The sequence below is a fragment of the Lytechinus variegatus genome, chromosome 10, assembly GCF_018143015.1.
Source record: "Lytechinus variegatus isolate NC3 chromosome 10, Lvar_3.0, whole genome shotgun sequence".
In the NCBI taxonomy this organism is placed as follows: domain Eukaryota; kingdom Metazoa; phylum Echinodermata; class Echinoidea; order Temnopleuroida; family Toxopneustidae; genus Lytechinus; species Lytechinus variegatus.
The window spans coordinates 5,211,142-5,351,412 of record NC_054749.1 but is presented as its reverse complement, the minus strand read 5'-3'; the positions used below and the strand labels follow the sequence as shown (position 1 = coordinate 5,351,412).

The 140,271-nt window shown below is 37.4% G+C and overlaps 2 protein-coding genes and 1 long non-coding RNA gene across 4 annotated transcripts; 1 reads left to right on the top strand and 2 right to left on the bottom strand.

Annotated features, from left to right (window-relative positions):
• Positions 1–26,619: 26,619 nt before the first annotated feature.
• On the top strand, positions 26,620–27,960 carry LOC121422349. Its single transcript, XR_005971154.1, has 2 exons — positions 26,620–26,942; positions 27,747–27,960. It is a non-coding gene; the product is annotated as an uncharacterized LOC121422349 (long non-coding RNA).
• An 8,382-nt stretch (positions 27,961–36,342) lies between these two features.
• LOC121422358 (dynein heavy chain 3, axonemal-like) lies at positions 36,343–122,846 on the bottom strand. Of its 2 annotated transcripts, XM_041617346.1 has the most exons (69): positions 122,408–122,846; positions 120,931–121,032; positions 118,109–118,331; positions 116,583–116,670; positions 114,716–114,866; positions 111,126–111,315; positions 109,904–110,099; positions 107,731–107,856; positions 103,633–103,828; positions 102,887–103,066; positions 102,157–102,293; positions 101,440–101,724; positions 100,370–100,554; positions 99,544–99,734; positions 98,713–98,724; positions 92,292–92,523; positions 90,230–90,441; positions 89,538–89,629; positions 88,333–88,447; positions 86,791–86,907; positions 85,833–86,012; positions 84,976–85,112; positions 83,635–83,836; positions 82,962–83,168; positions 82,078–82,192; positions 80,764–80,962; positions 77,023–77,131; positions 75,704–75,994; positions 74,816–75,109; positions 73,787–73,939; positions 72,890–73,112; positions 72,179–72,309; positions 71,539–71,785; positions 70,777–70,916; positions 69,845–70,006; positions 69,320–69,445; positions 68,456–68,613; positions 67,853–67,933; positions 66,922–67,105; positions 66,068–66,253; positions 64,913–65,145; positions 63,758–63,871; positions 62,540–62,763; positions 62,238–62,362; positions 61,810–61,995; positions 60,435–60,602; positions 59,336–59,469; positions 58,116–58,401; positions 57,434–57,601; positions 56,282–56,499; positions 55,110–55,221; positions 54,339–54,695; positions 53,759–53,960; positions 52,324–52,526; positions 51,515–51,619; positions 50,320–50,586; positions 49,503–49,664; positions 48,951–49,111; positions 48,218–48,375; positions 47,224–47,793; positions 46,247–46,353; positions 45,423–45,566; positions 44,321–44,484; positions 43,256–43,409; positions 42,761–42,889; positions 41,962–42,227; positions 41,500–41,588; positions 40,142–40,263; positions 36,343–39,733 (listed from the first exon to the last, which is right to left on the bottom strand). In XM_041617346.1, the coding sequence occupies exons 1-69, from the start codon at positions 122,453–122,455 to the stop codon at positions 39,437–39,439; spliced, it is 12,228 nt and encodes a 4,075-aa protein (XP_041473280.1). In that variant the 5' UTR covers positions 122,456–122,846; the 3' UTR covers positions 36,343–39,436. The 2 variants fall into 2 exon arrangements, with proteins under 2 accessions (XP_041473280.1, XP_041473281.1); XM_041617347.1 differs by lacking the exon at positions 98,713–98,724.
• A 9,425-nt stretch (positions 122,847–132,271) lies between these two features.
• On the bottom strand, positions 132,272–135,578 carry LOC121423186. Its single transcript, XM_041618503.1, has one exon. It carries the CDS (start codon positions 135,077–135,079, stop codon positions 132,884–132,886), a length of 2,196 nt encoding a protein of 731 aa, XP_041474437.1. The 5' UTR covers positions 135,080–135,578; the 3' UTR covers positions 132,272–132,883.
• Positions 135,579–140,271: the final 4,693 nt, after the last annotated feature.

Here is a 140,271-nt window from a genome sequence, read left to right as displayed (position 1 = left end):
GTACTGAAAAAATGAGAATACTGATTTCTCAAGTTTCATTTTTATGTGTTGTCCTATGGTATTTCTTCGAAAATACTGATTTCCTCGCCAAAATTGCTGATTTTTGCAAAATACTGATTTCTCAAGTTTCATTTTTATGTGTTGTCCTATGGTATTTCTTTGAAAATACTGATTTCCTCGCCAAAATTGCTGATTTTTGCAAAATACTGATTTCTCAAGTTTCATTTTTATGTGTTGTCCTATGGTATTTCTTTGAAAATACTGATTTCCTCGCCAAAATTGCTGATTTTTGCAAAATACTGATTTCTCAAGTTTCATTTTTATGTGTTGTCCTATGGTATTTCTTTGAAAATACTGATTTCGTCGCCAAAATTGCTGATTTTTGCTAAAAAATGATTTCTCAAGTTTCATTTTTATGTGTTCTATGGTATTTCTTCGAAAATACTGATTTCCTCGCCAAAATTGCTGATTTTTGCAAAATACTGATTTCTCAAGTTTCATTTTATGTGTTGTCCTATGGTATTTCTTTGAAAATACTGATTTCCTCGCCAAAATTGCTGATTTTCAGCTTTAAAAATGCTGAAATGTTCTTGTTCAGGTTGGCAGCTCTGCACAGAGAAACACATGGTTGAATGTACTATTTTATCAGCTGACATCACAATTGAATATCAACAAGATGGCAGAACTTGAACACTTCTGGTGGGGTTCAGTAACTTATATGATTGTAAAATCTTGCTCACCTCCACAAGGCAGGTTCAAGCTATTCTCTCATTGGCCCATATTCTTAAGTCCAGTGTAACTGCCACCATGGTCTACAATGCTAAAATCTTGTAAAGCTGTAAATATCAAAATATTTCATGTTTGCTATATCCTCCCATGCTTTAATTATGAAGCAGGCTATGATTAATTTGAGAGTTGATAGCTGCGGAGCTGCCAAGTAGTACTTATTTTCAGTATTTAGTACTGGAAAGTGAGAAAAATACTGATATTTTAATGTAAATACTGATTTCTAAAGTTTCAGCTTTTTGTGTTGTCCTTTGGTATTTTTTGAAAATACTGATTTCCTCACTGAAATACTGATTTTCAACTTTAAAAATACTGAAATGTTCCTTTTCAGGTTGGCAGCTCTGCAGTTGACAAAACTGAAATCTGTACTATGAGAGATTTGTGGTCAAAATTTGCTGTCTGTTGAACAGCAACTGGTTAAACCAAAATTTTAGACCAAGAGTTGGAATTAAAACACAGTTCAAAATACGGACCTTTGAGTTTAAAATATTTTTATCTAATGCCACTGCTTACTATTGAAGCTGTTTGCTTGTGCTCAAAGTTTTTAGTCGATAGTTCTTATTTAGTAATGTGAAAGGTTAAAAACTAACTAGGTTGTAATATAAATACAAATTATGTACATATAGTGTAGGCAAAAAAGGTTTAAAATCTTCAAGACCATTTGCTGTGGAATTTTCTGTATTCCTGATGTTCAAAATGATTTACCACTTTTTTTCATTCTCTATCCTTGGGCAATTCCATAAAATACGTATGTCTGACCCCTTGTATGTGGGACCTTCATTAAATTATCTGTTTTTTATTTCTTGTTCTTTTGACTGTCTGTAATTCTCTCAAAGGACCATGGCTTGGTCAGATTATGAAGTAAAGTAAGAATTGAGAAAAATGGGGGTCGGACGTACAAAAAAAGGTTGATAACTCTATGGAATTGTCCCCTTTTTTTGATTCATGCCTTTTTGATACCTATAACTTGGGTACTTTTTGCCTCAGCCTCCCATAGTTGGTCAGTTAGTGGAGGTCAAGGTATCACAAAAAGACTGTTCGTTTCCATCCGTCCATCTGATTTTCATCCTTCATTCCATCTGTCTATCCATACAGCTGACAGATCAGCTGCAAGATAACTACCAGAGCTGCCAAGTAGTATGGAAATTTCCGTAGAAAGTTCTGATAAATGAGAAGAATACTGATGGTTTCATGCAAAAATTCTGATTTCTAAAGTTTGCGATGTATATGTGTCGTCCTATGGTATTTCTTGGAAAGACCGATTTCCTCTCCAATATACTGATTTTCAGCCTTAAGAATACCGACATTTTCTTATTCATGTTGGCAGCTCTGAGCTACATTGTATGAATGGCGATGATCTGAATCCGTTTTGGGTGTATTAAGGTCAGAGGTCAAAAATTCATGCACCAGCTAATGGATTTGTTCTCCAGAACCATGTGAACAATCAACTTCAAACTTTGTGTATGTAGCAAAGACGATGATCTGATTAGTTTTCAAAACGACAAGGTCGAAGGTCAACAAGTTATTTTTTATTGGAAATTTGCATTGATCAAACTTGAGGACAACAAGGTTGGTGTTATCATTGTCTCCTAGTATAAATTAAGTTTAAAGGTCCAGTATTTTAATAATAATATTTCAGACCTGATTCACATATTTAAATATGATCTGGTTAGGATTCGTCATAGTGTTATTTCATTACAGATATAGTAATGAATGAGGTACATGTGTTATAGATGTGAATAGTTTGTAGTTGAAATCTATCAAGTTTTGAAACTGAATTTGCTAAATGCAGGTGCAATATTCTTGGAAAAGTATGTAAAACAGTGATTTCTATATGTCCGCTTAGTATATACATGTCAAAATAGCTTGAACCTGCCCTAAAGTTGATGAATATGTATACATGTATTGTTCTAATGAATTTTGTACTTTTTTCCCCTTTGAGAAACATTGTAAGACCGGCAGCCCAGGAGATTTATTTGAGTAAAAGCACTGGAGCGGTGACCTTGTGGATCGATGGGAGTGGGCCCTGGCCCTCACAAATATGGACTGGTGCTTGGTCTGTGCTGTGGTCTTCCTGCTAACTCACACAATTTATGATGTCGCCACTGAAAGACTCTTTGCAGTGTGCAGAGAGGCACATGACGTCATCAGACATGGCATGCATCCGTCCGAATGTAAGTGCTTTAATTGTGATTTCAATGACTTTTCATCAGTCTGATAGTATGCAATACGATACAATGATGAGATTTGCCAGGTTTTTCGCCACCAAGGACAACAAGTTTTGAGGGTGTTTTTGAAAAGAGACTCTACCATTGCTCAATTATTCAGCTATTTCAAACTACTCCCACCCCCCCCCCCCCAAAAAATAAGGCTTCCTCATATTCATTGATCTGGAAACAATTTTTCTTTTCATTTTCCCAATCTTGACCCATTGATCTCTTGCGGTCTCTGCTCTTCCTTGCACCACACCCCCTCCCTCTGATTACCCCCATTCCCCTCTCATTTCTCCTTCCACCTCTCTCATTCTCTCTCTCTATCTACATGTTTATCTCTTCATTGATCCATTGATTACATATTTTCTTTCCCTCCTTGTACTCCCTATCTCTCTCTTACACTCGGTTTGTCTTCTTTTGATGCCCTTTCAACATGAATTCATCATGACTGATGTTACAGTGTTCTAAATCAGCAGAAAAAAGTTCAAGAATAAAGTGACATGATATATATTCCTCGATTTTAATTTTAAAAAAAGTAAAATTCACTTCAGAAGAAGAGTTTAGTACTATACTTAAGATATCTTGTACATTTTGCAATTATGTTTCTATGAATTCCTATGGCATCATCCCCCCTCCCCCCATCCTACCCCCATTCCTTTCTGGAAAAAAATATGTACCTACATGTATGGTAAAAACTACATGTAAAAACTTATAAACTTGGTCCTTTGCTGTTAGTCGATATGGTAAAACCAATGTAGGTGTTTATCCATCCAGATGTAATCTCAAAATTTGTGAAGATAGTATTGACTGGCTTAGGAATTCAATGGCTCTGTGAAGAAGGTTGAAGCCTCGACATAGGCCATTTCTTAGCACTTGAAATGTGCTTGAATGTTCATTCCCTACTCTGAAAATAAATGAAAAGACAGAAGACTTATTATCTGTCATGGTATTAAGAAAATGAAGTGCAATGTCATATTTTGTGAATAGTTCTAGGAAAACTAGGACAAATTTGCCATCTGATAACCAACAAGAGCATGACCCCGTCGTTGAAAAGCTTCCCAGGTGGCATTTCCATCTCATGAGAAAGTCGTTTCCAAGAGGTCATTCCTCCTTGATATGATTCCCACCCGGTACCAGAGCATGACTCTTAGAAGACTGCTTCCTCACAGGCAACTCTCCTAGGAGAAAGTGTTTCCCCGGAGGATAACTCCTCTTGATGTGATTCCCATTTGAAAACTTCAGAACACAAATCTTCTGGAGGACATCCCTCTGAGAGCAACTGTGAGGCCTCCCACTCCTTACCCCAGATGATGGCTCTCATGAGGTGACAGTCTCCACGGAGTTGTTCTGTTTTGTAGACAGCAAATCACTTTCTTTGTCTTCCACATGGTTACTTGATTGACGACCATAGTTCAAGGTGTCATCCATACTTTGGCCTGTACGTACTAAACTGCTGTAGTTGTTCCTTGACGTACTAAACTGCTTTTGTTGTTATTGTTGGTGTTACTTGATTGTCAGCTATAGTTTAAGTACTTGTTAAAGTTGTAACTTGATCTTCAGCAGTTGTTCACAGTTCTGTCGCAGCCTTCTAGATGATTTTTCTGCACCACTCTGGCATGAACCACTAGTTCGATGATGCTCCACAATTTTGAATCTCATGCTCCGGTACCCCACTGGTTTCAAGTTTTTGTACATCTCTCAGCAATTGTTAAGGTTAAGTAACCCAGCGAGAAAGATCTCTCTGTTACTGCACAAGTATGAAGCACTAATTCCTCCAATGATTGTTTTGAGGAAGGTCTCCATGCTTTATTAGCAAATTTTTCCTGAAAAAGTGAAATTTGAATATTTCAATTGATTTTATGAATATTGGCTTTCTGGTAAATGCCATTGCATTCATGCCTTTTTCCAAAAAAGGGCAGTTTTATATACCAGATTCAGTGCATCTTGTCAAAGTCCTGGTCTAGATTCTTATGTTGTATTCTGGTAGCATTATTGATGTAATTGCTGGTGAAGCTAATATATCTATGAGTGTTAGTGATGACTGCTGATCAGAGCTCTTAGGTGTAGTGTTGCTTGATATCCTTGGTGGACTCTACAACCATGCTGTTATCTGGATCACATTGGGTCGCTATCAAACAGAGGATGATTCCAAGTGCAGTGTTGACCTTTGGGTAATGGCATTGGGCTGACTTCTACATTACAGTGACTGGTTTTTGGTCAGATATTCAGTTGCAACATCAGTATGCTAACAGTTGGATTTTAGGGGTTGTGTACTTTTCTGTGTGGATTATCTTGAGCCTGACTGATACCACAAGAAGACAATCCAGTCTCTCCTCTTTGCAGGAACATTCCGGCCAAACGCCACATTGATGATCACTATGTCAGCAGTCTAATTAAGCTTACAGGGTACCCTCTGAATACTTCAGTAGATATCGTCAAGTGTAGGCTGATGTCATCTGGGCAGGATCAGTACCTTAGTGATTTGTCTAGATAAGACCACAGACCTCATCTCAAACGTTTCATTTTTGAACGGTCAGTTCCTTGCTGCATTATGTGAAGGTTGGTTCATTTGATGTGTCAAGGAACTTGGCAGGCCAAGGCCATGATAAAATTAATATTATGATGAATGGGCTGTCAGAAGTCAGAACCCCTTGAGCTTGAAGGAGCTTGGGGTACACAGAAGACTCCAAGCATCAAGCTAGAGTTTAAAGACCAGCAATGGATGCGATTCTAGACCAGAGACTCTATCCAAGCAGAGATCACTGAGGGCTTTGTATGTAGGAATTCACTGTGATGTATCCATGAGAAAGGGAATGTTTAAGATGAGCAAGAGCTCCTACTGCAGGAAATTCCATGTACAAGACTCCTTAATGTCTGCAGTGACAGACCCATGCTATCCATGAAATATGACATTGCACTTCGCTACTAATTATTGATTAGGTTTTATAAACTACCTTTTAGGGGATATGAAGCACCCAGTCTTCAGGGGCTGGCCTGTGTTTAGAGCCCGCGGGGTTCAGAGGCTCCCACTTCACATACGGTACATTGTTTTTCCGATGCCAAGATCTCCTTTCTTTTCGAGTTGTGGGATGCATTGGATATATAAGCACAAGCGTGTGTTTTCCATAGATGAATGGACCACCCCTCCCTCACCAAAATATGCCAGTTGCCTTTTTTTCATCTTGACCTTGAACTGGATGTTTTAATTCATTTTGAATTCATAGAAACCAGATTTATTTTGTACAGATATAAGTACAACAATTTCAATGAAATGATTAAAAAGCTGAAATAAAAATAATTTCTGGTATAATGAAGAGGTTGGTTGAATAGAACATTATTACATCAGTCACGATTGACAAAATGTTGAGAGGATGCGAAAGGAAAGAAGAGTGACAGAGATGGTTGCAAAGTACAGGGAGGTATAGAGAGACTGCAATCAATGGATTGACAGATAAACAAAGGAGATGGAGAAATAAGGAGAGGTGGATGGGTGATGACAAAGAGAGGAATGGACAAAAACGGGTCTTTTCGCTCAGCGTTGTACGGAGGATTGCCCGTCAAATGACAAAGAACAGTGAAGAAGTCTTTGTCGAAAATTGTTGAACCGGAACAGCAGTTTTGTCCTATTCTTCAGAGCTGACAAAAAAAAATGCAAATATGTTGTTTCTCTGGAATCAAGGACTAAACATTTGCTTCACCAATTTTCGACAAAAACCTCTTGTTTTTTGTCATGAGGGGCCTTTGATCTTTACTCTGTTCTCGAATCCTCTGTGCATCGCCGAGTGAAAAATATCCCTTACAAGGGAGGGGTTAATACAAGGATTAAAAGAGGGACTGCAAAGGGATCAGTAGATTCAGAGATAAGAGAGAAGGGGTGTCAAGGTAATGAAAAGAAAGGGGTCTGGTAGAGAAAAAGGTAAATTAATGTCGCCCTTAACGACGTGAGCCAGGAAATCTCATTGTATTGTTTGTGTACTATTGACAAGTCTTCTTATATCGCAATTCAAAGCACTTTAGCTTGGACAGGTGTATACAGTGTTTGATTTATGTCACATGCAGAGACACGTTGACAAAAGGAGTCATAGATGTGTCATAGATTTGTGTGAGTCTAGTTGGAAGACTACAGCTCAGACTGGGTAGCAGTCATTTTGTGGGGGGGTCAGGGCTTGCCCCATTGATCTTGGTCTCTTGCTCTGGGGCTCCTTACTTGAATAAATCCTTTGGGCTGCCGGCCATTTTTTTTTAAATAAAAGAATTCCCAATTTGTTCATTAAATAGATATATTAAAATCATGAATATCAATATTTTGTCTTGCTCTTATTTTTGTTACTGTAGTTCTACAAAGAATCCCTCTCCCCCCTCTCTCTTATTCCTCTTTCTTAATTTCTTGCCCAAACCCTGCCTGCACCCCCTTAAAAGTTCTGCTCTTCGTTTTGTTTCTAAACGCTGTTATGATAGGGGCGGCACCATTTCTATTTAAAAGGGGGCGGCTAACAAAGCTACATGACTAAACATGGGTATTAAAGGGCGATTTCCAGTTCGATTTTGGTGCTGATGTTCAAAGCACAATATTGCCTTTCATGGCTCCAACATTTCATCAGAGTTTTTTAAAATAGTAAAAAAATCACATTGGTGGTCAACACCAAGTGACACTTTCTATGATCAGTTTTATTTTTGCGATAATACTTTATCATCAACAAAACCGAACTTGAAATCACCGACTGCGTTTCAAAATACATTTAATCAAAATTCAGAGGGTTGATGGTACAAATTTTGATTTTCTAGAATATGAAAGAGCAATCCTTCACATTTTTTTATTGATAACTTACAGATTTGAATTTTATCTTTAGTTGCATGCGAAGTGAATTGAAATTGATCAGCAGAAAGTCAATGAACAAGTCTAATTAAACAAAAATCCTTTGTGTTGTATTGTTGTTCAGTTAACAAAAAACAATCTGACTAGAAAGTCGATTGATTTCTCAAGTGGGTGTATGGAATAAATTAATTGAGATGGTGTTTCAATTAATTTTTCACTTTCATTGTTTGAGTAGCCACTGTACGCCGATTTGAAGTGCATTTTTAAGCTTCATTTTACAACATATCACACAAGTGACAAATGGGACCTTGTAGTAGATTCTTTTTGAAGAAAGCTATATCAGTGTTTAACCAATGCCATCAATATTAGGTTTACCCTCAAAATTTGGATTTCCTCAATTTGACTTAAAAAAAACTATATAATGGTGCAGCCCATGTAGTCTCACAATCGTTAACGTATTCGAGGATTAGTCCATTTGCATACCCGAAATACCTAAATTATCCCTTATATTTCAAATTTACTTTTGCGTTCCCCCAAATTTGGATCGGCGAGAAAACGGGCAGAAAGTATTGCGACGTAATCTCAAAAATTGGATAGTTGATTGTAACAAAATTCAAATTTATTTTTAACTATTCAATTAGGGTAAAACAATGCATAACAGATTTTTTGCTTTGTTTTTTTTCGACAGAAATATTTGTGATGCTATTTTAATCATAAATAACTTGAAATCAATTGACTTTAATTAGTAAAAGGTAAAATAATGCAGTATTTACGATTTACGAATTTTGGCTATATACAGAATTTGCATTTAGTTGGTTTTGTACGTAAACTCGTTTTTTTTTGGGGGGGGGAGGGGAGGCAATTTGGGTTCTCAAATGCACTTTGAAAATTTGCATAACTTCATTGTAAATTTGGTCTCAAAAGACTAGAAACGAAAAAGAACTCGTGAAATGTCGCGGCGCAGTCTCTTTTCGCGTTACAGATTTATCGTGAAAAAAATGCCGGGCCCATAAGATTATCCAAGAATACGTTGACGGTTTGCTTGCTACAAATAAAATTCGTTTCTTCCCTTTACCTGAACAAGATTTGCAAAGATTAAACAAAAATTGTTGATCTGTTTTTGCGATGATCATATTCTGACTAGAATGTTTAGGCCTACTTCTAAAAGAAAGCTTCCAAAGAATGAAACTCGGCGTTAATGTGAACTGGGAATTAGCAATCTAATTTCATTGAAATCAGCATTTTTGATACTTTAAACATTAAGAGCAGACCTTTTAAAAGGGCATCAGTCGGGAAAAAATGTGAACTTCATAAAATGAATCAGACATAAAAGTCAAATCTAACAATCGGCCAAGTTAAAAGCGATCATGCAAATGTTTATTCAAATCTTCACATAATTTTGTTTTATTGGAAAAAAATAATCATGAAAGTTACAATATATATATATACGAAGTAATAGGATTAATTTGTTTACTTCGACAGAAGTAGCAGTATTTCGGATGGCAATATATTTCTCGAGGTGGATTCTTTAACGAATCAGTCTTCGTTTAACTGTACACACATTTTGTGAAGTTCACATCAATTTATTTACACTACGAACCGATAATATCACACACACACGAAGAGAGAAAAGAGATTCCAGAGAGAGGGAGATGAGACGGTAGAAGGGGTATTTTATTGTGGGGGTGTTATAGTGTGGTATATAAATAAGAAATGATGACAGATGAAGGGGGATGAGAAATTATGAAAGATGAGGGGGTGAGAAATAACGATTGGATGAGGGGGATGAGGAATGGGGTGTGGGTAGAAATATGATGGATGAGGAGGGGGGGGGGGGGGGGTGATGATGGCTGAGGGGGTATTAATTGATGATGGATAAAGGATGAGAGATGATGGTGGATGGAGAGGGAGAGAAGTAAGGTGTGAGAAATGATGGATGAAGGGGTGAAAAACAATGATGGATTGGTAGGAGAGAAATGATGAAGGATGAAGAGGGGGGGTGAGAAATGATGATGGCTTAGGAGGGGGTGAAAAAGATGATGGATGGGGTGGGGGAGAAATGATGAAGGGGGGGGGGTGAGAAATGATGGAAGAGGGGGTGAAAAACAATGATGGATGGAGTGGGGGAGAAATGATGAAGGGGGGGGGTGAGAAATGATGGAAGAGGGGGTGAAAAACTATGATGGATGGAGTGGGGGAGAAATGATGAAGGGAGGGGGGGGGGTGAGAAATGATGGAAGAGGGGGTGAAAAACAATAATGGATGGAGTGGGGGAGAAATGATGAAGGGGGGGGTGAGAAATGATGGAAGAGGGGTGAAAAACAATGATGGATAGGGGTAGGAGAGAAATGATGAAGGATGAGGAAGGGGGTGTTGGGACAGGTGAAAAACGATGATGGATGGTTTGGGAAAAATGATGAAGGGTGAAGATGGGGGAGGGATGATGGATGGGGGGGGGGGGTGAAAAACGATGATGGACGGGGTTGGAGAGGAATGATAATGGATGAGGAGTTGAGAAATGATGATGGATGAGGAGGAGTTGAGAAATGATGATGGATGAGGAGTTGAGAAATGATGATGGATGAGGAGTTGAGAAATGATGATGGATGAGGAGTTGAGAAATGATGATGGATGAGGAGTTGAGAAATGATGATGGATGAGGAGTTGAGAAATGATGATGGATGAGGAGTTGAGAAATGATGATGGATGAGGAGTTGAGAAATGATGATGGATGAGTTGAGAAATGATGATGGATGAGGAGTTGAGAAATGATGATAGATTAGTTGAGAATTGATGGATGGGGAGGGGGTAAGAAATGATGGTTGAGTAGGGGGTAAAGCAGATGATGGATTGGGGGGGGGGCTAGCATTTATGATGAAAAAGGGCGAGGATAAGAATTGATGAATGAAAAGGTGAGACATGATGACGGATGAGAAAACAATGATGCAGTGGGGTTAGGAATGATGAATGAGGTGGCTAAGAAATGATGATATATGGGGGGGGGTACTAAATATGATTAGGGATGATGGGGGTGGTGATTTTTTGGTACCCTATAGCTAAGAAAGCATGAAAGCTTGTAAGCAAGCAACCTGGCAGGGGACCAACGGCTTACGATCCTTTCCGAAGGTGAAAAATGATGATGGATGAGGGTGTGAGAAATCATGATGGATGAGGGGGGATGAGGATTGGGAGGAGTTAAGAAATGATAATGGATGGGGGGGGGGAATGATGATGGATGAGGGGGGATGAGGATTGGGAGGAGTTAAGAAATGATAATGGATGGGGGGAGAAATGATGGTGGATGAGGGGGGGATGAGGATTGGGAGGAGTTAAGAAATGATAATGGATGGGGGGGGGGGGGAGAAAAGAGGGTATACTAACTGTAGTGTACAACGTGATCAATAAGTACTCAGTATACAAAACAGGGAAAACAATACCATTTAATCGAAATTTTACAATAAATGGAAAGAACACCGCGTCAAACAGTGTGTACACATCAAGGCCAATATGGAAATGTGATTCTCACTGTAAATATGCTCAAATTAAAATTTCTTTTGCGTGCAGTTTGTGGTACTCACTGTCGACACTTTGTTCTTTCTATCAGAAATATTCTCGTAACAAAAGAATGTCAGTGTGCAAGGCGATATCATTAAGTAGAAGTATATTTCGCAGATTTTGGACTCCAGCTTTTTTTTTTACAATTTATGATGAAAATTATAATTTGGAAATTTCAATTTTCGTCATTGTAAGAAGTGCCCATTTATCGTTGTCAACCATTAACATAACCAAGAACAGAATGAATACCTTACTAAACAATATAGATGTGAGCGCGAATCGCGAGCCAAAAAATTGTGATTTTCTAACCTATAATATATCGTTTTTTCTTCAAAAAGGGTATTTCATTTTGAAAAAGGGCACATTACATTTTAAACAAAGGCACTTTCCATTTTGGAAAAAGGCCTGTTTTTTCCTTCGGGTTTTTTTTTTTGGGGGGGGGGGGGCAAGTGCCCCCTGCTTCCACCGCTCCTGCTATGAATGCATCTAATGATACCAGTTTCATTTTCGCATATCAGTGACCAAATTTTTTCTCTCAAACCTAATTTTTAAAGGGTTTAATTTGATGTGAGCCAGGATCGGCATTCACGTAGTAGAGAAAAGGAATTCGTATCCTTCAGGGCCCATTTCATAAAACTTGTTATAATAGCAAATTTGCAATAACCGTTAAAAGCTACTAAAATCCTTTAATCTAATTGGCTTATGGTAAATCTGTTATAGAAATACTGTTTTATGACACTGGGCAAGGAATATTTTAATAGAAGTATGCGTAAGGTTCGAAGCGGGATACCAATAAACTTTCTTATTTACTATAAATGCAGCAGGGGAGAATGTTTCTCTTGAAACATGATATAAAGCACTGGAATAATTAGTTGATACACGTCTGTATAATCATGTTGTCGATAGTAAATATTACTATTAATTTGAACTGCCCATTTTAGTAGCAACGTTTTATATAGATAGCTTTGAAGTATTATTTCATCAAGATAAAATAAAATGAAATTGCTTGAAACTAACCACCCCCCCAAAAAATAGTTATAATAGTAATAATAATGAGGGTTTTAGATATGAAATAATGTATACAGTTGAAGCCAAATTTCACATACACCCATGGAATTCAGTGAAATCTGTTCGCTTACCAAACATCGTTAAATTTCCAATATCTTCAGAAATACTAAATACTACATGTACTAGACGAATTTGCTATCAAATAAAAGAGCGTATTAAGCTCTTTCACATGATTCGAATGCTAATGAGGTTGCTGTATATTTCAGGAGGAATCTTCTTTGAAGCAAAAAAGTAACAATCATGCCAAATGTATTATATTGTTTGTTATATTTTCAAACGTCGCGACGTTTCATAGAAATACATAAAAGTCAAATTTGTGATTTATATCACATTTTCTATCATGATATGTCACCACTATACAAAAAAGTATAATCTGAAATGTTTGTGTTGAGAAGTAACTAACACAAACATGAAATATTTTTGTCAAATTTTTATTTTTAAGTTGTCTAAATAAAAAAGATATTTTTTTGAAAATGACACCTAAATTCTTTTTCTGCTCCTGATGACAGAACAATGTGATGAAGGGGCATGCCATAGGCATACTCATTTGTTTGATATCAATTTCGTCAATATAGCACAAATATTTTATAAGATACAGTTGATTTTAAGATGTTTGGCAAGTGACAACGTTTCTTTGTATTTTTTGTACTTCTGACCTCTAATGTATGTATGCGGGCATACCTGCAGTCTTCAGGGCCCCTTCGGATGGCCTGGCGTGGTTTCATGACTTTGCTAAATAATAAAAAGCGAAGGTAACAGGGATCAACAGCCAATCAAAATCCAGGGGCCCATATATAAGGACTTACAACAGTTGTTACTTTGTCATAATGGCATCTACCATGGCAACAGGGCTCAGCAGCCAATCAGAATCAAGGTTTCCATGGTAGTTGCCATAATGGCAAAGTTACAACAGTTGCAAGTCCTTTTTGAAACGGGCCCAAGATATATACGATGCCATTATTATTACATTACCATTATTAAAGAGACAAACATTAGGGGGTCGAACTTAAAAAAACGCTATTGAGCTAAAACTGATGAAGTGCATTATTTAAAGACCGAAATTATGGAAAATAGTCAAATCGGACAAACATTTATGGGAATTCGACTAAAACTATTCTTGTGAAAATAAAGAAAAATCCTTCAGAAAGAGTTGCGGGGGGGGGGTCTCCAGTCCCAGCCCCCAAACCTTACAGCAGGCCTATATTATTGGTTATCATGTAATGACAATGTTATCATGATATTTTTTATGCATAAAGCCCTTATCATGCCTCGACAATGGCAGCGGTGAGAATCCCAAGAGTCCATGAGCTCTCACGTCTGGCGTTCCACGGCCTGCTCGGCCCACCGCGCTGACATGATCTGTGGTCGTCGTCGAAGTCGTCGTCATCGTCGAATATCACTTGCTCCAACTAATGTGTCATGAGCCCAACGGAGTCAATTCTCGCTTTGAGGGCTTGGTCACAGGACTTGAACACTGCAAAAAAAAAATTATAAAAAACAAATGTAATTTCATTAAAAAAATGGAGGATGGGGGTTTACTATAATTTACTTTTCCTTAGTACCTCGCCCCTGCACAGCCTCACATTAATGGTTCCCTTTAAAGCTCCGTATATTTTATATCTTTTATATGAGGGAAAGCGGTCGACATCTTAAACACAATATTGTTGTTTATACCATGTTTATAGTCATCGACATCGTCATCACCATCACTATCATCATCGCGGATCGTCCGTGATGGTCCTCTATTTTTCGTGCGCGTAGTCGGGACCTTAAAACAATTGTTGGAGAATAAACGAAAAGTTGTGTATGGAAAAGTGACTGGATCGTACTTTGCATTTTCACATGGTTAGTTCATTTCATATTCTAAGGAATATACTCAACAGAGGGGAGACGAATTCACACATAGACATAATGTGAATCGCATTTTATTTAGTCTACCTCCAACGTGGTTAAATTATTGATGCATTTAACATACATTACACACACGGATAACCGGAAATTCACATTATTAAAGGGTGGAAATCTTTCCCCAAACGTAGGGAGACCAGGGGCTGAAAAATTTGACAAGCAAACGCACAATGAAATAAGGTTATCAACCCTAAATTTTCAGGTCATCTCGACAAAAACAAATTTGACATGCAAAATAGATATCGCACCAAAAATCAAGATATTGTGTCCCCCTACCATGCCTACTATTTTGGGTAGGGGGGACGCGTCCCCCTGTCCCCTGGGAATTCCGCCCATGACATTATTACCACACTGAAGAAAATAAAGAAAAGAGTGGATAGAACTAGTCGAAGGATTCACATCATGACCAATTGGAAAACACTGAAGTACAGAGTGAATAAATATAAATTCATATTATACACTGCAAAAACTCCAGCGTTGATTTAACACCAGACCGGAATCTATGTCCACCAGAGAAGTATTGAAAGAATACCAGTTTAAAATCAAACCGATGCTGTTTTAATTCTAATTGGTGTTGTATAAACACCTATCTGGTGTTGGGCCAAAAGGAAACTGGTTTTGTTTAACACTTCTCTGGTTTGGACATATATAGACTAACAGGGCTGGTGTTAAATCAACACCAGAGTTTTTGCAGTGTAGTTATTTCTATATTACATAAGGATATACACAGTATATGGATAATTGAGATTTTCATCATGGCCACATTGAACTACAGTGGGGCTAATCAGAAATTTGCGTCATGACCACGTTGAACCAATGTGGTGTCCCAGATGGTGTACAGTCTGGCTAAACATAGATCCACATCTGGCCACCACCACAATTTTCAAGTTCAAGTTCATTTATTTCTTTCCACAACCAAAATACAATGCATACATGTACGATATCAATAAGGTTAAAAGAAAAAAAACACAACAGGAATAAAAGCTTATGGACAATAAGCTAAAAAGATATCGAAAATATGGGAAAGAGGTGGTCTGTATAGAAGCAACGCTTGTTAAGCACAGATCACCTTTGATACAACAACAAAATATGTATGATACAATATAATTAAACGTCTGCATTGAAAAAAAAAGCAGATAAGAAGCAAGAAAAAAAAGTATATATACATAATATATATACAGTAATGACATAAAAAAAGAACAACTAACTAGAGTAGGGTAGAGGAAGGTAAGTACACACGACAAAACAGGGGCGGGGGGGGGGTACTAATCCAGTTGTCTGTAGTAAGTATAAATAAATAAATAACAGATCTAGCATTAATACTTAAATATCGCTATGAGGATTTTTCTAGTTAGACACTCAGAATCAAGAGTTGAAGAGGAGTTTAGGCCTACAGAGGTTATATATATATATAAGTCTAAAATTATACATTATTTACATTACATATATAAATCCGAGAAAAGAAAAAAAAAATTAGGTGCAGCGTGGATAAGATATTACATTGTCACACCGAAACACACTAAGGTACAGTGTGGATATAACGGGAGATTCTCGCCATGCATGGCTTTTGTGGGTGAGATATTCACATTCTCGTCACACCGAACCACACTCGATCGATATGTCCAGTGTGGGAGATTGAAAACATATCTTCGAACCATTTTGATACAGTGTGGATGCCCGGTGTGGATAACTCGAAGTACAGTGTGGATATAAGAGGAGATTGAAATCATGGCTTTAACCACATTGATACACAGATATAGTGTGGATATGTATAACCAAGTATATATATGCAAGTCATGGCCACACTGCGACACTGTGTAGGATATTTCTCTTGCTATCGTTCAACCTATACTTGGGGCGTGTAACCGGGTATAAATAAATATAAATACGAATCGGAAAAACAAAAAAAATTATGGTTAACAATTTCCAAGTTGCGCCCTAAATCATATTTGATACATATTCAAATCAATAATTGACCTCTTATGGCACAGGTAAAATTATTTGTTTTTCCTTTTTTTTTCGTTTTAAAAGTTTCCTTGCACGGTTTTTAAATATGTAAATTATACTAGGCTCAAATCATATGAAATATAATTAGATAAAACAGCCTATCAAAAGGATGATAATTATCACGGGCGGCCCGGATTAGTGGGAGGAGTGAGAGTCTGCAGACTGCAGTGCAGGACTCACACTCCATCCCTTATGGAATTGAAAATAAACGAATTGAATTGAATCCCTAAATAAAAATAAAGTTTGCAAAGGCCCTGCAAAGGACAAATATTATTCAATTTTAAGACTCGGAAATAAACAGAAATATCGTAGCTAAATCGTGTATGATACTGGTTGACGCTCTAATGATATAATAATTCAAAACTCAAATTTGATGAATATATAAAAAGAGGAACAACATGACATACAGTAGGAAACTTGGAGAGAAAAGTAACAACAAAAATAACAACAACAATACTAAGCCTTTAGCAGACTAACAGCAAAGGTTTAGTTTTTATTTCTTATCCCTATTATGGTGGGAAACAGGTATGGGTAGGCCTAAGTGTTGTTGTATATGTAGACCGCAGTTGGGCAAAGTCTACGACTCTACAATAAATAATATTTTACGGTAAATAGAAAAGATATCTACATAACAATCTGAATACAAAAAGAATCTGTGTGAGTATAAACTGATGAAGTGGTAGGATCTAAGGCAAGCTCTCAGATGACTAGTCTCACCTGGTTCTTGTGCTGAGACGGCTTTGAGCAAGTCCACTAGCTGATCTGACTGAGCTGTTGAGTCCCGACTTGCTCTAACAGGCAGTGGAAGGATACGCCGACGGCAGCTCCGTAGCGAAGTCTAAAAGGGCTCAGCTCCGCAGTCAATCCAGGCCAGGGTACGGTGGTTCCAAGCGTTGCAGCGGCCAACCGACCGCGTAGAGGCTCGCTCCGCGGATGCGGACGTACGCGAGAGATGAAGTATGGCGGTTAGTGAACCGGTATGTGAGAGAGTCAATGTCCGAAGTCATGGGCCCATGTATTATATGCACCGCGAATTATGAATGTCCAAACGAAAAAGTAGGATGAAAATAAATCACTCCCCGTAGCTCAAAAAACCCCAAACGTGCCCAAGGTTGGCCAGGTGGCGATCACTCAAACTCACGCTGTCCAAAAATTGATCCCTAACGCCCGGATAACTCCACAGGATTTAGGATTTTCAACGATTCCAGAGGTACGTCGTGACGGGTCGAAGCCATGAGAAAACACTGCTCTGGACGGTCCTCCGCCGTAGCTGGCGCTCTTTCCGATCGCACTCTGCTACTTGCTCACAATAGGCCTATAGCTTATGAGTTGCACAGACGTGCGTACTACATTTCTCCCGGTATTGAAAAGTGAAGATCCACTCACCAGAAAAATGAGTTTCTCCCCGGTATTGAAAAAGGAAGATCCGCTCACCAGAAAAATGAGTTTCTCCAGGTATTGAAAAAGGAAGCGAAGGTCCGCTCACAAATTAGTCATATACATGTAGGAGAACTCGTGGGAGACTTGTGCACAGATACATATTTAATAATCAATAACTAATCAATCACAGTTGCAAGTGATTGCTGACTACTTATCAACACTAAAAATCAGTTATTACTTTATTCTACATAACTATTTAACTACCGTATACCAATTCAGTTTGTTTTTTCACATCATTCTCTAAATCACATGCGTAATAGAATGTGTGAGGAGCTTTGAAATCAACGGAATTAAAAGTAATACTATAAATAATACCATGCCTTACAATACTGTGGTTCCTGTGAACAGTGAATATATTTTTGAAGTTGACATCAAAATTTAGGTCACTTATCATTTCCAACTCTTGTATGCTGTAAAAACGAGAAGATAAAACGGTTAGAACAGTTATCACACATATCATATAAATGAACAGCACATATAACCAGGCTGTCATATATTAGCAATAAACTGTTTATTAATGTGAAGTTATGATGAAAGTTAATCACACAAACATGTACATGTTCTGCAAAAAACGTAAAACCTATGTTTTGTTAAGACACAAATTATGATCAAATAGAATGATTTTTACTGAATATTTTGAACTGTTCATATTTAGACTAAAATGATCTTTCTCTTGATCCCCAAAATCCCACTAACAAGTTTTGGGAGATGATTAACAACTATATATAAGCATGTTAGAATTTATAGCATGCTTAGGCTTAGTTTTAGCCCTGAATAAGAATTGTTACCTCAACTGAATTCCAACTGAAACGAAACTGTGATTGAAGCCTGTCTTGTTCAGCTTACATCACAAAAGGAGTTACCTTCTCCATGCTACTTATTCCTGTATAAATAAAGAAGTGCACACAACATAAAATGGTATAAATTATTACACTCTAGACATTTCATCTTTTAGTAACGAGGGGTTCCCCTGGGTGCATGGCACAGGGGACACACATACGTTCGGATGGCTATGGCATCCGCAGGTGAGATATTTACACATGCTCCATGGAACCAATCTCCACAGCGATCACATTGTATCATCAATTTTCCATCATCTGGCTTCCTGCAGATGCAATAAACATCAGCATTCAATTGTGACCCTGGAGTGGTGGGGAGTGTACGATCATTACATTTCTTTATTCGATCATGATTAACTACAAAGAATGAGTTCCTGTATCGAATCCGAAACAGATATGGGGACAGACATTTCGTGATTTGGGCTGGTCCCGTCCAGGGGGGACACAACTTCTTAGACTTCCCTTTGGGGGTGGCAAGGTTCAGAAAATAAACCCAATCATCTTCTTTGTAGTCACTTGTCTTTATACGCACATCATAATCACGCTTCATTGTTCGCTGGGTGGCATGAAGGTTTTTCCGTGCAGTGTCATGAGCAGTTTGAATTGCATCACCTAGCTCCTTACAAAACTCGCTGGGGAGTTTGCGTTCCTGGCTGGAGGGAAGAGGAAATACTAAATCAGTGGGCTGATTCAGTTCACGTCCCAGCATGAGTCTATTAGGTGTGAATCCTGTGCTGCGGTTAACGGTTGCTCTAATCGCTCCAGCGATCTGGGGAAGATACTTATCCCACTGCGTCTGGGTCTTGTCGACGTAACAGCGAACTGCTGCCATCAATGTACGATTATAACGTTCGACCTGCCCATTGGCAGAAGGTCTGTATGCAGTGGTACGTGTCTTTTGAATATGCAACAACTGACAAAGCTGATGAAAGAGGGCACTTTCGAAATTTCGGCCTTGATCGGTCTGGATTTGAAGAGGATAACCGAACCTGCTAAAAAATTCATTTACTGCTGCCCGCGCTGTCACTTCAGCGGTCTGGGAGGGTAGGGGAATGACTTCTGTCCATTTAGTAAACTGATCGACGATCATCAAGATATACTCGTTCCCATTAGTAGTTTTAGGCAAGGGGCCAAGAAAATCTAGGTGTACCCTTTCCATTGGAACACCGGCATGATACCGGGTAAGGGGAAAACGCTGATGACGATCCGGCTTCTTGTTCCTATTACAAAGAGGGCAGGCCATGACATACGACTGTATGTTGTCTTTCATGTGATACCAGAAATACTTCTGGCGTATCTTCGCAAAGGTTCGATCACAACCAGGATGTGCTGAAGAAGGGAGATCATGATTAACTTGCATAATCTGTTCTCTTAGCGCACGGGGCACAACAACAAAGAGCTGTTCATCCTTCTTCCAGTACAGTAGACCATCTTTAAGAATGAGAAGATCTCGATTGACCCATAAGAACTTTTGTTCCGCACCCCAAAGCATGATTTCCGCTTGGGACGGAACTGTTTGAGACTCAAGCCAGGCACGTATGGGTCCGAAATAGGTCTCTTTCTCTTGCGCTTCCCTGAAGTTTTCATCGCTGATGTCTGAAAGTGAAATGGCGCTCACGGTGGGAATGCTACACCGTAAAATTGTGAGTTCTCGTAGCTCACTGATTTCCTTAGCCTGGGGAGAAATGCTGGGCGGAGAATCACTTGGAATTTCTCGTAGCTCACCGATTTCCTTAGCCTGAGGAGAAATGCTGAGCGGAGACTCACTTGTACATGGTACCGTCATACTTACTTCGCAGACTTGGGAGCGTTTGGTTAACGGCACTGCGTCGTCCACTTCCTCAACGAAGTACGCCCACCGCTTGTGCGCACGCTCACAATGATGACATCCGCCACACGGCAGGTCCTTCAGCTTACTACCTAGTTGATAACAGCTACAGGAGGAGGGAGGTTGAGGGATTCTGGATAACGCATCTGCATTAACATGTTTGTTCCCTTTTCGATGCTCAATGTGAAAGTCATATTGGCTTAATTCTTCGATCCAACGCGCAATCTGACCCTCTGGTCTCTTGAAGTTCAATAGCCATCGTAAGCTGCTATGGTCCGTTCGGACAAGAAAGGGTTTTCCTAGTAGATAGTGGCGATAGAATCGTGTAAACAAAACAACCGCTAGTAACTCTTTTCTTGTCACACAGTATCTTCGTTGTTCCTTGGCAAGTACACAACTTCCATACGCTATCACTTTTTCCTCACCATTTTGGATTTGTATAAGTTCTGCTCCAAGGGCAATATCGGAGGCATCCGTGTCTAGCACAAATCCATCAGTGGAGTTCGGAAGAGTAAGTACCGGAGCTGTACTAAGCATGTGCTTGATTGATTCGAAAGCACACTGGTGCGCTTCGTCCCACTTGAATGCCTGTTTTCCTGTTAGTGCGTATAAGGGGGCAGCTACCTTTGCGTAGTCTTTCAAGAAAACCCTGTGGTAGTTTACGAGTCCCAAAAAACGCTCAACTTCACGGGTGTTCTTTGGCACCGGCCATGATTGAACGGCCTGGACATGTTCCGCTCTGAGATGAATTCCAGTGTTATCGACGTCTCTTCCGAGAAACTCGACCTTTGTTTGGAATAAAGCACACTTCTTGGGCTTCAATTTCAGTTCAAACTGTTGAAATCGGTTCAGCACTATCCGAAGATTTTTTAAGTGTTCTTCAAAGCTCTTTCCAAGGACCAGGACGTCGTCTAAGAATGCGAGAGCGATCTCCCAAGTCAGCCCGCGCAAAATGAGATTCATTGCCCTTGAAAACGTTGTGGGGGCATTACATAGTCCGAATCCCATTCGCTCGAATTCAAACAGTCCATATTTGGTAATAAAGGCTGTCTTTTCCTGGTCAGGTTGATCGACGTGTATCTGCCAATAGGCAGCGTTCGCATCCAATTTCGAAAACCATATGTTTCCGGCTAATGTGTCCAAGCATTCCTCAATCCTAGGCAATGGATATACATCCTTCCTAGTCACATTATTCAAGGCACGATAGTCTATGCACCAACGCACTGATCCGTCACGCTTCCTGATCAGAACTGGGGGTGACGCCCATTCAGAAATTGATGGTTTGATGACTCCTGCCTTCAACATCTTATCTAGATGCGCTTTCTCTTCTTGGGCGAAATTGATTGGTGTCCGCCTCATTTTCTGCTTGATGGGATTTGCCGTTCCAGTGTCTATCTTATGAGTAACTGCTCTGAAATTTCCCAAATCGAAATCATCCCTAGCAAAGACGTTCTGATATTCTGATAAAAGATTATCTAAATCAAAAATCTGCTCTGCAGAGAGAGATTCACTCGACCTGTCTCTCAGGTCAGTCAAATGAGATGGGACAATACTAGGCGAGTCCATAACCGAAGTTTGCTTTACGGAAATATCTGTTTCTTCAAAGTCCTGTCCATCTACAATATTGGGTTCCTCGAGGGTCACTTCTTCTGCCGTTCCGAAGGGTAAACCAGCTGGCAACCGGTGGTAGGAATCTGTCAGGTTAACTACATACACGGAAATATCCTTACCCCGGTCAAAAACAATCCGCGGTGACCATATAGGAGACGGGTGAGTTGGTTGGAACATGAAGGTACTCTCCATGTCCCCTTCCACATTACAGTTCACCCGCTTGACACAATTCGGGGGAATGACTGTGGCACTGTACACTGTGACGCGTTTGACGTGATGAGGAGTCGCGTTCTGGGGTTTTCTCCCAAAGTGCAACGGGATCTCATGTAGTCCAATGGTGAGTTTAGAGTCCCGCACTGAAATGTCCATACCGTACTTGGTGATAAGATCTAAACCGAGAAGCATGTCGTCTCCAATGGGGGCTACATGTAATCTTTCCTCAAACTGAACTGATCCAAGGCTAATGGAGATTTGTCCCACTACCATAGCTTTCATTTTCACATTTCTGTCCGCTGTTTGGAGGATGATATTTTCAACGATCGGAGGTTGAGGTTTCATTATGGAATAAACCTTATCAGAGATGATCGACACTTCCGCAGCAGTGTCCACTACTGCCTTCACTTCCAACTCTCCTAGACGAACCGGAATGTATAACATTGAAGTACTAGATACTTTATTCACAGTTACCACTTTGGGTACCTCAAATGCAGACGATGCTTCTAAAAACACATCAGCTACGGAAGTAGTGTCTAATTCCAGTGGGTCAAAACAAGTAGATTCTGCTTGTTCCGTAATGTCCGGCATATTACGTGATTCAATATCTGACTCAATTTGAAGGCCAGACTCAATTATTGTTCCCTGATCTATAGGTTCTTGGCCTTGCTCCATTCGGACCGGGGATCGGCCTCGCTCCCCGATCCCTCCATGTTTTCCGTATCGTGAAGTAGGAAGGACACCTTTTGCAAACTGGGACACTCACGCTTAATATGACCAGTCTGCCCACAATGGAAACATGTATTCGGAGATGGAGATCGCGGACGGGGTTTGAGTGATTTAACGCTCTGTTTTAGTTCTGTCATTTCGGTTTTCAAATCATCCCGAAGACCATTCATGCTAACTTTCATCCCCTTCATATCCTCTCGAAGTCCTTCGAGACTTGACCGCATCCCCTCGAATCCTGTCCGTATGGTTTCAAGAACACTCTTGATTGTGTTATCGCGTCCATCATTCGTCCAGGGTCGATTACCTGTAGAAGTCTGTTGAACACGCGAAACATAAGAAGACTCAGTCTCCTCGTCCTCGGAATTATATTCCGAACAGGTCACGGACTGTACGGTTCGCGGACGACCTACCCTATTATCCGATCTGAAATTACTCCGATCTTGACTTCGTCCATACACGACTTTGCGGGAATTCTCTGCCCACTTTACTCCTTGAATCGCATCCTCAAGGGTGACGGGATGGGACATGAGAGCAGAGTAACCTGCTTGTTTGTTTACGCAACCCTTACAAAACTGAAGCACGAGCTGAGATTGAACCCTTGGATTCGTAATATTACCCAGTCCTTCAAAAGCACGGTATGCTAATACGCGAAGTCGTCCTGCCCAATCAGCTAAAGCTTCGTCCTGTTCTTGCTGAGCGGTATGAAACTCAGCAAGTTCCTCTTCGGGTAACGCATTTCTTTGATACCGCTCTTGCATGAGATACATTAGGTACGCGTATTCTTTGTGACCTTGCCTTGAAATGGCAGCGAAGTAATCAGAGGCTTCGCCCTGAAGCGACCATCCAAGTGCATTTTTTTTCTCTTCGGGCGTCCATCGGTATGCGGCTGCGTATGAAGTAAATTTGTTCTTGAATGCCTCCCAACTTCCTCGACCATCGAACGAAATCGATTTTGGAAGGGATGGTGGGGGCTCCGGTCTCGAAGGAAGTTTCCGGCCACTTCTTGGGCTAGTTGTGCGAGGATTACCCCTAACCGCATAATCATCATATGCCCCCTTATTCTCATACCGATTCCGACTACTAGAGGTTCTCGCGAATGGAGCATGTTCACTTGAATGAAGATTACCCCCACTAACATTGGCATTATTCTCATACCGATTGCGACTACTAGAGGTTCTATCAAATGGAGCATGTTCACTTGTATGAAGATTACCCCCACTAACATTGGGATTACCCTCAGCCTCTATCTCCTCCTCAGATTCTTCCTCAGATTCCTCCCCTCCCTCTCTAATATTGCTTGTAAAATCATCCATATTCAAGTCTAATTGACTATTGTGTTCGAAATCAAGGTGTGGTAAGTACTTGGGGCCATACCGTAATTTGGGACACCGAAGAAACAAGGATTGGGTTAAATTCCCACATTGATCCCTCCATCTGATTATTTTCTTAGCTGTTGGCAACGAACAAATGGGAATCAAATCATCCTCACTACAAAAATTAATTTTAATTTCTTGTGATTGAGCCATATTTGTTTGCTCCACTGATTACCCAACAAGAAAATCAAAGGACTATTCAGAAATCAGAAATAATTCCTTCTTTGACACAAGCAAGTATTGAGGTGTTGAAAGGTGACAATTATTATATCTATTACCAACATAAAATATGACACACAAAAAGATGTGTGCACCCCAGCAATCAGGGATAAGAAAAGTTATATGTAAATCCCAAACCTCTTTTTTTTTTTTGTGTCTCAAATATTGATGTCTATAAAACCTAAATATTAATACATGACATGTACAATGTTAGACTATTGGTGTGCACAGTATCACAACAGATTAGCAACACTAGTCAACACACACAAAAGAAAAACAATGATTATTTTTTGTACAAATGCATTAAGTATTATAGGTGTTATTAAATTGAACAACTAAATATAATAGTAGTCTCTGTTCAATGCAATACAGACAATTGGGCTAAGTTTTTTATTGAATAGAGAAAACTTTTGACCAATAATTTGCAAAAAATAAATACAAATTATTACAACCAGAAAATGCCCCTTCTGAATATTGGGCGCACTATTATAGAATTTCAAAGCTACTAACAATAAATGTTCCCCAAAATCTCACCTAATTAGGGGACAATCGTTAAACCACGAATATTATTTCGCAATCATCTCCAAAACACATGAACAATTTTCACAGCATTAATTTTAGCATGAAAAGAATATCATGTCAAAGTTATCCAACAATCTAGGTTCAATGTGTTTGATTTCGACCTAATAATATAATGACCAGATTTGTCTCTATTCAGCATGCATTTCCAAGAAATATCACAAAAGAAATCTGGATGCTCATAAAAAATAGGTATAGACTTTCCCTGTGCTTTGCCAGAATTTGTACTAGAAAGTTGAAATAAGCATCCGTTTCTAAGTGTTAAATCTCCTACACTCTTATAAAGAAAAATTAAAATAATTTTTATTTTCTTATTTTTTTTTTTTTTTTTTTCAAAGTAATGAACTGCTTTGCGCTATCTAAATTGTTATAATAAACAACAAAACAATACTGACCTGTTAATATATTGAGGTTAGTACAGTTAGAAATGACAAAGACTTCCTTTCTCTTGATTCCTCCGGCAAATGCAAAAGAAAAAAGAAAACAAGAAATAAGTCAATCTGCTCACAAAAACCAAGTTTTGAATCAAACTAATATATTGTATATCTCCAAAGACAAGATTCAATGGGGAGCAATACACACTGTTCACGTCACATACACTACGTGTACATGAAGAAAATTACCTTACTTAATTACCACCTACATGTAGTGAAATACCGAACAAGTTCTGCTATAATACAGTAATGCACCTTTAAAATAGAACAGTGCTCCAGACTTCTAGTCTTCCTTTAAAATTAAACGTCCTGACTATAAAGTTCACAGGTACTTTATCATAGAGCTTAGAGTTCACATTTTACTTGTAGCTCTGTATATCTACTCAATCATAAATTTAAATAAGCTCAGTTCTAAGACTACCATACCAGCCCTGAGATATATCGCTGCTGGTGTTTATTGACTTATTAATTTGTAGAAATAAATCAAAAGCTTCATTCATCTTAATTAAGGGTTAACTAAGTATTAACCTAGATAATTAAAGCCAGTCAACAATTCCAGCACAAAACATGAATCATGCAAAAATATTTGCATTGATCTCCTTCCTCTCGGCTGAAAGATTAATAGCCGTAGAGCTACAAATATACAAAGACAGTCTTCAAAACTTCCTTACAAAAATACTAAGCAGTCCGAGACTGATATAATTATAAACCTATAACTATAAGTAAACTACAAATGTCACTGTCAAAACTACACCGACCACCGACAGTGCTTTACTGAACTACACCACTTATAAAATTGGTGCCAAAAATATCTTCAACTACACCCTATCCTTTAGTCAGAACTTGTAAAAAAGATCTAATTATATTAAAAGCAACCTACTATTACTAATTCGTATCTCCACTAATATCAAGCCAATTATTGTACATTCACTTCACTGGCGTTATAAATTCCAGCAATAGCAATAAAAAACAAAATAGGGCCTACAAATCAATTGAGATACCCCACGCACAAAGAAGAATTGTACAGGAAACCCGCGCATGCGCAGTACGATCGTTCGATCGCCAGCGTAGTGCGTGACGTCATGTTTCATTCACAAATCTTGAGCTGTGATCTCATTGGGTGTTTTGGCTCTCATTTGCATATTTTCCCATAATACAAAACCTATGTAGTGCGAGAAGATTCTCTGCGAACCACCGATCAACCTCATACTAAACACGACATATTTCCTTCAAGATTTCGAGTTGAAAATCTCATTTTCTTCGTACGGTGTAGCTACATTACCTCGGAAAATCTGATGATATTTTGCGGACTTCTCGTCATTTGGTAAGTCATATTTTTGAAGATATTTACCGTCGAGAAGTGAAAATCGCATGACTGTGTTCGTTGTTTACTGTGTATCAATGTGTGCAAAGTATATGTGAGCGACATGTGTATGTACAGAGCGACATAGTGAAAACTGTCTCCACCGATGTTGAGTTTGTGGACTGCTTTGCGGTGGTGTTAGTGCTAGTCCGCATTTGGTGTATATAAAGCGTGGGAGCGGTGAGTTGTAATCGGGCTTCGCTCGGGTGTTCGTGAACGGCCGTGGAATGTGTGTGTGTGGCGCTCGGCCATGCGGCCTTGGGGCGTGAATGTAATATGAGTGGCAGCTGCAGCTGTTGTTTTGTATGCCTCTGAAATCGAAGCTCTCTCTCGAATGTAGTGTTTATGTTTTAGGAATATAAGTTTGGGCATTTTATTTGTTGGAACTTTGATACTGATGTGATACTGATCTAACTTCTAAACTGGACAATGATTTTAGTTTTTTTTCGGTAAGGCCAGGGAAAATCAATGGAATTGACATTTAACATCAACAATTACAGACCCTATAGAAATAGTGGAAATTAAATTGAAAAAATAATGCAATTTACAATCACTGAAGTGTGGAAGTGTACCAAATTGATATGGATGGAGATTGGTTTTGATTTTGTTACCTTCAGTATTTTTTTACAAAAATCATAAATATCTTCCTGCTCTGTTCTTTTTCTTATCTATTTTTTTAAATCTTTGAATGACCAATTATGTCATTAGCAATAAATCAAACTCAAAAGTTCAAACTATGGTCTATTTTCATTGTATAATCTACAGCATAAATCCGAAGATGACTGACTGACACTGGTTGAAACACTGTTGTTCACAAGACCCAAAGGACAAAGGTTGAGAGCTACAAGTTCATATCACATTCTACTCAAGAAGGTGAAGGATTTGGGGATCACTAAAACAAGACCGTCGGATATAGAAACAATTTTATTTTATGAGATAATCTTTCAACTTTATTTTTACTTACTATTGTAGAAGAGAATTTTTTTTTAAAAATTATGAATATGATGCTGAGAAGAGTAAAACCATTTTCTGTCAACAATGATGCACTGTAAAAATACTATTATGTATAGTCATAATATTCTTGTGATTTATTTGTAATTAATATGTTGTTTCACTGTTGTAAATAATTCAACGTTGTTTAATATGTGAATTGAATATTAGTTTAAACATTTTAAACAAGTGTTTAAGAACTTTATAAACAACAAAGTTTAAACTCTAATATTTAATTATCAATAAATAAAGCATGGTTGTTTCAGATTTTAAACACTTGTTTTAAATGTTTTAGTATACAGCATTGTTTAAATTATTTGAACATATTATGCATTAAATTTGCCTTTACTAAGAGTTTCCAGTTCAGTATGAATTATAAAAAACATGGAATTCTTGAAGGACATTCACTTTCACGGAATACATGCAAAACACTGTTATAACTAAAAACTATCATGGTAAGTAAAATGAAGATCATCATAATAAATTAAAGCCAAACTGTAAAGTGTAAGCCAACCCCTATATCATGATTTCTTTAATAAAGATTTAACAATTTGCAACGTGCAACAACTATATCATTTTATGTCATTATAATACCCCAGTCACATTTCCCCTACCGCGGCCTTACGGCAAGTCGAAAACAGCAGTTTAGAAATATTTTTTTTATCTGTTTATACATGGTTTGAATAAAAATGAATAAAACGGCAACGGCTGTTTTCAACTCACCGTACAACCGGCGTAGAGCAAATGTGAATACTACACTAATTAAGCCCGTGCATCAAAATTTGTAGAACATCTTTTAATGGAAAACTGGAAAAGATCGATATGAAGTCCAACAAAGTTACTTAAAGCCAGATTTATTCACATATTGATCAATAAATTTACCACATACTTTCTACATCTTTTGATATTGTGATTTAATTTTCCGAATGCGTGTTTTGGTTCTGTCAACCATTGTTTTTCACGTCTTTGACAGACTTGTACCTCGGTCATATTTTTGCCGCACGTCGAGTCGAAAACAACATTATTATTCATTTTTATACATGTACAAACCACAAATGTAGCTGGTACAAAAACAATATTAAACCGACTGTTTTCGACTCGCCGTACGGCCGCCGTAGAGCAAATGTGACCGATATATAAGGACCATAGCCCCTTGGTCCCGTCCGTGAAATCCTAACATTAATTGTTCTGAGGCTTCCAAATAATTAATGGACATCTGCATTCATTAGACGGGGTCCCAAACCTCTCCGTATAAATTGAATATTTTTGATTTTCGGATAAATTATAACTTTCATAAGTAATAGCTGTCTGTTAAAGTTTATAATTCGTATCCAATTATTTCATTTTCAACATGAATTATCAGTATTTTCATTTGTATCAGGGGAGGATCCAGGATTTTTTTTAAAGGAGGGGGCACGTTTACCCGTGGAAAATTTTACAAGCAAAAAAAAGTAAAAATTCAACCCAAAATAATTGAGAGGATTTTAGTCTTCATTTTCTGGGGGGGGGGGGCACGCTTCTGTTTCAACAACATTTTACATTACAAATTTTACTTGTGCCTCTCAATGGTGGAGGGGGGGGGGGCGCACGGGCCGGCTGTGACCCCGCCCCGGATCCGCCAGTGATTTTTATTGTTTGTTCACCCATGATCTCGAAGGTTTTCAATGAAAATGCTTACATTTACCTCACGATTTTTTAAAGACGATTCTAAATGTTAGGAAGTAGTTCGAAAGGCCTAATTCTTTTTTAATATACCACACTCATGGAGTTACTGTTGCTATATACTCTGCAGTCTGCGTCAGCGTGTAATGCACGAGAGAGAAAGGGGGGGGGGGGATGGTCGCAAAGAGCGATCGAGCATTAGACGAAGGGGTTATGAAGAGGGGATGTTGAGAATTGAGATCAGTGTTGGGAGGGGGGGGGGATATTCGAAGCGAATGTTGTCACTGCTGATTACGACGATGGTTGATTAATCTTTACATCTTAATTTGGACGATTTGGGAATTTTGACAAACAAAAAAATGGAAAAGGGTTTCAACCAAAATTAAGGGGATTTCGGTTTTCTTGTACCATGGGTGGGGAGAGGTGAGTGATTCATTAAATTTCCATAGAAGTGCAGTTTTAAAGTTACAGAAGAGGATTCACCCAATGACGGGAATTCGGGAAACACCATTTTCAAGCAATACAATTCGATCACGTGCCATCGGCTTTAGGGCCGAGTGTTCTCGTTCACATTCCAAATATCATTTCATAAATAAGCACTCTTACAAATTAGGCCGATGTCGTTGTGATGACTATTTTTTAAGTGTTATTCAGATATAAAATATATAAAGACAATTGAAATTGAACAATTAATCGAGACGATATTCAAATAAAATAGTATCAACTCGTGTAGATCTCTAGGGATGAAACAGACAAACCAATTAAATGTAACTTTCGATTAATTGTTCAATTCCATCAGAAATATTCTTCATGAAGTCTTTTCAGACTGTTGAATGTGAACTTCTATTGGAATTTATTGAATCACGTACCCCTCCCGATCCAGGTAGATTTCCCAATCACCATACATAACATACGGTCACATACCCATGTATTAATGATCGACGACATCTTCATAAATATATTCACAATTATTCCATGAAATGTCACCATTGCCGTGGCTATGACAAGCCTGAAAGCTTTGACATAAAACAGTTTTTGCACTTTGATATAGAGGTCAGATATTCTTGTCATCTAATATAAACATTCCATTGTGCAACATGTTTCAAAATGGGTAAGAAAATTACATTACCATCGGTATCCAGATAATGAGTCCATGATTAGACCAGGATCATCGGAGTCTACTCCTTTTTTTTGGGGGGGGGAATTTCTTTTTTTTTCAGCACATCGAAGTGAGGAAAAAACAATACCAAAACCCTATATTGGTATTAAATGATAATCACGTTTAGGACTGAGGGAATTGGGGGAGAGGGTATGGGGAGGGAGAGTATTTCATTTTCCAATAAAGTGCAAAAGTACAATATTTTCATGAACACGAACAAAATAAACAAAATGTTAAATGCACAATATTCATATTGCATTGTTCAATAGAACAATACTAGCTTTAACAATGTTAAAACATTTCAGTTATCATTGTTATTACATGTGTTTCATCAATGTCAATATATTGACAATAGAAATGATTTTTTAATATAGAAAATGTATTTTATATGACTATTGTGAATTTGAAATAATCCCATTTTAGATCGTACATGTATATTAAAACACCTTTCTGAAAACAATCACTTTGAAATCTCCTGTAAAATAAATTTAAGATTTTCTGTTAAAATCGATTTCTAAGATCATGTCTAAAAATTGATGGAATACTCTAGCTCGAGTAGAAGTGCATAATACAAAGATAAATGAATAAACTCAAACTCTTATAATGATATTGTCCACCAAAAAAAAATGTCAAATAGTTAATGAAAAATAATTGAATTATAAACAAACAATCGAGTCAAAGGGAATATGAAAATTTATATAACACAGAATACAATCACGTCACATTCGTTCTCACTCTCGTAGTTGCAGGATGGGGGGGGGGGGGTCAGGCGTCCGGACACTATATTTTTGAAGCATTCTTTTTTGTCTTTGCATTACACTAAAAGTATGAATTCAATGGTTGTAATCATCTAGTTCTCGATAGTATTTCCTAATATCTTGAAGTAAAAATTGATGAAACTTTGCTTGTATTATTTCTCCAAATGACTTTCTAAAATTGATCGTCCGGACACACAACCTGTCCAGACATACAACTGGGTAGATTCAGCTCATGCTAGTCTAGAAGCACTCCCACACTCCAGACAATATGTCACAAGTACATGAACTCTCGTTTGCACACAGAAAATATAAATTATATGCTCCAACAGTTAAAATGTACTGCCTTTCAAGGTTCAAATATACATGTACACTCTTTTTGAACATCTAATTATTCTATTAAAAAAACAAAGTTAATTTATATGACATTAATATACATGTATGAAGTCTGCGCCGAGCATCTAATCATAAGGCAGTCTACCAGGAAATTCACTTATCGCTGGGGCAACGCAGAATTCAGTACAGACAAGTATACATGTACATTATAGATACGCTGTGCACTGTACTCAACGCAAATACAATTTATGCAAGCGGCCTTCAGCATTGCGTAACCCGATGAAAACCACATGTTTATCTTTAGACTTCGGACACTGCCTGCCGAAGTGCCGATATCATCCGAAAATGCGCCCGAAATCTACACGCTGGCATCTTTACACGACGGAGTGTTGTGCTCCGTGAGTGAGCAGATCGCGTGGTGTAAAGATTCTCACACACAGCGCTGGGCGAGGAAGGGAAGAGGGTCGCGCGATCAGCCAATCAGCGTGCAGGGATTCCGTCTACTGTGTGTCTATGGGGAAAGTTCTATGTGCCACGACTGACCTTAAGTTTTCGACTACGCCAATTGTTGTATATGTAGACCGCAGTTGGGCAAAGTCTACGACTCTACAATAAATAATATTTTACGGTAAATAGAAAAGATATCTACATAACAATCTGAATACAAAAAGAATCTGTGTGAGTATAAACTGATGAAGTGGTAGGATCTAAGGCAAGCTCTCAGATGACTAGTCTCACCTGGTTCTTGTGCTGAGACGGCTTTGAGCAAGTCCACTAGCTGATCTGACTGAGCTGTTGAGTCCCGACTTGCTCTAACAGGCAGTGGAAGGATACGCCGACGGCAGCTCCGTAGCGAAGTCTAAAAGGGCTCAGCTCCGCAGTCAATCCAGGCCAGGGTACGGTGGTTCCAAGCGTTGCAGCGGCCAACCGACCGCGTAGAGGCTCGCTCCGCGGATGCGGACGTACGCGAGAGATGAAGTATGGCGGTTAGTGAACCGGTATGTGAGAGAGTCAATGTCCGAAGTCATGGGCCCATGTATTATATGCACCGCGAATTATGAATGTCCAAACGAAAAAGTAGGATGAAAATAAATCACTCCCCGTAGCTCAAAAAACCCCAAACGTGCCCAAGGTTGGCCAGGTGGCGATCACTCAAACTCACGCTGTCCAAAAATTGATCCCTAACGCCCGGATAACTCCACAGGATTTAGGATTTTCAACGATTCCAGAGGTACGTCGTGACGGGTCGAAGCCATGAGAAAACACTGCTCTGGACGGTCCTCCGCCGTAGCTGGCGCTCTTTCCGATCGCACTCTGCTACTTGCTCACAATAGGCCTATAGCTTATGAGTTGCACAGACGTGCGTACTACAGTGTGATTATGAAATCATTATTATATTCTAAAAGCTCCTTGTATGATGTCATTATAGATGAATCTTACTTCAGAACTGCATTATGTTGGAGGTCAATAGGGGATAGGAGAGAGCGCTATAGGAGAGGCAGAGCAACCAAAAAAAAAACAAACTGCACCTTTTTTAATGTGTTATGCAATAGGTCAGGTGCGTTGATATGTAGGGACAAAAAATTACTTTGTTAGACATACTACAAGCAATTATAAATATAAGCACCCAACCAAATCTGGCTATACACTTAATTCTGGCATTTAACATAATGGTAAATCTTACAGGATTTTTTTTTTGTTTCTTTCGGAGGAAGAAGGGCACTTTTTAATTCAACTCTTCTATATCTGATTATTCATAATTTTGTGGGGAAATAGTATTTTTGCTCGAAACATATCCTGGATAAAAAAAATCCATCACGGAGATTAAAAACAGTAAATATATGTATATATGCACGGAGACATGCATATCGAGATGATCAATGCATAGATAATGAAATTTCACCGACAGTTTTGAAATATTAGTTATTTTCACACATCCCAGTTGGGTTGCACACACCTCAAAATGTATTCGATAAATTAATGAAGAAATATATCTTAGCCTCAGCTGAAAATAACTAACCTCGCAAAAGTGTGTTTCCCATGAGGAGTGTTAGCAAGAAATTCGAGAACATTTTCAAATTGCAGGAATAACACAAAATAATGTAGGCAGGGGCGGATCCAGAATTTTCCTAAGGAGCTGGGGGGGGGGGCGGGGCACATGTTCCCTTGGAAGATTTGACAAGCTAAACAAAGGTCCTCAATTGTGTTTGAACGACACATTCGAATTAAAAAATATGTGCTGTGACTTTCAAAGGAGGGGCACTCTTGTTTAAGAACGGCATGTTTACACTATTTTTTTTATATTAAGGCTCTCAAGGGGGGGGGGGCACATCCGCCGCTGAATGGAGGTACCTGAATATAATGAACACTACAAGAAATTCCAGAAAAATATCAGAATGTGCACGTAAATTACATTGTATGTTAGATTTATTTGTTTATAGGACAACACGTTATGTAAATGGATTGGCAATCAACAAAATCAAAGTATTTATTGATAATATATATATATATAGAAAATTGTGAAAAAAAACATTTTCCAAAACGTGTATTTTGTTTGTTTCATCCCAGTATAGCTTCCTGTACGAGCTGTAAAGGGATTACTCCATCAAGTACCAAGTATGGATTAATTGTTCGGCACTTATGTGCCAATAAAATAGAAATTGGAATGACTTCCCAGTCCTTACCTATATATGTCCACTTGTTGCTGTACGTGTCTTTCATGCTGAAAATAAACATTGCAGGCGGTAAACGTGTGAGAAATAAAAATGGAAGATCTTTTGACAATACCAAATGAATAGTTATTGGCTAGGCTAATAGTTTTGTTCTAGACTCCGAAGCAATCGGAGCTTAAACTTGTTTTTTCTACTTCTGTTCCTTCTTCTTCTGTTTCGTACAGACCAGAATTACGTTAAAAATGTCTTAAGTGGCCGGTAGAGCTGATGACATTCTGGGACATCTTTTTCCACAGCCACCACAGCGTCATGGAAGACGAAAAGCATGTGCGAGTGTTAAAATACATTGTCCATTCATGTCCTGAGCCTCGATTATTCTGAGTGATTCAGATTTTCCCGCCATTGTGTGCTCGTGTCGCCTCAGTGCGCATTACGTAATCGCCAAGTTCACGCAGTGACAGTCAACAATCACACGACCCCGGATGGTGATGATGATACTGATGATGATAATGGCGATGGTGGTGATAATGGTGATGATGAACGTGCTGATAATGGTGGTGATGATGATGATAATGGTGATGATGATGATAATGGTGATGATGATAATGGTGATGATGATGGTGGTGATGATCGTGCTGATAATGGTGATGATGATGATGATTAATGGTGATAATGAAGATAATGATGATGATATTGATGGTGATGATGAGGATGATGATATTGATGATGATAATGGTGATGATGATGACAATGGCGATGGTGGAGATGATTATGATGGTGCTGATAATGGTGGTGATGATAATGGTGATGATGATAATGGTGATGATGATGGCATTGCATGATAATGGTGATGATGACGATGATAATGGTAATGATAATGATAATGGTGATGATAATGATGTTATTGATGATGATGATGATGATGATAATGATGATAATGGTGATGATAATGATGATGATGACGATAGTGATGATAATGGTGGTAATAATAAGGGTGATGATGATAATGGTGATGATGATAATAATGGTGATCATGATGGTGATCATGATGGTGGTGATGATAATGATCGATGATGATAATTGATGATGATTATGGTGATAATGATGCTGATGATAATGATGGTGATTATGATGATTGTATGGTGATGATGGTAATGATGGTGATGATGATGGTGGTGATTATGATGGTAATGATGGTAACGATGATGGTGATGATAATGGTGATGCTAATGATGACGAAGATGACGGTGATAATGGTTATGATGACGATAATGGTGATGATGATGGTAATGGTGGTGATGATAATAAAAGGCATCTGTAGTGTGCCATCTATCTAGGAACAATCTATTCCGAGGCGCATTATTATTATCCCATCTTAAGCTCGAGCTGCTTTTCAGAGCTTGTGCATTCAAGGAATTAATCCTGCCGGGCACCCATTCACCTCACCTGGATTGAGTGCAGCACAGTGTGGATAAATATCTTGCCGAAGGAAAACGCGCAATGGCTAGGATTTGAACCCATGACCCTGTTTTAAAGGCGAGAGTCAGAACCACTAAACCACGACGTGCCCACAATGGTGATGATGAGATGACGAAGAGGATGATGCCAGTGTACAACATTCATAACATTCATATGCACATACATTTTCAAATGGAAAACGATTTCAAGGCTTCAGGTCTGAACACTTTCTTTTGGATTAAAAAAAAGTGGGAATAAACCAGAGAAATTACAACCCTTTATGTTGAAGCTGAAGAATACAAAAACAAAAATACTCATTCTACCTTGTAAGTTATGTCATACATTTTTTATTGTAGCTCATACAACCATACCAAATGCACAAAAACCAGCATTGACAATATCAAATTTGCATAGAGATACACATCAATATATTGCGGCAGTATAATACACAATTAATAAGCAATGAAAATAGTTCTTTGAAAATTAGAAAATTATTTGATCAATTCACAGCATTTTTTCTTGTTCGTTCTAATAGCTCACTTAGAATTTTCAAGGTGAAATATGTACCACTGAGGACGGAATATTCAAGAAGATGCAAAAATAGGCAGCTCTAATCCACTATTGTAGTGTTAAATACTAAAATGAAGGCACACACACAGGTTATCAATTTATTCAATATAAATTTATATACATGTCTAGCTCAAGCAAACACAATGCCGACTGTGAGCATCATATCTGGTACTCGTTACTAGCATGTCAACTATGGTAATATATTTTCAATGTACAATATTTACAAGTCATGAAGTGAAATAAATACTCTGGAAAGTGTAAGCTAAGTAAATACATTACTACTCCATGGCACTGTGACACAAAGTCCAGTCGCTGATCATATTGATTGCAATCCTGATCACTGCAATCAATTACGAAAACAAGCTCGATGATTAATCGCTAAGCATTTTGTTACAGACCAAGGAAGTCACACGTTACTGGAATGTCACTCTTCTATATATAATTTATAAATTGTACAATGCCTGCTTAGCTTGTTGCATGCAAACAAATGAGAGGCTGAACGTACAATCGTTGCACACCTACCGTCCAAGATAATCCACAAAGAAAATATATTGAAATGAAAAGGAAATGGAATGACTGGCCTTGAAGACTCGAGTATAGGTACAACAGAATAAGAATCAAACTGAATACACTTACACATCCGGAACATATTTCAAGGCCACTGTACACCTTGCGACTGGTCTACAAACCCAATTAGGGACTAATTACATTTTCTTTATTTTCAGAAAATATGAATACATAGAATATTTTCATTTGATGTTCAAAATAACTTTTAGAATATTAATACCAATATTTTGGTAAATTGCAAGCTTTTGATTTGGAACAAAGATCAGATTTGTTTCATACCATATCTGGTAGTACGACTGTTATGACGTCATTATGATTACATTTTTAATCCGCTTTAATTCTGATAAGACGGGTAGAATTGTCACAGATTTGCACATAAATCATTCATAAGGTGGTTTCAACCTTTGCAGAGTGAGGTGCTCCTTATCTAGAGCTTCAACATGTTACGATGCTCTATTCCAAAATCGGGTCGCACACCAATCTTAAAGGCGTCTCGTGGCTTTTCAAGATCATTAAATTAAACACACTTAAACTAGAACATGACTCTCCTTAGAATCAGGCAAGATTTCCATATAAACTTGAATACAGAGCAAGAAAATTGTTGGTTTCGTGCCATATACTCGGATATTCTAAAACATTTCTCTTCCATCAAATTAATACCAAATTTCTGTTGTTTAATTGGAAAACCTTGAAAATCACTGATTCTAAGAATTGTTCAATACATCACATTGACTAAAGTTCTCTCTTGTATAAAACATATGACTAAAATATTGTAGGACTTCTTTTTATAAGCCATTACCTATATACAGATTTTGTTCAGAATTTATACACAATTACAGACATCATTAGAAATGAATCATTGGATTAAGAAAACTGTATAAGTATAAATAATCTTTGAATACTCTCATAGCAAATTTGTTTGTATACCAATATAGCTGCTTCGGTGCAATTAGGAATGAAAGAATCATAGATATAATTTTCAATTGAATAGGTAGAATCAATTGCATAGCTCCTAAAATCAATGCTAATTGGATTGGTTCATTGTTAGATTTATACAAATATGCAAAAATACACCAATATTTCAATGACGTTTCAGACTTGTAAATCTTTGACACACTTATTCACATTTATAAAATCAAGTATTTGCTTTGAAATTACAGTAAAAAAAAATCTAACATTTTTCGAGAAATAACTTGTCACTGCAAAAGCGAAGATATCGATTATCTATTTGCATCTGTTATAGGAATATGTACAAATATGACTATAATGTTGGAAACATATCAATAAGAAAATATAAGCATTTCGCTGGCTCGAAAATTCTCAGATTTTCACCTAAATTTTGAACTAATTCACACATTAGAATGTTGTTTAAAACATCCAAGACAATATATTCATTTCTATGTACTGATATACAAATAATTGAATAACACATTAGAAATATAAAACTTAGCTTGCAATATTCAAGACAAACATTATAGAAATAAAACATGTTAATTATTTTCATCCTATCATTAATGAATTCTTTACAATACATAACCAATGGTCATACTAAAATTTATTATGAAACCATGAAGTAAATCATTTGAGATTTTAAACCTTAGCTCAAAATGAATTTCACAACAAAATGACACAGAATATTCAATAATTTCTTAGCAAATTTATTTTTTCATCAATACCTATCACAAGCCAGATATGAAATCTTCATTCATTGATTTTAATTCACAATAAACATCTTTCCATATTTCTATTCCACAAATAAATATTGTTCAAAATGGCTGCCACTAACAAACATACTTCTCAATTTTATATGCGATAAAATCAAGAGAGCTTTCACAAATGAAGTATGTTTGATACTTATCATTATTGTGAAACTTATTGCAGTAAAAAAGCAACTTTCATTAGTTTGAATTTTTGTGTTTGTTTCCTAATTCCCATGTTGTAGAAGTGTATGCTTGGTCCATTTTAACAATATATAGAAGCTTCTATCTATATGTTTACTTTGTGGAGATTGATCGACACCCCATAAAACAAATAATAATTAAAAAAAAACAAAAGAAATGTTGTATGATCTGACTAATTCAAATCAATTTAGTGAACCATCTCATATAGGTTTCCTCTTTATATTTCAGCATCGAATTCAACATTGTTCCCTAACACCTAACATATTTCATTGCCTTATATAATAAATCTTTTGTTCAGTTCTGGTAAATGCATCAATGCAATGACAACAAGTCATCCAAGCTTATGATCAGCTCAGCTCCAGTAAATGTATTGTTTCCATGGTAACTAATCATCCAGCTGGCAGAGAGCGGCCACGCCCCTATTGGTCCAATGCCTCTGGGTCTTGTCCGACGGCAGCTCCATCCACATGACGAAGTTGGTAGAATGGCCGGTGGTGGAGAGGGTCCCCCGCCTGGCCGTGGTCTTGTAGACCGGGGTGTTGTAGACGGAGGCGGGTTTGAAGTCTGCCTTCCGGCCGGGCATCAGCCAGATGATGGGGATGGTGTCAAAGAGCGTCTTGGGCAGGGATTCGGCCAGGACCTTGGTCTCCCGATCCCAGCGGCATCCCTCTAAGAACAAACCCTGAAGGATAGCAGGACAAATAAGAATACATCATATGTTTAATGGGGTATCTTAGAGACTCATCAGAGTCAATATGTGACAATTTATGTTTGCTCTCATTGTATTCATATGCTTTACAAAAAATGTATTAATGCGATCTTACACTTGTGGGAATGTAATATGGATTTGTTGAAGCATGTTTGATTATTAAAGTATTCAATGCACAATTTAATTGATTACTGGTAACATGCAGTAGCGCCCATCATTTGAGTATGGTCTGACCAAAGCAGTGAAGCATTTTACAGTATAGTCATTTATGAACTTAAGTCAAAATTTCAGTCACATTTACATCTTTTTGAAAACTCCCCCCCCCACAGATTTCAACACCGAAACTGCAATCCCTCAATGTGTTTAGCTAATGTTGGATACCTTGATGAACGCTCCGTCCTCGGGCTTGGCACTGACTGACTCTTCGTAGTCGGTGACTGCAAACTGGAATCCCAGATGATCGATAGGGATGGTGTACTTTCTGGCATAGTTCTGACTCACACCTGACGAAAAAAAAATTACATACTGTTATTTCTTTCTTGTTCAATCGTGTTCATGGAATTTGTATGCTTTATAATACAATACATACATGCAAGTTGAGCCACTCATTGGGTAGCATTCTCATAATTACACCTAGGTTTAACCCTGATTTAACCTAGAATTTTAAACCACACTTCTACGGAATGCTGGACTTCAACATATTTCTTCCATATTCATGGAAACTAGAATGTACTAATTCATTTATTAAATTTCCTATTCTTGCCAGTTCACAACTCAATTAATTTTTGACAACTTTTTGCAGCAGGAAAAGAATAATTTCATTTGGTGAATGAGTTGATAACCGGCACCTCATAAAAGTGTGGTCTAATTTAACTCAGGTTTAAGTAAACCTTGTTTTTCAGAAGACCAACCCTTGACATAAATCCAAAGATATTGGTCAATCACATGGCACTTGATACCATGCATTACTCAGTGTTTCGCTTTCAAATTTATTCTCCATCCTTTGGATAGGACGTTAAATGGAGGTCCTGTGTAGAGGATAGTCACCAACTTTGCACATTCAGAACTCACTGCACTATTTGTATAAGAGTAGGGGGGGGGAAACCCCAGTGTAGTGGTCCACCTGCACTACCCCGATCAGTTATACCGGGCAGACAGACCTGCCGTTCAAGGCGATTTAGTTTGCTTTTTGCCTCCCAGGCACAGGTGACGCCAAACAAATAATAAAAATTGAGAAAAATTCGACCCTTATTGTAATTTCAATCCTTCATCTTCATCCTGAGAGATTAGTCAACTATCTGGTACGTACATCCAACCCAGTAAATAATAATAATTGGTATTTACATAGCGCTTTATCAATCTACGACTGCTCAAAGCGCTTCACAATTATTAATACCTGGTCACTGGATTCATAGCATTTCAAGCAGCCTGTTAGGCGCACACTTGCTAAACCAACCACAATGACAGTTGTTTCCTATCGGGAACTTCCTGAAATCATTTGTTTCCATATTTTATTTCATATAAAAGGTTAAATGTATTGAAATTATCAGGGCTGCAGTAGTTCATGATGTGAAATATATTGGGGGTTATGACATGAAATTGCCATCTGGGTTCATAATATTTGGTGAGTGGGGATGGTTGGTTGGTGGTTTGGTCGGTTGGTCCATGGATTGATTGATGCCATATTTGAAACCATTCATTCAAATGGAGATTCTCAGAAATCTTGGCGATCTGCTTACCAGTGAGGAAGGAGTGTGTGAAGTAGAATCCAGACACCCAGAATACATCAGGGGCACCGTTAGCTATCCAGTCGTTGAAGAACTTCAATCTATAAAGGACCCAGAGAAAACATTGATTGAAAATGCTAATCTTATTCTTAGATTCACATGCCAAAATTTCACACTTATTAGATTGTGTTCTTCATAATATTGTTGGCTTCACCATTCAATTACAATGAATGAAAACAATGATTGAATTAAATGTTACAAACTTACAGTTGAAAAAAAAATTAATAGACCAACAGAAAAGTGGAATTACTTCCTACAGGGATTACCATTTGCTACACCTGAGTGGAGAGAGCAAATGCAGATAAACACCTTGCCAAAGGACACAAGTGCTACAGTGGGATTTGAACCCCAGCCCATGTGATGCAATGTGCAGACACTTATCCACTGAGCAACAGCAACCCCAGTACTACTTACCTGGCAAGAAGATCATTGATGTAGCTCCCCATGGGTTTGAGGGACGGGTAACTCTTGGCAGCCCACATGGGAGGCACCTTGCCCACAAGCATGCAGTTGAAGACATCCTCGAGCTCCGAAGACATCACCACCAGACCCTTGATGGCCTTCTGGATGTTCTGCAGGCTGGCACGGACCACAGTGGTCAAGCGGTTGAAACGGATCAGCTCCTGCCTCAAGACGGTGTTCATGGACTCCTCGTAGGTCACAGGGTACTTCTTGATCACCTGCAGAGAGAGAAATTGGATGTCAAGTGAAAAACTAGAAGTTATGGCATTTACAAGATTTGTGTAACTGAATTATGCAAATGATAGCTGATATCCAATTTTCTTAGTTTTAAATGGTGTGCAAAGAGCATATCTCTCTCTGAAAACAAAGTGAATTTAAGTGCATGTTTATAATTATTATATTGTGAACTGGAATTTTCATAAGTCAGCTTCTACATTTCTACACAAAGAGATGAGGAGAGCCTTATATCCCTGGGAAACTCTGGAATAAAATCTACTTATCCCAAATTCTTTTTTTTTCCAGCAAATTTATGTGTTGAAGCAATCATAATCAATCCTTCTCCTTTCCCCTACTTCTTATTCTACTTCTTTTCATCCTCCTTTTCCTTCTCTTCCTCATTATCCCTGTTCTTCTCATTCTCTTTCTTCTACCTGTCTCACTATTCCTCTCATCTCCTCTTCCTTCTTTTCCTCCTCCTCCTCCTTCTCATTCTTCTCCTATCTTATTCTAAGAGAGTGCAAAAAGAACTTACCATCTCTAGATCAAAGTTTGGAGGTAGCTTAGAGAGGATATCACTCGCAAGGTCTTGAATCTGTTCAGCGGGTGACTTGCCTCCACCGCCCGCTTGTCGGGGGAGGGTCAAAAGAATCCCGTCAAATAGCTGCAAAGAACAAGATAGGTCAGAAGTTCAATGTTACTACAAATTATCATCTATAGAGGGATTTAGCAGTGCATAAATAAGCATATTTTAGTCTGCATGATTTGACTGTGCCAGACCAGAGCAAGTCGCATGAAGTGCCACAATCTAGGTAATATTCCACTCATCTTTGATTCATGCATAATTAGCCCTAACTTGTGGAATACTTCTGGTATCCCATTCTGAGCCAATCCAAGGTGAGCTGAGTTACTCGCACATCAGTTTTACAAAAAAGTGGCATTAGACCACCTGGATTTAGCTGATAAGGTGACAATCTGAAAATTAGGTCAACTGCTTGTACATCAAGTGAAATAAACAGTTTTGCAATACCTGCTGTGTTTCTTGGTTGTCCTTAGTGATGTCAGCATTCTCATGAAGTCCGAACACTTCAGGGTGGGGTATGAGAGGCAGACCACGCAGGTATTCTACGTAGCTCTCATAGTCACCATGCGGGGGGCAGTAGTACATACCACTGTCTGAGAACCTGCAAATTGGATCAAATATAATAATAAAGGATTTATATAGTGCACATATCCACCTTGCTAGGTGCTCAAGGCGCTCCTATATTACCACGTCTAAGCTAGTCTAATGATTCTGGAGCGCACACTTTTTTTGAGAACTTACTTCCTGCCGATACAACACCTGGGTCGAGTGCAGCACAGTGTGGATAAATTTCTTGCTGAAGGAAATCATGCCATGATTAAGATTTGAACCCACGACCCACTGTTTGAAAGGCGAGAGTCAGAACCACTAGACCACGATGCACCCACACTTAAAATATCATTGGAAGTGAATTGAATTTCATATTCAATTGCAGTTTCAGTATATAAAATTTCCTATTTCACATGAACCAAGCACACATGTAAATGTAACATAAATATACATTGATGAATCAGATAAAAGTATTAAGAGACATATGAAGACAACAATTTGAGCTAAACAGCCCAAGGTGATAGGGATAAGGACAGACAAAACTGAAGATCAAAATACATGCAACAGTTCAGCATAAAATAGATTAGATCAAGCGAAGTGAAATATAAGGAAATCCGATGAAAAGCAATGCTTGTAATTATTGAATTGAAAACTTTATCATCCCCATATAGGAAATTTGATGTTCATTGGTGCATCACAAACACAAACAGTAACAAAAGATATGAAGTTTACAAATGAGAGAACAAATAATAATCATCATCATCAACATCCCCACCCATCACCATCATCTTCATCATCATCATCATCATCATCGTCATCATCACCATCATCATCATCATCGTCACCATCATCATCATCATCATTGTCATCGTCATTATCATCATCACCATTATCATCATCATCACCATCATCATCACCATCATCATTGTCATCATCTTGGCACAAGCATTCCTTTGTACTTACGGGAAATTGTCTTGCTCGGTGACCTCCGGGGTGTAGAACTTAGAGAGGAGAGACAAGAGAAGACGTCTGTCCTTGTCATCTGTGACACGCCCACCGTAGTTACATTCTCCAGTCAGGTAAGTCAATGCATCGTACGGGGTGTCGTCATAGTTATTCAAGAACATCTGAAAGAAGAGAAGACAAAGAATTCACTCAGTAATGTTACTACAGTCTTGCTTCTATTGCTAATAATAATAATAATAATAATAATAATTGGCATTTATATTGCGCTTTATCAATCAACAACTGCTCAAAGCACTTCACATTTGTTATTACCCGGTCAATGGATTCATAGCATTTTAAGCAGCCTGTTAGGCGCACACTTGCTACACCAACCACAATGACAGTTGTTTCCTACCGGTACCCAATCGCACCTGGGTGAGAGTGGCAAGGCGTCAATCCCCACATCGAACACATGACCCTCTGATTACAAGGCAAGAGTCAGAACCGCTACACCACAGCGTTTCCAGTGCTACTAGTGCTGCTGCTTCTACTACATATACTTCTGCTACTACAGCTGATACTGCAGGAGCGTGATATATGCTCCTAGGGCGATTGCTCTTTCACTAATTTCTGAAAACTTGCTGGAGATAAGGTCTGTGGTACGGTTTATAGTTCAGAGTGATGTGAGGATAAAGGGTTAAGGTTAGAGTTTGTTGACCACCACCACCACTACTAATAGTTAAATTACTTATTGGTTTTTCTACTCCTACTACTGCTAGTAGGAATACTTCAACCTGGGGAGCGTTTCATGAAAGGACAAGTCGGACGTTTTATCCGACAAGTCCCATTTTATCCGACAGTTACTATAGTAACAGTGCCTCTCATCCAATCAGAATCAAGAAAAGATGTCAGATCTGACAACTTGCTGGATAAAAATGTTGATGAAACGGTCCCCAGGACTTCTACCAAAGAAGGAGAGTACAAAATAGAATCCATGATCTCCATATACATTAAGAGGCACAGTAAGCTCTTATTTTATTAAAAAAAACATCTACATGTATAAGAAGGAAGAAATAAAATTGTAATTCTTCTTTAGGAAGTACTGTAAGACATCACCCACCTTTAGCTGTGTCATACTGATCCTCAGATCAGATTCATTGAACTCGTAGGGGATGTTCCAACCAAGAGGACCAAACTTTCGCCTCTCTTGGACCAGGGCGTGGAAGAAACAAAGACTGAAGAGAAGCTTCTGCCAGACCTCGGGCTGCAAAAATAACCACACATGAACAAAATTACCAACTATCATTTTAGGGGCCTTTTTTTTGGGGGGGGGGCATATTGGAGAAATTGCAGAATTTTGGGCTATTACTTTCTGTTCGAGGGCTGCTTTTTGCAAAATGAGCAATTATGAAGTGAATGCAAATATTATTATCCTGCCATATCTTGAATATTGATTTTAATAAACATCCTTGAATATTGCTTGCGGTCACACATGGGGCAGCTCTTGAAAAGAAGGTCACCCCACAGAATTCAATTTTGAGCAAATTTAAGGGTGCTTTGGGCAGTGACAAGGGTGAAGTCACTCACTGCCCGAGTATTTCCTAATGATATATCACAAAATTGCTGATTGATTCATGACAGGCTAATGACAACAACCACATATCTTTTTGATAGGCTTTAATAGCAATTTTGATGGACGAAAAGAATGAATATCCTCCCAATCTTTTCCAAATCAACATTGATATATTATCCTACATATGCTTCAATACTATGTTGACTATCTTCAGGGTTATCTATTTTCCACTTAAGATTATGTAAATACAAAATATCTACATTGATTTGGTGACCATTACCCTTGACTTGTTCATGAAATCACTGATTACGACAGCTCCATAAGTTTTGCATTAATCCACAGAATAGTGAAAGAAAACCTTAAATACTGACCTTGTTACAACCTTCAAAGAAGCTGGGATCTGAGATTGGATCATTCAGGTATGACCTGGTGAGATTAGCTCTTAATCCTTTCGGAGGTTCATTGGTCATCTTTACACCTGTGAAAAAGAATCAGAGAATAAATTGTTCCAGAGCTAATTCAAATAATATATATCTCATTTTTCATAATTGTCACCACTTTTATCAAAATCATCATCTTCACCATTGTCATTACTGTGGAACAGACTTCCTGAAGACATCAAAAATTGTATCTCTGTTGAGTCCTTCAATAATGTTCTTAACCCTTTGAGCACGATAGGCCGGTATTCCGGCTTCAAAAACATGAATTCTAAATGTCAGGTGATCTTTTAAAATGACATCATCTTCCTAGTACGTGTAGGAATATTTAGTTCATAATTTCAGTCAATGTCAGCAATGCTTTTGGAAGGATTTAGCTTCAAAAATGGCCAAAATATGCCACTTTTTTGTGCTTGCTCGTGTCATATGTGCGGTAACACACGGTGTAATATGCGGCGAGTCACGTGCTTACTATGGGGAAGCAATTGGTTTATCTGACTATGGTGAAAACAGACACTAAACAGACTTTGAGCCAAAAACAGACACTAAATTTGATATTTTTGTTTGTAGACTAGGTCTATGAGGAGCTAAACAACTTCGGCCGGCTCGGTCCGGGTACTAGTGGGGGGGAAGATGCCGTTGGGTCTTGAATAATGGGGGATTGTGAATGTGGTCGATATGTCATTTATGTGCAAATAATTCAGGGTATAGGTCACGGCCACCCCTAATAATTCTGGGTTCAAAGGGTTAAAACCTTTCTTATCACTTCTTAATTTCTTTTTGTGCCTTAAGCATTCTACAGAGTGAATTCGGCACTTTATAAGCCACAAATATCATCATTATCATTATCATTAAAGTTGCATTAAAGTTAGGCCAGATATGTTGCTATGTTAGGGATTGGGGAAGCTCACCATTCTGAAGGATGGACACAGGGAAGGCATCGGATGGGTAGCTGGTCAACCACAGCCTGAAATCATTGTGAACGTTCTCTGGAATCAGCACCTCCTCGCAGATGTACTCCAACCTCGGCATCCAGCTTGTCGCCAAGTGGCAGTTCTGAAGGACCACCCACGTACCGGCCTCCCTCGCCGACTCGATCATCTTCTCCGCGATGGGACCCTGTCCCTGCCCCAGCGAGATTGTACTGATGCGTGGCCCGCCGTACCCGTTATCATCGGCATACTTCAGCAACCCGGCCATAGGGTCAGCTCCAGGGGAGAGCACAAAGACAAGAGGGGCGCAGTTGTGGGAGTCGGCGAAGCTCCCGGCGAGGTCGAAGGTCGGAGGCTCGATGTAGTTACGGCCGAGTTGGTCTACGATGTAGTTCTGGACTGCTGGGACCATCTTGTCCGGTCTGAAGGCCCGAAGGATAATCATCTTGGGCATACCCGTCACCATGTCAAACGGGGCAGGGTAGCTGAGTTCATGGGGCGTGGCTGAATCATATACTTCTTTCCATGCATCAGTATTAGCTTTCACATCTGATTAAATGATACAAATAATAATATTCAAATGTAACAAATTATATCAGACATCTTGCAAAAGGAACTGAAATGGTACTTAATAACCAAAGAATTAGAGAAATGTGGTGCTATCATTAAACAGCAAACGCTAATGTATAATGCAATTGGAAAAAATTGGGGGACAAACAAGAAAAAAACACAAGACATTTTCAAAAAAAGAAAAATAAGAATTTTGAAAAAAGATGTAAATAAACCCATCTGACATTTTATCTAATAAAAACTTTTAAATGATAAAAAGATAATAATTATGACATACTGATTTGAAAACCTTTTAAACCCTTTCCCTGCCTGAACAGTGGTTACTTAATTATACCCCATTATCCTTATCATAGGTTTACATAGGGTAGGAGAATAGAAACCTGCCAAAAGAAAATGAACTTACGCTCTTTGAAGCCATCAAGGTTTTCCAGATCGGAAGCCCTGACAATCTCAGACCACGCCTTATCAGTCAGCCAATCAGGACAAGGGTTCGGATGAGGATTCTCCAAAGCCACGCCTCCGGTCAACAAGAAGCGCCATTCCGTGTCGTCAACTTTTCCCCTGAAAAAATTCAAATCCTTCCATCAAGCTAGCAGCAAAAGTTTCAGTAAGATATCATAGGAACCACACATGAAACAAATCAGATTGTAACCTTGAATAAGCCTTAGGTTTGTAATGAGCTATCGCCATCATATCGTCACCTCAAGAAGAGAATATGGACTTATCTTTTTTAGACTCAGCACCTAATAATGATAATGGAAAATTTCTCTTGTAATTATGTGGATTATTATGTATTATATATTTTCATTTAATTGATTGATTTGTAGGTAACAATACATTTATTCTATATTGGTAATTCTTATGTGATATCTTTTGTATTAACAGCACTTTGAAATACTGGTTTAAAGTGCTACATTTAAATCTCAATAGTAGTAATAGTAGTAGTGATATCATCATCTTCATCTTCATCATCATCATCTTCATCACCACCATCACCACCATCATCACCACCATCATCATCATCATCATCATCATCATCATCATCATCATCACCATCATCATCACCATCATCATCACCATTACCACCATTATCATCATTCTCATCATCATCATCATCAATTGTTATATAAACTAACCTGCTTTTCATGATCCCCACACAGAGAATGGTTGAGAAGAGAAGTTTGTCCTTCTCAAAGAGAGATCGACAGACGTTCTTATAGATGCTATCGGTGAAGTGATCGTTCAGATTGTCGATGCGTTCTTCCAGGACGTTAGACTTGCGGCTGTTTTGGATGGACTGTATAGAAAGCAATAACACAATGGTCATGTTGCACATTCCTCAACATGCGTCGAGATAAAACCAAAAATTTAGATCTAAAATTTGGTTTGGGACTACAATGAAGCAGTTGATATGATAACACAACTTAGTTTCTGTTCTAAAAGCATTAGATAGAGCAAGAACATACATCCACCTCTTGAAGTGCAAGGTGAATGAGCTAAATAGCTCTAATACTTTCTCAATCCATAGACTAGCCTGAATATAGAGGTTTATGAACGAAGTTAGTGAATACAGGTACATAGGTCCAATACTTGCTCAATCATAATGCTTACCTGAATGTATAGATTTATGAACCACGTGAGTGAATACTGGTACATAGGTCCAATACTTGCTCAATCATAATGCTTACCTGAATGTATAGATTTATGAACCACGTAAGTGAATACTGGTACATAGGTTCAATGTTGGCCAGCTCCGAGATACAAAAGAAGAGCGTTGCTGAATGGACGGCCACGGGATGGTAGCCATTCCTAGTCTCATCGATCTCCTTCTCAGTCGCTGAAGCGATTTCCTAGAAAAAAAATATATGGGAAAACGTTGAGTAAGGAGAGCATCTCATCAACATTTCTGTCAGATCTGACGACTTTCCTTGATTTTGAACGGTCAAGAATCTTGGTAACCTTAGAATAAACATCCAATAAGGTTCATTATTATTAGCATGATGAAGTGAATTCTAATTTTTAATTGTCACCGGGTATAGGGAACATTTTTAACATATCGTTGACCGTAATTTGAATGTGATTTACGTGATTGCCTCGTGGATGCAGTGAACGATTTATGAGCTACATGTATTGGATTGATATTTGATGGGATTAAGCTAAAGTTCTTTGAAATTGAGGCAATCCTCAACAATAATGACATTTATACTATGTTTCTAAGTGCTGTATAATATTACCCTAACTTAGGCATGGCATGACTACCCTGATCAGATGCTCAAGCATTCAAGGATTTCCTTCCTAAAGGGTACCCATTTACTACACCTGGGTGGGGATTGGCAAACGTAGATTAAACACCTTGCCAAAGGATGCAACTGCCATGTGGGAATCAAACCCGGACCTTGTGGATCAAAGTCTGGAGACTTATCCACTGAGCCATGACACCTCCACAATTCTCCTGTGTTGTAGAGATTCCCCATCTCAGATCACTTATCAATCGCATCCCCATACCTGTTTGGCTGAGATCTCCTCCGACAGCGTCTTGGACGAAGACAGGACCTTGATGGCCGTCTCATCTTCCAGGATGTTTCCTTCCGACGATGACAGGATCTCCAGGATCTTGTCCTCAATCTCCTTCAGCTGTTTCTTGTTACTGGCGCTCTCCACGATGAGTTGGTTCTTCTTCTCTTCCAGTTCTGGTTTCTCCTTGGCGGCTACCAGACCAAGCAGCTGGTCTTGGAGACCCAGCGGTGTGATCATGAAGTTCACCAATGCAACCTGGGTGTGACAAAAGTCATAGACACTTTGATAATAACAATAAGAAGAACCACAGTGCAAACAAAGTATAAAAAAAAGTAAGCCTTCCTTTGCACATGCCTCAGTAACATTATGGAATACACTTTCTGATTCCACAAGGCAGGCATAGCGCCTAGATATGACTTTTATCGAAAGGCGGTGATGGGCATATCATTTATTAACAAGCTATACTAAACTAGACCATATACATAATACTGGTGGCTATTCAAATTGGGGGAGCAAATAGCAATTGCTGATGTATCATTATCATCACCACCATCATCATCATTATCATCACCATCATCATCATCACCATCACCATCATCATCATCACCATCACCATCAGCATCATCATCATCATCATCATCATCACCATCATCATCATCATCATCATCATCACCATCAGCATCATCATCATCATCACCATCATCATCATCATCACCATCATCACCATCATCACCATCAGCATCATCATCATCATCACCATCATCATCATCATCATCATCACCATCATCATCACCATCACCATCAGCATCATCATCATCATCATCACCATCATCACCATCATCACCATCATCATCATCATCATCATCATCACCATCATCACCATCATCACCATCATCATCATCATCATCATCATCACCATCATCATCATCATCATCATCACCATCATCACCATCATCATCACCATCATCATCATCATCATCACCATCACCATAATCATCATCATCATCACCATCATCATCATAATCATCATCATCGTCATCATCATCGTCATCATCACCACCAACATCACCATCATCATCATCACCACCAACATCACCATCATCATCATCATTACCATCATTAATATCATCTTCATCAGCTTCTCCATCATAGCACTGTGAAGAAAATATTGCCATGTCCTTACCTTGACAGAGATCTCTGGTAGATAGTGAGGGTTTCTCAACGACGTCGTGATGTAAAACCTGAAGTCAGGTGACCATTCAATCACATTTTCACCTAGCCGGATAGACTGTACAAGGGACAAAAATTGATCAGAAAGTGTGTCAATGAACCTATTTCAGTTTATTTTCTGTAGATCCACAGGTGAGTTCCCTTCGTTTTTATTCATTTCATTTTAACACGAGGCAAAAAAACCCAAATGATTAATACATGACCCAAGAAATTGCATATTTACTCAACACTGTCAAAATGGGGGTCTATCAACTGAAAGGCATTTAGCATTTGTATCTTTATTAGAATCTAGAGTGAGAGGAAAGACCAATGAATATCTTTATTTCGTAAAGGCATGACGTCAGTAGTGAACCCAGAGCTCAAACTCAAGAAAGGTATCACAACTCATAACGAATGTCTTTAACACTATTCTTTCCAAAATTACAAAATCCTTTGTTATATTTTTTATTACCACCTAAAAATGATAACTTATCCTCTGAATGACATTTGTCTTTCGGATAGTATCCTAAAATTTCATTCATATCCTTGCCGATATTTGATAACCATTGTATGCAATATGCAATAAAGATGTACACTTTCATCATTATTGTGAAATTTTGACATTGGTTAAGTTTGTTTATGTTGAAGCTACAACATGGTTAAAGGACATCATCAATGTCACCATCTCCATTGTCACCATCCCCATGATTATGATCACCGTCACCATTCATCATTATCCCCATCATTATCACCATGAACCACCACCATCATCCAATGACTTACCAAGACACCAGACACTTTGAAGGTCTGCTTGAGCAGAATGGATTCCAGCAGGGGATCCAACTCCTCACCGACATTCTCCAGGAGGACCGGCTTGCCAAATTGGATGCTGTTCTCCAAAGTTCTTACGTAGTTTGCATCCGAGAGCTTGATAATGGACAGTTGGTTGGCCTTTTCCATGTTCTTCACCCATTTATTGGCTTGACCTGGAAAGAGAGTGAACACAGAACCCTCTAGAAAGTCTCAATTTCTATGGCCATTTGGATAGACTTGTACCGCTTTCAGTAACTCGCTGGTCCAGACAAAGTCTGTGCTATGTTGTAATATTTGAGTTTATAAATGACGCTAGCTAAAATAGCCCGGGCTATTTTAGTACTGCTTTTATCAGCACCAGACCGGCGCCATCGTAAAAGGTAGCGCGTATCTGGTACAGTTACTGAACACTTGTGTGGCAGACTATTTTAGGGCAGGCCTGGTGCGGACCAATAAATCATGAGTTACTGAAATGATACTTGTGACCCAAATTCACAAAGGTGGTTTAAAATGTACTAAGGTACAAAAATGCAGAGTTTGTGCATATATTTATGCTTATTTCATTGATTACACTAAAAAAATCTACTTTATAAATGCACACTGTTGGCAAAAGAGCTTAATTCATGATGGAAAGAAGCACGATAATGCAAGATATTTGCATATTCCATGCTTTGTACCATGCTAAAATTAAAGCCACCCTTGTGAATTAACTTGGACCAATGAAACCAAATATGTGGTCAATTCTTGGTGATAAATATGTACTGTGTCAAAATGGCAGAACAAGCAAAAAAAAAGAAGGGAAAGGATGATATACACTACACAAATAGCATAGAAGTACAATATGTAAATTACAAGCCACAAGGCCTCACTTAAGTGCCGATGCTTATTTTACTAAATACTTTAAAATATAGCAGGTGCTTGCATATCATTACAGAAGAGTTTCACCATTGTCATTCTTGAAGGGATATTTTAGTATTTGATACGATTTGAATTTTACTTACAAATTTTACGATTGACAAGACATTGAAAAACGGACAGTTACAGAATTCAACAGGAGGCAAAGAAGATGTCAGGTGTGAACATCAATATAAATGTAACATTAAAATGAGTTGAAATAAAGGAAGGAATCAAAATAATGTAATGAAACAATATAAATGAAGCGCAATTATCATAAAGATATATTCCATGGTGCCGCAGGAGCTCCTAGTTGCTGAGATATCCTAAAGATTGAGTTTTGAATTTTTATTTCAAATTCTGTAGTGAAAATGTTTTCCCTATTTCAAGTGGTAATCTATTCCACAATCAGGGGGCTGCTATCATTGATGATCAGGCTCCTTATTGAAATATGACGAAAACTGCATAAAAAGCAAATGGAAATGGAAACAAATTGTTCGTAAGTTCGTACCTTGTGGGTCAATCATAAGAGGCCACCGTCTGGAATTGGACACGATGATACCGTTATCAATGGAGAAGGAGTCCACGGGTAGACCAGCGATGTTCCAGGCCCTGATCTTGACGGGCTCACCTAGCGTGGCGCTCAGGGAGAAGGTGTCAGAACAAGGGATCTTCTTCTCCTGGCAAAGCTTCAGCCATTCATCGGTAGCTCTCTGGAAATTAGAAAAAAACATGGTTTGACGATAATAACAATAGGCATTTATATAGCGCCATCTATCTAGAAATATTTTATTCCAAGGCGCGTTGTTATTATGATTACCCCAGCTTTAGCTTGAACTGCATTTCAGCATTCATGCATTCAAGGAATTAATCTTGCTGAGTACTCATTCTTCTCACCTGGGTTGAGTGCAGCACAATCTGGATGAATTTCTTGATGAAGGAATCACACCATAGCTAGGATTCAAACCCACAACCCTCTGTTTGAAAGGCGAGAGTCAGAACCACTAGACCACGACACACATCAGCAACTATGACTTTAAGACACACTTAACTCTTTGTGAAACAACCCTGTGCTTTCATTTGACCCTTACCGTCCTATAATCCACTGTGAAGGTGCCCAAGTACGCCACCACGCCGGACGATATCAACACATCCCCCGTGATAGAGATGAACCTCTGACCCAGCAGATTGGCCGCTTTCTCCCATCGATCCTTCTCTCCCCCGAGCCCGCCGATCAGCTTCTCGGCGCGGTCAAGCTTCTGGGAGCACAGCTCGATGTTGGCCTCCAGGTCCTGCTTCTTCTCTACCATCCGCTCCAGCTCGTCGTTGAGAGCCTGGAGTTTGTCGGACACCTCCTTGAGCTGGGCTCGTTTGGTGTTGAGTTTCTCCATCTGTACGGCCAGCTCTGCCTCCGCCTCGGCAAGTTTCTGCTTCTTGGGGCCTACCACCTGGGTGTTGTTACAAAGAAAATCAAATAATGGTGAAGATGGGAGCTCTCAGATTGTTAAATACCGCTTGGTTGGCATGTAACTTGATCTACTTTCCATTCGGAAAGACTGCTCATGACATGCAAACCTTAATCATGGTTCAACACTTTGATTCGACTAAACATCATGCATAGCAGGATTCTACATATGAAGAATATTTTCAGAACTATTTCTTTGAGAGAAATGAAATTGTTGACTACCGAATGCTGTAATTGCTGTAGACTTTGAAAAGGGACTAGCTAGTTCATAGGTTCTTTAACTACTACATTACACCAGTGTTGAAAGATACTTCAGCTTATAAGACATTTTATCAGAAGATAAAACATCTCTATGAAATCACACAAAACATGAAGAAAAGAAGGAAACATTGGTTACCTTGGCAACGCGGTCGTAAACATCCATAGCTCGGACCCACTTACACAGACCTTCACAGGCAGTAGAGATGTTCTTGATGATTTCTGGCTTGAAGTCAGGGTTTGGAATGTACCTGGTGTACAAATAAAAGAAGTTGATCTTATTTCATACTTCTACTTACTTGTAACATAAACTTTGGGGAATGCTGCAAGTGAACATTTGAGATCAACTCAAAATTTCTGTTGCAATATTACATTCGATAAGAACAATTTTAGCTGCAGGAAATCAGTTTAAACTCCACTTCTTGCAAGATCCAGATCAACAATCAATGGCAATTAATTGCAAGACATTAAAGTGCCCCCAAACAAATTCTAAAATGATTGCAAGTTTCTTACAATGCCATTGAGTGGTGATTATTGTGGAAGAGCCGTGGTGTAGCGGTTCTGACTCTTGCCTTGTAAACAGAGGGTTGTGTGTTCGAATCCCACCGAGGTCTAGCGTCCTTTGGCAAGGCGTTAATCCAAACTTTGCCACTCTTGACCAAGGTGCTAAATGGGTACCCGGTAGGATGCGAAAGATATTGTATGTTTGATTTTGCCAGCACCATAATGAGGCTGTGATGAATGCAAGGAATGCTCCCCAGGGAGAAAAAATTGTGCACTTTTCGTGCAGGATTGAAATGAATTCAATGACCAGTGTAATAATATGCTGTAACGTGCTTTGAGCCATTCTGGGAAAAGTGCTTTATAAAAATTGGCTATTATTATTATTATTGTTACCTGACTGCTATTAAAGCATGCATGCTTATGATTACGAAATCAGAGGATCAATGGTTTAACATCCCCTCCAAACGTTCCTGGAAATCAGGATAAATACCTTACCAAAGGGCACAAGGGCACTGATTTGGTTTTGAACACCGGGGAGCATTTCATCAACAAGTTGTCGGATGTGACAACTTTCCTTGATTTTGATTTGCTAAGAAGCACTACTACTAAGGAAACTCTAGGATAAAACAGATTATGTCAGTCAGATAAAACATCTGACAAGTCCTTTCATGAAACCATCCCCTGGTCTCCACAATTATAAAGGCCACGGCACTACCAAGTGAGCCATTCAGTCTCCTCAAACTATGTACCCCTCCATTCATTAAAAGGTTGGAAGTTATCTGTGATTTTAAAATGAGGTAAACTTACTTGTCCCTAATCTTTTTCATGATGGCAGCAGGGATGTTATCTTTATCGTATGTCTTGAGGATTTCCAGGAACTTCATATCTCCGAGCAGCTTCTGTGAGGGTCCCCAGAAGTCCTCCACCATCTTGCCACTGCCGTTGGGATCGGGCTTACGCTCGGCTTTGACTGAACGCATCACGCAGATGGATTCAAGCACCAGCCTCACACCAGCAGGAGGGTTCTACATTGTAAAAAAAATAGATAATAAATCAATAGATAAATAAATGAATAAAATAAATAAATAAATCAAAAAATAAAGTAAATGAATGAATAGATAAATACCTGGTAAATAAATAAAATAATAAGTAAAATAAATAAATAAATTACAAAATTAAAAATAAAATAAATGAATAACTAAACAAATCAATCAATCATTACCAGGTAAATAAATAAATCATAAAAATAAATCTGCTAATGACTACTGGCATGGTTTTGACATGATGGCTTATCACATTAGAAGGATTGACAACACTATCCTATGAAATGTATACCACACATCATTCTACTTGGGCAATAGGCCAATTACACATACTTGTTGGCTGTGAAACAGTCTAAGCTCCCTTGGCTTTGAATCGAGCAGGTAAGAACTGTTCCAAAAGGTACCACTCACATGTACAGGTTCCACAGATAAACCAGGAGGGTGTTTCACAAAGATTTAAGTATGACTAAGAATCGCACTTTAATGCCGACGCGTATATGATATGCAAGCGTGCAATCTTATTGATCAATACACAGTAGAGCGCGTCCTCTTCGCATGACCTGACCAATGCAGTCATGCCTTTATCCCACATGCAACTAGACATTTACGTGCTACTCTAAGTCATACTTAAATCTTTTTAAAACACCCCCCTGGGGAGCGTTTCATGAAAGGACTTGTCAGACATTTTATACGACAAGTCCCATTTTATCAGACAGTTACCATAGTTACAGTGCTTCTCAGCCAATCAAAATCCGGAAAAGTTGTCAGATCTGACAACTTGTCGGTCAAAAATGTTGATGAAATGCCCCCCAGGTCTTGTAGTATCATGCAACGAATGTAGATTGTTGTACCATGTAGATTGCTGTACAATTTAATTATCTCCCAAACCAGAGGTGTAAGGTTCAAAGAAACATACCTTCATGGATTTGACCATAGAGATGTCACTAGGTTTGAGCGTATTCAGAGCAGAGAGGGCCGCTTCCAAGGCAGGGATAGCTTCAGCAAGGTCCGCCTCACAATCTGACTTGATCCCCTGTGCAACATCGGCTGCCGCATTGGCTACAGCTTCATCTGCTGCAACAACCTGGGGTAAGGGGGAGAGAACAAAGTTTCAATATATGGTCCAAACCTCGTACAATGTACGCAGGATATACAACTCTCACTATGAGATTTGGTCTGTAGATAACAAAAAAATCTTTCCTGATAAAGCATTTTGTAAGTCGTACTCTAATAGAACTACATGTCACATTACAATTTTTGACTATTTCAATTTGCTTCAATTTTAGTTTTTTCAGATTTCTTTTCAATACATTCAAATCAAATGCTATAAGCAAATTTCTAGAACATGTTCTTGTGAAATAGTTTCTCGTTTATCCCCAATATAATCTAGACCTTTGGGTAGCTTAACAAGGAGTCGTGGAAAGCCTTCTTGAAGAAACATCCCAGTTGAACCCTTCAAAAATTGCCTTAGAGCATTAATGTTCGATTTATAACTTCAAGCATGCATTTCAAGCACTCTATCGAATGAATTTGTTGTTGTATGAGTCACATCGATGTAATCATTTATCATAGAGACTAGCTGAGGATTGCCAACTCACCTCCTTCTGGGCCTCGACCTCCACCGTATCCTGCTCGATCTTCTCCATGAGGATCACCGTCTCCTCCGAGGTCTTGATCAGCTCCGGCTGGAGATCCGTCAGCTCCTGCTGCATGACGGAGACCTGCGATGCCGCGAAGGCCAGCTTCTCCAGACCCACCACGTACCTGTTCCTCATGGTCTGGATCTCATCGCGCTTCAGCTGGAGGAGCTTCTTGAAGGTGAGGATTAGTTCCAGGTAGCTGGTCGGGGTCACGTAGTTGTGGCGACGCAGCGTGTCCAAGAACCTGCAAAATTCAACACAAACACCAATGCTATGTTTCTCCTCAATTTGTAGAACTGCAAGTGAGAATTTTTTTTTAATTTGCCTTTCAGAAGAGTTCATAGAGGCATCAGTGGAGCATTTTAGTCATTGATTGATTAAGTCCCACATATTGTTATAAGCTACCAAAATCCTTGAATCTGATTGGCTCAGAGCAAATTAGTCAGTGAAAGTCACTGCTTGTTTCATGAAACACTCCCCATGCAATCATTCTTAATGGTGCTAATATAAAGAGATAAACCTGTTCAGGGGGCACTACACATAAATAATTGTCATGCTAAAATCTTAACCTATCAACCAAGTAATCATCGAGAGACTCTCTGTAGCTCTGAAACCTTCAATAAACATGGACCACACACACACAACGTCGTACGGGAGACCGCCTGAATCTTGATAAAGCAAGAGAATTGAAAAATAGGCACATGCCATGGATTATAGAGGTAATTCTGGAGAGCATTCCTCATCATTCTTATCCAACAAGCTGTCGGATCTGGGGCCCATCTTACAAAGAGTTGCGATTAATCCAATCAATCGCAACTATGGAAAGCCAGCAAAGTCAACATGTAAAATGCATTTTTGTTCAAAAGATTTTCAAGATAGGAATGTATATCCATAAATTCATTAATTCCTTGACAATTTGATGAGTTCTCCTTTGTTTACAAAGAACATTTTTACAAATGTAGTAAAAATTATGACACTGATGGATTTCCATAGAGTTACGGTTGATTGGATCAATCGTAACTCTTTGTAAGACGAGGCCCTGATGACTTTCCTTGATATGAATTAGCCGAGAAGCACAGTTCCTATGGCAACTGTTGGATTAAACACGACTTGTAGGATAAGAGTTTCATCAAGTACTTTCATGAAACGCTCCCCTGGACTTCCCATTTATAACTTACTCTTCAGACATCTTACGAACGCTCTCGTGGAAGTGCTTGCACATGGTGACAGATTCCTTCCGGACGTGGTCATCGAGGTCCATATCTTCAAAGAACTTTTCAGCTACCATCTCCAAGGCGTCCTCTGGCCAAGCCTACAAAAAAATCAAATCATATACAATGTAAGTATACTCCTTTCATGATGATGGAATTTACCCAAATGCATAGCACTAAAGGTCTTGGAAGGAGAATTTTATTATAAAATGACCCCCCCCAAAAAAAAAAGAAACTATAACAAATTGTACCATGAATGCATCACAATTACTTTCGTGATGATAAAATTCACCCGAATGCATAGCACTAAAGGTCTTGGAAGGAGAATTTTATTATAAAATGACCCCCCCCAAAAAAAAAGAAACTATAACAAATTGTTCCATTAATGCATCACAATTAGATCCTGGGTAAAATCTTTAGTTGTGCATACAGTACTTTTTGTTTTGATTCTAATGTGACATCCAATTAAGGATGCATGGATTAGCTGTAGAAGACTCAAGAACAGGAATCCATCAAAAGCAATTTGTTGTTCTTGCAGTCAGTGAGGAAGGCCTATTACTTGTCCAAAGCTTAGCAATGATCGTAGAACATTTTCTACGATCGATTCCATTGACTAAAATGTACAATCAATCGTAAATATATAGCGTATGATCAATCACTAACCTTTGTGTTATGAGACCCAGATCCATTTTTTCCTCTACACTATTGACTAAATATCGGTATAAGTATTTATTTATTGTCCAAAAATGGAAATTCTTCTTGTTTACATGCCATGCAAATACATACATGTAAGACAACAAGTTATATAAATTCATACACAATACATGAACAATGAAATCTACATTTGGAACATGACAATAAACATAATATTACTTACATAAATAAGTCATAGCATTGTTTTTAGATAAGAAAGGCATTAGGTAAGTTTATTGCAATTATCTGAAATTTGGGAGATATTAAAAAAATACATCATTGGATTGATTTAATTACATGATACACTAGCTTCTCAAAAAATCTCCATTTTCTAAATAGACTGGGACCATTTCTCCCAATCACGCCTGCTTACCTGGAACCAATCAATAGTACAGCAGTTGATGAGAGAAGGGAACATCCTCAGTCTATTCCTGAATGCATCTCCAATAGGACTCATAGCCAACACCACGTGGAGATGCTTGCGCACTCTCTCGATGAAGTAGTTGTACATGGCAAGAGGAGTGGCTTCTATCTTTTTACCCTGTAATAGCACAGATATTTAAGAATGACAATTTGAATGAAATAACATCAAATACATGCACTTGTTACTTACATCCAAATTGTACATTAAGTTTTATGCTTCTGCCCTGCATCGAAAGTAAATCGTCATGACCTGAGCTTATCCTAATCTTTATTATGTTTTATATTTACTTTGTAAATTTCTTTCCTTTGTGATATCAATAAAGTGATGTCAAATCAAAATTAAAATTAAAGTTTTTCAGAAATACAAACTTTTTTTAGTTTGAGGCAAAGAACCTAGTTTTCAGCGATATGAAAAACAAAAAGATACAGTATATCACAGGTTCAGAAAGAACACAGAATTAAAAGAATTCTAAGGAATTCTAATCCTAGTTTGTCTATTCTACTAACAATTTGGAATAATTGCAATTCAGCATAAATTTACCCTATTTTGACTAATTTCCTGTTAGGCTTTACCCACTTTGGCATATACCCACTTGGTTAAATACCAAGTAGTCTACATGGTTAGATGAATTATTTATGAACCAATCTTCACTTGATAAAGTAAAAAAAAATAATACCCAGATGAAGTTGAAATAAGAAAAACAGGACACCAGACTTTACAAAATTAGCCTCAGTGGGTATTAGGCAAAAGGCAGTGTACACCAAGCGGCAATTGGATCAAACAGATAGTAGACAAAATGGATTAGCCCAGACCTGCCAACCTTCTACAACCAAAAAAAAGTATTCATAGAAGGGAAGAAAAAAATTGACCAAAAAGAGTATTTTCAAAAATTTGGATCAACATAAAAATCGCCAGCCTGTTGTAGTGAGATCGGTGAAAAACATTTGAAATGACTCTACTTGAAACCTTAATAATTCACCCTTTTAAACATGTGCTCGTAATCGAGAATTTCCTCGTTCTTTTCATGCAACAAGTTACTGGCCCAAAAGTGATTTTACTGCTCTGGGAATGTTGGACCAGCGCTAGTATCATGCGTATTTATAACACATACTCTATGATCAGAAATTAGAAAAAAAAGTATTGATGTATTCATAGCAAAAAAGAGGAACAAATACTCTAAAAAAGGGAACAGTTGGCATGTCTGTTAGCCCATGTGACTGTCTAAAAAGTAGACCAACTGCTTTCTCCACCAAGTCAATAGAAATCTGTGGACAAAAGTGCAGATTGAAGTGTTGTCAAGGGACGCTACTAAAGGAATTCTTACCTCGGCTCTAGCTACCGCCTGCATCTTCTCAATGATTTCAGCCTTCTCGTCGGCAGGATAAAGGTTAGGGACATCCCCTGTGTTCAGGATCATGTTGATGTCTTCAACGAAGGATTCGTCCTTGATCTGATTATCGCTGAACAGGAATGTGGTCTGTTTGCCTTCTGCACCGGTCTTTAGCAAAAGCTGTATTCGGAATGGGAAATATATATACTATTAATAACAACATCTTATTTTCATATAGCACTTAATACATCAGAATAGGAAAATAAATATCAATAATAATAATCTGCTTTCATATAGCACTTAATACATTGGAATAACTGCTCTAAGCACTTTACAGCTTAATGCAGCTTGCATGCCCACACACAATGCATGCACTTTCTTCACTCCCTGAGGAACATTCTAACAAGAGAAAAAATAAATACCTTTTTGATGTCTTCTCTCCATTCATTATGGGTGTAATTCTTTGTGATTTCAATTTGGAACAGCTCGTAATCAGCCATGGATGTGGCGAGCTTGGTTGCACTCTGACGTCCACTGCCACCGATACCTGCATGAAAGACCGAATGATAAATGGTTCATGTCCCAAATACTGCTTCATCAACAGATTCAGAGGCATACTCTTGAAGTGCCAGTTAGAAATTACCATCACAAAAAAGTATCCAAACCAAACACGTCTATTATTGATCATAGATTTTACGATGCAAGAAGGTCCAGGAAAACTCACCGATGAGTAGGGCATGTCCGTTGTCTTGCTTCAGGACACGACTGACCCTCGAGATATGCTCAATGGCAAACTTGAACATGACCAGGGACATGGGGGCCTTGCTGATCTGGTTGAATTCGCTCAGGTAATACTCCATGGTGCCCGTCAGCTCTTTGATGTTGGTGATCTCATCGTAGGTTTTATCGTCAGAGTCGGGGTTGCCGAAGTCTCCAAAGAATAAAGATCTGAAGGGAAAGAACGGATAAATCGATGAAGATTTTCATTCGTCCAGACTGACTTCAACAGATGGAAAGTTATGATCAAAGCATCCCATGATGCTTGAAGAATAAGATCTGTCTACCGTAAGGCAGTAGAATTTCTTTCACACTTGGGACAAGACGTTGGGCTGTGTCGGGTTGTCTCACCCAGAACTCGACGAGAGGATATCACAAGATAACTGGAAGGCTCCTGAAATTTCCTGACCTGGGGCCACACATTCATCTCATAACCCAACACAGACCTATTTCACTGGCTGATGAAGATGGATGCTTCCATCGAAGGCTCTTGGGATGTTATCATTGATAGTAAGTTTTTTTCTATTTATACTTTTTCAGATAAAAATCAATAATCATATCCAGAAATGAAATTCAAAAATATGTAAGAGAATACAAATCGCATCATCGTTACAGGGTTCCATGATACTGGCATTAGATACATATGTCCTGCCCCTATTTAAATACCTCCACATAGTGTGATTGCCATATCAGGGCCCCGTCTAAAAAGACTTACAATCGATCCAATCAATTGTAACTCTATGGAAATCCATCAGTGTCATAACATTTTCTACAGGAAATGTGCAAAATGTCCTTTGTAAACAAGGAGAAGCATGATGAATTTTCAAGACAATGATGAATGCATGAATATACTTCGTATCTAGAAAATATTTTGAAGAAACATGCATAATAGATGTTGACATTGCTGGCCGTCCAAAGTTGCGATCGATCGAATCATATGCAACTCTTTGTAAGACGGGGGGCCCAGTTTTGGTGTTGTTGGTGTTGTGACAGAAGCACAATTCATATGGATTTATTAAAATATGGATTTTTAAAATTATTTTATGAAAATCAAATTTTTGCAAAGGTGGACTTGCCCTTATTCACCAAAATGAGTGCTATAAAAGATCTAATCAGGGCCAACGATTATTTAGATCATGAATATTCAGTTAATTTGTAAACTTACCTAATATTATCATCAATGAGTTTTCCAGATGGAGTGAGGTGACTTAAGACTTTATCCATGCTCTGTTTAAACATGGACTGGGTGGTTTCTTTAACTATTTCAAAGAATGTAATTCTGTCAATCAGAAAGAACATACACAGATAGGAATTAGTGAGACTCAGTATAAAACAAAATATAGAATAGGAAAAACTCATATATACATGTACATGTATATCATTAAATACACATGATCAATGTGACAACTTGTATTATTTATTGTATTATATTGGAATGTACAAATATACTTGTAACAATTTACAATGTAAAATAATATTTCCTTTTCATTAGCAACTGTATCATGGTAACTGATATTGGTATTTGAAATAATTATGTGGTTTGATTTCCTTATTAGTCATGAACTTAATAGTCATATTCCAAATTTTAACACCAACACCGAGGCCAACACTGGACTTGAAATCACCCAATGTCGTTATGATGAAATGGGAGAAATGCTAACAAAAAGCTGCTTGCAGGTTCCCTGTGGGAGACATGCGGCCAGGGAAAAGAGCCCAGGGGAATATAAAAGAGTCCTAGAAACATCCCAATTCACTGCATTTTAAACAACTTCTCCAGTGTTCCAGATTTAACCAGAAGGGTGTGAAAAGTAGCATCCCCCCTTCCCGAAAATGCTATTTGACAAGGTGCCGAATTAGTATACAAATAATGAATGTTTATGAGTGCAATGGACAGAATACTTCATGAGGTGAAAGATGAAATGATTACGCCTCCTTGAATGGATCATTATTTCATTTTTCACAGAATGAAGTATTTTGTCCATTGCACGAAGGAAAAAGGATTCATTATTTGGTTTATATGACACCTAAAAATTGATTTTTTTCATATGAAATTTATGAATTTCGATGCAAAACATGCTTATTCAGTGTGAATTTGGTCTGTTGATTGTTACGTCATCATAACATGCGCACTGCTTGTGCTTGAGCTGCAGTCTCGGTGCGCGAGTGCAATGGACAAAATCGTATGGATCCAAAATTGCATGATGAATGGACACAAATGAATTGCAGTTGATGACGTCACTGTAAAATGGACTGAATGAACGATATCAAACAACCAATCAAATCACAAGGATCTATCTATAAACAAGAAAGGAATACCAACCTGTCTTTGTCATCAACCAATCTGTCATAAAATACCCGGTAGATCTCGTGGATCCAGAGGCGGATCAGTTTATCCTTGTCGTCTTCCTTCATGACCGTGGCCGGAACGAGAAGCACCCCCCGGATCACGCGGGCAAAGTCCCGGAGGTTGAAGACGTAGTGAGACTTGGAAGGCGTCGGCAGGAAGTTTGTGATGGCTTCCTTGTAGACACCCAAGGTGGCTTGAATCATGATCTATCAGAAAGTTGATGAGAAAGACTTATTATGATAATGTTGATGAAAACAATAATAGCAATATTAGTGACAATAATAGTAATAGTCAGTTCTTGTATAGCGCATAACACATTATGAATAACGTCTCTATGTGCTTCCTAAGGACTTGGATATTATTACCCGGCTGTAGCTCAAGCAGCCTTTCCAGCACTCGGCACTTCAAGGAATAAAATTCCTGCCAGGTACCCATTTGCCTCACCTGGGTTGAGTGCACTACAATGTGGATAGATTTCTTGCTGAAGGAAACTATGCCATGGCTGGGATTTAACCCACGACCCTCTGTCTCAAAGTCTGGAGACTAATCCACTGGGCCACAATGCTCCACAATAATCATAATAATGATAATAATGATGATGATAATGATGCTGCTGATAATAATTATAATTATGATTATAAACAATATCAAGAATATTCTACATTTATACAGCACATAACATATTTATTCTAAGCACTGCACACTAATACGGCAGATTTCGCATGGCTACCCTAATCATTTACTACACTTGGGTGTAGAGTGGCAAATGTAGATAAATGACTCGCAAAAGAATGCGAGTGGCACCACAGGATTTGAATCCCAGTCCTTGTGAATTTCATTACTAAGACAAACTTTACAATATCTAAGATCATGTATCTATTTCATTGATTAAAAAAATTGTGTAATGGAGATTATGCTGCACTCAACCCAGGTGAGGTAAAAGGGAACCTGGCAGGAATTCAGTCCCTAAAGCATAGAGCCCGTTAACAACTGCACTACAAAAGCCAGGGTAATTACACTGCATATAGATAGAGCACTTTTACAGACTTCTGATAAAATAAGTAATGTGCATTATATGAGCAAGTATAATTATGAACGTCAAATCTAAAATAAATGTAAAATATTCACCTTGCCAAGTCTGGAGAAAGCGCCGTCAAAGCCTTGAGCAAAATGCCAGTCACTGATAGCAGTGAAGATCTTGACCATAGTGTCGTCATCAAACGAGTCGATGGAGATAATGTTATAGTGTCTCGTAAACCGACCAGTTATATGGTTCCTACCTCCACCAGGGGGCCCCATTGCAGATAGTAGTAGCTGAAATGATAATGATGACAATAATAACAATAATAATAATAATGATGATGATAATAACAATAATAATAGTAATGATAATTATAAAAGAATAATAATAAGAATGAAAATAATAATAACAATAATAATAATGATAGCATTAAAAATGTTAATATTAATAAAAATAATAATACTTAATAATAGTAATAATAATGATAATATTAATAATAATAATGATAAATATTGCAATAACACAAATATTCCCTATTTAACCAGGGCAGCAACTAAGCTCTAATAAACCTCATATTTTCCCAGCAGGCCTTCCATAACATAATGCTGGAAGGCCCATGTGCTATATTTTAAAATTTTATCTTTATTTGCATGTTCTTATATAGACCAAAAGTGTTCATTGATGTACATGTGCACAGTATACAATGAGTTTTTACTACACATATAAGGCAAAAAAGTGAGAAAAACATAAAACAAATGAAATGATAAATTTCCACTATCCCCCCCTCCCAACACCCTTTTCAGCATTTGATCTCCATTTCACTTCTTCTATGAAGAATCAAGAGATTTCTTTAAAATTTCACTTTTTTTCAATTATTGTAAAAGCAGTACATTATAAAATATATGTCACGTGTGAGATAGATCTATGGAGAGAAAGAGCAAGAATTGGAGAATATACTCACAGCATCAACGATCTCTAGTTTAGATGTATCTTTCTTGTCATACCAATGCCTGTGATCTATCCACTGTCGGAGTAGTTCAATGGGCGGCTGGGCCCCATAGATCTCTTTAGCGGGCATGTTCAGATCGTCCACAAACACCACGCACTTTTTACCCATTGGGGGACCATACACTCCTTTACGACGTCTGTCAAAAAAGAAAATTTACGTTTTTTATCGATATTGATATTGAATAAACTTGGTGATAGTAAACACAAAGGATATATATCTTTACTATCCAGAAAGGCCAAATGTGAATAGATATATAAGAGAAAGGACAGACGAAACATAGAAAATTGTATGAGACTAAGGAAATTACTAAATTTAAGTAAAAAGAAGTAAAAAAAACTTTTTTCTTGTGTATATTGCGAAGTACTTTTCATGAATATTTTCTTGAATTTTTTACATGTATTTTTCTTCCTTAGGAATTGTAGTGGCAGAAGTATGATTTATTTAATCATAATGTTGAGTTAATATGAAAAGCCGTGGAGGAAATGGTTCCATGTATAGATCACAGACTAATAAATTGAAATTGAATTGATTTTTCAAACCAATCAAAATTTCAGATTTTTTTCAGAAGCTTTATAAAACAGTCACCAAATGTATTATTAATAAAAAACCCTTTCAATTCTATGCAATCAAGGATATACATTCTCTGAATTTTGTAACACCATTTAAAAAAGCCAGGTTTCTTTGGTTGATCAGCTGGAAAAAATATATCATCATAGATCATAATTTTTTTTGACATGTAAGAAAAAAAATCAACAACATGGTAGGATCTAATGCTTTATATCGTATCAGTTTTATTTTTTTTTCTTTCTAATGCATGAAAAGCAAATAATGAATTCCTGTTCATTATTGTGCTTTGTGAATAAACTTTTACTCCTCTCGTTACCTGTCTAGTTTGGACATGATGATGTCTTGTGTCTGGTTGGCCGAGGTCCTGGCGGAGAAGTTGATGTTGTTGGCAACATACCTGATTGAAGTAAAATATTAAGTAAATAAATAAAAGCATATCATAGATCCTTTTTTTCTTACATGAATTTCTGTGACAATAACTTCAATCCAAGTCCTCTGCATACTAAATAATAATACTACAACACGATTTTTGAAGAAATTGCATTTTGCATTAAATATGAAAGAGCAAGAAGTGCCATAACTTTATTTAAAGTTCAGCAGAAATACACTTGACATGCATGTACTAAAATCGGAATGTCGCTTTGCTGTAAACCTTCTTGGTTGGAGTAAAATCACAATTGGCTTCAAAACGCAGCCGGCAATGACGTCATTACGAATTGGAATAGAATTTGCTGTTATTCCTACAGGGAGGCTCAAAATGGACTTTATTATTTTCATATTCATACTAAAATTCAGAACTTTGATCATTAAGATTTTAATGTTGGAAGGCTCCTTTGGAATGCCATTACAATTTGTGTGAAAATCAAATCCCAACGCATTGTGAAGTGTGCACCAGGCTTGACAGAACCCATAACCTTACCTATCCTTGGGCATGCCAATCAGGTGATCATTGGCGATGGCTGATTTGCCTGTACCGGTAGGACCAACAAAGAGAAGCGGTACCTCGTGAGATATGTAGGCATCCATGAAGAAGATTTGACGAGCCGTCTCGTTAGTCTGGATGATCAGATCACTCACCTATACAAGATAGAAAAAAAAGGTGTTATGATAATGATAAGACTATTACTTCTTCCAATAATAATAAATAGAAATTATTTACATTGTGCCGAATCCACTCTGTAAAGTGCATAATGTGCAAAGAGAGAAAGGAGAAAATATACATTCGCAGCAAGAAATTATAGATATGGCTCGATTTTCAATTTTGTTTTGTCAAGACTCTGGCCTGAAGTTGTGGTTTAACTATGGATAGCAGGTTGTGACACAAAGCTCTAACAGAATAGGATCAAGTTGTCAATTCATTAAGTGCTCAATCCTTTTCTCCTATACCATTAAAGCATGGGGAAAGAACACAGTAAAGATGAGAAACATACAATATATATAAAATTTTGATGTTTCCATTTTTCCATAATTTCATCACAGATTAGATTATATCACAAGTTTAACTTGACTCCAGAATATCAGCTGAGGAATGAACACCCTCGTAGAAAGACATAAACCTGTATTTGCCACTCTCAACCCAGGTGTATATTGCTATTTAATATGCTCCAATAATGCATACTTAGCCAAGGATTTAATCAGATGAGAAAGGTCCAAGATTTCCAGTTAACCTAATTAATTCATAAATCATATAATTCATTCTCAATCATTTCAGAAGCGTATGATGGTTGTAACTTCTTATGGATTAAATTGGTGAAAAATCAGGCAAAGCTTGTGAAATACTCACCTTCGCCCCTGATGGGATCTCACATTTAGCCTTGTCAAGGTACGCCATCCAATCATTCCATTGACCGCTAGCAGCTTTGTGGAAGTAGTAGTCATAGATCAACCCTCTCTCTGGGAAAGAATTGCTCTGAAAAATAATTAAAACAAAAACAAGTAGATGAATATCTGAAACAGAAAACTGATTGGAGAGAGTAATAAGTGTTCTGTATGAATTGTCAGCAAATTGACCTAAGTGTTGCAGTCAAGGCCAAAGCCCTCAAGGCCAAGGATTTAATATCCAAGGCAAGCGCATCAAAAGGTAAGCCTCGAGGTCAAGGCAGAGCATCAAAGCACAAGAACACTGGTTGACTTCAAATTGATTTCAAATTTTGTTTCTGAAAATCTTTTCCTAAACTACTTATCTTTCTCATCTCTCTTCTCTTCATTCTTACTTCCTTCCTTCATTTTTTTTATTCTTTATATCTTCCTTCCTTCCCCTTTCTGTCTGCCTGTCTGTATGCCTATCTCTCTTTCTCTCTCTGCTTACCTTGGTAATCTTGATGCTCTTTGGTTTAGGATGATCTGGATGCGTTCCGCTGATGAGAAGACGGAAGAACTGATCAAACTTCTTCCTGCTGTCTCCATTCATGGTACCACCGACACTCCAAACCACACTGAACAGGAACAGACCTTGGAGCCACAGGGTTATCTGATAAGAGTTCAAAACATTGGCAACAGTTAGATGTTATAAGCTACTGAAAACCCTTGTATCTGATTGGCTCAGACCTTGGAGCCACAGAATGATCTAACAGAAGTAAAAATATTGACAACAGTTCAATATGTTATAAGATACTGAACACCCTTGTATCTGATTCAGAGTCTTATTGATGATTAAATGCTGAAAATAAACTTTAAAAACATCCTTCATTCGGTACATGCAAAGTTACAAACACAAAAGTATGCATGAACAATGGATGCATTCAAGCAGTTTACCAAAAATCGGCAACCGAATACTACATTTTACACTAATCAAATGTTCGCCAGTTGCTGATTAACAATTTGAGATATTAGATTATCAAAAGTACATGGCTATATGTATACATGGATAACAAATGAAATAAATGCTGAAATTGTATGAATTTCAAACACTTTTACTCTTACAAGACAAAATAATGACTGCCAAGCTGGTAACCGCGCATCATTCAGCTGTGTTGATGTACCTGTACGTGTTATAGCCACTGTACTGGGATATTTGACCAAGTCAGATTGCAAATTGCATGTGACCACTGGTAGGTCCAGTAAATAGGTCAAATTTGTGTGATTTTTGATAGTCAGGGAATCTTGATGTATGCATCTTCTCCACTCCCTGGGGAGCATTCCAACAAGAGTTCCAAGACTCAATTGCTAGGCATACTACATAGGCTTTCGCATCGCAAGTTTATTGCAACACCCCATTATACAAGAAGAAAACAGGCCTACCTGTTGATTACTCATTTCACTTCCTTCTGCACCCGAAGCAGCTATCTCATCTAACAGACATGTGTAGAGTCTCATCAGAGAGAATACAAGATGGATTGGTGATGTCTCAACAAATAACTTGCACTCATGACGGAGGAAATCTAAGAAGGTAAATACAAAATCAACATTTGATCATTTCAAAGGATATGCTGTATGGAGACTATAGTCAGAGTCCTATTATCAGAGGTGGAAAAGCTCAAATGGTTGCTGTACATGTAAGACGTAGCTTATAATTTCAACATTCAAAGACATTATTCTTATGCTAACAGATATAGAAAACATCAACTGATGCCTAAAAGTAAACCTGTTGAGATCTGAATTTGTTAACAAAAATCTCTCATTTATTTTTGATGAATAATATTACAAGTATACTTTATATAAAATTATTTTAAAGTATAATCAGTCTTTCCCTACTTCTGTGCAGAGCAGGGCCCTGTCTTACAAAGAGTTAAAATTGATCCAATCAATCGTAACTCTAAGGAAATCCATCAGTGCCATAATTTTTTCTACAGGAAATTTGCAAACTGTCCTTTGTAAACAAAGGAGAACACACCAAATTGTCAAGAAATCAATGAATTCTTGGATAAACATTCATATCTAGAAAATCTTTTGAACAAACATGCATTTTATATGTTGACTTTGCTGGCTTTCCATAGTTGCGATTGATCGGATCAAACGCAACTCTTTTAAGATGGGCCCCAGATTTTACAACAAGAAGCTTACCCAGGCATGGATCAATGAGCCACTCAAAGAGATCATTGACAAGCTCCCTGTGTTCCTCATTTAGGCACGATGGCAGTTCGTTCATGTAGGATGTCTTGAGGGGCCTCCAGCCCAGCTGGTGGGGCTCCATGAAGATCATCCCGCAGCGGGAGACCGTGGCCGGAGAAGCCTGCTCCAGGTCTTCCGGCTCGAAGATCAGGTTCTGCTTGTTGCTCATCTGGACGATCTCACCGCTCATCAAGCACAGCTGGAATTTAGAAGGAAAAAAAATGTTCAATTATTTGATTTTTAATATTGAACACTGAAGATTGGCCTTAACTAGAATAGGTTATGACTCTTGCCTCTCAATTCAGGGGGTCATGGGTTTGAATTCCTGCAATGAGGTTTCCAGGAATTAATTCCTGCCAGGTACCCAGTCACCTCACCTGGGTTGAGTGCAGCACGGTGTGTGGATCAGTTTTTTGCTGAAGGAAACAATACCATGGCTGTAATTTGAACCCATGACCCTCTGTATCAAACTGTCTGGAGACTAATCCACTGGGCCACAGCACTCTTCATCATTATCATAATTAGTATTATTACTGTTGTTGTTTTTGTTGTGTATGTTATAATTATCACTATCACTATCATCATTTATTACCTTTTTGTTGTCATCCAGTACAGTGTTCATATTTTCAATCCAGACAGCATCTACGGGTCCATCAAAGATGAGCCACTTCCTGTCCTCAGTGGTGGAAGCAGCCTGCTCCCTGAAGGAGTTAGCAAGAACACCTAGAAACAGACAGTAACTCTTTGTTAGATACACTTATATCAATGAGAACTGGACATTTGTATCTGTAACAGTGGCAACAGTGGTAACATAATCATCGTCACTACCCTCATAATCATAATTATCATCATCATCATCAACAACATCACCATCCCCACCATTACAATGCCATCATCATGCACTACCACACCACCATCATCACTATCATAAACACCAATATCAGTACTATCATCATCATCACATCATCATCATCATCATCATCATCATCATCACCATCACCATCAACATCATCACCATCGTCACTATCATCATCTTCATCAACACCACTACTATGACTACCACTATCAATACAATAACTATATTAATCACCATTTATCATCATCACCATTCTTGATAAGTTACATTTTTATAGGGCTTATTACATTCTCTTCTTATTTCATCGGCATCATTATCATCAACATCATCATCAACATCATCATCACCATCACCACCACTATCTTAACCATCATCATCATCACCATCATCATCACCACCATCATCACCACCACCACTTCATGTATCATCAGTAATCAAAGCTCTCACCATCTGTCCATTCATGAGAGACTGGATCAAAGGAACCGTAGAGCTGTCCCATGGTGATACTCTTCGGGTTGATGATGGTGAGGAGAACCTTGAATTCTTCCATGAGGTTGGCGGCATGAAGGTCACCCAAGGCACCGGCCAACACCCGGTAGGCACTGGACTTCCCACCCATAGGATCACCCACGATCATGAAGCCGTGACGAACCAACATCATCTCATAAACCTGTAAGGAGAAAATGTATCCAACATTTATATAGCTCTTAATACAATGTTTATAAGTGCTGCATACTATGACCTTAGGGTTAGCTAAGCTACTCTGATTCAGTGCTCGAGCAGTCAATGAATTTCTTCCTACCGAGTTTGAGAATGGTAAATGTAGATCTTTCCAAAGGATGCTAGTGCTGTGGTGGGAAATTGAACCCCAGACCTTGTGGTTCAACATCCACAAACTTATCCACTGAGCCACAACACCTCAATACAATTCAACCATTTTAACTTCGTATAATGTATTTACATTACAAATTATTTGCTTCGTTATCACATTGTACTTCAAGTAGATGTAATGCTACCCTTTAACCCTGTACTAATGGTCAATATTTATGTCTATAACAATCATAGCATATATACAAATCAACTTAAACCCCCACATATTACAGGTACATGTATGTTTCAAAATGATAAAAATATAAACAATGTACAATAATACTCTAGAAAATAAAAGGACATTGATCATAAAGTCAGTGTTTTATACACTGTTATTGAATTTTTGTTTCAACTGTAAATATTTTCATGTTTTTTTTTTTTGCATAGCAACAGCTTGCATGGACCAGTTTGCAAGGTCCGATGTTCCACAATATCGAGAACCCCTGCTGCAAGGTATATGTTTTGAAACTGTACCTCAATGATCTTGGTGATGAACCATGGCACTGGTTGCAGCTTGAGCTTGGAGATGTTCTCCTTGAGTGCTTCTAAGAAGACCACGTAGTCTGGCTCAGGAAGGACCGTCCCTGGGAACAGATCACCAATGATGCCTTCAAACAGAGGAACGTCCTGTATATTAAACAAAGACATTTGATTATTAGCATTTTGTGAAGAAGCAAGGCACTGGATGCAGCTTGAGCTTGGAGATGTTCTCCTTGAGTGCTTCAAAGAAGACCACGTAGTCTGGCTCAGGAAGGACCGTCCCTGGGAACAGATCACCTATGATGCCTTCAAACAGAGGCACATCCTGCATATCAAATAAAACAAATTATGACTAATTTTGTATTGCATGCTCTTGCAAGAACACTCCCAAGAGAGTGGCAAGAAAAACATGAATCAAATCACATGAATCTCATGCAGGGAAGCCAAACAAGCAAAAGGTAATGGACACACTAAAGACATTTGGGAAATTATAGCAATGGTATATAAACAAAATACATATGTTATGTTATTCAGCCTTTCTCCCTGGGCAATTTCTAGTCTGAAACACTCATCTTATCCTTTTTTTTCTCATTTCTTCTTCTTTTATCTTTTTTACCCTTGCATTTCCACTTTTTCCTACTTTTTGTTCTTTCTCTCATATCTCTCCCTGACTTCACTCTTCTCCTTACTTAATCTTTTTCCTATTTTGATGCTACATTGCTATAACTTTGTATTCTACGATTAGTGGCTTTTTCTATTTAGGCTACAGTTGCCCGCCAGTCTTTGGGCCTTTTTAGATGAGCCTCACAAGCTATTTCTTTGTTGAACACAATTTGTCATAATTTTTACTCCTTACATTACATATTATTTCAATGATGGGCATCTCTTTTCTATCATTCTGTAATTTCACACTCTTCATGAATACACGATTGCAACTTGGATATCATATCTATATCATTCATCTCATTAACCATCACGTGTCGGCTTTTGAACTAAATTTGAAATTTAATTTGCTGACCATACCTGGGCCAAGAACTTTGGAAGGTTAACATCCTTGATGGCCCTAAGGACCAGCACACTCTCATGTTCATCAGGATACTTGAGCTTCAGGTTTCCTGCAGCCGTTAGAACGGACTTCACGGCACGCATTCCGTAATCGTAGTGGTGCTGCGATGACAGAAGCTCGGAACAGAGACGATAGGTGGCGACGATCTTTCCTGCCAAGCTACGGGCGTCCACGAAGCCCATGGAGTAGAGAGAGATCTCGCCAATAAGGCCGTAGTCAGGCACCATCATAGCGACAGTTCTGAAAAGAACCTGCATTGGATTAAGGAATTAATATGATGCATATGAAAGTTCAGAATGAGAGAATAGACACAATATGGCAATAGAGTCTTGTAGAATAATAATGATTGTAAAAGCAGAGATTCACCTACAAATCTTCCTTTGCATGGTTTGCCGGGGTGTACAGGAAAGAAGAAATATAGTCAGTATCACCAAAATATACAGAGCAGTCCTTTTCAGGACTATCATATCTGCACTGTGTATCATCTGACCTCTTCACCTAGAGTATTTTTGTTTGGTTGTCTACCACTTAGTCGATGTGCTTAGATAAAGTGAATTTTAATTTGACAAAATGCAAAACAAAAAATAAAATTAGAACAACTGAGCTTTAGACCAAGCAAGTATTAGATGAAGTCACAGTTGGACCAAACAGTAATTAGGCCAAATTATGGTATTTAAGGATCTGAGAATTAGACCATCTGCTTTTAGACTAAGTGAACACATACCAAGGATCTATTTGATGAGTTAGTAATATTTTAAAGATAGTCAGCCAGGAATGAGCGGTAGACGCGAAGAGAAGACCTACCTTATGGTTATTGGGAAGATCCGAACAAAGAAAAGACCTACCTTGAGGTTATCGGGAAGATCCGATCGACCGGCGTAACCAGGGTTCATGGTGATGAACATGGTACAGGTCGGATTGAGGGTCAGCTCCGTCCCTTCAAACAGGAACCTCTTCTGGTGGGTCTGGATGGCGCGCTGGATGCTCTGGATCTGCTGGGCCACCACCGACAGCACCTCCAGCTCGATGCGGTTGAACTCGTCGAAGCAGGCCCAGGCTCCGGCTTGGGCAAGGCCCTTGAAGAACTTGCCCATGGCCTTGTAGTCCAGACCGTCGGAGCAGTTGAATACCACACACTGATTTCCATGGATACAAAGATAAACAAAAACACAATATGGTATTTTTTATTATATAAGTTATATATAAACTGTGCCATGAACATCTTTCTTGGTGCAGGATACGGCAACAGAGTATGAATGCCAACCTTGTAAAACAAATCACAATTTTCAGGGGATGAAAGTATCATGGTTGAAAAAATCAGTATTTTCATTTTTCAGCAATAGCCATTGTGTAAACTACAATTTTTTGGGAAAAAGTTTTTTCTTTAAAAAAGCAGTATAAAATACTGCCCCCCAAAACCAAACAGATAACACCTCTGACAGGGGAGCATTACATGAAACTAACAATCAGTGATTTTCACTGATTATTTGTTAAAAGCTACAGAAATCCTTGCAACTGAATGGCTCAGAGCAAAATCACTGTATTTTTCAGAAAATGCTCCTCAGTTGGGAGTGTTGATCAATGTGAATTCATGCCTCTGCATGACTCCAATGGTGTAGCCTTGGATGATGTAGTTCATAAAAATAGAGCTGAGAACTTGTTTGAAATAATTCACCAGAGAACCATTTTTCGTCAAGTACTAGTAATTTGATGTTAGTTAGACAAGTTTAGGATAAAGTATTATTTCAGATTAGACCATCAGCAGGGATACATAATTAAGCAATCAGCATAGATGATGTTCTTACAAAATCTGACTTGCTTTTGCTGCTATATGCCCATATAATTTCAGTCATGGATCTATCTTGTGTTAGATCATTCTTTAGTATCAAAATTAGCATTGAATAAATGGATGTGTTTAAAAAAATAAGTTCAAAGAAATGTTGAACCTGAATAAATGTGTAGGTGAATTGAATGGATAGATTCAACAGTGTATTACTGCATTACATACCGATCATTTTGTTTTTAGTCTGACTTCACAGCATAGCCGTGCTGAAATCAGTGTAGTGTTGTGTAGTCTTAAGAAATATCTGTATTAACCATTATACAAGTATTGCATATTGCTATCATGATCATCATAGAACTTTGTACAACACTGATCACCGACCTGTTTAGCGACAGCTTTGGCCAAATCCTTACTAGTCTCAGTCTTTCCTGTACCAGCTGGGCCCTCGGGGGCTCCCCCAAGATTCAGCTTCAAGGCTCCCATCAAAGTCCTGGTGAACAGAAAACAAAAACACACACCAAAACATATATATCATTACCGTGATGCAATGGGAGATAAGGAATAATAATAAGTTTTTTTTTTCAATTTCACTCAGGAATCATATTTTCCTCCAAATATCTAAATATTCAAATTGTCACTTATTTGGAGGAATCTGTCCATTCGACTATTTCATTAAAAGAAAGATGGCATCATTAAATTCTGTGAAAATGATGTCCGATCAGACAATTAACCTTGCTTTTGATTGGTTGAGATCCAGAGGTGTCTGACTGTTACTATGGTAACTGTTGGATATTGACAACTTCCCAGTTTTGACAACTTTTATGAAATGGCCCAAATGTATCTTACTATTTTCATAATATTGTCTATTGTTAATCAATCATATTTCATGTAATGATTTACATAATCCAAAGAAACAATCTTGTTAATTTCAAAATTTCATATTTTTAGCCTTCTTGAACTGTCTAAATTGAGTTAAATCAACCCTCTTCTCCATGATAATGTGTAAAATATTGATTAAATTGGATTGATCGACCCACACTGAGATTACAGGGATATCCATCAAATTGAGGAGAAAGTTTCAAAATCATTTAGTGGAGCATTGTGGCCCAGTGGATTAGTCTTCGGACTTTGAAACAGAGGGTCGTGGGTTCGAATACCAGCCATAGCGTAATTTCCTTCAGCAAGAAACTGATCCACAATGTGCTGCACTCAACCCAGGTGAGGTAAATGGGTACCGGTAGGAAGTAATTCCTTCAAAAGCTGTGTGCGCTATATGAACACCTAGCTTAGCCAGGTAATATAGGAGCACCTTGAGTACCTTACAAGGTGGATATGTGCACAATATAAATATCCTTTATTATTATTCAGAAATTAGCTATATTTCACCAAAACAAGCATATACTAGGACATAAATAAATGGCAAAGGTTTGAATTCAGGCTATTTCCTAGAAACTAGCATCAATATTTATTTAAACACCCATAATTGAGAGATGGTCATTAAGGACAAAAGGGGGAAACTTGAAAAGGCAAGTGAGAGTCATTAACACAGCTCTTAACTCTAAAACTCAAACTTTCTTTCTCTTTCACATGAACAAAAAAAAAGGCTAATTAAAACCATTGAATGGGGTAATCAATAGACTAAGATAATTAGGACAGACATTGTTCAGCCATCAAGTTTCCAAACTCAAGTTTCTCTATTTTTCCACATACTGTTTTCAATATCCAGGGACCTGCTCATAATTGCTGAATGAATTGCTAATTCATTGAGTCATTATAGCCCACGCATTTGGAAAAATCTCTCAAATGAAATTAAGTATTCAACAACACACTTAGTTTAAAAGTATATACATAAATCCATATGCAAAATATTTTTTGTTTGTTCTCCTAGCTGAAATCTCATACATTTTAATACTGCCCCTCAATCCTTGTATGTTTGCTTGTATATCTTGATGCAGTGTGTATATTTTTCATTAAATGTTATTAGATATCTAATTCAATTTAATCTAATTTACTGGGAAATACTATTCATAAGTTTTTTTATAAACTTCTCTGTAGTTTCAATTTTTCTGTAATATCATTTGTCATTCCTGTACAAATTGAATATATATCATTTTTAGGCTGAGAAAATAAATAAATTGAACTGAATTGTACTAAACAAAATGCTCAATTATCATGGAATAGCGATTATTCAAAGTGACTATTAAATGTTGTATTTCAAAGTACACTGACCTAAAATGACCTTTGACTTTGTGATTTGGAATTGTACCATAGGATCAGTGACACTTGATAACTTTCACATTTAATGTTTCAAGAAAATACCTCAAAATCTATGGTAATGTTACAATTCAAAAACTTCAAGTTAGGACTTTTCATTTTGATGATGCTCTCTTGGGAAAAGCAGCAAAAATGATAAATAAATAAATAACTAAGGCATGGAAATAATGGCAAGGGCTTGAACTCAGGCTTTTGCCTAGCAACAAGCATTTATGTTCATTTACACAGATACATTTAGGAATGAAGTGTCATTAACGAAAAAACAAACAACTTGATAATGCAATTTAGAGTCATGATGGACATGTTTATGTCGCCAGTAAAACTTTCTGTTTCGTATAAACAAAATATCAATAGAACCATGACATGTGATTGATTTTTGATGGTGATAACCAAGAGAATTGTTTTTAACCTTCCCAGTTTCTATATTCAATGCTACTTTATTCTTCCCACAGGAGTTTTACAAAGTTTATCTTGGGTTATTAAGAAAATTGGTTTTTAACTTCCCAGTTTCTATATTCAAAGCCACTTTATTCTTCCACAGGATATTTACAAAGTTTATCTTTGGGTTATTAAGAAAATTGTTTTTTACTTCACAGTTTCGATATTCAAGGCTACTTTATCCTTCCACAATAGGTTTACAAAGTTTATCTCGGGTTATTAAGAAAATTGTTTTTTAACTTCACAGTTTCTATATTCAAGGCTACTCTATCCTTCCACAATAGGTTTATCTTGGGTAATTCAGATTAAGAGAGTTGTTTTTTAACCTTCCCAGTTTCTGTATTCAAGACTACCTCATTCATCCACAAGAGGTTAAAAATGTTTATCTTAACAAAACAAAGAAAAAGATAGTAAGAAGTGAAAGAGTACATGAGACAATCCATATACAGTTCAGTACACTTTTCAAGAAGTCTATTAAAACTAAAAACTAGTTATGTAATAAACCCTTTGCGAGAAAGAAAAAAAATTGTACTTTCAAATTCCCTTTGATATGGAATGGTGATGTAATATTCAGAAATCACTTCTAACTTATATTTAAAATCCTTAATGGTCAACAGAGATTGCGAAATGAAGAAATGGAAATTGAATCTGAATGTACAGTGTGTTGTGAAAAACATAGATCATTGGAATACATCGTAGATTTGAGGACATGGCATTTACTCCGGCGACAATTGCTCCAGGCTTTATTTTGTCCAAGATATAGGCCAGTATTCTGAAGCCAGGGTTAACTTAGACCCCGCTATAATCCCGTGCTGTCTCCACAGGCCAGATTATGAGCATTGGGCCAGGGACAAAATGATAAACAACAGCTATGCTATTACGTAAGACTACTCTGCCTGTAGTAGGACCTTCGGAATGAAATTATTGTATTCGATATTTCATCACGTTTTCAAAGGCATATTGTATTCAGAAATTCAATGTTAGTCCATTTTCAATTTCGAACGAAGAAAATCGACCTCGAAATAAGGAAAGTAAGTGAATAAAAAATGGCGGCATGCTTTGCCGGGGACCGCGCTCGGGCTATTATGTTATCTTCGGACCGAGGTCAAGAAACAGGTGTTTTGATACTTACTTGGGGCAGTAATTGATTGAGAAAAACCATGGAGTAGGTCCATGGAAAAACTGGGGTATAGTGTTCTCAAACGGAGGTTTTCATCATGTGTAGGTTTATTTTGAACAAGTCAATCCTTGCAAAGAAAAACCTACTTCAGTTCCATCTAACAGGGTAATAATTATATATAAAGGCCTTAACATAAGCACTAAGGGCTATGTAAACATTACTATTATCATTATAGAATAAGTTGCATTATCATTATCCTCATCGTCGACACCTGCCAAACTTTCACTGACCTGTAACAACGATCGGTGAGGGGTGTGATAACCAGACGCCCAGAGTTGCCCAGGTACTCGTAACCGTAGGGTAGCTCCGTAGTGATCATCTGAACGTTGATGATCTCGCCGTTGAAGTAGTACCTCAGCTGGCTCAGCCAATTGAAGTCATTGACACTCTGAACGCCCATCTCATCGAAGCTCTGCACCAAATCACGGGCTAACGAGAAATGGAAAGTGTGTGGTTTTGGTCAATGATGTTTGAAGCACTGAGCACATAAGTCATGTGGATTTTGTGCATTTCATGTGTGCAAAATGTGCTCTTGTGACATCAATCCTTCACGTTAATCCTGAGAGACTGCTCAACAGCAGTACACTAAACACCATGGAAGAGATTCCAACCAAATTCAAATACTTTGGCCCGTAATTCTGAAGTCGGGTCTAACTTAGACCGTGGTCTACCTCTGTGCTAAAATTATGGGAAGCCAGTTAGGAATGATTTGAGAGTCAAACAATTTCATTCCTTCAATATCTACTGCTAGAGAGTTATGTCACAATTGGCCATCCAAAGTTAAACCACAACTTTTCGATAGTGCGGGTTTGGTCAATGATGCTTGGAATACATAAGGAATTCGCACTTTAAAAATAGTAAGTTTTATTTTCATAGGGCCTATTTGCAGAGCCATAAATATGCACATTTTGATGTGCATGATTGGCCTGTGCAATATCGGAGCATATTGCGCAATGTGCCAAAATCGGATGTATTCCCTATAGGCTTATGTAAAAAAAAACTTACGTAGCAACATCTTGCCGTATTGCACAGTCTAATGAACAATGATCACTAAAAATAATCATATTGGACGGTTTTTCTTCATTGGATACAAGAAAAAATCTAATAATACGGACAATATTGCACTCATCTTCAGTTTGCAGTTAGATTACATTATTTATTCATTCAAGGGAAGTAAAGAAATGAGCAATTTTCCAGCAGGTTCCCTTTTCATTTCATTATGTTGTTTTGAATTTGCCTTACTAGTAAGTTTGTAGTTGAACATTTGACATAAATGTATCACTCACTCACTCACTCAATCAATCAATCAATCAATCGATCAATCAATCAATCAATCAATCAATTATTCATTCAATCGTTCATTCATTCATTCAGTCAATCAATCATTCATTCAATCAATCAATTGTTCAATCAATCGTTCAATCAATCACTCAATCAACCAACCAACCAGCCAAACAACCAACCAACCACTCACTCACTCACTCAATCAATCAATCAATCAATCAACCAATCAACCAACCAATCAATCAATCAGCAAGACTTACCATGAACATCAATGACAGTAAGAGCTCCTAATGTGACTCTGTGTCCCTTCTCCAACTTCCCTCTGACAAGATCAACAATCTGCTTCAACTGGGCATTGCTCTGGTCTGTGTATCTCTGTTGAAAAACAAAAACATTTATTTTTGCATAATTTTTTCGGTCGATTGAATGACTAAAATTTACAGACAGAAAAGACATTTTAACCAATCTGGTGCAATTCTTGAATGCAAATAGGTTATATCAAAGTAAATATACTTCAAGATAGTTGGACTAAAAATATCCATAAGGTTTCAGCCTGTGTACCTTATTTCCTCCCGATCCACCCCATCTGATTTAACATCAACCAAACATAGTAAATGATGACTTACAGCAATGAAATACAATGACACAATCAAAATCAAAGAAGTTGGTGGTCTGAAAACCAAAGTGATCACTCATCGTTCCATGAAATAAAAAATTTAAATAACAATAGCAGCAACAACAATAAAGAAAAGAAATAACTTTCTCTTTACCCATTTAAACTTGAAAAAATATAGATCCAGATGGTAAACTATATCCATTACAAATGAAGAAAGACAATTAATTCTTGTTTTATAGTCTATCTCCCATACAGAACATAAGTTTTTTTCTTCCATCTCACCCCCCCCCCCCTCCTCCCTGGCTGCGTTGCCCCCTGGCTGCTGTGTGACCTGTCTCTTGAGTTAAGTGGACAGAATGGGCAGCCTACAATAGATACAGAAGACCCCAAATCAAACCAAAAAGTCTTACCAGTATATGTGCTAGTCTTGTGTGAAGACCCGCTTGTTGATCAAAGTTTCAATCAGGGTCTGTGAATGCGGACTACACCCCCCCCTTCTTCCCTCTTCTACTCTATTAACACACTAACCTTGAGACCACCAGGTTCCTTGATAGCCTTGGCCACCTCGTCGGTCCAAAAGGTCTGAGAGACACAGATGACCACCTGGCCGGGCCATTCCAGCACCCACTTGTTCCTAGGGTTCGCTGCGTACGCTGCCACGCCTTCCTTGCACACCTTGGTGACGCTGGCGATCATGGTCTCCTCAACCTGTAGGAGCCACTTCTCCACCATACCCTGTGAAAGAAGAAATGATGATAAATAGTAATAATAATTCGAAAACACCCAGGGTAGCCACTTCAGCTCTTATGATCTGGGCCGTGGCTTACAAAGAGTTACGACTGATCCGATCAATCTCAGCTGTATGGAAAACCATCTAAACAATGATTTGTTCTACTGGAAATTTGCACTATTGGCATAGTGAACAAAGGGAACAATAATAATAAAACAATAATAACATTGGTATATTTACCCACGGAGGCCACTGAAGTTCTGAAAACTGTTCTCCCAGCGGGCCCTGCTATTATTAATCACACTGAATCTTCAAGAGGATGGTGAATGTATGAATACTAAGAAAAAAATTTCAATCAAATTTGCATTTTAGATGTTGTCGTTGCTGGCCGTCCATAGTCGTGGTTGATTTAATCAATCGCAACTCTTTGTGTGGCCCATAATATTGCTTAACATGCAGTTATCAACTCACTCTGGCTTTTGCTGGATACACTTTATTGGAGAAAGGAACCATTTCTTTCTCAGCGCTGATCATTCCGACAATCTCTTGTTGTTCGGTGAACTCCAGCGTGGAGATACCTTCAAAGCACTTCTTGAGATGCGGCTGGACACGCAGCGGGTCTTTGGTCTCCGACAGGATCTCCAGAAGCTCGTCATTGGACAAGAAGAACAACCTGTATGAATATATGGCACAATTTTGGTAAATTGCCCCTTGGTCCACTCCCACTTTGTCTACTTTCCATTAAGTCTAATTTCACATAGTACATGTATACAGATAATAAATGTTTTTATTAGTGCAATGGACAGCATACTTCATGAAGTGAAAGATGAAATGATCCATTGAATGGATCATTATTTCATCTTTCACCGAAGGAAGTATTCTGTACATTGCATGAATGAAAAGAACATTCATTATTTGGTTTATATGACACCTAAAAATTGATTCTTTTTCAAATGAAATTTGTGAATTTTGATAGAAAATGCTCATGCAGTGCAAGCTCGGTCTGTTGATTATCGCACACATACAACATGCGCACTGCAAACACGGGTGGTGTCTGTAGTCTGGGTGCACGTGTGCAATGGACAAAATTGGATGGATCCAAAATTGCACAATGAATGGATCTATAATTGCACGGTTGATGACATAAAATGGGCTGAATGATCAACATCGCCGAACCAATCAAATGACAAGGATCTATCTAGGTGTCATATAATCTAATCTAGTTCACCTGTAACCAATTTTTCTATTCAGTCTAACTGATATTTAGCTAATTTATCATTTTGTCAAATTTTCAGATAGGCTACATCCATTTTATCTAATATCAATTTGATCTAACACTACCTAGTTTTATATTAGTTTGAACTGCTATTGAAAAAGATTTCCATTTGACGAAGTGTGATAAAAAATAGTAGAAGTGGAAATTAGATTGAAAACCACAATCTTATAAGATATGCAATGCACATCATTTTGCTCAAGCATTAGAATAATCATAATACACACACTTGTTACCTTGGAGCCGTCCAAAAGCCTCTCCTATCTCACAGACACATTAGAACTGCCTCAAAGGTATCGTGTGCGTAAAATTCGTACCTATGCCCTCAACGTACGATATACCTTATATGCATATGACATCATAATCTCACAGCGCCCTCCCTCAGAGGATAGAGGAATGCATGTAAAAAGTTGTCAGAGATGCGCCATCTGCAAATCACCAACGCACGCAAGACAATGGCTCCAGCCTCTAAGATGGTGGTTCGATGACCTAAATGCATGATATATATTTGTACAATTGATCACAGACTATTATCTTACCTTGGGAAGTAGAGTCTTTTCTTCTCCAGGTAATCATTTAGACCCTTCTGAATCTCCTCCAAGAGGACGTTAGACTCCTGCAGCCTTCCCAACATGTTAGGTTGACCCGTACACACCAAGGCTTTATTGTCTTTCACCTACACATCAAATTTGAAAAAAATAAAATAAATAAATGACACAAATAAAGAAAATCAATATATCATATCTGCAGATTAAAAAAATATAATATTAAATCAAAACATGTACCTATACTGACAATATTTATTTGGATATCATGAAAACTGACAATGATTTTGTATGTTTTTTTTTTAATTTCATAGCACGCAAAAAAAAAAATGATCGGTACCTAGCTCTTGGAGAAGTTGTTAAGATGTATTCAGCTTTCATACAAGAGCAGAAAATTACATAGTTGATGTTCATTTCTTGTAGTAAAATTTAAATATCTATTTTCTCTAATGTTTCATCACTTGTTAGATTTTCATATTATCAGCTTCTTTTACTTTTAGCACATTTCAGGCTATAGAGCTTTAGAACCCTTTAATTCCAATTTGTACAACAGTCCTCAAAATTTTTAAATTTTGAGATAAAATATTTTACCCTCTCACTGACAAGCAGCAGATATGGGCCCTGTTGCGTAAAAATAACATTCTGGTAAGTCATCCAATGGTCACACCCATGAAATCCTTGATAGAGTTATGCCATTGAGTAATGTTACCAAGGTATTTACCATTGAAGGACAAAGTTCTAATGATATAAATAGATGCTTTTCTGCAATCGAGCCATGATCGTGAAAGGTGACACAAATACAAAGTCGGGGGGGGATCTATTCACAGTTGTAGCATCCAGGATGGACTTACAGCTTCGGTCATGATGTCCCTCCAGTAGCTGTCCACGATGCCGAACTTCCGGCCCTCCTCGGGCATCTGGGCGATGATGTCTTCGGAGCTGAAGATTGGCTCCAGGTAGAGCCAGGTGGCTTGGCACTTCAGCCAGGCATCCAGGATGTCCTGCATTGTCACCAACTTCTCTTCCCATTCCTAGAAAAGAATCACAATAATTATAATGATAATACAAATAATAATAATGATAAAAATGATAAATATTAATAATAAATTAATAAATCAATTCATTAATAAATACATAATAATATTAATATCAGTAACAGGAAGCATTTATAAGAAATCTATATATATATATATATATTGTCAGGTTTTGTACCGACTCATTTAAATCACTTTTGTGAATTCGAACCAATATAAAACAAAATTAACAGTGCAAAGACACCAGACTGTCTAAAATAGAAGTCTGAACATCAATTATCAAATAATGAAAAAAAAAATGCATTTATCTGAAAATTGAAACAATCTCTGATCATATAATGCATATAAAATCTTTACTTTCTTTGATAATTTCTCACAGATTTGAGTCACGTAAGGTTAACAGTATATGGAAAATCGATCATAGACAAAGTAAATATATTTGTGAAATAAGCTCCAATGTAATCTTATACAGGCTAATAGGATGGAAAATTTGATGGGTCTCTTGAAAACCTATCAATTTCATTCTCTGAAATAGTACATTCCTATGTTTTGTGTCAAAGCTTGTGTGGTATTGTCCTTTTATCCATTTTTTTCTTTCTTTTTCTTTTTTTTTCTAAGCACTTAGAGACCTTATTCAGTATGTGATATGCATTCTTCTTTTTTTTTTGAGCATAATTACTTAAAACCAATTTTTGTAATATGTATTATACAGAATGGGTCATTATCATCATAATGAAAGAAACAGAATCTTGGAAGCTAGGAGTTCCTTCTCTACCTTGACTTCATTCTCAAATGGTTTGACGAACGGTGATCCTCTCATGGTCTGTACCTTGACGATGTGGTCATCGAGGAGGAGTTGGATGTCATCAATACTCGACAAGATGGACACACCCTGATTCAACAAACAGAGATCAAAGAAATCAGTTGGGATACAATAATATCTGGGGTAGGGTTGTGGTCAAGGCTAGTAATTCCAAGTGGTTTATTTTCGATTGAATTCGTCCAATTGCCAACTCGTCTACTATCATTTGGTCTACCATCAGTTCGTTCACTATCCACATGGTCTGCCATTTCTTCCACTCATCATTTTGTCCAACAACCAGTTGGTCCAATAGCCATTTAGTCTATATACCATTTGGTCTGATTGGACTAAGTATTAATTGGGCAAAATAAACAAAAATAAAAAATAGATATTAGACCAACTGCTTATCGGTGATTAGACGAAGTGATGATTGGACCACATGCTTATTGGACCAAATGGTTGTTTGACAAAGTGTTGATGGATGGAATGGCATTAAAATGAAGGAAGACCATGATTAGGGTGGACGAGATGGCATTAGACCAATTGGCACTTTACTATTCCAATTCATGAGGGCCCTGGAGAACACCTTCCCCCATAGATGTGGCCTTAAAGCCGGCATAACCAAACATCCCTGATCTGGGAGTATGTCATAAACTGTTCATAAAATTAAGCACTTAAACCTTTTCCCACTCTCAAGTCAGTTTTTAACATCAACAGATCAATTAAGATAAGAAAATGAATAGCAAATTTGCTATAGATTGTTTTTGCGCTCATTGTAACAGTAAGAGATAAATTGATTGTCCAAATTCAAAATTGATCTACCAGATGCTACATGTAATACGCAGTTGAATTTTCACTCAATTGCAAAGAAGTTTCCTTTAACGTAATTCTAGTATTAAATGTAAGAAAGCCATACAAACAAGTCATTACCCTTGATTCTTCTTAAAAATATAATCAGCCTGATCATGGGTTATCATGTTCAGATAAATTATAATTAGCTTTGCTGTTAATAGACTGAATTTGAATATGAATTTGAAGGACAAGTAATTTTCAAATACATGCTTTGTACAGATGGAAAGTGTTATCAACTTTCCTATTTTCCATGAAAACTAAGCAATTATAGACCAAAAACCAAAACGCAATTGTACACTCTAATAGATAATTTTAAAACTCTTGTTTCTTGGAAATTTGTTCATGTCTATGGGGTATATGATTTTTCTTATACAAGAGTGTATACTTTTCTTTGTTTCCTACATAAATGCTTGTACTTAGGATTGTTTAAAGAAAAAGCCTTCCGGCAAAAAAAGTGTTCGGCTAAAAGTCTGATGAGGCCTCCTCGTAAAAAAACCAAGACTCAATGAATCAATTTTTAAGAATATAAGGATGGATGAATGAATGATTGATTGCTTGAATGACTGATTGAATGATCAATGAATGGATGGATGGATGGATGAAATAATGAATAGATGAAATAATGAATAAATGAATGAATGGATGAATTTTTAATGTACTTACAGTGTCTCTGTACGGCAAGAATTCAAAAGTAATATCTTTCCACTCAAACTTCATCTTCTCCATGGCTTTCTCAAGGGAGTACTCTTTACTAGCAGCTGCTCCGACTTCTTCAAGTCTAAGTGGAAACAGGAATAGAACCAACAAAATATGTAACCATTGTTTAAATCACTCTATTCTTAGAATAGAAAACAAAGGAAACATAAAATAAGAGAAATCAACAAGATATCTAACATAGTGTATCACAAAACATAACAAAACTGAATACAACAAAGCAACAATTATATTATATATACAAAGTGACCCATAACAATGATCAGACATGAGCTAAGTTTGAAGTTGATCCTATACAAAGTTCTTATGTCACAAAAACAGGATATCCTAATGTATTCAATGACCTCTGTGACCTTTGACATTGATACCCCCAAAACTAATCAGCATCGCCCCTATCTTCATGTAGATCAAATGTGAAATTGATCCGTACTTATCTGAATGAACATTAGGGGTGATATTCTGATAATTAAACCTAGGTTTAACCCCAAACTAGAATTTTACACCACACTAATATGGAATATGGAATGCAAGGTTTTATGATATTTCTTCCACATTCATGGTAATTAATAAATAATTCATTATAAACATTCATATTTTCTAAGTTTCCTAATCTTTCCATTTCACAACTCAATTAATTTTTTGACAACTTTTCGCAGCAGGCTATTAAAGAAAAGTTGTTAATTGGTGAGTGAGTTGACAACTGGCACTCTATGAGAGTGTGGTCTAAGCTAACCCAGGTTTCAAACTAGAGGGCCGTTTCATAAGCTGTCCGTAAGTTTAGAGCAACTTTAAGAATGACTGGTGAACCTTTCTTAAGCCCTAAACCATCCCCATTGGTTATACCATTTACCAAAAGAAAGTATCACCAGTTGTTCTTAAAGTTGCACTTATCTTACGAACAGCTTTATGAAACGCCCCCAGGGCCCCATAGTGTGAAACTACCATCATGGTAACTTTGCCATCCACTGGTGACTTGCATGGAATCCTTGATTCTGATTGGCTGTTGAGCATCGTTACCATGGTAGTTACCATTGGATGGAAACGTTACCATGATGGCAACTTTTATCCAACGGGGCCTCGTGCTATCAGAATACCACCCAGATGGACAACCTAAAATCATATGCCTTGGGCAACCACTTTAAAATTGAACTTACTGGTCACTCCATTTTGTAAGTCCAAGCTCCAGCATTTGAAGCAGGGATGTATCATCCTTGGGCTGTAGCTCAAATCCTACAATGTCACTCATCTACAAGGAAAGAGAGGAAAACAATAAAATATCCTGTTACCATAAACCCGGCCGCCTGTCTGTACAGATTATGTTCTTTGTTTCCCTCAAATATAGTTCCTTATTGGAATATCTTCAGGGATCCCAGCTTTTCAAGAAAACAAAACACCCTGATGAAATTTAAGAATTCCTTGATAATTTATAAACCCATTCCCAGTTTCACATGTTTTCTAAGTTCTTACAGTGAATTCCATGTATTTTCAGTATGAAAACAATGTAAAACTAATTAGTACTGCCATAACCAGTCATTCAATGGATGTTGTTTTGATATGCAACAAAATATAAAGTCTGGCTGACAACCATGCTTTCGACTTTTGGGCTGATCAAACTTCAGACTACGAAAAAAACATGTCTGCCTTTGATTATTTACAGATGATCGGAGCATGAATCTCTCTCTTTCGATTTGTTTCAAATCCTCTTGGTCTAGAGAGCTTCCCTACTCATCAATTTATACAAAGATATACAATGACAAGCGTGGAGATATTGAAAGTTTTTCCAGTTTGTTCGGTTGGTTGTGAGTGGGTGGCGAAAGAAAGCGAAACCAGCGGGCCAGTCACTCACCCTCGTCCAATGACGCTCCCGGATACCAGGGTTGCAGATGATGCCTAGGAGAGGAAGGTGCTGCTTGAACTTGTCAATCTTTCCCTTGACGTTGTTGGATATCCTCTGCGGGCCGGGCTGGTCCGAGAAGCTCCGGGAGAGCTTGTACATGGTACGGAACATGGAGTCCACTTCCTCCGTCACCACCTCGGCGTTCAGCCCCAAGAATGGACCTTATGACAAAAAGTTACAGCATGTAATCATAAATATTTGGGGAAATCTGGTGGAAAGCTACATTAAATTCAAAATACAGTGTCCCATAACACAAAGGTTAGCAATTAATCGCAAGCGCGATTTTTACAATTGATTGTACATTGTAGTCAATGGAATCAATTGTAGAAAAATGTTCCACGATCACAGCTTAGCTTTGTGTTACGGGCCCAATTTCGATTAAAAATGAAGTTCCAAGGTCCCGTTTCATTAAGACGTGTTGTAAAAACAAATGCACAATTTCTGTAACAAGTTTACTATCAGACGATCAAATCGAAGGATTTAAACTATTATTGCAAACTTGTTATTAAAACAAGTTTCATGAAACGATCCCCAGATAATAATGAAACATTGTTATTATAATAATTATCGTCTTCATCATCATTATCACTGTTATCATTGCATTCATATATTCTCACCCTAAATGCCATTCATGTTAAGCTATGGACATTTCAAAATCCATAACCATAACAAAATAGGAGCATTAAACGATTTTCAAGTATCAAGCTTTCAGTACTTCAGCAAAACTATAATTTACAATAATTTCAATTCTGCATTTTGACCATCCTTCATTTATACCAAATTTGTGAATACATAGACTGTATATGTCACTGACCAAATGCTATACAAGCTGCAATTAAAACTGAACCACACCTAAACAGTACTTTCAGTTCATTTGAATTCCCTAGGATACACTGAACAAAGTAATGAAAGTTTCTTGTTTATTGCCAAAGAAATTAATATCATAATGCGGTAAAAACCACATTCCTTGACCACAAACTTTCAACTTCATTCGACTCTCTGTAACGCTTGCTTTCCTAACTTTCTTGTTTTTTACTAAAGCAATTAATATCATAGAGCGGTAACAACCACATTCCTTGACCACAAACTTTCAACTTCATTCAAGCCTCCTTTAACGCTTGCTCTTTACTTTTACTTTCAGAAATCTACCAACATCTTATTGCAATTTGATCTTTTACATTCCTGATCAACAGCATCATATACAGAAATATAATTTCAAAATGTCAGCTTCATTATAGGATTACTCAAAATGACTAATTCTGAAATATATGTTAAACAATTGATCATTTGTTGAACAGTTAACCATAAACAGTATAAAGTGTGCTTAGATATGCCTGTAGTAAGTGCTGTAATGTTATGTATTATTATTATTATCATTGTCATTATCATGTACATATGCAAATTGTAGTGTTAAGCCTTGCTATACAAAATTGTATATATTGGAAATGAAAATTCAGCTAATGAGGACAGAAACCCCTATTTACATATCAAATGACTGGATACTTCTATAATCTGATTAAGATTTTCTTTAAAAAAATCTTCTCTCATTCCCAGGCACTGATCCAGCAAGATTATTGTAGTTTTGAGAGGCCAATTACTGTACAAAAACAATATGGCCCCTGAAATGGTATTGCGTCTTTTACCAGCTGGATCAGTGACTGCTCATTCCTCCTATGATTGTCTCTTTTAAAAGGGAACATGATTTATATCCTCTGATTTTTGACATACTTAAAAATCAAGTCCACCCCAGAAAAACCCTGATTTGAATAAATAGGGAAAAAATCAAACTAGCATAACGCAGAATAAGAAAGTTATGGCATTTTGAAGTTTTGATTATTTTTCACAAAACAGATACATGTATATGCACAACTCAGTGACATGCAAATGAGTCCTTTCATAAAATGCACCACAGCTAGGACACCATATCCTGGTATTGTGGATAAAATCTCTCTCTCACTCTATCTCTGTCTTTCCATCTCTCTCTCTCTCTCTCTCTCTCTCTGAAACTCACCATTAAGCCACTCCTCATACTTGGTGTGAAAGTTGAGGGCGGTGTTCCAGAGACTGTCGTAGGGCTGTTTGTTGACAAACATCTGCTGGAGCTGTGGGAACTGGCTGGGCTGCCACTCCAGGAGTTCCTCTTCCGTGTTCAGCCCCTCCAGCTCATCCCGCGCTGCTTCCAGCTGCTGCTGAATCTCAGACAACTTGTCCACGTTGGTCTTCATCTCATCCAGGCTTAGCATCTATGTAAAGGTCACACAGGTCAAAGGTCATTCATATAATAATAGTACAATTTACTGGATATTAAATTAAATCAAATTCTACTTAATTCCATTCTCATTGTCCAGTGTGGAAATCTGCTTTGCTCACTATTTACCGTCAACTTTTTATATCTGTGCTCCATAAATTATATGTATAAGCCTGTACATGTATGTGATCATACAGGATGACAAAATAAAAAACCAAAAACAGTAACAAAGAAATTCTCCTCGATAACATCATCAATAGAGATATAGACTTGTAAATTTTTATTCGAAGATGTAATACTCCTAAAATGACTAAGTTATAATTTCAAAATGTAAAAATATAAATATCATATTTTGGGAGTATAAGGTACATGTACATGTAGCTCTTAGAAGATATGTTCTCTTATTGATTCTGTAATTCAAAGGCAAGCAGCTCACACAAGTCAACGGTCAATAATTTGTATAAAAAAATGATCTTGTTATGAAGAGCAGTCTAGTCACATGGATCAGGTCATTAATGTACAATAAAAAATAAAATGATCAAAACAACTAACTGCCAAGGGCAGTCTGGTCACAAAGGTCAAAGTTCATCTATATACAGTAATGTTTGAAATTGGCAAAGTACAGCAGTCTCGTCACACAGGTCATATGTGATTATGATCAAGGTCAAAGGTTATTATGATCAAGGTCATACAAGACAAAATAGAAGATCAAAATGATCCAGCCATCAAGGTCTGTCTATTAGACACACAGGTCAATGGTCTATAATAAACATGAACAGTGATAATAATGATCATTTCAATGGCAGTCTCATCAAACACACAGATCAAAGGTCATTAATAAAGAAGAATGACCAAAAAGATCTTGTCATCAAGGCCAGTTTGTATTTATAGATGAGACTACAAAACCACACTTTCTATCTTGAATTACAACATGAAGTGCTTCCTTGTTTCACTGATACCAAAGTTTGTTATTCAATCTTTACTCCACTTTTCACAATATCTATCAAAGCAATTAAGTGTAATCAGTAAATGGGAGAGGCTAAAACTGTTTTACAGTTCAAAATAATTCTGTATATTTTTTCTTGCATGATATCAAGGTAAATTCATCTTCCTCAAATATATGAGAGACCTATAGATGTTGTTGATGTCAAGTTCTGTTGTTGATTTGTCACTGACATTAATGTCTTATTGTTCATGTTTTGTTTTGTGATAATTTTGTTACGTAATAATTGTTGATTTGTTCATTGTATTACATTTTGTTGTGTTACATTATATGATATGTTAAATATTTTTTATTTCAATACTTTATAACTTGTAAATTGGCTTTATGCTGCGATTGAAGTTTTTATCTTATTAAACCGTTTTGAATGGAATTGAACAGATATCACGACCTAGCACACAATGGGAAATCTTTTTAACCTATATTCTGCAATCTCATCTTTAATCACGCACAATCAGGCTGATTAAGCCCAATCAGAAGATTATGTGTCACAGATAAGAAATCTTAGCTCTACATTCATTTTAAGGAGCAAATACAGTGATGCATGATAAAATATGCACTTGTGCCTTGGACAATTACTTAAATGAGCAAATCGTACAAAACCGGAACACTTATATCCTTATCATTGTAAGAATCCGTGATGTGTTTAGAAGCAGAGCAAAAATGATTGATGAGTCTCTTCAAATAATATCTAGCATGATACAAAGGATCGCAAGGTGTTACCAATGACATGAGAAACACAGGCCTACTCTTACATGGAATCATAATTTTCTTTTTCAAAGCTAGGCTTTGCTTTCAGTGCTTTCCGCTCTTGTCACCATTATCTCAAGTCAAAGTAGAGGGAAAAAATACTTAACACAAGTCATCCTTTCTCCTCCTTTCTTTTGAAATAAACATTGGAACATGATTTTGAGATGTGAAATCAACGTTCTGTATTAAAGCCAACCCCCCTTCCCATCCCTACTAATATTCTAAAAGACCCCTAATCCTCTATTATTTCTTCTCTCAAAAGGTAAATAGACATAACATGGAACCAGTCTGTCCATGTCTAATGGGGCGTTGCCAGAAACTTGCGATCGATTGCAAGTCTATTTCCGTTCCCAAAATCAAGCATATGCCATGCAATTAATTGCAATTTGAGAATGAAACAAGGAGTGTAATCTTATTTGCTATAGCTAAAAGTGATCAATCAATTGTAAAATTGCAAAAGAATATTTGCAATTGATTGCAAATATTTCCTTGCAACACCCCAAAGGCTTCTATGATACATCTTGCCTCTGAGCACTATTTAAGGCATATATTTTGAGAGAAGTCTTTACTAACACTGGGAATATTCTAACTTTACAGTGGGTGAAATATGAATAACATATGCCTCTTTTAACGATAATTATGACTACAATGGAAATGTATGAGGAATTGTGACTATTCAAACTGCTCATACCCCTCTTCAACTTCATTTGATACTAGCTTTCACTTTCAGTTTGAAGTTTCAAGTTTCAGATTCAATGTTTGGTCTGTATTCTCTCATAACATTAAAGAAAATTAGTCATATCATTATATAGGTACAAAACTTGAAACGGCAACATAACACAACACTTCAGGTACTAGGGGAATAAGATCATATAATTTCCTTTGAATTTGTGATAATCAAAGTGTAAATGTCAGGAAGTAAAATTAGGATAATGATCTTATGTACTTCATGTAGATTTAATTTTTCTACCTCAATCTTACAAGTAACAACATGCATGTATTGGTTGTTTTGATTCATCCATATCATTTTCTAGTAATGGATTACAATTGCATAAATCAATCACTTTGCATTACAATGCACACTGTATCAGCATCATTGGATGGTTGGTGGTGATTTTTTACCTGATTGCTAAGAAAGCATGAATGCTAGTAAGCAAGCAACCAGAGGACCGACGGCTTAAGGTCCTCTCCGAAGGACCTGGTACTGAGGATTAATGCCTTACCAAAGGGCACTTGCGCACCAAATGGGAATCGAATCCCCCGCTCTACCGACTGAGCTATCGCGCCGTCTGCATGTAATTTTACAATAGTTTTCTTTAATTTGAAAACTGTAATTTGTGCTGAATCTATCCACATCTTTGATACAACTGCAAGGATATATATCACATATCATAGAAACCAGAACTTTCTTTTTCCATGCAACCTAAATGTCATGGGTTGTTAAGACCCTTTATCTCAAAATTCAAAACAAAATTTAAGACAGCTAAACCAACAACTTGATTTTAGAGTTAAGAAATAAGTAATAACCTTTTTTAATATCTCAGAATTTTTTTTATCAAGAATTAGAAATACTGTTTTCAGAAAGTGAAACAACATATGCTACTGCGACATTTGCTCTCGTTTCAATGTCTCATAGGGCATAGGGTTAGAATTAGGATTGTAATCAATTTTGCTGATCATGAGAATACTGCAAAGATTAGGAGTGGGGTTCATCTACTTTGGATGGTAGTTTTTATAGGTCATAGGTCATGGAACCATTTAGACAAAACATGATTACCTCCATTGCTTTTCTGGGCTGTCCTAAATTGAGGGTCTTAACATCAACATCCCAGTGACAATGTAAATGATTGAATTCACAATGTTGCAAATGTGAAATATAATAATAATTGATAATTCAACATTTACATAGCGCCTATCAAATTTTCTCTAAGCACTTAATCATAAAGAGCATTAATAAGCATAAATTGCATCAAATGTTACAGCACTTGGGGCCATAACACAAAGCTAAGCAATGATCATAGAACACTTTTTAACGATTGATTGCATTGACTACAATGCACAATTAATTGTAAAATCAAGGATATGATTAATCGCTAACCATTGTGTTATGGGACCCAGGGGAGTTAGTCATGTGGGTAGCAAGACAACTGCATTAACACAAAAGCCAGCATTGTAAAGTACTCTGTGGAGTTAGAAAGGTAATCTTCTCATTACACAGTGCAATGTTCTTTCTTTACCCTGAACAGAACACAAGATATTACTTGATATTATATATACATGTAGCAAGCAAGAAGCGGCACACAAAAGCACAAATAATGTAATTTTACAGCTTATTTCAACTCAAATCATTTTACACGTAGCCAAAATCCCTCTAACTATCACTAGATGATTTCTCGTTTCCAACAAAGTTTTTTTTTATATATATACATTCCACATTCATTTCTCCACATATAAGGCAAACTTTTTTCTTCATAATAATGAAAAGGGTTTTGATTCTATGAGTAACACTGACCACAAACTCCTACAAAATGTGAAATGTTGACACGAACTTTGCAAAAATGACAAAACTAATAACGATCCAACAGAACATGATTGTGTGTTTGTTTATTTTTAATGTGATATCTATGAGCTGCACAACACATAACTTAAAATAGGAAAATCTTCTGTCTGATCATGTTTTCCTTAAAAGACAAGTCCACCCCAACAAAAACTTGATTTGAATAAAAAAAGAAAAAAATTCAACAAACATAACACTGAAAATTTCATCAAAATCGGATGTAAAATAAGAAAGTCATGGCATTTTAAAGTTTTGCTTCATTTTCACAAAACGGTTATTTGCACATCTCGGTCAGCATGCAAATTAGTAACTGATGACATCACTCACTCACTCACTATTTCTTTTGTATTTCATTCTATGAAATATTTTCATTTTCTTGTCATTGTCATGTGAAATGAAGTTTCATTCCTCCCTGAACACGTGGAATTCCATTATTTTAACATTTTGTGGTTCAGGCAAGGAGGTCCTAATCGTCAAATTCGTAAAAATTGAAATATTGTATTATTCAAACAATAAAAAACAAAACCATAGTGAGTGACATCATCGACTCTCTCATTTGGATGTAGCTGGCTTGTTCATATAACTAGTTTGTTAAAATTAAGCGAAACTTTGAAATGTCATAACTTTCTTATTTTACATCCGATTTTGATGAAATTTTTAGCATTGTGCTTGTCTGATTTTTCTTTATTGATTCAAATCAACATTTTTCTGAGGTGGACTTGACCTTTAACATAGTGTGCAGTCCAACATGTTAAAAACTTTCACTTTCCCTTTGATTATTCGTTTACGGCTGTCTAAATCTTTTATAATGATTCAATGTAAATCATATTTGACTATCATTTCAACATGCCGATCTTACCAAGGTTAATAACTTTCATTCCCCTTTTCATCCTTTCTCTGTGAATATTATCTCATCGGTGTCATTATTCATCTAAGCACTACATCTACACCCCCACCCTATCTCTCTCTCATCTTTTATATCAAGCTAGCATATTTATTGATGAATATCATTTATTTGACAAAATGATGTTTAATATCAAAATTTCCACAATTCATAAAAAAAGATTAGAGGCAACCTACCACAGCACAGGGGTGGGTGTCAAAATAGGGGAGAGTGAAGGGAGTTGGGACACACAACAAATTATGCAAATCAAAAACAATTTTCATTCAAATACATGTACAAAGCCACAAAGATTTCCCACTATTTAAGTATCATTACATTCACATTATTATCTACATAGGCATTATAGCAGTGCTTTTAAATCTTTATCAGTGCATATTGCATAAAGTGCCAAAATATGACAACTTTCCTATAGGCTTATATACAACTAAGCTCTTCAATACTGTTCTGTGTTGCAAGATCTCTAGAGTGAATAATGACCATTACAGAGAACCATGATTATATTGGATCATTTTTTTAACCTCTAAAGTTTCTATGGTAGAGAATGAATCGGTGTAGATAATATCCTGTTCAGAGCCATCCAATGAAACATATTTATGCTTTTTTACCCAGCTGATATTTGTCAGTTCTTTGTTTAAATACAATTGAGCTTGACATTCACACTAGAGAATAGCCACAGTGTGTTAGTAAAATGTACCTTAAACTGCTCTCCAACTACATGTTACAACATTGAGGCCTACATGTACATGTAGATCAAGGGCATATTGAAAATGTATAGTATTGTATTCTCCTTTAGGTGTTTATTCTACTTTATTGATCTTCATTATTTCATTAATTTTACATCAACTGCATATTTTGTAGCTTAAAACAATCCTTGTGAATAGCATTTAAACTGCATTTGCGCCACAGCAAACACACACACGCACACCCACAAACCCAAAGAGAGAGAATAAAAACCCCATATTGATGGTGTTACCTTTCCACGTAGCTAAAAATGCAAAGGTGGCACAAGTAAAAGAAAAGCAAAAAAATCAAATGAAAACCAAAAGAAAAACAATAAAGACAACACGATGCATGCCGTGCATGGTGAACGCCGAGTGGGCAATAGTAAAGTCGAAAATCATGCAATATAAGACTTACTGTTCACTAAAGAGCTTTTCTCTATATCTTATATGAAGTATTCACCAGAAAAATAGAGAGACAGTTTAAGAAACAAACACATTATGCTGATTCAAAAACAAAAAAAACAAAAAAAAAAGAAGAGGAAAATTTTTTTTTTAGTAAACCTCAAATACCCACAATCAAATCAATCTAACCGCATGAAAGACAATCAACTGCTCAGATAAAGCGGAAATTGGCTCTGAAATAATAGCCTCAGAAATCTGAAGTAATGCAAAGAAGTTTAAAAAGTAATGCAGCGACGCCACTATAGCATTCAATTCCACATGTAAGTAAAAGCATACAGTTTTCGTGTGGAACGTCATTAGTCCTCACTAACTTTTTATTCCACATGTAAGTATAAGCATACAGTTTTCGTGTGGAACGTCATTAGTCCTCACTAACTTTTTATCTGCAAATCAAGAAATTTATTCACCATGAAATATATCTATACTGAAAATATAAGAGTATCTAGGTGACTTCTTTAAGCATGGCTTATCAATGCTTTTAAAGATTATCTGGTCACAATGTTGGTGAATTTATTAGATATTCATTTGTATCTTTTGGAATTGAAAATATTATGAAATATGAAATGAAAGAAGATCGAAAGGCATGTACAATGGATATAGCCACTTCAACGGGTACTTACTTCCTTCTTGCGGAATGAGTCGACCTCGCGGCCGTACTCGTTGAGCTTCTCTTCGTATCGATGAACGCGTTTCTTGAGCTCGTCTTCGGCCTGCTCCCTGCGCGACATGAGGCGGTTACGGCACACTTCAAAGATGGTCTGGATATGATCGGGCCAGTAGAACACCGTGCTATTGGTTTTGATGTCTTCGTCTGTGGCGTTGAATAAAGAAACGCATAAACCGTATCAGCATTAAAGTATTTATATATGAAGGATTGCAAAGTAGTATTAAAGGCTATGTTAACAAGTTTGTGGATACACACCATTTAGATATTAAAGGTAGTCCTGAAAAGGACTATTGTGTTGTCTTTCTGTAAAACTTCCGAAAAACAACCATTTTGTCTCTGAAACAGGAGACAAAACAATACCTCTCTGTAATACTTCATCTATGTGGATTATCTGCAAACCTCTTTCATCAAAGTTTGATAAACTTTAATCACCAAATTTAAGAACTACTTCTGGCGTCGCTGCTGGGGGTTTCAATCAATCTTAAAATCAATTTTTTTTGTATCAATCATAAATATAAATTTTACGTACCAATCTTCAAAATAATTTTTAGATCGATCTCACATCAACTGAAAGTATAAATCTTGAAATCAATTTTAAGTATCATTATTTACGAAAAATCAGTCTATGCTTAGATTCATTCATATCAACTGGCTTATAAAACTGATATTATGTCATCAAATGTTAAAATGGTTTAGGCCTCGCAATGATTTCTAAAAACAATTTCATGATTACTGTAACACCTTGTGAGAATATCGGATATCCCAGTCAAGACACTTACATGGCAGGAAAGCATAGTCCAAGAGGAACATAAGCCTGTTAGCAGCTTCGTCCACCTCATCTTTGAGCTTGAAGACTGTGACCTCAGAGGATATCCTCAAGAACTCAGCCAGTGCAACGATCTCAGCGGTAGTGGTGGGTGTCTCCCCGAGTCTCTCTGCGATCTCGTCATACCGCCGGCAGATCCTGCAATTGTTGGAGAGGTGAACTCATTTTAGAGGGAAACCTTGCTTTTATTTGTTTCACAGGTTTAATAATCTGGCATTATAAAGCCCATTAGGAAACGATTTCACATACCAAAACATCAATCTGGGGCCCGTAACACAAAACTTAGCAATGATCGTAGAGCATTTTTCTACCATTGATTCCATTGACAACAATGTACAATCAATCGTGAAAATCAAGCGTACAATCAATCGCTAACCTTTGTTACAGGACCCTGGTCATCAGATTATGGCTTCTGCTTTCTATAAAGGAGTAATCTTATTATTTAATACACAATTTTAGAGACAGTGACAGATGATAAATCACTGAAAATAACATTAGAGATCTGGTTATTCATGGTCCAGTAACATAAAGATTAGCAAATGATTGATTGCATTGAGTACTGTGTATGATCAATTATTAAAATCAGCTCCAGTCAATTGCCCAGCTTTATGTTACAGAGGCCCTACAGTGAGTTTCAGCAGTGTGGATGGACCATTAGAGACATCTCAAGGGCTTTCACAAGAGTCTGGTGGCAGCAATTGGTAATGGATCCATGCAGATTAAAATGATAATAACGGTTTATTTACCCAGGGTAGTCACTTCAGCTCTGAAAACTGTTCTCCCTGTAGGCCCTGCTAGTAATATTACCCGGCTAAGCTAGGCTACCTATTCGGTGCACACGGCTTTTTGAGGAATTACTTCCTGCAGGTACCCATTTACCTCACCTGGGTCGTGTGCAGCACACTGTGGATGAATTCCTTGCTGAAGGAAATTAAGCCATGACTGGGATTTGAACCCACGACCCTCTGTTTCAAAGTCTGGAGACTCATCCACTGGGCCACGATGCTCCGCAGACTGACTTACCCTTTGTTCAGGGTCCTGTTCTCGTCCACCTCGAAGGTGATGAGACGCTCCTTGAGTTTCTGCGCCCGGTCGCACAGGTCCTTGTTCAGCATCTTGCAGTCCAGGCAGAACATGCTGAGGGGGACGGTTATCCTCAGGGACGAGATTTCCTCCTTCAGCTGCTGGTAGCTACCGATCTTCTTGATGAAGCCCTGCAAGGAGTGGGTCTCCTTGAGGAAGGCCGTCACGTCGGCATCGGCTTTCTGGTTCAGGAGGTCGTGGTACTTCTTGTACTGGTTCAGGTACCTATTGAATAAAAATATCAAGTAATATGCAAATATTACATAGTAATTGCATGCACCAGGTCTGTTGGGGAAAAAACCATCCTACTTATTAGTTAGTACTGGTTATTAGCAAGGAGATGATTGGATATATTTTTTTAAATGATGATCATTGCAATCAATCTGAAAAATCAGTCCTATGATCGATTACTAAGTTATGTGTTACAAGGCACCAGATGCATTTACTTTCAGAAATGGAATTACCAGATAGTCTGTTATATTTGACAGTAACCAAAGTAACAGTCAGAGACTTGTTCTACTCAGTCAATCAAAATCAATATTTGTCAGATCTCCCTTGTCAGACAACAGATGTTTATAAAACCCTCTCCATGTAATGTATCTAGAACTTCCTCTTCAATTGTGAAATACAGCTTTTAAATTTTAGAAGTTTAAATACCTTGTGGGGCCAACTGTATTGTGCTTGAAAATCTCCATGGCTTTGTCGATGAAGTCTGTGACCAGTTGTTCTTCAAGCTTGACAGATCGGAGCAGGAGTTTCTGGTTGGCCATCTGAGGGAATATGGCACACTCCACCTTGACACAAGATGAGAAAAAAAATTATTTCAAAATGAAACAATGACATTCTATTAAATATTGCACAACTAAAACTTACAAGTGAATGCTGAGAACTGACTTTTTATTGTACGCTTATGAAAATAACAAATAATTGTAAGATTGATTTTATGTCCATAGAGGGCCTGTAATTGTCCCTGAACTCCTTTGGTGAGGTGTTTATACTAATTTTCATGTCAGTAGCTGTTCCTGTAGGAAGCAGTATCACACTTACATGTTAATCCTGAGAGGGTGGTGGGTGGCAATGTTTGCCACACAATGCATTAGTCACAAAGTATTCTTTCAAAGTGCTGACAAACTTCATTTCAATACATCATTTTCTCACGTGATCTCAAAGACAGTTCTACCAAGTAATCATTATACATGTATCTCCCTTTACTTGGGATTCATTGGGCTTCGGCAAATTTCTTTCATTTTTCGATTTTCAACTCAAGGCTCATGCTATCTTGCTTGACTTTTAAGAAAGGGGTTGACCAACAAGCCTCTTATGAGGATAAACACTGGCTGCACAAGTACATGTATTATAAACAGGGTCATTATATATATATATTTACCCTTTGTAGTCCTTCTGCAGATGTGATGATCTCTGAGAAGCACCTGAGGATGATGTTTCTGCATTCTACGAAGGGAGGGTCGAAGACTATCCTGGGTTCCTCTACTCTCAGCTTGATGATCATGACCTGGGGCATCACATACTGAAGTTCCTTGTATTCATCCTCAAAGTCATTACCAGCCTATGGAAAAGGCCATAGTTGATAACAATTGTTATCTGCTTGATGGATTGGATTATCATCAAATTATGTTCACCCTCATCATTATTGTTTTCACCACTGCTGTCATCATTATCATCTATATATTCTTCACATTATGATCATTATCATCCTCCCCCCTCAAAATCATCCTTATTATCATCACTACCACTATTCTCAACATTAACATAAACATAACCATCAACATCACCATTTTCATCATAAACGCCAAATACGATAATTTTCATTAATATCATCACCGTCATTACTATGAACTTCAACGCAATTCTCAATCATTATCAACATCACCATTTTCATCATAATCGTCAACAATACTACCATTTTCATTAATATCATCACCGTCATAACTATGAACTTCAACGCAATTCTCAATCATTATCAACATCACCATTTTCATCATAATCGCCAACAATACTACCATTTTCATTAATATCATCACCGTCATAACTATGAACTTCAACGCAATACTCTTCATCATCATCATCACTTCCACCATCTTCATCATCATTTTCTTCATCAGCTACATGTACCTTGTGAACATTGAAGAACTCGAGGAAGTCATTCAGAGAGTTGATGACCATGGACCTGAGCTGGATTGACATGACGGCCGCAACACAGGCAAAGAACTCCTGCACTCTCTGGGTAGAGTCGGTATCGGTGGACGGGACCAGGTGGGCCCACAGGTCCTTCTTGTTCATGAACATCTCGGCGCAGGTAGGTATCCACCTGGACAAAGATATGGCAAAGAATCTTTTATCAACAACTTGTTGTCTAGAGGTTCTGACTCTCGTCTTCCGATCCAGGGGTCAAGGGTGCGAATCCCAGTCATAGCCCGTTTTCCTTCAGCAGGAAATTGACCCACATTGTGCTGCATTCAAGCCTGATGGGTGTTTCATAAAGCTGTTCGTAAGTTAAAGGTCAAGTCCATCTCAGGAAAATGTTGATTTGAATCAATAGAGAAAAATCAGACAAGCACAATGCTGAAGATTTCATCAAAATCGGATGTAAAGTAAGAAAGTTATGACATTTCAAAGTTTCGCTTATTTTTAACAAAATAGTTATATGAACGAGCCAGTTACATCCAAATGAGAGAGTTGATGATGTCACTCACTCACTATTTCTTTTGTTTTTTATTTGAATTATACAATATTTCAATTTTTACGAATTTGACGATTAGGACCTCCTTGCCTGAAGCACAAAATGTTAAAATAATGGAATTCCACGTGTTCAGGGAGGAATGAAACTTCATTTCACATGACAATAACGAGAAAATCAAAATATTTCATATTTCAAACAATAAAAAACAAAAGAAATAGTGAGTGAATGACATCATCGACTCTCTCATTTGGATGTACATGTAGCTGGCTCGTTCATATAACTGTTTTTGTGAAATGAAGGGAAATTTTGAAATGTCATAACTTTCTTATTTTACATCAGATTTTGATGAAATTTTCAGTGTTATGCTTGTTGAATTTTTCTCTTTTTATTCAAATCAAGTTTTTGTTGGGGTGGACTTGTCCTTTAAGAACAACTTTAAGAACGACTGATGAACCTTTCTTACGCACAAAATAATCAACAACTAACATTTAATGGTGAATATCATTTTACAACAAGAAAGGATCACCAGTCGTTCTTAAAGTTGTTTTTAACTTACGAAAAGCTTTATGAAATTGCCCCTGGTGAGATTAATGGGTACCAAACAGAACGCAAGGAGGGCTGAAAGCCCTGGCTCAAACTAAAGCCGGGATTATTTCTAAAATGATGGTGCTATACAAATACTTTTTATATTATCATTATTAATTATCAAAAAGCATCATTCTATTTAATCATTGAGTCAAGTGATGGATTGACTTTGTGGAAAGTATTATAAAATTTGCTTCTTGTGGAATTGATAGATACAATACTGTTTTGTTTTAGAGTGTAAAATCAATATTATTTCAAAAATGAAAGCCATTGATTATCTTAAGGAGTGACTAATAATTGAGGTTTGTTGTGAACTGTGCTTGCAAGTGCATAGTGAAAACACCAGGGCCAAGTCTTACAAAGAGTTACAATTGATCCAACCAATCATAACTCTATTGAAATCCATCAGTGTCATAATTTTTTCTACAGGAAATTTGTAAAATGTGCTTTGTAAACAAAGGAGAACACACTAAATTGTCAAGAAATCAATGAATTTATGGATATACATTCATATGTAGAAATTTTTTTGAACAATCATGCATTTTACATGTTGACTTTGCTAACTTTCCATAGTTGCGATTGATTGATCAATCATGGCATGATGGTGAGCTTATAATTCTAACATGGACACCTTGATCGCTGAATGACTGCTATGTCTCCAAATATTAGACAATACTATGAGACCTAAATGTAAAAGTCAGCAACTGTGATTGCAACAGCAGATGGCATAGTGATTTTGATTATCGATCATGGGCAAAGTCACAGAATGCTTTTAACTCATTTTAGATGGTCAACAAATTACAGCAAAGATTTACAAAGAAATTAGATTACATTGTATATTCATATTCCAAGCAGACTTTGAATTTACATGAACATGTCTTTATGCACTGTTTAATTTTTATTATTTATTTTAATACTCATATTCATACCCAACAAATCATTGAAGTACATTTCATAATAAATCATTTCAATTTGAATAAACTATATTATCTGAAATATTCACTATCACAAGGTTAAGGAATTTTGTTGGTAGGGAAAATCAACAAGTGGAATGCCTCTGGCCGTCTCACCTGCATCACGCGGTTCAATATACATGTAGCAGCAGTGCTGATTTTGAATACTACTCTAACTCGCACAAGATGTTCAGTGATACATGGTTACTCTTATGTCCACTTTTTATGAACTAGACCAATAAACTTACAGAGATATGATGGTTATTCAACAAAAAAAACCAACATGGCCAAAGTTCATTGACCTTACATGACCTTTGACCTTGATCATGTGACCTGAAACTCGAACAGGATGTTCAGTGATACTTGATTACTCTTATGTACAAGTTTCATGAATCAGATCCACAAACTTTCAAAGTTATGATGGTAATTCAACAGATACACCCAATTCGGCCAAAGTTCATTGACCTTTGACCTTGGTCATGTGACCTGAAATGCGCACAGGATGTTCAGTGATACTTGATTATTCTAATGTCCAAGTTTAATGAACTAGACCAATAAACTTTCAAAGTTATGATGGTAATTCAACAGATACCCCGATTCGGCCAAAGTTCATTGACCCTAATTGACATTTGACCTTAATCATGACACCTGAAACTTGCACAAAACGTTCAGTGATGCTTGATTACTATTATGTCCAAGTTTCATGAATCAGATCCATAAACTTTCAAAGTTATGATGGGAATTCAACAGATATCCCCAATTCGGCCAAAGTTCATTGACCCTAAATGACCTTTGACTTTGGTCATGTGACGTGAAACTCATGCAGGATGTTCAGTGATAATTGATTAACCTTATGTCCAAGTTTCATGAACTAGGTCCATATATTTTCTAAGTTATGATGACATTTCAAAAACTTAAACTCAGGTTAAGATTTCGATGTTGGTTCCTCCAACATGGTCTAAGTTCATTGACCCTAAATGACCTTTGACCTTGGTCATGTGACACGAAACTCTAAAAGGATGTTCAGTAATACTTGATTAACCTTATGGCCAAGTTTCATGAACTAGGTCCATATACTTTCTAAGTTATGATGTCATTTCAAAAACTTAACCTCAGGTTAAGATTTGATGTTGACGCCGCCGCCGCCGTCGGAAAAGCGGCGCCTATAGTCTCACTCTGCTTCGCAGGTGAGACAAAAACTATTATGGCAGAATCTTTTTCCTTTCAGGGGCCCGTTGCAGAAAGAGCTGCGTTTAAACGCAATCCAAAAAAATCAATCGCAAGTCCCAAATGTGTGCTGTTAATTGGTTGAAAATCAAGTTGCGCATGATTTTCAGATTTGCGATTGATTGCAACTCTTTCTGCAACGGGCCCCAGTTGCAGCATATTTGTTCATAAGAAATATTACACCATTTCCTAGCATCAAAAGGATAGTAAAAAATATCAATCTTCAAGCTTCATTTGAATTAATAATGGGAATCTTGCACATTTACATGTACATGCAAAAAAAACATGTCATTCAGCAAATGTACTTTAAAGAGAACAAAATTCCTGGAAAGAAAATATCAACAACTATTTGAAATTTCCTTTCAGTTGCAGTATTGGCAATCCCAAGGGATATATGACACCACATTTCTTTAAAAAGGATAGTAAAAAATACATACTTCGTTTGAATTAATAATTGGAATCTTCCAAAATTACAAGAAAAAAAACACGTCATTCAGGAAATGTACTTTAAAGTGAAAAAATTCCTGGAAAGAAAATATCAACAACTATTTGAAATTTCCTTTCAGTTGCAGTCTTGGTAATCCTCTGGGATATATGACACTGCATATTCTAGAATCAGAGATTATCACTTTGAGAACTACAAAATATCCAGGTCAGTACACTTCTTTACAATAAACAAAATACTTTTAATACTACACAATGGATACAATTTCTCTATCATTTCATTGTCTCCAAGTATTTTCAATGACGGAAAGTGAAACTTACGAGTTTTGCAGGACCTTTCGAGCGTCTATACAGTGTTGCTTGATCAGGGATTCAAACTCCCCTGGCAAGAGAGGGAGCTCTGTATTCATGAGGTCGGTCAGCCGAACAAAACGAGCTCCACAAAAGCTGAATAAAAATCAACATTTGAAGAAGATGACGTTAATAATCATAATAATGGCATATTAACCTAGGGTAGCCACTTTAGTTGCGAAAACTGTTCTACCAGCAGGCCCTGCTATTATTATTACATCCTATGTTGATGAGAAAAGAGTATACCTTCCATGCATCCTTTAAACATATATCACTTCTAGTCTAAGAAAATGCAATATGCAAATCCATCAACCATTTTATCTAAATTCCAATCAAAATATACCCATTTTGTCTATGTAAGTATGTGTATGTATATGTGTACATGCATGTATATATATATATATATATCGTCGCACGCACCACGAACCATCCTCTCAGCTCACTTCAATGTGAAAGTTAGTTTTGCAGAGAACGCATTTAGAAAAAAAATAAATAAGCAATAAGTGCACCTACAAGGAGAGCATATTATTTACTGGTGTCTTTGTTTGATAGTTCAGGTTCCAAAGTTTCATCCCGTATCTTTACATTTTCTTGAAGTGAATTATTTACGCCACAGTGGGCATCGTAACAGAGAGGACGGTTTGTGGTGAAATCGCGAGGCGCCATAGCGCACTCTATCTGCGCAGAGAGGACGGTTCGTGGTGAGTGCGACGATATGTCCCCTGCATGCTTATCACTCTCTTCAACTATTTATGCCATGATGCACTTACTATTTATAAGTAGACATACCTTAAGTTGTTTTTCTTTTTTTGAGGAAATACTTTTTTGTTTTTGTTTATCTGCTTATATTCCTTGAATTGCATATTTATTTTGTATTATTTTGTACTTCTTGTTTTGAACAAAATATTGGCGAAAGCCAGTGACGTTCATATAAATTCAATTTAATTCAATTCATGGACATTATTCAGATTTCCCTAATTGTAAAGCTTCTCATATTGGATTGTTATCTGACCAGTAGAACAACTGCTTGTAGACAAAATGAATACAAACCAATTTGACACCCAAGTAATGCTTACTTAGAGGGGGACATAGGTTATGGTGGCAAGACACATGCTCCTGTCATGGGACATTTGCTCTGGTCTTAATATCTCTGAGGGCATGGGCTAAGAGTTAGGATTGCAATAGAGTTTTTGGTTCAGAATGATGTAGTGATTAGGATTAAGGTTTATTCATTTTCGGAGGTTGGGTTTCGTGTTTGGCTCAACGTGCAGTTTCCATCAGAGCAACTGTCATGGAATCCAGAGCTGCCAACCTGAACAAGAACATTTCAGTATTTTTAAAGCTGAAAATCAGTATTTGAACTTGAGAAATCAGTATTTTGGCGAGGAAATCAGTATATTCAAAGAAATACCACAGGACAACACATAAAACTGAAACTTGGGAAATCTGTATTTTACATGAAACCAGCAGTATTCTTCTCATTTTTCAGTACTAAATACGGAAAATCCGTACTACTTGGCAGCTCTGGGAATCTACTATGTTATTGATGTTATCGAGATTTCACTAAATGTGGAGATATACAATGGTGCTCAATAGTTAGTGAGCCCCATCAGAAAATGAACATATTTACAGTGTTCCAAGTTCTGCCATGTTGATAGATATTTTGTTGTGAAGTCCAGTGATAAAATATAACATTCAATGAAGTTTGTTACTTTGGGCTCGCCGAACGTTGTAGTGTTGTTGTCTACGTACAATACTCGGTATGAAGGAGTGCATTTTGTGGTGGGGTTCACAAACTTTTTGGAAGTGCAGAGCACGCGAGGTTTCTTTAGATGGGTGCCGCACTGTGCACAAGCCGCTGGCGGCGAGTGCCCAGTGTGCATTTACCTTGATGCACAACAGAGCAAGTGCATTATTTGTTTTATAAAATAACAACGCAGAAACAAATTCTTAAAAAGTTACAGTACAGTTTTTTTGGACTTCTACCGCATCGGTCTGCTTGAGGGTGCAATGTCAATTTTCCTTGCGCACCTTTTGCACTGCCGTGCATGCACAGAAAAAGTTGGATGTCGTGTGACGCGTATTGGCCAATCGCCATGCTTGAAATATAATAGGCTACCTGAGAAGTAGACAAACTGCTCACCTGTCATACCACAAGTTCTGTAACTCTAACATGATAGGGTTCGTCATGAAGAGATGCTGATTGTTGATCTCCTTGTGCGTGAGGTAGGCATGGTGCCATGGCACGGGGGCTCGGATGACACGATGGGGAAAGGGGCGGGGTATCCAGGAGATGTGGAGGCGTGTCTTCTCCTCCGGGTCATCGAGGATGTAGTCAACTAAAGAGGAAGAGAGACATGGTTATTAGAGTTGGGCATTGTTTTCCAGGGGCTTGTTTCACAAAGAGTTACAACTATAATAACTTTGCCAATCAGGGCCCTGTCTTACAAAGATTTGATCAATCATAACTCTATGGAAATCCATCAATGTCACAATTTTTCTACAGGAAATTTGCACAATGTCCTTTGTAACCAAGGAGAAGCACAGTGAATTTTCAAGAAAACGAGGAATGCATGAATATACATCATAGCTAGAAAATATTTTGAACAAACAGGCATAATAGATGCTGACGTTGCTGGCCGTCCATAGTTGCCATTGATCGGATCAATTGCAACTCTTTGTAACAGGGGGCCCTGGCATCTGCCATGGTCAGCAGTCAATTAAAAATCAAGGATTTCCTTAAAGTTACCATTGGATGGCAGAGCTACTTAGACATTTGTTTCTATGCAACCGGGCCCAAAAAAATTATCAATCGTTATGGTATTCATAATGAAAAGTGCAAACATGTGTGTATTTCATTCATTCATTCATCCTAGATAATCTGCCTTCTCATGCGTTCCACATGTAAGTGGTAGACACATGGGGAGTGTTTCATGAAAGGACTTATCAGACGTTTTATCCGACAAGTAATGTTTTATCCGACAGTTACTATGGTAAAAGTGTCTCTCAGCCAATCTCATATTCATGGAAAGTTGTCAGACCTGACAACTTGTCGAATGAAAATGTTGATGAAATGCTCCCCTGATCTGAAAAATTCCTGAATTACATAAATCCTATAAGCCTTAGTCATGCATCGAAACCCACTAGTTGTACTACCATATTAACAACAAAGTCCTATTGCACTGAACATGTATTTTATGGCAAACTCTTACACAAGTTTAAGTTTGTTCCCTTCCGATTGACTGATAATCAAGTTGCAATCAATTTTCCAGAGTTAGAATTAATCAACTCTCAAATACAACTCATAAGCAACATGCCTCTTCACTTATTCATTCATATCCCTTGCCATGTAAAGAGTTTCTTACTGATAGCTTTCCTGGAACTGAAGTCATAGTCCTTGAGGATCTCTTCTTGAATGCTTTCCCTGAGCTTGGTCAGATGCTGCTTCTCCAGCAGATGTTCAGGAATGTACGTACTGACATTGTCCATCATCGCTGCCGGGGGAGCAGCCACCATGCTCTCCGTGATACCCTTTGTGATGTAGTAATAGTACCTCTGCAAATACCATGGGAATGCAACCAAAAATACACAAAAGTAATCAAAAAGAGAGAAATATGACATAGTTGGAGATATCAAGTAAAGTCAAGTTAATTATACATGCAGACCTAGAGGTGTTTTATATTAAAAGCTTTTAAAGGTCAAATCCACCCCAGAAAAATGTTGATTAGAATACACAGAAAAAAATCAAATTAGCATAATGCTGAAAACTCCATCAAAATTTAATGTAAAATAAGAAGTTATGGCATTTTAAAGTGTCCTTTATTACTCCAAAAACAGTTCTATGCTCACCTCAGTGATATGCAAATGAGAGAGATGATGATGTCACTCACTCACTATTTCTTTTGTTTTTTATTGTTTGAATTATACAATATTTCATTTTTTATGGATATGACAATTATGACCATCTTGTTTGAACCACAAAATTTTATTCCCACATGTTAAGAGAGGAATGAAACTTTGCTCACATGACATCGAGGAGAAAATTTATATTTGATATTTCATATAATAAAATAAAAATGAAATAGTGAGTGGGTGATGTCATCAGTCCCCTCATTTGCATACTGACCAGGATGTGCATATAAATGTTTGTTGAAATTTAGTAAAACTTTAAAATGTCATAACTTTCATATTTCAGATCCAATTTAGATGAAATTTTCAGTGTTTCTTGTTTGGTTTTTCTCTTTTTATTCAAATCCTCTTTTTGTTGGGTGGACTTGTCCTTTAATACATGCAATTTGTGAAAACACTCCCTGCTTTTGTGGTCACATCTAAAGAAAAGCAATTGATCGTGTAGTGGTTACTGAAATTGTGTGTCTCTCTCAACAGGGTGGTATTTCATGAAACAAATAGTGATTTTCACCGACCATTTGTGATAAGCTACTCAAATCCTTGCATCTGATTGGCTTAGAGCAAATTAGTCAGTGAAAATCACTGGCATGATGCTTCAAAACAAATTTGCCAGGGCCCCATCTTACTAAGAGTTACGATTGATCCAATCAATCATAACTCTATGGAAATCCATTAGTGTCATAATGTTTTATACAGGAAATTTGTAAAATGTCCTTTGTATACAAAGGAGAACACACCATATTGTCAAGAAATCAATAAATTTATGAGTATACATTCATATCTAGAAAATTTTTGAGCAAACATGCGTTTTATATGTTGACTTTGATGGCTTTCCATAGTTGCGATTGATTGGATCAATCACAACTCTTTGTAAGATGGACCCCTGATCTATAGTAAGTCAATGTTATCCCTCAATCCTCAGTCTTTCACAAGTTTTAAGACTATTTTAAAAAGGACTGTGATGGTTTAATTTCTACATGTATCTACTGGATGATCTTCTTGAAATGCAGATAAACCACATTTATGAATTGCCTTTATTCAGATCATACACGTAAATATGTATCTTTATCATGCTCTGCGATCAAAGGGAGCTTACAATTGGGAAGTAATTATTGAATTACTTCTTTTTTTAATAAGGGGGATTATCTCAAGTTTGAGTTTACCACTAAAATATATTTTTTTTTGCTATTTCACTATCCTTTGAATATCAACCCCTTCTATGCAAGCAGCAATGCTGTGTTCACTGCAAAAAGTAAGTACCTGGGGAAACAGCATTGTTTTCATAAACATTATTAAGTGTAGCAACAGGAATTATGTTGTGTTATGTATACAAATATTGTACGCCTATAAACATGTGACATACAGATACTAAAAGAAAATATTTTCACCCAAGTGACTCGAAAACAAATGAGTTTGCTTTGACCAATCAGGTCGTTTGGTATCACTGAATGTTTTGAGGGTTGCAACTCAAGAAGGAAGCTCTCAGCTTTAATATATAACACGTTTTTATTACAGTTTCACTTTGATCAGAATTGAACATAAATGTTAGTTGTGATAATTATCTGAAAATGAGTTCGATGAGAATCCAACAAGATGACCACCCAAGGGTTAGTATGAATAAATTAAAAATATAAACAAAATGATTCAGGAAGATAATTGCTGAAAAAAATACAAAATAAATGTGACATTCCAGCCTATTTGTCAGGCTTTCTCCAAGCAAATGATACATTGTCCCATATGTTTTGGTGATATTTAGATCATTTTCAGCCTAGATTTCATGATTTCCCAAAGTTATACGTATACCGGGTATTCATGTAAATCTCCCAGATCTACATGTACATTGATGGTGATATGGTGAAAATCAACCTGGATTCTGAAGACATTCCCATGAAATCATTGTTTACTGCAACAGCAGAAACTTATGAAAAAAAAGTCATCAAAACACTACTTTACTTTCATTCTTTTTCATTTTGATCATAATGAGTTTGAAAGTGTAAATACATCAATCTCCCCTGGACCATAAGGACCATTAACTCAAATCCTATCAAAACCAGACAACAGCAAAAAAAAAGTTTCTAGTGGTTTCAAGTTCTGGTATCACATATCCTTGTTTTGAGGCTTTCCTCTCCTGGAGTTCATTTGTATCAATGACAGGAACTTGGATCATCATCAAAAAGAGCAGTTTTCGATCCTACCCTTGATCATTGTATCAAATTCTACTTGAGAATAAAACTTTCAAAACCAACACAACTGCACACGGCAAGAGGAAAGTAAAGCATCACAATGGTCATGAATTTTCATAATTTTTTATTAAGAGAAGTTTGGGTTCAAAACTACCTAGATGTATGAACAAACAAAACTTTTACAAAACCATTGAAATTTCCTGTTGTCATCCAGACAATTTGTCAGGAAAATTTATTTGGGGTACTCATGCTTTTCAGGTCAAAGGGGGTATGGCAAGCAGTGCCGAGAAAAAAAATAATGATTATCAGAAAACTGTTACTGCTACGAGGCATGAAATAATTTCTATTCAGGGGGGTCTTAAAAAAATTAAAACACACCAACTCATGAAATGAGTAAGATATTGCTAATGACATATTTACACTGCATATTTACAGTTCATCATTTCATTTGTGGCATGTTATTTTAAAACATGCTATCACTTTCTGTTTTATCATCATTATTTACTGTGTGTTAATGTATGTGTGATTTATTTTTTTCTCTTCAAGTTCAATGTATGAACTATATGTGATTTTACAACTTACTTCTTAGGAGAGAAGATGACAGGGAAATACCAAGTTCTATTCTAGAAGAAAACCAAAATAATTCAGTAAAAAAAAGGACTGACTTTTCTGTCAAGATGTCATCATTCAAACATAGACTGCTTTTACAACAATTCATATTTTCTTCGTGTGCTTACAGCCTCCCCCCCCCCCCACAAAAAAAATCAAAAGAAAGAGGAGAACGAACAAGCAAACTGATATATATTACCATTGAACACACATAAAATACAATAACCGTGACAGTCGAAGATATCATGACTGACCTCTAAATCCCTTTCAGAGGGCTCCCCCAATGTTTTCTCAGCGTCGTGCTCCACCCCACGGATGACATTCATCTGTTCTTCAGGGGTCATAGGTCGGCTCAGAGGTAGCTGATGGCCGTTGGCATGCCCGTTGGCTTGGCCGTTTTGATGCCTGCGGGTCAGGTTTAATAAAAAGTAACAAGAAAACTGATGAGTGATATGAATTTATAAAGATGATGGACCTGTGGAAAGAGCACGGGATGTGGGAGTGGATGGCAACAAGAATGCTCAAGACAGGAAGAAGTGGAAGGAGGGCGTGTCATCCTGGTGCAAGTAACTCTTTGTAAGAGGGGAAATGCAGACTGAAATAAACGAACATGGCAAAAAGGGATGTAAACGGGTCAAAAAATAAAAATATAAACAAAATAAACTAATGAGTAATAGTCATGAAGGGAGTAATTTGAGAGTAAATCAATGTGCTTTTAGGGTATTTCAAGTGCTGCTTTCCTGGTTCCATCTCTGGGTTTCCTCTCAGAGCTCGCCAGGATATGTTTATCCACAGCTGGAGGCAGACCTCTTCAGGATTTCTCCAGTTCTTCCCATCCACGAAATGCTCTTTGGAAGAGTGCCAAATCACATCAAAAGAAAAACCACAAACCCATCAAAACATTGAAATAATACCCATCTAATTGCAAATGAATGCCACGGGGTACCTTTCAATGAAAATACTTGGTTTCTAAAACATGAAGATACGTGACAATATCTGCACACAAACTGCACAAACATTCCCAGTGGAAACGGATCTGGGCTCTATATGGCATGTGGCATATGGCATGTGATATGCATGTATATTCTTAACCACATCATTTTGAAGGCAAATACTGTTTCACAATCCCAAGTCTAAAAGTCATCTTTAATGTAACATTATTATAATAATATAGGGTATTTATATTGCGCTCATATCCACCTTGTTAGGTGCTCAAGGCGCTCCTATATTACCCGGCTAAGCTAGGAGTTCATAGCGCACACAGCTTTTTAAGGAATTATTTCCTACCGGTACCCATTTACCTCACCTGGGTTGAGTGCAGCACATTGTGGATCAGTTTCTTGCTGAAGGAAATTACGCCATGGCTGGGATTCGAACCCACGACCCTCTGTTGACAATTATTATTCCAAGATTCAGATTTCAGAGATGCAGGCAGAATAAAGTCTCATCATCTGTCCCCAACACCATCTATTCTAGTCCTGGGACTAGAAATAACCATGTGGAAGGGGTTGGGGGGTTTTATTTCAAAGAATGTGACTTTCTCAACTTTTATGACCTTTGAGAAAGAGTGTACACCTGGGCCCCGTCTTACAAAGAGTTGTGATTGATCCGACCAATCGCAACTATGGCAAGCCAGCAAAGGCAACATATAAAATACATGTTTGTTCAAAAAGGTGTCTAGATATGAATGCATATCCATTAATTTCTTGACATTTCTTGTGGTATGTTCTCCTTTGTTTACAAAGGACATTTTGCAAATTTCCTGTAGAAAAAAATTATGACACTGATGGATTTTCATAGAGTTACGATTGGTTGGATCAATCGTAACTCTTTGTAAGACGGGGCCCAGGGCCATGGGGAGCATTTCATGGAGAGTTTTGTTGATGATTTTTAAAGACTAATTTGCTCTCAGCCAATCAGATGCAAAGATTTTTAGTAGCTTATAACACCTGATGGGGGGAAAATCACTGATGAAAATGTCCATGATATGCTCTGATTCTGAATATCGTCATGTTGAACGATACAAGTAGGCACTGAAACAGTGCATTTTCCCCTCATTAATTCACACTGCATAGCGCCAGTAGGGCATTAACTTTCACTTCACAAGGAACTTGTAATTACCCATTTTGTTTTGGCTTTCTTCCAACAAAGGTCTTAGACCTGGGTGATATGTCGGGTATGGCACCATTACGAGGTGATTTCATTGGCGCTGATCATAAGTAGTCAAGGATAACAGATCATTGCATTCATTCACAATATGACACTTTCTAAATACATGCAAATAAATCAAGGGCTTGGATGATAAATTCACCACTCATTACGTGAAACCCCCCTTTGGATAAAGACCGCAGTTCAGATTGCAAACTGCGGTGTTATACCCCATTTTTTGTTTGGATCTCCCAAATATCATTTCCAAGCCCTTATCACCCGCGCTTGGCCAGGTAATCCAGGGGTAATCCCCGCTGTCTCAATTTCACCTCCACAGGCCAGTATATGAGCGTTGAGTAGAGGACTAAAAGATAAACAACAGCTGTGCTCTTACGTAAGACTTCTCTGCCTGTAGTAGGACCTTCGGGATGAAATTATTGTATTCGATATTTAATCACGTTTTCAAAGGCATATTGTATTCAGTAATCTAATGTTAGTCCATTTTCAATTTCGAATGAGGAAAATCGACCTCGAAGTAAGCGAATAAAAATGACGGCATGTTTTGCAGAAACCAAGCTCAGCGCTGCGCATGCATCCCATCGTGTGTGGCCCCCTGCTGTGACTGTATATGCAGGGCTCTTGTGTTATCTTCGGACCGACGTCAAGAAACAGGTGTTTTGATACTTAAATTGCTTGCTTGGGGCATGTTAGGGTTTGAGAAGAGAATTGATGAGAAGGGAAACCGGGGTATAGTGATCTCAAATGGAAGTTTTTCGTCATGACTGAGATGGGTTTTGGGGAGGTCAAATTTTCAAATTTCATTTTCTAGAACGAATGTTTATGAGCTTTCATCAAAGTTTACATGACACACCTTTGAAAAATGTATTATTTCTCTTAGCTTTATACTTCATTTGTGAAGCATGGTGACTCAGTGCACCAACCTCATGATCTGGAGGTCATGGGTTCAAACCCGGGCAAAATCATACCAAAGACTTGAAAACCAGAACTTCTGGCTTCTTGTAAGGTGCTCAACATATTAGAATTGAGGATAGTAATAACAATATGTTAGGAAGGACCTGCTGGAAGATCAGCTATTGAAGTGGCTGCTCAGAGTAAAGAAGTATTATTATTATTAAGTAGTAGTACTAGTAGTAGTATTAGTAGAAATAGTAGTAGTTGTAGTAGTAGTAGTAGAAGTAGTAGTAGAAGTAATAGTAGTAGTAGTAGTAGTAGTACATGTAGTACTAGTAGTAGTAGTAGAAATAGTAGTAGTATCATTATCATCATTATCATCATCATCATCATCCCCACCACCACCAACATCATCGTTATCATCATCGTCATCACCATCATCATCATTATCATCATCTTCATTCATCATCATCACCATCATAATTACTCATCATCATTATAATTAGTTTTCATTGTCATTACTATCATAATTATTGTTATATTATCATTATCAATATTATTATTTAATAAAAATTCTCAAAGGATACGAGGAGAATGGCTCCTTTTCCTGCTCATAGAGGCTTGGGTGGTTGCTCTGGTAAGGTTGGGTCTGGGAAGGCTTTTGATCTTCAGATGGCTGGCACTTGGTGTGTAGTTGTTGGCAATCGATTCACTAGGGGTGCGGTGAAACTTCTGTTCTTTGAAGGGTGCTGCCAATGTCCAGGAGTTTCCCTGCATTATTGGCGGGTGCTCACTGTGCTTAAGGACAATCTGTATCAGGCAAAATATCACTGTCATTAAATGTACATGTATTATTATTACTTATTTATAATACACTTTTCCTCTACGGCCAAACCCACTCACAAGGGAGCTGCCAAAGCCCAAGAGTTTCCTTGCATTATACAGTGTATTTGTGGGTGCTCGCTGTGCTTTAGAACAATCTGTCCAAGGGTCATTCCATGCCAATTCACCCAATGAAAGTCCAATTTTGCACCCGACCCTCTCGGAATTTGTATATTGGTACACATAAAATTCACTATGGCCCACACACAAAGCAAAAAAAATTAGTCAAATCGGTCTGTCGGTTCTCGCGCTACGGCCCGTCCTTTTCTCCTTGTTTTGACAAAAATGGGCGTGACCTTCAACTTTCAATGGCCATTGCGTCGTAACGTCTTGACTAATTTTCACGAAACTGGTACCAATCAAAAGGAAATTCAGAGAGGAATCCAAAACATGCATCAAATAATGTATTGGAGCGATTTATAAGGTCGTGACCCTTGACCTTTACTTTGACCTTGAATTTGACCCCCGGACAAATAATTTTTTAACTTGATTTTCGTGTATGTTAATCATTTGTATGATATTGACAAAATATGTTAAAACCAATGATGATATTTTATTTCTTCACCTTTTAAAACTCTTCCATAGGTACCATAAAATTTCACTCTAGTCCCACATGCTGATATTCATATAAGTAAAGTGTGCACCAGCTACATGATTTCTTCCAATCTTAAGTCACAGTATGCAATTACATGATAAGAAATTAAGCTCATCAGTTCACAAATAAAACATTAAACATTTACATGTATGCTCATGAATAGGTATCTGTTTAGGCATTTTGATGTTCATCAATATATATCATATATATATATATATATATATATATATATGATATATATATACACAGGAATTTCTCTTATTGCTCAATAATACCTATCCGTACTTAATACTTTCGAGAGAACCATTTTCTCTTAACCAATTTGATCTTCGTTCTATCATCTCATCTCTTAAATTTCTTATTGTTGCGTAACAAGAAATGTTATTGCGCAATATCAATTGTTACGTAACAATTAGATAATTACAAACAAGCGTTACTATATATGTTTCTGTGAAGGGCACGCATCCTCAGCCAGTCATCATAACAACATCTGTCTGAGGATGCGCTCTCTGATTGATACCACACATTGTATATACTCCTGAAGAAGATGGAGGTCCGTCGAAAATTCGAAAAAAATATATTGGCTTTGAAAGCATTACCATTTATCTTCAGCATATTTTGTTACTATAGTATTAGAGAAGCCAATACGTGAAACTTTGATATATATATATATATATATATATATTATGGGAGCCTTAAATAAGCATATACTCAACATTTTGATGATAAAAGTAAACACTTTACTAACAAGAATATATATATATATAAATATATATATATATATATGTATATGATATATATTGCTGAACATCAAAATGCCTAAACAGATACCTATTCATGAGCATAAATGTTTAATGTTTCATTTGTGAACTGATGAGCTTACCTTCTTTTCATGTGTTTGCATACTGTGACTTCAGATAATAAGAAATCATGTAACTTGTGAACACTTTACTAACATGAATATCAGTATGTGGGACTAGAGTGAAATTTCATGGTATCTTTGGAAGTTTTAAAAGGTGAAGAAATAAAATATCATCATTGGTTTTAACATATTTTGTCAATATCATACAAATAATTAACATACACGAAAATCAAGTTAAAAAATTATTTGTCCGGGGGTCAAATTCAAGGTCAAAGTAAAGGTCATGGGTCACGACCTTATAAATCGCTCTAAGACATTATTTGATGCATGTTTTGGATTCCTCTCTGAATTTCCTTTTGATTGGTACCAGTTTCGTGAAAATTGGTCCACACGTTACGACGCAATGGCCATTGAAAGTTGAAGGTCACGCCCATTTTTGTCAAAACAAGGAGAAAAGGGCGGGCCGTAGCGCAAGAACCGACGGACCGATTTGACTAATTTTTTTTGTTTTGTGCGTGGGCCACAGTGAATTTTATGTGTACCAATTTACAACGAATTCTGAGACGGTCGGGTGCAACCACCGGGTGAATCCAGATGGAATGACCCCCAAGGCAAAACTATGACATTATTAATCTTCATGTTATACTGTAACAAAGCTAGAACTGACCATACTAATTAACACAAAAGCCGGTAAGGCCAGGATTTGATCATTTATCATAAGAGAGAGAGCGAGTGGTATCAGTCATTTAAAATGTAAATTATTGCTGCACATAATCAAATTTGAACTTAATTAAAAATGCATCATTATCATCAACTCCATCATCATATCATTAATACTACCATTATTTTAATATTGTAAAAAAGGTCTTTTTATGGCACTCTCCATGTAAGTATTGTTTTTCTTCTCCATCTCTTCCAAATCCCAGTGTATGAACAGTGCTATCAGAACCATTCAAATTATGTACCCATACTTGGAATAGGATAAATATTTTAAAAAATGAAATATACACATATCATAAACATGAATATTTCAACTTGCTTCTCAAACACCAGAGGCAGTGTCGTCATACCTGATAAAGATCCGAAGGTTTATCTGCACCTTCAGGAGGGAGAGGAGGCAACCCTGGGAGACCCCTTGTTTGACTGCAACTCAACATCGGGGTCTGGGTCATCTACATGTAAGAATAGAAATTATGTTAACATAAACAAAGATGTAAAAAAATTGCATCAAACCATAAAGCATTTCAAAAGTTTTGGTAAATGATGAAATATGATATCATCTAACATTCAAATCTTACAAAGGTGTAGAGGCTATTGAATCTTTTAACTTTCATACATGTAACTTCTTTGGAAAATTGGAATATCTCATCAAAATATGTGTGAATACCAGCGTAACGTGTGTGAAGAACAATAGAAAACAAGATGGCGGCGTAAACATTGGGCAAGTCTCTCCTTCTTTTCATATTTTTCACATTTTTTTAATGAATTCTTGTCTAAAAATAAAATCCATAGCATAGAAATGTCGGAAATGAAGTTGTATCCCATGTAGTATGGGGGGTCGGGTGTCCGGACACTTTATCTTTTTGAAGCCTTCTTTTTTTGTCTGTGGATTACACTAAAAATATGAATCCATTACTTGTAATCATTTTCTATTTTGTTCTTTATATTTCCTAACATTTTGTACTAAATATTGATGAAACTTCGCTGGTAAATTTTTCCAAATGACATTCTAAAATTGATCGTCCGGACACACAACTCGTCCGGATACACAACAACTGGGTGTACATGATTTAGGGCTAGATCTTTTAGAGAGAATGTAGAAATCTCGGGGGCGAAAGTTTCAGGCTTTTTGGTGGTACACACACATGTATAGAACAGAAGCCCTGGCTTCGTATGAGAGTAACCTTACGTTAATAAATGATTTTCACTCTCTAGAAGCCTCCTGGCTAAGTCTCACTTAGTCTTAGACAGCTGGCAGCCGTCTGTTTCGAGGACCTTTTTAACATTTTTTTTCTCCTCGTACACAGACGGCTCGCTATCATGCAGCCACCATTAGGGGACTTGCAATGCAAAATCCCCCCGTCGGGGCTCTTCAATTTTTGTCTTCAATGAATACAAATTTTGAAAATTAACGCGACCAAAATGCAAATTAATATTCCCTCTTGGGGTTAGATCTAATTGCCCAAAAAACAGAGAAAAATCAAGTTAAAAGGAACAAGAACAGTGACTTACCTCGGCTGTCGCGCAAATTCACTTCCCCGTTTTATCCGATCTTAGACTAGACTAGATGTAGGCCTATGGCCAATGAGTCCCCTATACAGATCACGCTACAACTACGGTCTCTGTTGAGTCTGTATTTAGTGAGTGAAGCCAACGGAGTTCAGCTGAACAACCAACATATTAACAGAGACCGAAGCTTTTGGACTAAAACTCTAAGTCTCACTCAAGTGACTCAGTCATGTTTTTTTTTTTTTACAGACAGATCTGAGTGGAAAATTGAGTTAGACTTAGGCTAGTTAGACCATGTAGACTAAATCTACTGCTTACCCGAAACCTCTCCGCAACTGTAGCATTCCCAGATCTATTGATATCCATTTTGTTGGATGGGAAACTGTGGTCTAATTTTCAAATGACGATGCGATGCTCGGCTCAGTTCTCGAGAGGTCACTTTACATCCTCAAATTAGCCGTGTCCGTCGGCCTGGGTTTCTGCAGACTCGGTCAAATTTGCAGCGCGAGTCGACTCAATCATCAGCTAAATCATTAACGATGCATAAATCAAAGTCTATAATATATAAACAAATATCGTCAAAGTTAAAGCTGTGACTCTAGATGGCTTTGGGGGGAATTCCGTGTTTTTCCTTTCGATGGGGAACAAAATCAGATTCACATTTGTTTCATTCCCCTTCGTTTCGCAGTTCCCAACTGAGTTTCGCAGGCGTCCATTTTGACAGCTTATTTAACATCCGGGTGCTTTGGTTGCCATGCTACGCGCGCAGTACCGGTGCGGAGCTCCGATCCGATCCGAGATCGAGAACTTTTCGGTTTTTAGACATGTTTTCAAAAGATCGGGGGGGGGGGGCAGGGGCAAGCTAGGGGTATTCCAGGGAGGGGGTTTCAATCACATTTTTCCCGCATGGCCGCTCAAAGAACTTTTTTTTTACAATTTTTGTTTATATAACCTAGCAATAGATATTAAAGATGTAGGAGATCAGGCCTATACTGATCAGGCTATATAGGACTCATGAATTAAGGCAATTAAGGAATAATTTCACTTGAAATTATTTTTATATCATTATTATTATCATCATCATCAGTATTATTATCATTATCATCATTATAATAATAATCATTATTATCATTAGTAGTAGTTAGTACTACTAGTAGTAGTAGTACTAGTTGTAATATTATTAATATTATTTTGATTATTATTATTATTATTTTCATTATTATTATTATTATTATTGTTATTATTATTATTATTATTATCATTATACTGCGCTCTTCCCAAAATTAATGAGTACAAAGTACGAGCTGAATATTTCTGACATTCATACCTAAAAACGAGGGATTTCTTTAAGCACGTATCATAATAACAAAAACGGGATCGATTCGCATATCTCAATGAAATTCATGCGAGCGCGAAGCCGGCGATCCAATTTTTTATCTTATCGAAGTTATCGACCCAAAAAAGGAAATCTGGAAAGCATTGTTTGACATGCAGAAAATTTCGAAGAGGAAATTTAACGTAAAGAAGGAAGAAGAAGAGCAAGAGGAGGAGGAAGAAGAAGAAGAAAAGAAGATGAAGAAAGAGGAAGAAGAAAATAAAATAATTCAAACAAAGGTTTGGGTCGAACCCTAGGTCAGCATTTTGAGAAAAAATTGCCCCACTTTACTCCATCGTTTTTAATATCTGTTCAACAACATTATTATCATAAACTTCCTTTCCTGTACTTTCGAGGAGCGATTTATCCACAAAGAATACATTAATACGGAGTATTTCGCTCTCGGTTAAAGTTGAAAGCTTTTTAGAATTTCCCCTCCTTTCCCCATCATCGATATTTGGTTTAGTTCCATGAAAAGAATATTTTGAAAGTGTGCTTCCTTCTTATCTAAAGCAGTTTCCTGTTATTAATAATAATTGCACAGTCCCCAGGCATGCTATATAGACTTTCTCATCTTGATTCTGTTTCCAGGTGTTGTATTGTCAATTAATTTGATCAGGATATACTGTTTCAAAGAGTGGGAAGTCTATTCCGAAATAATCATCGCATGATGGTTAAAGGCCAAGTACTGCACCTCAACAACAAGTTTATTTTATATAATATGGATACATCTAAGAAGTAAAAAGCACTTGTGAATTTGCTTATTAAAAAAAAGGTTAAAAATATTTTTTTCCGGATCCAACAGAGGAGAGTAATTTCCTCCTTTCTTTCTTATTTACACTCTAAAAAATGAAGTGCTAATTTAGCTCTTAAAGAGTGTGTATAGTGACTGCACTTCGGAGTGCTGATTTGTCTAGTTCAAATTTGAACTAGACAAATCAGCACTCCGAAGTGCAGTCACTATACACGCTCTTTAAGAGCTAAATTAGCACTTCATTTTTTAGAGTGTACTTATTATGTTCTTATCTTGTCTTGTCCTATCCTGTCTCTTGTTTTGTCTTGTCTTCTATGTCTTGTCATTCCCGCTCTCTTTCTTATTTTTTCTTCAGTCTATTGCGCAATATATCCTCCATAGCGGAGACCTAGTGTTACTAACTTTGCATTTGGTCAGTAATTTAAAATATGTTTACATCATTCTGATTTAGACCTTTGTGTTCCTTCTCTTTTTTCTTTCCTGTATACGCATATATTTGAATAAGTGGACAATATTTTTTTAATTTCCAAGGGGATTCACACTTTACAAGCTTTGCTTGTAGTGGACCTCCCTCATTTCCATTTATGCTCAATTTTATACATTTTTTTACGAAGTTAGAATGTTCATCTGGAAACTCCTAGATCAGTCCCTGGTGCCAGCCATTTTGTAGGAAATAATGACCATTAATTGTGTCTAAATTCATGAACATGGCTACTAGCGTATTTAAGCATCCACTTCACAGACTCTTTTTGAAACATTGAGAATCTATTAAAATGCCCGTCAAATCACAACGGACAGATTAGAGGTCTTTGTCGAAAGTTGGTGGACCGGGACAGTACATCGTCTTAAGATTCGGACCAGACAAAAAATAGAAGAAACTCTTACAATGCCTCTGGCCGTCTCACCTGCATCACGCGATTCTAGCAGCATTGCTGACTTTGAAAACTACTATAACTCGCACAAGATGTTCAGTGATACTTGGTTACTCTCATTTCCACGTTTTATGAACTAGACCAATACACTTACAGAGATAGGATGGTAATTCAACAAATACCACCACTGTGGCCAAAATTCATTGACTTCACATGACCATTAATTGACCTTGATCATGTGACCTGAAACTTGCACAGGATATTCAGTGATACTTGATTACACTTATATGTCCAAGTTTCAAAAGTCAGATCAATAAACTTGCAAAGTTATGATGGTAATTCAACAGATACCCCATTTAGCCAAAGTTCATTGACCTTTGACCTTGGTCATGTGACCTAAAATGTGCACAGGATGTTCAGTGATACTTGATTACTCTTATGTCCAAGATTTATGAACTAGACCAACATACTTTCAAAGTTATGATGGTAATTCAACAAATACCCCCAATTCGGCCAAAGTTCATTGACCCTAAATGACCTTTGACCTTGGTCATGTGACATGAAACTCATGCAGGATGTTTGGTGATACATATTTGACCTTATGTCCAAGTTTAATGAACTAGGTCCATATATTTTCTAAGTTATGATGACATTTCAAAAACTTAACCTCAGGTTAAGATTTCGATGTTGATTCCCCCAACATGGTCTAAGTTCATTGACCCTAAATGACCTTTGACCTTGGTCATGTGACATGAAACTCTAATAGGATGTTCAGTAATACTTGATTAACCTTATGGCCAAGTTTCATGAACTAGGTCCATATACTTTCTAAGTTATGATGTCATTTCAAAAACTTAACCTCAGGTTAAGATTTGATGTTGACGCCGCCGCCGCCGTCACCGTCGCCGTCGGAAAAGCGGCGCCTATAGTCTCACTCTGCTTCGCAGGTGAGACAAAAAAATGAGGAGTTTGTCCAGAATCGGCCATGACGCCACCATTCGTTTAATTCATTGGTTTTCGACAAAGACTGTTTTGTTATAAAGGGATTTTGACAAAAGATTATCAGCGTTATAGAAAGCGTCTGCGAAATTATTGCTAAAATGACAAAATATAGAATTGCACTGCAAACTTTTGAATGATCTTTTAGGATTCGAGTCTTTTCTTCCTTTTTTTCTACCCCCCCCCCCCCCCTCACTGATTAATAACAAAATAGAGGGCGATTTTTCCATATATATATATATATTTACCGTGCGTATAAAAAAAAGTTTACACTTAGAAAAAAACCATGTAAAATTATACATTTGTAATATTCTGAAGACTTTTCCACATTTTAACATTGGTACAGATCCATTTAAGTAAATGACGATAAAACTGTCGAGAAATATTTCCGCTTGAGTGAGCACCACTTACTTTTGAAAAGTTAGTGAAAAATGATTTGCGCAGAACCTTGAAATAGTTATGCGAACAAAAGTTGACCTTAATCATGAAAAACATGTAGAATTTAGCTAGTAAAATTTATTTGAAGATATCTTTTACCCTTTTAAACTTGTTTCCTTGCCCAAAACACTTCGAAGAGTGCATTGCGCCCACCCCACTCCCCCACACACCAAAGCCATCGTGACGATATTCGCTTTACACTGACCTGTGATTTACATAAAATAAATTAGGCTTGATTTTCATTTTGTTAATCATTGCCAAGCTTTGAAAAAGTGTGGAGAAACAAGTATTAAATGAAATGTAAACCCACTTTAAATGATAAAAACTTAGTGAAAAAATGCTGAAGATGTCTGATATAAACTTTTGTTCAGATTCAGTTATGTCCTCAGATCCAGCTGGCACAAAAAGGGTAAAGGTTGTGCTTACTAAGTGCTGAAATTTCAATTTGGGTGGCAAAATTGCTACAACTTATGCTTGAATGTATCCGTTTGATTAAATTGACTGAAAGTGCAAGGAAAATGTATGAGAAATGTTTCGCAGGGTAAATTTGATATCGCCCTTTCCCCTTGACACAGCATGAAAACGAGCATTTCTGCGCAAACAGATTTCTGCGGGCTTTACAAAAATAGACAGAGCTCACTCAAGTGTAACATTCTGTCAAAACTTTTACTTTCATTGGATAGATGAGACCCAAACCCAATATTATATGTGAAAAAATTACCCACATGTTGTATATATTTCAATTCCCAAGGCTTTTTCAAAGTGAAAACTTTTTTTTGATACGCACTGTATTTATATATATATATATATATATATATATATATATATATATATATATATATAGGGCACATGAGAGTAATTCAACCGCGCGCAAAGCATGCCGGACAGGCGTAAGTAAAGATCACATGACTTTATTGATCAAAATAATTCATTAAAAATAGATCAAATATTTGTATATCAAAAGAAAAACGATAGACATAATGCTATGTTCATATTCTTTCATAATCAAGGCGTTTGGGGAGGCTAGACTGCATTTTTGTATTTCATTTTAATTATTATTACCCACAATGCAGTTCTGGTTTTTGTGGCAATGAACTGGCCGAAATTATGGTTAGTCTTATTTCAGGCCATTTAACTTTTGATTGAGCTGGTCAAGTACCTGATTAACATATCAAGTCTTAATGTACTGTTAATTGTGACTAATGTCAGTGAATTAAAGCAAAATCTATAGAGGGATTGATTTTTAATGATTTTTTGATGAGCTATGATATAACACGTGAGTGAATGGGGGTCTGTAATACTCATGTGTGCCCTATATATACTTATATCAGTTATGAAAAATTGAGGGCGCTATCACAGCGATATCAGAATCCCAGAATCCATGCATGATTATATAGTTTTACTTCCTCTGTTGAATTCATCATTCATCCTTTGTATTGCCAATATACTTTTAAACGTACATTTTCCTTTCAACAATGTAAACTTAAAAGTCAGTCTACTCTTGTTTGTTTTTCTCTTGGTTTCTCTTCCTCCTTTTCTTCCTTCCTTTTTTCTCTCCTTAATTTTGTCCTTTTCCCTTTTTAGGCGCCTGTCTCTCTCTCTCTTTCATCTACACACTCACAAGCCCTTCTCTTGCCCCCCCCCCCCTTCGTCCGCGTGAACACACACTCTCATAACCCCCCCCCACACACACACACACACACACACACCAATACAAACAAAAATCAATGAAAACAATCGCTCGCATTTCTATGCCGAAAACATTTTCATTCATTTAGACGTAGGAAAAAGAAAAAAATATGCCTTGCTCAAAATTGGCGGATGGTCGCGGGGGTCGAACCTCGAACTTCAATGTGTTGTCAGCCCCACCCTAGACGACTCTGCTACAGCACCCCCCCCCCCCCTCCCTAGCAGCTCTCCCTCAAATACACAGACCTAGGTTATCATCCTCTCCGATCATAGATAAATCCCATTATCCAAAATCATGTATTTTTTTGGAAAATTGATATGAGTGCAGTATTATAATGACCCCCAAAAAAAAATTAGAAAAAAGGGCTAAACATGACGTATGGAGGAAAATTTCGAACTTTTTATACATTTTAATTCTGTAATAGATTTTTACATAAAGAGAGTCAGAATGCGAGTTACAATGATCAATTAACGATTTGATGTTCCTATTCAGTTAATAGTGATTTAACTTTGTCAACACTCACTTTCTAATTTATCCGATCGACCAGCATCAAACCGTATTTTTTCAGATTTTCCTTTTTCTTCCAGCATGTTCAGACTTAAATTTCCTTGTCAGTGAAAAAAACACAGCAATATCAAAGATACACACAAAAGCAACACAGTAATTAATAGTTTACACATCGTTTAATGGTAAAATGCATATAGTACAATATTTTGTGCAACAAAAGACGATGTTATATTAGACATTGAACAAGCATATTTTTGATTTGATTGTAGCATATAGCTTGCCCTCTTATAATATCTCCTGTTTGGCATGTGTTGAGACCATTGAATATCCCTTCCTCTCTCCAAGTCTCACTTGCATTTAAAATCCTAATTATGGCTTTGCTGTGTGGCTCTATAAACTTGCGATATACGACAATGAAAATAAATATTTCTTCACATTTATCAATCAAACCTCAAGTAGGTTTTGTCTATTGTCACTCGTTCGCCCACTTATTTTCGCCATTTTCACATGATTACGTCCATTTTACAACGTTCAGAACAATTTTCAAATCGGTCATATTTGTCATTTATAGTCGATGCACAAATCGTTGAAATATGATAATTGCGTATAGCCAGTGGCGTAATGAGCCAACAAATTTGAGGGGACTACATACTGTGTATCTCGAAAAAAATATCTAAAAATTTGAGAGGGAGCAAAGCGAGCGAGCAAGCAAAATTTCGACATTTTTATTTTAAAAATCCTGTTTTGTAATAGATTTTTACATAATATTCAGTAAATAATGTCATATTTCACCGTTCTCTCTTTCCTTTTATTTCGTTTTCTCTTTTTTTTCTTGTCGTGAAAATTTGTGGGGGGGGCAAGAGCAACCATCTGTACGCCACTGCGTATAGGCCTATATACAGAATGAATGTAAATGAAAAGATGTACGGATGACGCAAAATTATTGTCCTGGCGAGAGTATCAGTTCTCCTATTTGTGTGTGTTTATACTTAATGTTTTGGACCTTGATTCCGTTTCATAAAACTTGTTATTATATAAATATACAGTAACAGTTAAAAGCTACCGAAATCCTTCAATCTAATTGGCTGATAGTCAATATGTTATCGAAATTATGCATTTTTTATTGTTTCAAAACGAGACATTGATGTTACCAACAAAACGTGATGAAAAGTGGCTCATATTACGAAATAACAACCTTAATTATTTGTGCAATCTAGACCCTGTTGCACCAAAGCCGTAGGACTGATTTTTTTTCTCTCTCCATTGATTGATCGATAATTTTTATCAGTCGATCGTAAAACTTTATCATAATTATGTACAATAATAGCCCACCTCTTCTTCCGGGGCCCCACATCGTTTCTACAGCTATGTTTGGAGGTTTGACAATCTCTCAGTTGAGATTTTAATCTCCGCTAATTATACAAAATGGAATCACATATTAATTCGTATTCCAGTCCAAATAAAGCTTTCTTTAAATTGTTTTTGTATATTACTTTGGATATCAGGAAACGTTTCATCTTGCAGTGCTTTCATTATTATCAATTGGCCAGACGTAAGCGTATACTAAAACAAAACTTGTATCTGTTACACTACTGTGGTTAATAACAAATCTTGAAAATTCCTAATATACAAAATGCAGTGTAACTGTATATTTGATATAAACTGTCGATCAAACATTCTATATACAAGGATGTCATACCATATTTTTATCTTTAAGTGCATATTTTCTTCTTGTTAAACATCAGTTTGGTTACAAAGGATTTAAACATACACCTTTACATTTTATTGTTGAATAAGGGTGAAAATAACTCCATAAAGCTGGTGATCACACTGAATAATAAAGTGCTCGATTAATGATATGAGGATATCAGAATAATACAAAAAAAAATAAACGCATCATTCTAAATATATTCTAATCCTCCAATCAGCATGCGTCTCATCCAACAAACTCTAAATTTTGTGTATTAATACACAAAATGATGTGAATATTGCGTCCGTTGCTTATTCATATCTGAATATTCTTTTTAGTTATATATGTTCACATTTAAAAACCATGACTGTGAGAAGTAGTAACACCAGGGGGGCGTTTCATCAATTTTTTTGTCCGACAAGTTGTCAGATCTGACAACTTTCCTGGATTCTGATTGGTTGAGAAGCACTGTTACTATAGTAACTGTCGGATAAAACAGGACTTGTCGGACAAAACATCTGACAAGTCCTTTCATGAAACGCTCCCCAGAACATTAACATCTGAATAATGGACGATTAAATCATGAACCTTGATAATCACATTTTAAATATATCAACACACTTTTCACAGGTAAGCAAGATAACTGAAGTAAGATTATGAGTATGTTGAATTAATTATCTAGATCTAGATTCATTTAAACTAATGTATATTGCTCGATGTCAACATAAGATATGTACATCCAGATAATAGAATGTTCCCTTTAAAATATTATTCGTTAAATAATCGATAACTCCTACACTTTGCATTTTCAATTCAATAAATAAAATATATAAAGATTATATTCTATATAAGTGCGGAAAAAAGTTGTCAAAATGGTCGCGACGAGAGCTCTCACTATTTGCTCTGCGATCTTTGTTATTCACAATGAAATAACATAAAATAATTCACTTTTAATTCATTTTTTTAACTGTTCAATCGTTACTACTTAAGTTAACAGTTTATACATCAATTAGGCATTGGCGGCGGAAGCAAAAAATTTTAGGAGGGGACAACAAAAAAAATTTTGACAAGCAAAAAAAAAAAGGTTCTCAAGCCAAAAATTTTAGGGGGGGACGTAGGAAAATAAATTGACAAGCAAAAAAAAAAAAAAAAAAAAAAAAAAAAAGGTCATCAACAACAAATTTAGGGGGGGACCGTCCCCCCCTCCTCAAATTTAGGGGGGACACGTCCCCCCCGCTTCCGCCGCCTATGCAATTAGGTATACAGCTTGACAGAAGAATTTAATTATGATCGAAGAAAACAACAATTAGTAATAATGATAATAGTAATGGTGACTACTTATATAGCGCACAGGTCCACCTTTCGGTGCTAATGGCCCTTAAAAAGAGACCGTGCTATTATTATTACCCCGGCTAAGCTAGGCAACCGATTAAGGCACACACAATTTTTTGGGGAATTGCTTCCTGCCGGTAGGCCTACCCATTTACATTGCCTGGGTCGAGTGCAGCACACAGTGGATGAATTACTTGCTGGAGGAAATTACGCCATGACTGGGATTTGAACCCACGAACCTCTGTTTCAAAGTCCGGAGACTAATCCACTGGGCCACAACGCTCCACTTGTAAGTATATTCAGGTTACAACTCGCCCTGTTAGAATGTTCACCTTTTTTTAATAGGGCCTAAATATTCATAAGAAAGCACAGAAATTCGAGAACAATCTTAATTCTCATGTCGAGGCACATTGATGCGACTCGCATCTATTCACCACGTGGGTGTTTCATAAAGCGGTTCGTAAGTTAAGAGCGACTTTAAGAACGACCGGTGAACCTTTCTTACGCGCTAAATAATCGCAAATTAACATTTAATGGTGAATATCATTTACAACAAGAAAGGGTCTCCAGTCGTTCTTAAAGTTGCTCTTAACTTACGGGCGGCTTACGGGCCCCAGGCCTAGCCTATTCTCGATAATTTCTTTGAATTTTTTGTTCAACTTGATTGTTTAATCCTCCCTTTTTATCGTTATCAGGCAATCCTCACAGGCATCATCGTCGTCGCTATCACCATCGCAGTCAACAATCTCCTAATCCTATTGCATATCCCGTAGTCATTGTCATCATAATGAAAAACCACCAGCCTGATCCGCTTCTTCTTCGTCGCTTAGGCTATCGTCATCCTTACCGAAACCACAATCATCTTCGTCTTCACCACCATCTTCGTCATCTTCATTAATGCTTTGGCATAATCTCTATCAACCTTCCATAATGATAATTTGGTGCTATTACACATATATTGCCATGATCTATCAACAACGACGTCAGCATAACAATCTTGTCAGACAACCAAACTTCTTACAATGTACATGGATGTGCTTCGTTGATATTGACAACATACCTATTGGAATGTAAGAAATGTACAATTATGGTGTTTTGAAAAGATGCAACAAGATGAATGCTGAAGTCGTCACCATTTCAGACAAGGAAAACAGAGTCATCCGTAAGCGATGAGTTGGCATACTGGGACGCTAGTTGCTTATTCTGCATTGCCATGGACATTATAGATGAGCCACTGGCTGTCGACTGGTAATCGTTGCTGGGAGCTCGGTTCGTCCGACGACGCTCTCGAATAGCATCAGGATCTTCGTAGCAGTCATCACTAGCACCTTCGCTCACCGTGCGTTGGAAACCAGGATGGTCATCTGCAGTTGCAGGCAAGAAGCCTCCATTCGGAACAGGTACCATTGTTGCCGATACAGAGTGGCTTCGGATGAGAGGGACGTGGCGTTTAAAATTGACGTTGCTCGAAACACTTCCGTGGCGGCTCTTGTTGATGCCAGTATCGCCCACCATCTCCTGGTATGGAAGATCCGTAGTGGTTGTATTACACGTGGTGCAACTGGAGATGGATTCCAGCCTGTGTCTGCCAGAATCATTGATTATCAAAGTGGCTGGAGAAGGTGATGTCACAACGGATCGGAGTGTCGTGGTTGGTGCGGGCTCTTTTGGTTCAGCCGGTAATGCTCGCTGGATGGATGTTTGACGGACGAGTCTGTTGTCAGGCCTTTCTCCTGATGAGACAGAATCAGCACGGTAGGTAACTTGAGATCTGGAAGATTGTTCCCATTCAGAGCGAGATTTCTTCTGATGTTTCTGTTTTCTCACCATTACAAACATTAGAGCGATAATCAATATGAAAACCAATCCGACCAAAACGATTATGCCGGCGATATAATAAGGTTTCATGTTGGTCTGGGACTGCCCTTGCGTCGAACTTGAAGATAATAGTTTCGGGTCGCAAGGACTCGCTTTGCCGATTCGAACTATTGCAGAACTGGGTTCAGGAGAAGTATTGATCATTGGGTCATCAGTAATTACAGACGCTATGCAGGTTACCGATGTCTCTGTGAAATCTTCGTAATCTGCATTAGTAATGAAAAGGATATTATCTTTTGTCTCAGTAGTAATGGTGCCGTCATGTTCCCATTTGATCTCTACTTTTGCAGTAACATGCGAGTGGATAGTAAGGCTGTAGCTACACACAAACGTTGCATTCTCTCCAGGAATTATTTCTAGTACTTTGGGCCAAATTGTGGCCTGGAGAACTTGACCGCCTGGCATATAACTGGTTACAACGGACGGGATAGTAGTTTCTCCATCCTGGTTATCGCTTGGACTGTATACTCTCTCCCTGGCATGTTCAGTTCCGAAGACATTTTTGGCCTGACACACCAGTGTGCTACCATTATCAGTTGGAGTTACAGGTCCAACGGTTGCTACCCCATATCCAGGAAACTCTTTATCGAAACGTTGAGAAGTGTCTGAAGATGCTTCCAGTGTGCAATTGATGTCGGATGTGAGAGGGGGGTTAGATACAGCAAATGCATGATATGTACTTTCTCCATTTGGAGATTCTCCTCCAATTAAGATATCCACTCGCGGTTTACTAAATGTACAGGATCGACGAACCTCAACATCAATTCCGTCCACGTAATGCAGTCGGCATTCGAATTCGCTTCGTAATTCATCTCCACGGGCCTCATAGGTCGATTTCATTTTGTAACCAGTCGGATTGGCATCTGAGACCTTCTGTCCGTCCTTATACCATTGCACAGTTACATCTGGAGTAGTTTTCTCAGATGTACACACAAGCATTACTTCTCTGGTGATGTCATTTGGTGTCGCTGTGCAAAGAGGATAATGTTCTGCAGGAGGATATTTGACAGTCAATGGAGCATATCCAGATTTAACGAACATACTCGCTGAAGAATTGAATAAAGCACAATAATACCCAGTACTATCAGTCTGGTCAATTCGTTGAACTTTTTGAATAGTCAGATATTGTCTAAAACGTCCATTTGATAAGATTCCACCTTCAATATTGTATCGTTCATCGGAGTTATCGACTAAGATCTCAATTCCATTCTCATTTGTCCACCGTGCAATGACTTGAGTAGATACCGAGTATCTCGTGTTTCTGCCCCATTCAATCCGACCGGTTCGCAATTTGTCTTCAGAGAGTTGCGACGACGAGGAACATTCAAACACTGCACGGGTGCCAAGGCTAACCTCAGCACTGTTCCCGCTATAGTCCATATAAAGTGCAGATTTGGCATATCCGATATATGATGTGATGAAAATAAACAAACATAACTTTCTTTTAGCATCCATCGTTTAAGATTGCGAGAACACCTGTATGTCTGAAATCTGCGTCTGCTTTGAATAAGTTGCAACCTTTATAATAGTGCAAGACTTTTGTTGACTTATGAAATATATGTCGGTAAAACAAATATCCCATTGAAACAAGGAAGTGTAGAATGGTCGTAGTCTGCATCAGGAGACACATGCATATGCATTTCAGAGGTGTATCATTAAAGCATGCGTGTGTAGGGAAATCGTTTACGATATTACTTATACTAAAATAATATTGTTACTTATGGAAGAATTATAAGTTCATGTTAAAAAATACCTTTCAACTGACCTGCAGAAATTTGATTGTCTTTGCTTGGCACAAATTCCCCTACTTATTTAAAGTGTTTTCAGAAATCTTCAATAAAGTAACTCTAGATCGATACCGCTAAGACTATCTTTCCACATCAATTACCAACAACCAAGGCTGGATTTGTATTGGTTAAAGTTTGCGCATGCGTCTTTCCAAAAGAAAGATTTGCATTAGTAGCACGATAACAATTGTCTATCATCATCGTGAGGTGGAAAAAATGTCCTTTTAACGCCATTCAAAGGAATGCGTTCATAAAATTATGACAGAAAAAATAACAACTATAATTTTTGCAGCAATATCTGGTTGGGTACCAGTGCAATCAGCACTGGAGTCTAATTAGAAAACAACTAACTTTGTAATTCTTAATCTCATCAAAACCAAAATGCTATGTTAAAAAGGAGAATTAGTGTCATTTACAAGCTTTTCAATTCCCTCGCTTTTGAAGTAAAGGATTCACATTACGTCAACACTTTGATACGTATTTAAATGCACGTTTTTAATACTTTCTCTCCTCTTCTCGTTTTGCTTTCCGATGTTATTGTTTGTTTTCGTCTTATTCTAACTTATTAAAGGACAAGTCCACCCCAACAAAAACTTGATTTGAATAAAAAGAGAAAAAATCAACCAGCATAACACTGAAAATTTCATCAAAATCGGATGTAAAATAAGAAAGTTATGGCATTTTAAAGTTTCGCTTATTTTCAACAAAATAGTTATATGAACGAGCCAGTTACATCCAAATGAGAGAGTTGATGACATCACTCACTCACTATTTCTTTTGTATTTTATTATATGAAATATGAGATATTGTTATTTTCTCGCCATTGTCATGTGAAATGAAGTTTCATTCCTCCCTGAACACGTGGAATTCCATTATTTTAACATTTTGTGCTTCAGGCAAGGAGGTCAATAATCGTCAAATTCGTAAAAATTGAAATATTGTATAATTTAAACAGTAAAAAAACAAAAGAAATAGTGAGTGAGTGACATCATCGACTCTCTCATTTGGATGTAATTGGCTCGTTCATATAACTATTTTGTTGAAAATAAGCGAAACTTTGAAATGTCATAACTTTCTTGTTTTACATCCGATTTTGATGAAATTTTCAGCATTGTGCTTGTCTGATTTTTCTCTATTGATTCAAATCAACATTTTTCTGAGGTGGACTTGACCTTAACTATTGTAATTCAACAAATTTTGTTGCACGCCTATGTGTTTTATTTTTTTATAATTTTTATTTATTATGTTATATACTTTATCAGTTTTCGTCTCTGTCATTTTCAATCGAATCAGATATATTTTTGTCATAAAAAATCCATTATTGTATTATGTATTGTGCTGCAATTAAACTTATCTCTTTAGTGGTTCTCTGATCGTATTTTACAGGTTTACTGTCCATCCTTTTAATATCAAATGATTTTTTTTACTTTTTGATAATAATAATGATAATAGTGATAAAAATAATAATAATCGAAACCACGACCTTCCGTTCATGAGGCCTACGCTTTTACCACTAAGCCACCATCGCGGCCACCGTGTCCAGTCTCTCCACAATTGTATTGTTGATATTGGGCTGTATTTTTAGTATTTACCTTTTTACTTGGTATAGTTTATTATTGTTACTTATGCTACTATGCTGTTGTTTATGCTATTTATGCAACATTCGTTCTTAATTGCCTTACTCAGAATGGTAAGATAAGGGCATGGTTGGGTGTCGAACCTCGGACACTCTGGCACGGCACCATCACCTCATCGCCCATGCCACCCCATTAATATCGCTAGATCAAGATATTGACATGAATTTGTATTTGACACGAATTTAGTATACAATCAACATTCTCAGTATTCAGTGAGAGCAAAGCATTCCCAAGCTTATTAGTAAAAGTCATTGGCATAGTCTGAGCATAGAGCTATTACAGATGGTCTGAGGGATGTTTACATCTCGTTCTGCCTGTGCTTCCTTCCAACATTCCGAGCTGATGTCTCACTTTCGCTCCTCAAGAGCGACCATCCTTACATTAGCGTCACTTACGTAACAAGGACAGCCTCTCGTGGCAGTCGCGTGCTGCTTCGCCCATGCCCAGCGATGACAGATCTCAGTCGTGTGCGACCTCGCCTAACCTCACGCTGAGGACAGATCAAGGCCCCATCTTACAAAGAGTTGCGATTGATCCGATCAATCGCGGCCAGCTACATATTACATGTTTTAATCGTGTTTGTTCAAAATGTTCTTAGGAGAAGAATAGAAACTCGCTCAAGGATGCTTTGCTCGATTTCGCTCTCTATAAAATAAGTGGTAATTCGCATTTGAGGGGGAGTTTCTCGGGGCATGTCTTGGAGTTCATTTCAATCGAGTGTAGTTGGATTGTGTCTTTTCTTCGAATTTCTACTCGAAGTAACAAATGGACAAGTCTAACCTTAAAACCAGCTCTGCTCATTTTAATTTGTTGTTCCCCACCTGTGAAAGAATATAGACGCATGTACAGATAATTGATTCACATTCTTGGCATGAAGAGACTTTGGTCGGAGAGAGGGAAATTAAGTACTTTTGAGAGGAGAAAAACGAACAGTTGGTGAAATCAAGGCCGGGAATCAAGGACGTCTCACTCTCACGTCCCTGGTGAAATCAGTGAGATCCGTGCGAATTTACATGATAGCGGTTTAGTTATTTCCAACCTCCTTGAAATATCTTAACAATAATTTGAAAAAAATGTTTCAAAGGAGTTTGCACAAAGGCTGATAAACAGATAAAGTGTGTTGAAAAGTTTATGTGTTTTTGTCTCACCTACATAGCAGAGTGAGACTAGGCGCTGCTTCTCCGACGGCGGCAGCGGCGTCAACATAAAATCTTAACCTAAGGTTAAGTTTTTGAAATGACATCATAACTTAGAAAATATATGGACCTAGTTCATGAAACTTGGCCATAAGATTAATCAAGTATTCATAAAAACCCTATTAGAGTTTCATGTCACATGACCAAGGTTAAAGGTCATTTAGGGTCAATGAACTTAGACCATGTTGGGGGAATCAACATCAAAATCTTAACTTGAGGTTTTTGAAATGTCATCATAACTTAGAAAATATATGGACCTAGTTTATCAAACTTGGACATAAGATTAATCAAGTATCACCAAACATCCTGCATGAGTTTCACGTCACATGACCAAGGTCAAAGGTCATTTAGGGTCAGTGAACTTTGGCCGATTTGGGGGTATCTGTTGAATTACCATCATAATATAACGTTGCAAGTTTATTGATCTAATTCATAAAACAGGGAAATAAGAGTAACCAAGTATCACTGAACATCTTGTGTGAGTTACAGTATAGTTTTCAAAGTCAGCACTGCTGCTATGTTGAATCGCGTGATGGAGGTGAGACGGCCAGAGGCATTCCACTTGTTAACATATTATCCCTACTCCCCTTTCTATAAAATTCTTCCCTAATATGTTACCACTTAGAAAGAACTTTTTTGAGAGTTATAATGCTTGTCACATTGACCAATTTACAGATTTAATGGTCCCATAATAATAGAGTTAATAGTCATCAAAGTTTGTAGACACAATTTTTCTGATTTTTCCCCATTTCATTCGAGGTTTCATCACCAACTTGTTTTTATATTTTCTTTTTTTAACACTGGCCGGGACATGGGAATAATTTTCTGTCTCGCCTGCATAGCAGAGTGAGACTAGGCGCCGCTTTTCCGACGACGGCGGTGGCGGCGTCGTCAACATTGAAATCTTAACCAAGTTTAAGTTTTTGAAATGTCATCATAACTTAGAAAGTATATGGACCTAATTCACGAAACTTCGATATAAGAGCAGAAGTGTATGCCTGAATACCTGTATGCATTTCAGGAACATGGCCAAGATCAAAGGTCATTTAAAGGTTAATGAACTCTGGCCTTGTGGTGAGTATATGTGTTGAATGGCATCATATAAGTTTATGGATCTAGCTCATGAAACATTGGCATAAGGATAATCAAGTACATGTCTTATGTCATATGATCATGGTCAAAGGTCATTTTTGGTCAATGGGCATAATATCTTATTATCATATTATTAGTGTTTTCTTCTGTGAATAATATTCATTAGCTGTTTTTCAAAGGAAGCACTGCTGCTATATCCCATTGTGTAATGCAGGCGAGACTGCCAGAGGCGTTCCACTTGTTGAACAGGGGTGTTGAGGTTTTGTTCAGGAAAAAAAAAATTCAATCCAAGATGAAGGGGATTTTGGTATAACAATATCGCCGAGGTAAAAAAGGGTATTACTCCCATATAATTGTTCTTACTTTTTTTTCTGTTAGTTTGTCAACCTGATTTCTGGGGAACGCTGTCTATCGTCAATAATATACGCAGCACCCCCTGAAATTTTTTCTTGGGCACCCCCGGTTTCCAGGGCCATGAGCACTAGCCCTATTTGGCCTATTTAGGCTTTGATTTCTTTGTTACTGTACGTAATATCTTAAAAAAAACACACACGATGCTTGTCCCAACATGCAAAGATACAAAAACAACACAGACAACTCTCAATATTTCATAGTTTGCAGATGTTTAATGCTTCATTGAATATAAAATACAATATTATGTGCAGAAACGGACGACTTTAATGGGTATTGAGTAAACCTCTTAACTATAATCGGAGATTCTTAAATTAGAGTCACAACAACCTTATTTCAAATGGCATACCATTGATAGGTCAGGAGTCAATGTTGTTGGTGTGACAGTAGTATACCTTTGCCGCTTTACATCTCCTGCTTGGAGGTGACACGACATATGCTCCTACGACAATTGATCCCGTCTCAATATCTCAGAGGGCATAGGGTTAGAGTTGTAATAGAGTTTTTGATTCAAAAGTATGTAA

Bases quoted from the DNA above. Each gene is read 5' to 3' on its own strand.
- LOC121423186 (XM_041618503.1), bottom strand. From the start codon at position 135,079: ATGGATGCTAAAAGAAAGTTATGTTTGTTTATTTTCATCACATCATAT.
- LOC121422358 (XM_041617346.1), bottom strand. From the start codon at position 122,455: ATGGATATCAATAGATCTGGGAATGCTACAGTTGCGGAGAGGTTTCGG. The intron at 71,786-72,178 runs GTAATAAATGAT...TCTAAATTCCAG, and splicing joins TACTGGATGACAACAAAAAG to CTGTGCTTGATGAGCGGTGA. The intron at 62,363-62,539 runs GTGAGTTTTCCT...TCTTTCATGCAG, and splicing joins CGGACATGCCCTACTCATCG to GTATCGGTGGCAGTGGACGT.